The sequence below is a fragment of the Lotus japonicus genome, chromosome 3, assembly GCF_012489685.1.
Source record: "Lotus japonicus ecotype B-129 chromosome 3, LjGifu_v1.2".
In the NCBI taxonomy this organism is placed as follows: domain Eukaryota; kingdom Viridiplantae; phylum Streptophyta; class Magnoliopsida; order Fabales; family Fabaceae; genus Lotus; species Lotus japonicus.
Window position 1 is genome coordinate 71,564,581 of NC_080043.1, and position 142,701 is coordinate 71,707,281.

General features: G+C 36.1%; 13 protein-coding genes, 1 long non-coding RNA gene and 1 pseudogene across 18 annotated transcripts; 8 read left to right on the plus strand and 7 right to left on the minus strand.

Moving 5' to 3' along the window:
• The first annotated feature begins 11,947 nt into the window (after positions 1 to 11,947).
• LOC130745643 (uncharacterized) lies at positions 11,948 to 16,590 on the plus strand. 4 transcript variants are annotated; one of them, XM_057598004.1, is made up of 9 exons: positions 11,949 to 13,482; positions 13,583 to 13,822; positions 13,915 to 14,130; positions 14,204 to 14,296; positions 14,470 to 14,817; positions 14,906 to 15,609; positions 15,708 to 15,739; positions 15,851 to 15,931; positions 16,024 to 16,590. In XM_057598004.1, the coding sequence occupies exons 2-6, from the start codon at positions 13,670 to 13,672 to the stop codon at positions 14,933 to 14,935; spliced, it is 840 nt and encodes a 279-aa protein (XP_057453987.1). In that variant the 5' UTR covers positions 11,949 to 13,482; positions 13,583 to 13,669; the 3' UTR covers positions 14,936 to 15,609; positions 15,708 to 15,739; positions 15,851 to 15,931; positions 16,024 to 16,590. The 4 variants fall into 4 exon arrangements, with proteins under 4 accessions (XP_057453986.1, XP_057453985.1, XP_057453987.1 ...); XM_057598003.1 differs by lacking the exon at positions 15,708 to 15,739 and having other exon boundaries at positions 11,948 to 13,482; positions 14,906 to 14,994; XM_057598002.1 differs by lacking the exon at positions 15,708 to 15,739 and having other exon boundaries at positions 11,948 to 13,482; positions 14,906 to 14,955.
• A 1,977-nt stretch (positions 16,591 to 18,567) lies between these two features.
• On the plus strand, positions 18,568 to 21,629 carry LOC130745645 (probable mitochondrial adenine nucleotide transporter BTL1). The gene is made up of 6 exons (XM_057598006.1): positions 18,568 to 18,795; positions 18,954 to 19,115; positions 19,196 to 19,290; positions 19,656 to 19,989; positions 20,308 to 20,545; positions 20,966 to 21,629. The coding sequence occupies exons 1-6, from the start codon at positions 18,751 to 18,753 to the stop codon at positions 21,217 to 21,219; spliced, it is 1,128 nt and encodes a 375-aa protein (XP_057453989.1). The 5' UTR covers positions 18,568 to 18,750; the 3' UTR covers positions 21,220 to 21,629.
• Positions 21,630 to 24,526: 2,897 nt separating this feature from the next.
• Positions 24,527 to 26,774, plus strand: LOC130742499 (putative pectinesterase/pectinesterase inhibitor 28; annotated as a pseudogene).
• Positions 26,775 to 28,643: 1,869 nt separating this feature from the next.
• LOC130744646 (uncharacterized mitochondrial protein AtMg00810-like) lies at positions 28,644 to 29,078 on the plus strand. Its single transcript, XM_057596814.1, has one exon. The coding sequence runs from the start codon at positions 28,644 to 28,646 to the stop codon at positions 29,076 to 29,078; it is 435 nt and encodes a 144-aa protein (XP_057452797.1).
• A 4,262-nt stretch (positions 29,079 to 33,340) lies between these two features.
• LOC130745647 (probable pectinesterase/pectinesterase inhibitor 58) lies at positions 33,341 to 34,183 on the plus strand. Its single transcript, XM_057598008.1, has one exon. It carries the CDS (start codon positions 33,394 to 33,396, stop codon positions 34,018 to 34,020), a length of 627 nt encoding a protein of 208 aa, XP_057453991.1. The 5' UTR covers positions 33,341 to 33,393; the 3' UTR covers positions 34,021 to 34,183.
• Positions 34,184 to 36,765: 2,582 nt separating this feature from the next.
• LOC130745646 (putative pectinesterase/pectinesterase inhibitor 28) lies at positions 36,766 to 39,089 on the plus strand. The gene is made up of 2 exons (XM_057598007.1): positions 36,766 to 37,878; positions 38,087 to 39,089. The coding sequence occupies exons 1-2, from the start codon at positions 36,867 to 36,869 to the stop codon at positions 38,821 to 38,823; spliced, it is 1,749 nt and encodes a 582-aa protein (XP_057453990.1). The 5' UTR covers positions 36,766 to 36,866; the 3' UTR covers positions 38,824 to 39,089.
• Positions 39,090 to 39,653: 564 nt separating this feature from the next.
• Positions 39,654 to 42,237, minus strand: LOC130745648 (reticulon-like protein B22). The gene is made up of 4 exons (XM_057598009.1): positions 41,847 to 42,237; positions 41,620 to 41,761; positions 41,173 to 41,242; positions 39,654 to 39,954 (listed from the first exon to the last, which is right to left on the minus strand). Exons 1-4 carry the CDS (start codon positions 42,062 to 42,064, stop codon positions 39,833 to 39,835), a joined length of 552 nt encoding a protein of 183 aa, XP_057453992.1. The 5' UTR covers positions 42,065 to 42,237; the 3' UTR covers positions 39,654 to 39,832.
• A 12,958-nt stretch (positions 42,238 to 55,195) lies between these two features.
• LOC130745649 (uncharacterized) lies at positions 55,196 to 59,197 on the minus strand. Its single transcript, XM_057598010.1, has 6 exons — positions 59,027 to 59,197; positions 58,664 to 58,799; positions 57,709 to 58,211; positions 56,103 to 56,507; positions 55,710 to 55,909; positions 55,196 to 55,618 (listed from the first exon to the last, which is right to left on the minus strand). Exons 3-6 carry the CDS (start codon positions 58,142 to 58,144, stop codon positions 55,373 to 55,375), a joined length of 1,287 nt encoding a protein of 428 aa, XP_057453993.1. The 5' UTR covers positions 58,145 to 58,211; positions 58,664 to 58,799; positions 59,027 to 59,197; the 3' UTR covers positions 55,196 to 55,372.
• Positions 59,198 to 65,577: 6,380 nt separating this feature from the next.
• LOC130745654 (uncharacterized) lies at positions 65,578 to 68,084 on the minus strand. The gene is made up of 4 exons (XM_057598014.1): positions 67,697 to 68,084; positions 67,424 to 67,581; positions 67,151 to 67,287; positions 65,578 to 65,976 (listed from the first exon to the last, which is right to left on the minus strand). Exons 1-4 carry the CDS (start codon positions 67,957 to 67,959, stop codon positions 65,809 to 65,811), a joined length of 726 nt encoding a protein of 241 aa, XP_057453997.1. The 5' UTR covers positions 67,960 to 68,084; the 3' UTR covers positions 65,578 to 65,808.
• An 801-nt stretch (positions 68,085 to 68,885) lies between these two features.
• On the minus strand, positions 68,886 to 73,458 carry LOC130745653 (probable plastid-lipid-associated protein 10, chloroplastic). Its single transcript, XM_057598013.1, has 8 exons — positions 73,228 to 73,458; positions 73,027 to 73,140; positions 72,759 to 72,893; positions 72,205 to 72,300; positions 70,177 to 70,257; positions 69,675 to 69,761; positions 69,324 to 69,379; positions 68,886 to 69,236 (listed from the first exon to the last, which is right to left on the minus strand). The coding sequence occupies exons 1-8, from the start codon at positions 73,357 to 73,359 to the stop codon at positions 69,122 to 69,124; spliced, it is 816 nt and encodes a 271-aa protein (XP_057453996.1). The 5' UTR covers positions 73,360 to 73,458; the 3' UTR covers positions 68,886 to 69,121.
• Positions 73,459 to 74,242: 784 nt separating this feature from the next.
• On the minus strand, positions 74,243 to 79,304 carry LOC130745651 (26S proteasome regulatory subunit 8 homolog A). Its single transcript, XM_057598012.1, has 9 exons — positions 78,998 to 79,304; positions 78,101 to 78,198; positions 77,282 to 77,506; positions 77,023 to 77,085; positions 76,757 to 76,920; positions 76,165 to 76,321; positions 75,868 to 75,966; positions 75,648 to 75,758; positions 74,243 to 74,624 (listed from the first exon to the last, which is right to left on the minus strand). Exons 1-9 carry the CDS (start codon positions 79,194 to 79,196, stop codon positions 74,484 to 74,486), a joined length of 1,257 nt encoding a protein of 418 aa, XP_057453995.1. The 5' UTR covers positions 79,197 to 79,304; the 3' UTR covers positions 74,243 to 74,483.
• Positions 79,305 to 85,594: 6,290 nt separating this feature from the next.
• LOC130745650 (V-type proton ATPase catalytic subunit A) lies at positions 85,595 to 91,732 on the plus strand. The gene is made up of 20 exons (XM_057598011.1): positions 85,595 to 85,818; positions 86,231 to 86,357; positions 86,448 to 86,503; positions 86,585 to 86,641; positions 86,770 to 86,881; positions 86,982 to 87,019; positions 87,113 to 87,214; positions 87,434 to 87,490; positions 87,594 to 87,665; positions 87,747 to 87,848; positions 87,952 to 88,014; positions 88,095 to 88,227; positions 89,132 to 89,238; positions 89,449 to 89,643; positions 89,843 to 89,929; positions 90,059 to 90,163; positions 90,477 to 90,574; positions 90,676 to 90,754; positions 91,029 to 91,117; positions 91,196 to 91,732. Exons 1-20 carry the CDS (start codon positions 85,741 to 85,743, stop codon positions 91,308 to 91,310), a joined length of 1,872 nt encoding a protein of 623 aa, XP_057453994.1. The 5' UTR covers positions 85,595 to 85,740; the 3' UTR covers positions 91,311 to 91,732.
• Positions 91,733 to 92,947: 1,215 nt separating this feature from the next.
• LOC130745656 (uncharacterized) lies at positions 92,948 to 95,194 on the minus strand. 2 transcript variants are annotated; one of them, XM_057598018.1, is made up of 3 exons: positions 95,035 to 95,194; positions 94,507 to 94,656; positions 92,948 to 93,402 (listed from the first exon to the last, which is right to left on the minus strand). In XM_057598018.1, the coding sequence occupies exons 2-3, from the start codon at positions 94,652 to 94,654 to the stop codon at positions 93,137 to 93,139; spliced, it is 414 nt and encodes a 137-aa protein (XP_057454001.1). In that variant the 5' UTR covers positions 94,655 to 94,656; positions 95,035 to 95,194; the 3' UTR covers positions 92,948 to 93,136. The 2 variants fall into 2 exon arrangements, with proteins under 2 accessions (XP_057454001.1, XP_057454000.1); XM_057598017.1 differs by having other exon boundaries at positions 94,507 to 94,692; positions 95,035 to 95,193.
• Positions 95,195 to 97,476: 2,282 nt separating this feature from the next.
• Positions 97,477 to 100,672, minus strand: LOC130745657 (uncharacterized). Its single transcript, XR_009021838.1, has 4 exons — positions 100,509 to 100,672; positions 99,099 to 99,709; positions 98,463 to 99,015; positions 97,477 to 98,379 (listed from the first exon to the last, which is right to left on the minus strand). It is a non-coding gene; the product is annotated as an uncharacterized LOC130745657 (long non-coding RNA).
• A 768-nt stretch (positions 100,673 to 101,440) lies between these two features.
• Positions 101,441 to 102,760, plus strand: LOC130744647 (uncharacterized). The gene has a single exon (XM_057596815.1). It carries the CDS (start codon positions 101,441 to 101,443, stop codon positions 102,758 to 102,760), a length of 1,320 nt encoding a protein of 439 aa, XP_057452798.1.
• Positions 102,761 to 142,701: the final 39,941 nt, after the last annotated feature.

The window sequence follows — 142,701 nt, forward strand, 5'->3', positions numbered from 1 at the left end:
ACCTCTCCTACCTCGCCCAGCTCCACCACTTCCGGTTCACAATATTTCTTTAACACATTCCATTCCACACACACAATGTCTCTTGACTCCGTTCATTAGTCTTATTTCATACCATAAGAAACCCTTTCTCAACCTCCTCTGTCGACTCACCATGTCCACCACGGCGCCACCGCGCTCCCTTAGACCTCCGTCGTTACCCCAGGTGCACCAACTCCTCCATGCAATTCTCATCCCATCTCTCCACCGACCGGAACCACCCCCACAGAATCGTCTCATCTCTCCAGGGAACCACTTTGCCATCGACTTGCAATCCCCATTCCTCTGCCACATCTTTGCTATCGACTTGCAATCCCCATCCATCCGATTCGCTGTCGCGTCGCCACTCAAGCCACCCATTGGATACATGAGTGCAATAACATCATAAGGAGGAGGTAATCGAAGACGATTAAGGGCGAGTTTTTGTGCTTTTGTTTTTTGGTTGGCTTTTGTCTTGCTGCCTTGGACTGATTGTGAATGTTGCAGATGGAGGTAATTTCAAATTATTTTCTTCCATTGCTTGAATAGCTAATTGTACTCTGTTTTGGAGTTGTTTCTGTTTGGCTACGGTTCGCTGATGTGCTTCTAAGCATATTATGTTATGGTTTTTTCATTTGGTGGTGTTTCAGGGTCATACCAAGGATTCAGGAGCCAAGGGTGGAGATTCATCTGCCAAGAAAGATGTTAGCCGAGTCCTAATGCTCAGGTGAAACACGCTCATTCACACACCCCTATCATGTTTGATTGCATTAGTGGAAAAATATGAGTTTAATTTTGATGCACTCACGGGATTTTTAAATTAAATAAAAGAACTGAGTTTCTCAAATGTGTATAGAATCAAATAACTTCGGTCTGACAAGTGACTTTACACTGCTTACTCTCTCCTCTGGAATAAGTTTAATTTCACTCATTTTATGGCATCTCACATGGCTGAACTTTCATACCTGAAGAGATCAGTTCTGTATCCAGATGCAATTTGGATTATTCTTTTGGCCTAGAGTATTTAGCTTTTATCTCTTTAATGTGATGATTAATGAACATTTGCAAGAAGTTGTATTTTCTTTTTCCAAAAAAAATGTTTTGAAACGTCTGGATTCCCCAATTTTCTGCAATCATAATGTATAGACTGTATTTTTTTAATCATGATGCTCAGAAGAACTCTCTTCTTTAGAGCAAAGGAAAATGAAGAGCATTTGCACCTTGAACGAATCAAGGATAAGTCAAAACTTTTTTCTTTTGGAGGATGGTGCTAGCAAAGATAGAAAACACAATGTAATGTTAAAAGCTATTGAAGCTATTGCTGGAGTCAGAGAAGAGGTGGCAAACTGTTTGAGATGGTGAAACATTCTTCCCATTTTATTGTTGGTAAAAAGATTGGAGAACATGTAAGGTTTTCTGCCCCTTTCATACTTTCTGATATACTTTGCACCTAAATTTTTGGTTTCAAGTGTGAAAATGAAGAGCATTCTAATGTTTCTCTCTTTTCAGAATCCTAAGTTTTGTTGTTAATCCTATTTAGAAATCCATTTACTCCATCTTGGTCTAATGCCCATGGCTGCCGTAGCCAAGCCTCAGTATTAAGATACCTTTGATGGATGTATGAGTATTTAATTGTTGCAAATTTGAACATTGACCTACTTATCTTACCTCTTTCATACAACTCTTTACATATCTATTTGCTACTTTGATTGTTAGGAGAGATTTTTAACATCCGAACAATTTTGACAATTGGTATCTAAAGAAAGCTCTATTAGTATGACCTTTTTATCTTCTTTTTGTCTTCTTCACAAGTTAACCAGATAGAGAGGATGATGCAGAAACAATATTACACAAACAAAAATCAGTGACTTAGATAGATAAGTGGCTTAGTTAGTTTAACTTTAGTCCCTCTGTAATTAAGTGATTAGGTTAGTTATCATTTATGCTCACTATCTATCTGATTCATTTATGAGGTAGTTAGTATTATAAAAACCTGTAGCATTTCAGCAATTGAGAACCTGTGTTTTGGTTTTCTTTCATTTTTTAATCTTATTGTTTTGAAGAGTGAAACACCGAAATGGTATGGCAGTGATACTGTTAATGTGCTTAGGGAACGACATTGAGAAAAAGTTTTATGATTCTGACTTCCATAAGCTTAGGAGATGGCAGTGGTCACTGTAGATTAAATTAGCTATTGGTTATTAGCCATCATTGATTTTATTCCCTGATTATGTCTCTGATAGTAATTGAAAAGTCAAATTACTATAAATGTTTTATGACCTACATTACTCCATACTTACACCACCCCCTGATTTCTCCTTTTGGTCCTTCTCATGATCTATCCCCCTGATTTCTCCTTCTCATAATTGCACATAACCTAAGTTAACTCCTTAATACAATTTAAAAATGGCAAGGTAGATGTCCAGATGGGTTTCTCTTGGTGAACTTCTATGCCACAAGATGATGGTTTCAAGGAACTCTGATAATCTTGCTTCTGTTTTTTATAAATACTTATCTACATGTATTTGGTCAAGTCATTGGACAATGCAGAGTGTGTAAAATTGCAGCATGGTTTGTTTTTTTTTTATATAAGGGCAAGTGCATAATGGTTGGTGAAAGTCATGTAGAGATTACCATTTCTGTTCCGAAAACCCAAAGCGGTCGGAGCAACTTTTTATGGTTGGAGGAGCTTACTAAGGTGACTTATACTGAACAAACATGGGAGGAGAAGGATGTTTATGGAGGAGAAGCAAGCCATTGAGAGCATGGTCCCTGCAAATTCCCACTTTTTTTTGTATTTATTTGTCTGCAGACTGCTATTAATGCAAGGCAGGCCTTCCTCTTTTTACTAACATGAATGATCTCAGTCATAGATGCTTGCAGATACTCCACCATTCCTTCTATTTCATTCTCATTTATTTTGATCTCTAATTTGTTGTGTTTGGTTATTGAAAAGAAGTAAGAATTTTTAATTTCTTTAGTTTGTCTTTCATGAAACTACTATACATCATATCAATGACTATATTAGTTAAATTTTCTCTTTTAGAATGTTAACTCCATATGCCTTATTGCTTGATTAGTTTATATAGTTAAAGGAGCTATATAATAAAATAGGTTAAAGAAATTATAAGGTTATTTAATTTCTTAAACTTATGCTCCTCTGTTATTGATACTATGCCTTTTTACTTAATTTATTGATTAATAATTATAAGGTTAAAGGTAACATCTACATGTTGTGGTATGATTTTTTCTTCTAAATAATGCTAATTATGTACACTGGAGTTTAGTTTCTCTTTGTTTTGCCATTTAGACTGCATTTTTGTTTATTTTTTGCTGTTGTTTTTTGTTTATTTTTTAATTTGCTTTTCTCTTTCTCTAACAATGTGGTTTAAGGCAGCAGAGCTTCATTTTTTACTTCTTTTATGTCCTTTGTTTATGTAGCTATGTGTCAAGATTTTCACTTTGAGGCCAACCTTTTAACTGCAACAGTGAAGCATTTTACTTTGAGGCTAACCTTTTAGCTGCTGTTTATGTCCTGTAATAACTTTTAGAAGAATAAAATCAAATCATTGAAGCATATATTTTATGCCAATAAAATACACAGATGATTTAAACTGATTGATTATTTCTATTCCCTTTGGTCTTGTGAGCAAAGCTCCAACTATATAAGTAGGGTTCAAGAATTTGACTATTGAAGTTGCGGCAAAGCTTTGCCAACCCTACCAAGTTCTTCATTGAACATTGTAGAATCAGTCCTTGGTGCATGTGGGATTAGTACTTTAAAGAGAACAAATCTCATAATTGTGAATAATGTCTCTGACATTGTTAAAGCAGGATGGTACTACAAACAGGTTATCCATAGACTGGATGGAATGGAACAACATTTAGCAATAGTTTTTTATAGGTATTTGACTATTCTATGCAGCTTTTCATTTTATAGCCCTTTTGGTTTTGGGCAGGATGACCCTTTAGGGTGGTACATAAACTTCAACTAGATATCGTGTAAATTAATGTCAATGGATGCTACAGGGGTGCTGCTCATGTTGGATGGAATGGAACAACATTTAGCAATAGTTTTTTATAGGTTATTTGAGTATTCTATGCAGCTTTTCATTTTATAGCCCTTTTGGTTTTGTGCAGGATGGCCCTTTAGGGTGGTACATATTTTTATATAGGACGAATAACATAAAGTTCAGCTAGATATCGTGTAAATTAATGTCAATGGATGCTACAGGGGTGCTGCTCATGTGTTTCATGTTCACAACAATTACTGCTTTGGAGCTTGCTTAAAATATGATTGGCCTAAAATAATCATTTTATGTTTCCCTTCCTCTTCATTTTTGCTAAGAAAAGTCCCTCTCAAGTCACAATAAAAGTGAGTGAAATTCATCGATTTTAGACTGCCTTTCATTTGCTCTTTTTGTTTCAGGGGATTTGACAGCTTATGGTAATTGATTGGAATAATTGCTCTCTCGGACTATTACTAAAAGAGAAAGGTACCATGCTCTAGCTCTTTCTGTCTGGCATCTTTTACTATATATTAATCACTCATTATCTTACCTGATATATAATGTTAACAGCGCGTCCTCTTTCAATTCTTAATTTGTTTAATAACTTCTTTTGTTCAATCCATGGAGTATGTAGACGTGTTCCCTTGCTATGTTGAATATGTATTTATATAGTGACATGCCAATCTATTGATTTATTTCAAAAACTGTCCATAGAGGTGGTGTAAGATCAAGATTTGGTCATGTGGTACAACTCTATGTTTTGATGATAACAAGTATTTATTTGTGGATGAACAACTATGATACTCTAATGTTTGTCTTGAGTGTTTTGACAAACAGGTTCTGATTCTGACACCAGAAGATATATTCGTCAGAAGTTCTGAAGATCAGAAGATCTGAGGATCAGAGGATCTGAGGATCAGAGGATCTGAGGATCTGAGGATCAGAGGATCAGAAGATCAGAGGATCAGAAGATCTGAGGATCAGAAGATCTGAAGACCAGAAGCTCTGAGGGACCAGAGGCTCTGAAGGTCCAGAAGCTCTGAAGGTCCTGAAGCAGAAGGTACGAAGGTTAGAGGATCCAAGCATCCCTCTGACTCTGATCACCAAGCTTCACAAGTTCCAACACGAAGCATAACTCTGATCAGAAGTCATTGGTTAAAGGCAAATGTCTCTATCAAGAAGTACAAGAACAGTGTACTATTCGGACAAGCCTACCTACCAAGGTTCAGCCACAGCAGGTTCTGGAAGTTCCAGAAATGCCCTCCAACGGTCATATTCTCTCAACAGAAATATCCTTTGCACCTTGGACTATAAAAGGCTGAAGAAAAGAAGAAAGCTAAGAGAGAGAAACCAAGAGCTGCAATACAAGAAAAGATTCAAGCCTCTACTTTCTTCATCTGTTCTTTTTTAGTTTACACTCAGCTTATTTAGAAGCAAACCTTTGTAAACACCAACCTCAAACAGTTGTTTGATTTTCCTTAAGGGACCGGGTAGGTCAGTATCCTTAAGAAGACTAAGAGAGTGAATCTTAGTGGTGATTCCTTTAGGAGATCAAGGTTGATCGGATCCTAGAGAAGACTAAGAGAGTGAATCTTAGTGTGAGCTAAGTCAGTGTATTGTTAGTCACTTGTATGTTTCAAGTGCAGTTGTAACAATTATCTGATTAGTGGATTGCCTTCATTCTAAGAAGGAATAAATCACCTTAACGGGTGGACTGGATTAGCTTGAGGGATTTATCAAGTGAACCAGGATAAAATACTTGTGTGCTTTTCTATCTCTTATCTTTAGCACTTAAGTTCTCGAAAGATTTGTCAAAATCTTTAAGGTGGAAGCTTTATCTTGAAAACGCTATTCAACCCCCCCTTCTAGTCGTTTTTCACACCTTCAGGTGGATGCTGAGTTAGTTTCTTTATTGCAAGAAATCAGGATTAGAATGTGCTAGCAGCAGGTTACCTATTTAATCAGGATTTAGAGATCCTATATTTTCTGTTTTCTTCAAAATATCTGAATTTTTTACATATGCCTAAGTTTTGGCTTCTTTACACTATTCGTTGATATTCTGTGGTGATTTTTCAGCAAATGTATATTCTGATTGGTTTTAAATAATCATTTTATGTTTCCCTTTCTCTTCATTTTAGATCAAATATGTAAGCGGCTCATATGATTCTGGGAATGTCTTCCTCTTATTGAATAAAGAGATTTCAGAGCATGAATATTTGAAAATAGTATAGAGTTCATCGCTGAGACTTTTCTATTGGTAACTTTGGTAACTCTTGCTTTTAAGTTTTGGTAAATTTGCCCATACTTCATATTTTCAAAATTGGATTTGTGAATATTGTTGGATTTGTCACTTATTACAGATTTCAAATTTATTTATAAATCCCGATAAATGCAGTATTTTATATGCTTTGTGTTGTACCCTTTTAAGTTTTTGTGTAAATGATGGGTTGCTTGATCCAAATCTGGTGCCAAAAGATGTCAAACTAGAAATTCTATCGAATTATATTTTTATGTCTTTAAAACCTTTTGTTTGTGCTACATCTTTTTATGCTATATGTTTTTGGTTTTTCTTGCACTGATAAAACTAAGGTTATAAAAATAGTAATTACTAATCTGGTGTGAATATTTGATTCAAGCTTTGATTGAGATTTAAGGCTTTGTTTTATAACAGCTTTTGAGAAATGATTTAATTGAGGCCATGCCCTGTGAAATGTGATATTTTACTTTTTTCAAATATCAAACTCTAGGTTTGCTTTTGGGTGATATTTAAGCTTAACTAACCACCTTATTTCAAACTCTAGGAGGTATGACTCAATCTTTGTAGCATTGGGGAAAATTGGTCTGACAATAAGTGTTTGGTGGATTTTTCACCCAAGAGGAAGCTTTGCCAGTTTTCAAGATTGACCAAGGGAGCTTCTTTAAACGGTCTTGAAGGTCTCCTCCTTGAGCCGCCAAGAGAGGCTCTTAACAATTCAAACAAGAACTTGAAGATCAAGTACCTGCAGGTACTACTGAGTGCGACATGCATATGTTGGCTTAAAAGGGCTCTTACCATAAGAGTAGTTGAGATAAACATGACTCATTTCTTTTAGATATGGCCAAGAACTTAGGATTGAGCAAGTATATATGAATATTACAATTTGAGATTTGTAGGACGAGATGTTTGAAGGTTCTATATTTTATTATATTGTTACCTGAAATCACATTAGAAGGTTTGACTTGCGTTGGGTTTCACTCGAAGTAAAGCATAGAAAAAAGAATGTCAGGTAAGCATACAGAGTAAAATGCTAGATACGAAGAGCATACTCTATGTTGTTGAATTTCGTAGTTCTTGGACATGGTGTTGGAAGGAGTAAACGTCTTCCACGAAGGGATATTTTATATGAAAATGATTGTGTTAAAATTAATAGAAAAAAAATTAATATAATTAATTTTAGTATTTTTAAAAAAATTTAAGAGGGTATATTTATATATGTATATAACTATAATAGTTTGATAGTTAAAATAGTATGAGGAATAAAAAATATGAATACATATGTACTATAGATTTATGACCTAAATTTATTAGTGCTAACATATTCGAGTTATGAGATCTCACGGGAAGGAACATTTTACATGATAAATGAAAAATGTGTACACATAGTTAAAAAAAAAACATTTTTATATAACTTAAGTGTATTTTTAATAATGTAAACAATAATTATATATTTATGTATTGTTACATATCTAAAACACAAAAGCAATACCCTTTATGCAACACAAGTATATATCTTCGCAACCAAAATTCAGTTTTTTATTTATTGTAAATCATGTCAAACAAAGCATCAAAGGTTGTTGGCATCACTTCCTTGCGGATAAACTGGGGATCATGGCTTACATGAGCACAGAGCACACCAAAGTGGATTGGACACCACATTTGTCACTCAAAACCTTAAGGCAAAAACAAAATTCAGTTATACCTCATATATGCAAAACTTAAATATTTTGGCCTAATAACTTTTATGTTTTTCAAAATCTTTATATTAGTCTATTCAGTGTATGCTTACAAAATACTAGAATTGAGTGTCTAAATTTGTGCTCTTTAATTATCTACATCTTTATTATGATTGTTCTTACATTCTTAGCATTTTAAATATTTTATAATTTAAAATATTAATCGATGTATCAAATACAATAGACAAATTTCCCGTGCAACGCGCGGGTAAAAAACACTAGTATTTTATCAAATCGTTGTATTAACTCGTATTAACCTTCCTACCTCAAATAAAAGTATGGTTTTTTTTATATTAGAGTGTCTTGTTTCATTTTTCTTCACTCTTTTTTAGAGAACTAAAGTGTTAAATTTCAGGAGTCTTTTGTCATGTTCTATTCTACCTTATACAACAAACATGAAAATTAATTGACTAACTAATTAATCTAAAAAATGTATTGATCAGTTTTTAGTTTAGTTTAATGTATATATAATACAAATTGTTTGGTTTGTGAATTTTTTGATATTGGTTAAGATTGTGTGTGGAGGTGAAGTCTGTAGCATGGGATTAAGGCTACTGTATCCCAATGTTCGGGTGTCACTCTTGGAAGCTAAAGTGTTTGATTGCAGGGAATGTATGTATGTTTGTTTGCAGGGGTGTATGAATGCTATGATGAATTTATTATTACATGGATGAATATACAATGGGATTTTCTATACTGCTGAAACTGGCAGGGCCGTTGTACTCTTGCAATTGGTGTAATCAAGTTATTGGACCTTTGCAAGGTGCTGTATTGACAAAAGGGTGGCTTGTGGTGGAGTCAAGTTCTGCTTTGTGTTGACAGTATCTCATCATGTTTCGCACTGAAATGGATTTGGCATCTTTTGAGCTGGAATTTGGGCCTTGCAATTACTCTGCCTTCAACTAGTGGAACTAGTGGGTGGGTTTTGTAATTCCCTTTGGTGGTGTCGCTTTGGCTTTCTAAAATATGTACTCTTTTTCCTTCTCCAGGTTTTTCTCAAGGGGGTTTTCCTGGTAAGGTTTTAATGAGGCATATTTTATTAAGTTGTGCCTCCATTGGGCGGGGGAGTCTTTAGGTTCTGAGATATTTCTGCTCCATTACTTCTTCTTCTTCTTTTTCACTCTTCCTCTTTGTATTGGGTTGAAGTACCCCTTGTACTTCATTCAATATATTTTCTTTGCTTATCAAAAAAAATATATATATATAATACAAATATTTTTTTTGTTTTTTTGTTGTATTTATAATAAAATTTCAATTGAGTTATACATTTTAGTTGGTAGTTAAATAGCTAATGACTTAGACAAATTTATTCATTTTTAATATCAATCTTTATTGCTTTAAAAAAACAATTACTATTAACTATCTAATTTTTTTTAGGAAGCACAAATAAATCAAAAAAATTATTAATGAAAAGTTAGTCAATTTCAGTTATTATTATAATTTAAAAATTATCTCTGGTAGTAGTTAATAATTAAAATTAAAATAATATTAATATTTAATTTAAAATATGAGAAATTGAAAAGTTTAACAATTACTCATTAATAATTAATAATGAGTGGATGTATATTGAAAGTTGAATAAAAATTTGTTTAAATTTCATTCTTTAATGCATTTAATATTTATAGCTCAAGTGAGCTTTACATATATATATAGATAGATAGATATAGATAGATAGATAGATATAGGTAGATAGATATATTTTTTTTGGAAAAACCAAATATATATATATATATATAATTACTTTGGGAAATAAGAGTCCCAAGTACAATATAGATAGATATATATTGATAGAAATTTTTTTATTTTAAAAGTATTTTATCTAAATAATTTATTAATAAATATTATTTTTTTAATTTTATTTTTTAAATTTGTCAAATGCAAAGCTCAAGTCAATTTTAAGTCTATGAATGTTGTTATTTAATATAAGTAGTTGAATAGGTTTTTATAATACAATTTTTTTCAGTTTTTAGTTTATTAAATTTTTTTTAATGTATTTAATATAAAGGTATGTGAGCTTTTATGGTTTAATACATTAATTGCATGCAAAAACACAAGTGTGCTTTACATATATATATATAGATAGTTCTATGAATGTGTGCATTTTATCTATAATGCATGTTAACTACGTAAAATTCTTAATTCAAGCTAGTACCAATGTCTATTAGGACACAAGCTAAGTCTGTCTATAGTAGATTGGTTCATACCAATCTCTATTGTCCATTAAATGGCCGCTTGTGTACTATAGTAGCCTTGGTGAATGTGTTGTACCAACCATTCCATTTTTGAAAAAAATATATGCTAAAAGTTCCTTCCTTTCACTCTCTTTTATGCAAAGCTTGCATTTTGATTCATAGGTTGTGGTGGTTGGTTTTGTAAGTTCACTGGGCACCAGTTTCTGATTCATAATCGAAAAATGATTTCTTTAAATTGGTTGAAGGTTCTGAAACAGATGGTTTCGAAAATGGGTTGTTGAGACAAAGGGGCTCTTAAAGAATGAGATCTGGTTATGTAAAATGGAAAAAGATTCAAACTTTAATGTTGAAGAGAGCGGTGCAGTGGTCGTAGAGGAGAAGAGGGAAGAGATTTGGTTCACTGGGTGTGAAGCTTGCAGTGGTGTGATCATGGTGGAACTGCGGTTGAGCTCGGTGGTGGACTGGTGGTTGTGGCGGAGGATGATGGAAAGAATAAAGGTGAAATTAATTTTTGAAATAAGGGTAAAAGGGATAATTTGTTTGGTTGTGTAATGTTACACAAAGAAATCTTTTCCCATATTTGATGCCTCCAACCTCAAAGAGCATACTATTTGCCCAAAGACTCTTTGTCTAAAGGTTAGTAGAATAAGACAAAAGCTTTTTAGTCTCTAACATAGAGGTAGTAATCTCTTACTCATTGTAGGTATTCGTACAATGTACTATGAATAGATGGGGATAGAGAAAAGACTGTGTACAAATGTTGTAGACTGATTAGTGGGGGTTTGTTGCTTAATGGATGTGGGAGCTTTCATTGTGGTAATGGTGGATTGCTCTCAGTGCTTGGTGGCTGATTAGTTTCTTTTTTCTGCATAATGGTATCACTCGGTGCAGGTCTGAGAATTGTGGGAATCTTGGTTTTTAGTGCTGGTTAGTTGGGTACTAGTGTCACTACGTTGGGAGTGCATTAGCTTGTGGGAATTAAGTTTTACTGTTAGCTTTTCTTTTTGTTGGTTCTGTTTGTTCCTTGTCTCGTTCCTCTTTTATTTGTTTCTTGTTCCTCTTTATATTTGGGTTGGTGTACCCCTTGTACTCTATCATCTAATACAGTTTTGCTTATCAAAAAAAAAAAACAAATGTTGTAGACCATAAATGATGCAATCACTAGATTCACTACATATATGACATAAAGTCGACCGTCGAGGTTGTCTTCACACATATAAGTAAGACAATGTAAGCTTGGCGGTGAAACGATGTCTTTCAATTTTGTAGGACGATGTTGTATGTCTTTTAGATGATGTAATGCTAGAAAATATTGTTCTTGAAATTTCGAAACATGTCTGTTTAGAGTGTTAGTGCAAGCTTGCTTGATTTTATTTATGACAGTTATCTTGTTTTTTTTTATAAGCAACGATTATCTTGTTATCATCAAAATACATTAAGAGATTTCTAGATTCGATGTTTAGACTTAACACAAACACTAGAGTACACATTAATTGGGTTCAAATGGTAAAGAATTCAAAATTATAATTTAAAGCTCACCCCTATGTTGGGATTAGAAGTTGATTGAGGAGCAGGCTTTGATTGAACAACTTTCTTTAGCAAAACATGAGTTTTGTTGGGCTTGAGCATCCTCAGTGTTCTTAGAGGTAACTTTATCCTCTTACCCAAGCCCTTTATGTGTTCCTTCTTCATTAAAGATGAAGAAAGTACTATCATATCATCACCATAATTCTAACCCTTGGTTTTGGGGTGGGTGGAACGTTGGAAGAGTAAGAGGGCTTTTTGGGTATGTTCAAGATTTTCTTCATATATCACAGCAAAAACTTTAGCGTTTAGGGGCGGTTGGAACTGCCGCTAAAAAAATTATATTTTTATTTTAGCATTTTCAATTAACCGGGTATGTTTGTTTTCCCTTCCAAGCATAATTTAGAAACCCTTTTCCCTTGGCTCGCAAACTCCACCGGAAAGCACCGTGAAACTCTCTCTCCGTCGCCAATCGGTTGCAGCGTTGCGGTTTGCTTTGCCTGCAGCAGCATCACCCTCCGTCGCCGATCTTCTTGCATGCATTTCTCTCTCTCTCGCTCTCTTTTACTTTCCAATTCGTAGTGTAGTAGTAGTTTCATGTGTATTGATTTTTCTGAATTGAGTTGAGGTAACTCGCTTTCTCTTGTCAGCCTCTCAAATCTGTTTCTGCTATGAGATATATTCATTTAAATGCTTTTGTTCACTTGCCACCAATTTCAATCTGCATTGATGTTGATGTTCTTCAATTATGAATCCCTATACTTGAAGAATTATACTAGGCTTCCCGCGATTAGGGAAGATCAATTTAATCTGTTTGTGACATGCCAGTATCATTTGAGAACTATAGCACTTAGTTAATTTGTACTGTAGCATGATTTCAGCCATTCAATTCCCCTGGAAATGATCTAATTCGAGCTTCAAGTTCATTTACATGCAAAAATTGAATGAAACAAAGATATAGACAGGCTCTAGGGAACAGAAAGATAGTATTGTGCTTAATGTTTCTTGCTGAATAATTAGTTAGGTTTAGATGTTTGATTATTGGTTTTAGTTGAAGATTATGCTTCAAGTTTGAATTGGTCTATAATCGCCAAGCAAGGCTACTGCCAGCATCTACAGAACCCGATTCAGATCATGATGGTGGAGCCTGAGTTGACATCCCAAGGACTGTTAAGTAGCTCCTGCGGGAGGCAATCTATTAAGCGAAAAGTCCTTTTTTATTGGATTCGTGTTTTCGAGATTAATAAGTGGATTTTGTTGCTGACTCAAAATTCTAGTCTGTCTCAGACAACTTAGCAAGCTTTTTTTCCTTAGCTATATTGGCAGCAACTTTTGACCTTTGAAATTTGAATGACTTCATTAAGCTTCTTCGCTTGCTAATATTGAAGCTCAATTGTCTAGGCCTGGTGTATGTGTAGAATTTGACTAAAATAAATAACAAGAGTTGTCATTTTCCTCTTATTGTTATTTCTTCTTGTAGTATTTGATGTGAGTTTAACTTCTTGATGTTATTTGTAATCTTCTTAATTCTATTGTTGATGATATATCTAATGCTTCTTTTATACAAAGTATGGCTGCGAAAGGTAAACAAATACAATCCACTTCATCTTATATGGTGCCACATCAGCCGTCACACGATTCATCCGATCATGAACCGTTCTTGGATGATGAGATTGGGGAGCTACAGCTTGATTCCTCAACTGGCGTTGAAGGTCAACCTGCTGATAAACATATGGTTCAAGTGAGAAGTATGTCATTTAACTTAATTTTCGTACATTTCGTTCAGGTGTTAGTTCATGTATTAGTTTATATAGTTAATATTAAATGTTTAACACTTTGTCTTTCCAGATAATGAAGGGGAGGTGAAAGAAATCCTTATGGAGGTTAGTGACATTAACTACCTCCCACCTGGAGACAAGGTTGTAATTCCTTTTGATGGAAACCAACCAAGCACCAAATGCCAATTGGCTGTTGGGAGTTTTCTTGGGTCCAGTAGCCATAAATCACAGTTTCTTACCTATTAGCTTTAAATGTTGGCCTCATGTACCGAAGGACTATATGGATCGTGTTTGGGATGAAATCATTAAGGTATTGAAGTAAATAATTTCTTGTTAGTTACCTATAATACTTCGTTGCAGTTATAATATATTGTCATATCTAACATTGGCATGTAATTTAAGTCTAAGCTATGGTGGGACCCAGTCCATGATGGTGCAGCTAGAGCCTATGTGATGAAAGACCTAGGGAAAAAATGGACGGAACATAGGCTCAGATTATATAATGAACATTATGACGTGACAAAGACAAGAGATGAGAATATCCGGTTCCCCCCAAAAGGGATTGCAGCAACACAGTGGGCTTCTTTTATAGGTTATAGATTGGAGGAGAAAACTAAGGTAATCGGATTTCTCAATATTTAAATGATTTACCATCCTAATAGAATTGACTTTTCTTTGTGCTTGTTTGTAGGCAATATGTCAACAAAATTCCAAGAATAGAGCCAAACTTGCAATGAATCACACTAATGGCTCTACAAAACTCAAGAGAAAGCGGGCAGAGATAGTATGTATTTGAATATAGTAAAACTTGTTATTCAAATTATGTAGAATGTATACTTGACTTTTGAAAATATGATTATGATCAAAAGATAAGCCAAACTGGACTACCAGTGAGTAGGGGTGCCTATTTTGTTGTTTAGCATTTATACTTAACATCTTATAACTTGAATCATATAGGAAAAAGTTGCTGAGATTGAGAAACATGGAACTGCTCCCAAGGAAATCTCACGTGATGACTCTCCTGATCAAGTTTTTGTAAGAGAACATCAAGGTGTGGGAGATGGATTTTTCCCGACACGAGTGTTTGGATCTAAATACCATTGCTTTTGTGGTACTTCTTCGAGCTTCAATAATACGACTTTAGAAAGTCGTATTGCACACCTAGAGAATGAAATCCAGGAACTAAAGACTAAGTCAAAAACAAGAGATGAAAATTTGAAGAAGATGGAGATGCTTCTTGTTCAACTACTTATGAATGCGTCATTGCCCATACCGTCTTTTCTCGCAACTAGCCTTGATGATGCTGTAAGTTACTCTTGTTACTACATGGTCTAGTATTATTCTGTAATCTATCCATTGTATAATAAGCTTTATTTTGTTTTTATTATTGCAGAAGACTTCTGATGATGATGCTTCTACTTAGCTCGGCACTAGTCAACCATAGTAAGAATGGGAATGTGTTAATGTACTTCATGTTTTTAAGTAGGTGACTAGCTTTTGAAAACTATAATTAGCTTAATTTGGTCAACATTTTGAAACTACAGCTGGGTTTGTTTATTGGTATTTTGTACTTTTCTACATATGGTATGCATTTTGAGAGTACAATTGGATCCCTTTGTTGGTATTTTGTAACAAAATTTGAATGCATTTATGAGTACTATGGGGCATGATCACACATCGGACATGGCTTTTGTTTAGAGAATTTAGAGGTTTTGTTACCAGTACGAGGAAGATTACATTTTCTTGTTCTATTTTCATTAGTCCTTTATGGTAATTGATTCTTTTCCCCCTACAACTCAAGGTAACTCCCTCTCTCAAATCTTTTTAATCCTTTACGAAAAAATTTAATTTATTGATAACGCACAACTTTCAAAAGGAAGTTGCAAGACTTGAAGGGGAGTTACGAAGCCTTGGACCTTCATCACATTCATGTCTATGGTCATTGTTACATGAAAAGTAGTTGAAAACTCAGCTGGTACAAAGTGCTTTCTTGGTCTTAACTTCCATATACTGGGGATCTGAATGCTGCAACAGATACACTTGATTGTGATGGAAGCACTGATGCTTCTCACCTTCACCTGGCTATAATAGGACTGAGTATGAATCATGATAATGCCTTGAATACTTTGAAATAAATAGTTATGCTCTTGAACTTTTGCTCAAAATTTTGCTACATTTTTTTTTTTTCATTCTAGGCTATCCTTGGATATCAGCATGCAATCTTCATGTAAGCTATGTTTGCTTGTAGTATTTTGGTGATGCTAATATCTTTGCTTATTGTTACTGTCTCAAAGGATCCTTTCATGTGGTAATATTTAATTTCAAAGTTTTATTGCAGATTTGTTAAAAATGGGTGGTTTGACCGGTTTCTAGTTGCAACTACATTCATTCTTTGTGGAGTGTTCATAATACTTAATAAGTAAGCAATTGCATATTATCTGTATATTCTGGTATTTTATCAGATTATAACAACCAGTGGAGCTGATATGATCAGTTTATTTTCTATTACAGTTCAATGTCTGACACCTGTATGGCGATGGGAGAATGGGAGGAGAATCCACAAGCAGAATCTACTCTTAGCAACATCCTTCCATGTGTTGATAAGAGAAGCACAAACAACATTTGAACATAGCTTTTGCAGCCATTGAAACCGGGATAACATGCTGCACACGCGGGGCTTTTCTTCCTAGTGTTTCCTCCAAGCACTCTCGAGTATCTACCCTCCATCCTTTGGCTTCAGTGTAAGAAAAATATAAGAATAGAGTTGCTATTTGAATGAGAAGGGCATGTTTGGTTTTCAGTTGAAAACTACATTCGGTGGATTGAAATTCGAGAATGCGCACTACAAGGCTTCGTAATGCGTGAAGCGTGAAAGGTACCTCGGACCTCCGTTGGTGTTCAATTGAGTTCAACTTAAAATCAAACATGCACAAGATCTTTCCACTTGGAAAATTCTGTTTTGCAGTATATTCTTACTTTATGTTGCTTCTTCTATGTGAGGTATTGTGATATGAGTTGTGACACTAAATTGAAGAACAGAAAATGAGTGTTTAAAATGAAGATGTTTGTAATGACAAAGTCTGAAATCAAGCTCCTTGTTTGGAGAAGCACCAAGAGTGGCATCCAAATCAACACTGAAAGTTTCAAAGACAAAGGGTACTTCACTCATAACCAAATGTGAAATTGGGGACAGTCTGGTTGGTTACTTACATACCAGAAAGTTCTCATCTGGGTCTATAGAGCTAAGGAGTTCGTGTGTTTAAACTCAGAAATTTTGGTTTCTACAAGTTTAAATTTGTTTGAAATAAACGGATGTTGATGTTTGTGTATAGTAGGAGGGAGGTGATGTGGGCGGGATAGGTAGAGGCTCAGCCACAGAGTGCATGAGCCTTGAAGCCTCAAGTAGAGCCTTGTCCCTTTTTCTCGTAGCTTGAACCAGCTTGTGAGAGAGCTCTACAACTGCCACTTTCCATTGTTCTTATCTTGAATTTGTGTTAATGTATTCTATTATGTGCTGAATTTTCTACGATGTTGAGGTTGTGGTGGTTAAACCCGCTGTTACTATTTTTGACGAATTTCGCCATATAGATGTGGCGGTAAAAGTTGCCTTTAATGTACTATCAATTGACATCATGCTCTAGATATAGGGGTGGTTTAAACTGCCTTTAGCCTATGGGACTGGCGGTGATTATTACAATGGTTTGCCAAAATCGTTGGTAGATTGCTTAGTGGTTCCAAATTCGTCGACAATTGGCCCATCAATACTAGTGATACTTAAGGCCGGTTTATAACCGCCACGAAAGGTTGTGTCCAAATGCCATTATTCAACCAACTTGTAGTAGTGTGGAGTAATAACAAGGTTTGAGTTGTGATAACAAGCCTCATTATTTCGAATCTTGTCATAATTTATGTGAAGATGTATTTCAAACCTTGTTATAAATAATGAGGCTTGCTATAACATGGAAAGACTCATTTTAAGGTTTGATTGGTCCAAGATGTTAAAAGGCCATGACCAATTTGAATGGCATGTTTAAAGGGGTGGTTCGAAATACATCTTCACATAACATGTTGAACTGAAGTTTCAAGATCACTCGAGGCTCGATACCTTAAAGTTAGTTTAAAATCAAGGCATGTGAGATTCATTTGAAGAAGCCCAAGGTCTCCTAACTCAAATGCAAGCTAAAGTAACTACTTTGAAATCGATCTCAAGGCAAGAAAATGCCTAGGCATCCAGGGCTCGATGGAAAGGATTTGAAGCATCGATGGAAGAAGAAGCACTTAGCCACGCTCAAAGGATTTCTCATATGCTTCATGGTTGGGTCAAGTGTATGACATATATTTATAAGTTACTTTATAACTTTGAATGTAGTCCGTAGGATTATTAAAAAGTCAAGTCTGATGTTACTATTCATGTATAACTTAATGTTATTTATAAAGATCTTACAATTAAAATTTTCTAGTTGATAATGTATAAAACACTTAAATTTGTAAATCACTAAACTAAAGAGCCCAAAAACACAATTATCTAAGTTCTCATATTGATCTTTATATACATTTATTTATTTCACATGTAAACAAATATGCTCATTATATATTAAAATTAATTTGCATAGAAATTGTTTTACTTCGTAGCAAAAAAAAATTCAAAGATATAATTTTGGACGAAGGAAGGTGCGAGAAGCTCCTCGACCCTAGTGATTCATGAACATTCTCTTGCTGACGTTGTCAGCTTTGTCAGATAACTACTGAAAAACATCGTTTTTGACACGCTGGCTCGGTGCTCTTGTCCTTTTTTGTTTTTCTTTTAACTTTGGTGTACAAAAAAATAATAATTATGGGCTTGATATTAGTTTTAGTTTGTACGAAGAAAATAGTAGTACTATTCTCTTTGTTTCTAATTAATGGTCTTGTTATAAAGAAAAAAATTATTCTTATAAATGTTTGTTTAGAATCTCAACAGAAATAAAGGAGATAAAAAGGTAAAATGGGAAAATAAAATACTTCTCTTGTCATTCTTTCTAGACCATTAAATAGAGAATAAAGATTTGGAGCGTGCAGAGATAGAAAGGGACGAGTGTTTGAAACGAGGAGAGAGACAAATATCGGTTCGGCGCAAAAAAGATAGGTTTGGTTTGCGCCTCCTACTCCTAGTGTGCTCTTCACTTGGATTCATTCAAATTTAAAACCAATCAGAGATTGCGAACAAGAGTTGAAAAAAAACAACATAACTTACCCAGAATGTGGTCGAAAACAAAAACCTCTGCTTCAATCTCTCGCTCTCAGGCATGTCAATTCACACTTGTTTGTCTTGTCTTTTTTTCTCCTTCTATTACTATTTTCTCTTTTGTAGCATATGAACCACCAACTATCAATTCACCAAAAGCTAAACAAGAAGAAGGAAAATATCTTGTTTTCATTTTTTTTGTTGTTGCAAAAAACAGGAACCAAAAATGGCATTGGAATCTCAATCGCAGAAGAAGAAGAACAATTTGCATCATCATGGGCATGGGCAAGGGGTTTTCGGAGATGTATTCAGCATCATGAAAGAGATTGAAATGGACCTGGATTTAAGATTTCAATTACCTCACCTTGCACTTCCCCCAGTGAGTCACTGTTTTCTTCATTTAATTTGTGAAGGGTTTTTCTTTGATTCTTAATGGCAAGAGTTGTTGTTTTCTTTCAGGATTTCTTGGGTAGCAGAGAAGTTCGTGAGTTTATTAGTGGGGCTCTAGCTGGGGCTATGACAAAAGCTATACTTGCTCCTCTTGAGACTATCAGGTTTACTCTTTATTAATCTCTCAACAACTTTACACAAATTATTTCCAAGGCTTATAAACTTTTAGTACAAAAAGGAATAATTAGTTCAAGTTTTTATGCCTATTCTTTAAGGATGATTTCTTATCCTACCACATTTTAGTAAATTCTATTCCTTAAAAATAGAAATTGATAAGGGCCACTGCCATGGTGTGGCTAGTGTATTCTTTCATAACTGTAGTAGCTTACCTTTATTTTTCCTTCAAGTATAATAATACATCTTTACCATCCCGGATAACTGAATGTTGTGTAAAACACTAGTGTGTGATTGTGAAATGTTATACATTATTTGAACTTACTGCCTCGCTCATACTCTGTGATCTACGCAGGACAAGAATGATAGTTGGTGTTGGGTCGAGAAATATCACCGGTAGTTTCGCTCAGGTTATAGAGCAGCAGGGGTGGCAAGGATTGTGGACTGGAAACATGATCAATATGATTCGTATAGTTCCAACACAAGCCATTGAGCTTAGCACATTTGAGTGTGTAAAACGGGCAATGACCTCAGTGCAAGAGAAGTGGAAGCAGAATGAAGGCCCTAAGTTGCAGATTGGTTTCATCAATTTGAACTTATCTTTATCTTGGATTTCACCAGCTGCTGTGGGTGGAGCAGCTGCAGGAGTTTCTAGTACACTTGTATGCCATCCCCTGGAAGTTTTGAAGGTATTAGAAAACTATCTACCCGTTTCGATGCAAACCAAAGAGCACTTATGGAGCTTATTTAGTGCATTTTCTAGTAGATAAGCTTCAATAAGTCCGTATCTCCAAACAGGCTCTTATATGCTAAGTTAAAAGTATTAATATTGTCTTTGGACATCAGATATATCAGACTAGAATGATGACTGACGGCACAATCAGTAGCATTTATATTTTCTGTACTGTTGAGCTAATAATGACCAAAACATGAAATTATTGAAGCTTTCTTTTCTTGTCTTTTACTCTTGTTTTAGATTCTAATTGTCTTCTGATTTTTTATTACAGGATCGGCTCACTGTAAATCCTGAAGCCTACCCTAATTTAGGCATTGCAATTAGAAATATTTATAAAGCCGGTGGTGTTGGCGCTTTTTATGCCGGTCTTGCGCCCACTCTAGTTGGCATGCTTCCATACAGCACATGTTATTACTTTATGTATGAGACGATAAAGAAATCTTACTGCCAGACCAAAAATAAGAAGTCGTTAAATCGTCCAGAAATGCTTTTAGTTGGAGCTCTTGCAGGTAAGAGATTCTCTATTACTTGTTAAGACATTTTTTTAATGCTTCTCTTTGTTTATAGGTCTCCATCTTGCCCAGACTCTCACATGACCGTGTTGCATGAAGCATATGATTGCATGAAATATTCTTCTGTTTGCTTCCGTTTCGCTTGTTTTTCTAACCCAACACTTGAACCACATTTATACAATGATGGGCAGACATCATTGAATATCTGGTTCAAGTGGTACATGTTTGGTTCCCACTAAGCAATGTCTCGGGTTCGAGTCTTGTATATGGAAAAAACCCTCGCTAGGAGAGCTAGCCCCACCATGATGTGGATGTTCCCAGCTCGAACAGAATTGCTTCCTGCGGAAGATACCTATATTAGACCCAAATTGGTAATATAAATGATTTATGCTTAAAAGCTTCTTTATGCACACTCAGGTTTAACTGCCAGTACAATTAGCTTCCCATTGGAGGTGGCTAGGAAGCGCCTGATGGTGGGAGCTTTGCAAGGTAAGTGCCCGCCAAACATGGCGGCAGCACTTTCAGACGTAGTTCGAGAAGAAGGTCTGAAGGGTCTCTACAGAGGATGGGGTGCAAGCTGTTTAAAGGTTATGCCATCCTCTGGCATTACATGGATGTTTTATGAAGCATGGAAAGACTTGTTGCTTGCTCAGAAGGGTAATTCCTTGTAGTTATAGCCTAATAATAAGGTTACATGGGTTTTTAGCCTGTTTCGTTTTGAGTTGAAGAATGGAGGATAATTCAATACAGGGTTAAGAAATAACAAAAATAATTGGATAACCGTTTTTGCCATGGTCACTCTTTGGAATGTTCATTCCTACCTACTAACCAGTTAGTTAGCCCAGCTTATGAGCTTCAGGTTTTGATATTTGATTTGGGAAGATTCTCATCAAAGAGAAAGGTTCAAGAATGAGATTGTTCTGAGGTTTCCCTTTTTTTTGGGGTTTCTTTCCATCATAACTTTTATATTTGATCTAATTGTATCTGCTGAGTTTTTTGGTCTTTAATATGTACCGGCTGAGTTAATATCACTGTAGAACGTTTTGGAATAGTTATTTCCTTATAAATTATAACATACATACATGAGTTTTTTTATGAGCTGAGTATAAGTGCGAGTTATGAGTTTTTTTTTTTAATTTGGAGTACAATACCTTTTGATAGAGCTAAGTTAGAAAGAAATAATTTTGAAAGAATGCATTTTGGTAGAATAATCTGGTCTGGGAGAGGATATTATAAAAGTGAGTTCAATAGAATTGCTTTTGTTTGGATGGTAAGATAAAAATTACTTTTGAAGTGTAGATATATTTACATTTTCTAGTCCTACACCTAGAATAATTCTTCAACAGAGAAGTAAGATATTTTCACCTTTCTCATAGGGCTTCTTATTCATGATTAATGTTCTTTTTACAAACAAATGTTTTACTCAGTTAACTTTCATCTCAGTGAAATGCAATACAGTATTGTTTACAGTATAGTTGTCATGTGACTGAGAGGTTACGGGTTTAGTCCTGAAAATAGTCTCTTGTAAAAAAACAGGGTAAGACTACGTACAATACACCACATGGTTGTTGTCATGTAATTGAGAGGTCACTGGTTCAAGTCCACGAAACAGTTTTGTAAAACACAGGGTAAGACTGCGTACAATACACCAAATGGTGGGATCCCTTTTTATATGCGGGATCATTGCACTATTGTTTGGTTAACACTCCAAATCCACCTCCATCTTAAGAAAAATAGAAATAGAGGAGAGATGGGAAAGATGGTAGCTAAAAAATGGGCGATCTATGCACTTTCACCGGTCATAGGCTGTTATCATCACTTTTTTATAATTTATCCTCAGTCACTCCCTTGTAACAATTTGTTGGATATACTAGTCCAAACCCAAAATTAACAAGTTAAGAGTACTTGGAGAGTGGATTAGCAGTGATTTCTACTCTCTCAATATGAGTTATTTTCAAAATTCTATCTCTTCTCTTAATGGAACACACTATTTGAGAGTGAGTTTAACTAAGTCAAAATTATTTAAATTCAAATTCTTTTTTAAATTTTAAAGTTTTCAAAACCTTGTACTACTTGATGGAGACTAGCGTGGACCATTAATATTTTGGTTCACCGGTGAACCAATGTTTAAAACCGTTGGATGCAAAAATTCAGGAATATTGTCTAAATTAATGGTTAGGATTGAATAGTCATAAAATGACATAAATTTAATTATCCTTTCTCTTCCAAAACCTAACATTTCCCTCATTGGCACATCATTGCCGGGAAGTTGCACGACAACTTTGGTCACTGAAGCTCTGACCCACTGGGTAATTGGAGCTCCGAGGCTGACGACTCTGGAACAACACTGTACCAAACCCATCTCGAACCTAGCCACCCACACATGCTCAAAACCAATCCTCCAACCTTCATCGCCAAACCAACTTTGTCCGCAAGCTTCAACAATTTGAGCTCTCTCAACAGGGTTGTCTCAAGTAGTTGGCATAGTGGCATCGACATCACTTTCTTGAATGGACCCGAAATCTAAACCACACATGGAAGTTATCGAAGACGTAGATCTTGCCATTGTCAACCTACGGGTTTTTAGGAGACAAAAGCGATCAAGAGCTTAATCACAACGCCATTCGAGACATATCCTCGCCAGATATGAAGAACGGGTGAGGGATTCATGTGTTTAGGAAGTGAAGTTCTTGGCCAAGAAAGCGGTTATGTTATCTCATTCACTCTGCAAAACCGACACCCACTCCACAACTAGAGAGAGATGAGAGAGAGGGAGAGGGAGCGATTGGTTATGTACTTTCATTGAAGGCCCTCGCATGGGAATGGTGAAGAAGAAGGTGAGGGGAGGGTGGAAGGGAGATAGGGTTGGGAGGATAAGAGGGTAGGGGCGATGGCGGAAGTATGTGGTCGAAGTAGGGCCATTGTAGGAGAAGGTGGATTGGGCAGACGAAGTGCCAAGATTACAATGATTTGAAATATTTACTTTGTTAAATTATCAAATAAACATTTGGTCCATCAGTGGACTGATGGAACATTCTAAAAAGGGGCTCGCCCTGTCTCAACCTTACTACTTTTATTCTAATTATGATCACTATTTTTAATTTTAATTTTCGTATAATATATTTTAGGCTTAAAAGCATTTGTTGCCCCTGATGTTTCATGTTTGTGTAAAAGACACCCCCATTTATTTTTGTCTATGTTTGTACCATCAATGATACTAAAAAGTGTAGCGAGTACCCCTCCGTCAGTTTGACGTTAGAAAACTAACGGAGGGGCTGACGAGGCTTTTCCTTTTTTTTTACATGCCACGTGGAAAATAAAATCAAAATTCAGAAATGGAAAACGGGGTGGGGAGAATTCGAACTCAGGACTTGTAAGTAGCAAAACACACACTTAATCAGTTGAGCCACATACATAATTAAAATATATTGCAAGAAAATTTAATTTATATCATCTCCTTCATCATCATCAATTTCATATCATTGAGGGTACAAACATAGACAAAAATAGATGGGGGGTGTCTTTTGCACAAACATGAAACATCAGGGGCAACAAATGCTCTTAAGCCTATATTTTAAAAACAAACTTAATATTCAAATTTATTATTATTATATTTTTTTGGTTACATTCAAATTTATTATTTAAATTAAATAATTAAACTAATTATCTCAAAAAATATTTTTATTCAATTTTTATTAATATGTAGTTTTTTATTAAATGTATTATCATGACATTTTAATTATTTAAAAAAATGTTTTTTCCATGTATCGCACAAGCTAAAATACTAGTTTATTAACGAACGCCAAAGCGTGTGCTAAATATATGCATTGTGTGCCTTCCGTGCTTAGTATTTTATTAGTAAAGATAGCAAGTTGGCCTCTCAGCAAAACCTCTTCACATTTAGCATAACCAATTGATAATTGTTGTCAAATAGGTGTTCTCTCTTTATAAATAACTCTCCACTTTGCACACCAAATCACAAACACTCATTCTTCTGAGGACTTTCATAGAGAATCCTCATTGACTCATTTTCAACAGGAGCTTCTTAACTCAATAATTATAATGTCTGGGGGAGATGCGCAGAAGGGAAAAAGAATCGCCATAATTGGTGTCTCAGCCTTGTTATTGGTGGCTATGATTGTGGCTGTCACAATTGGCGTGAATAAGAGTGAAGCAAACAATGATATAGAAGACACCATGAAGAACCATGTTGCTACCACGGTAAAAGCAGTCCAAACCCTTTGCCATCCCACTGATTACAAGAAAGAATGTGAGGAAACCTTGATAGCAGAGGCTGGAAACACCACTGACCCAAAAGAACTTACTAAAATTGCCTTCAACATTACAATTAACAAAATTGGTGACAAGCTCAAGGAAACTGAGTTGTTGCATGAGGTTGAGAAGGATCCAAGAGCCAAGATGGCACTTGACACATGTAAACAACTCATGGATCTTTCAATTGGGGAGTTAACAAGGTCAGTTGATGGAATAGACGAGTTTCATCTCAACAATCTGGACAAAATTCTCATGAATGTAAAGGTTTGGCTTAGCGGCGCAGTCACATACCAAGATACATGCTTGGATGGGTTTGAGAACACCACAAGCGAAGCCGGGACGAATATGAAGGAGCTATTAACAACAAGCATGCATATGAGTAGCAATGCCCTGGCTATTGTCTCTGAACTTGCTGACACCATATCAGATTGGAATGTCACAAAGTTAACCGGGCGCCGCCTCCTTCAAGATTCTAAGACCCCCTCATGGGTTGATCTTGGTCATCGTAGACTTCTTGATTCAAAGAAAAATACATTCAAACACAAGCTTAATGTGAGGGAATTAGATTTCCCACCCTCTGTTTTAGATTTCCCACCCCATTTGAAAGTGGGGAAAAACCAATATTGTCCCTCCGTGTGAGGCATTGAAGAAGGTTCCTGAGCATAACAAAAAGCCATTTGTGATTTACATCAAGGAAGGCATTTATCAAGAGTATGTTGATGTTACCAAGCATATGATCCACGTTGTGTTTTTGGGTGATGGTGGCAAAAAGACACGAATCACTGGAAACAAAAACTTCATTGATGGGATTAACACCTACAGAACTGCAACCGTTGGTATGTCCTCTCTTAATTGAATAAATATCATACCTCTTTCTGGACATTTCTTTTTTTAATTCACACTAAATATAAATAAAGCATGCATCCATTGAATGAAATCTAAGATACATTTTAAAAATTGCAAATCAAACCCATAGGAGAATTTTATGTAAGGATGTAAATTAATGTACAAATTAATATATGCAGCTGTCCAAGGAGATCATTTTACTGCCATCAATATGGGTTTTGAGAACTCTGCTGGCCCCCAAAAGCATCAAGCAGTGGCATTAAGAGTTCAAGCTGACAAAACCATCTTCTTCAATTGCTCAATGGATGGGTACCAAGATACACTTTATGCCCACACCATGCGTCAATTCTATCGGGATTGCACCATTTCGGGTACCATCGACTTTGTCTTTGGTAATGCGCTAGCCGTTTTTCAGAATTGCACTTTCGTGGTCCGAAAGCCATTGGAAAACCAACAATGCATTGTAACTGCACAAGGCAGGAAAGAAAGGCAACAACCATCAGGAATACTCATTCAAGGGGGTTCCATTGTGTCTGACCCTGAGTTCTACCCTGTGAGATTTGACAACAAGGCTTACCTAGCTCGTCCATGGAAGAATTACTCTAGAACTATCATCATGGACAGCTACATTGATGATTTGATTCATCCTGATGGCTATCTTCCATGGCAAGGATTAGAAGGCCCATCAGGCATGGACACTTGCTTCTATTCTGAGTACCACAATGTAGGTCCGGGTTCAGATAAATCAAAGCGTGTAAACTGGGCTGGAATTTGGAACCTCAATTCAAAAGCTGCACATTCGTTCTCTCCGTCCAAATTGTTCCATGGAGATGACTGGATTGAGGCTACTGGGATCCATTACTTCCCTGACATTCCCAAGCATTACAGGCACAAGAAAACATTACTTAATTGGTGATAATGACTACTTGCAATCAACAGGGACTGATTATTAGTTAACACTTATGTTGTTCATTTCTTTTTCTCCTTTTGATTTCATTGATAATTCTTGGAGTAGGTATTCATATTCTTTATGTTCTAGAGAGATGCAAAGACTTGCAGTTAAATTCCCTCTTTGTATAGTGACTAGATATATGTGAAATTAGATACAAACATTAATTTTTGTTAAGTTGTAGTACAAGTTAAAGTAATAAAATGTTCTTTTTCTTGCTGCAGTTTTTCCCATCGATTATTACATATTAGGTAAGTATAAGTGTAATTTATATAAATTAATAAGCATAAGAGTTGAATGGATATACATTGTTAGTATAAAAGAGCTTTACATAGACAAGTAATCACGGTATTCAACAGCACACAAGGGCTATAAATGTCTCACACCCGAAGGTAAAAGTATTCTCTCAAAGGATGTTTGTTATCTTCAAATAAATGCATTTCCCCTACACTGCTCCATTTCTTAGTCATTCTTCATCATCTCTCAGGCCTTAGAAAACCAAACAGAGTTCAACTTATTTCCATTCCTAATCTCAATAGGCACTTTAAGAAATAGGGAAGTTGACAAAATCTTGCAAGTCCTTTAAATAATAACTTTCCAATGAATTAAAATCAATTTCTACAGCCAACTTTCTTAGAAGCTCCTGTATTTAATGTATGCATAAATATAAGTAGACTTAATAACCAAATACTTGAAACGCTTTGAAGTTAAAAGCTAATCTGTATTAGACCCAGATTAATGCAATAATCTTTTCACGACCAATTGGATACCTGAAAACTATTGAGCACAAAACTAAAGTTTACTCTTCCAAATTTTGGGTTGCTTGAGAACATATACATCCTATTTACAAGATAAATCATAGGCTAAATTATCTTGTTAAATTATTGCTTCCAAAACTGCACGTTTAATTTGTTTCAATTGAATAATTCCTAGTCTTTGGTTGTTGCTATTGTTTAGGAAGTAGTTAATAGTTGCCCCATTTTTCAGGTGTTGTGGGTTAGTATGCAGCTAGTAGGATATTTTCAGTTATTTTCAATTCTATAAATGTAAGCTCTTGAATTCAATAAAATCAGTCTTCCGCTGAATATCTTCTTCCTTCACTGCTCTGATACCAATTGTTAGTATTTTCTGAATTAGCTAACAGAGACTATAGTTCAGTTTCGAAGGCCTACAAAACTTTCCATCCACAAACTGATACTATAATCATCAGCAGAAATGTCCACTTCATGGAAAATGAAGAGTGGGATTGGGAAGATTCAAATACACCTGAGCTTAAAACAAGCTCATGGCTGGATGAAAGGGAGGATGATCCACTAGTAAGAGGTACTCGGTTGCTCTCTAACGTTTATCAAAGATGCAATGTTGCAATATATGAACCTGCTGGCCACGAAGAAGCACTCAAAGAGTCCAGATGGAAGGATGCAATGAAGGAGGAGTTGTTCATGATTGAAAAGAACAAAACCTAGGAGCTTGTTGAAAGACCTCAAAACAGAAAGGTAATTGGGGTAAAATGGGTGTTTAGAACCAAGCTCAACGCAGATGGTTCAGTCATCAAGCATAAAGCAAGGCTTGTTGTTAAAGGCTATGCGCAGATTTTTTGTGTTGATTACTCTGACACATTTGCACCAGTAGCAAGGCTTGATACAATAAGATTACTTCTTGCTGTTTCTGCGCAACTTGGCTGGAAAGTCCATCAGATGGATGTCAAATCAGCATTCCTTAATGGAATTCTTGAAGAAGAAATTTATGTCGAGCAACCTGGAGGCTTTGTTGTTGAAGCCAAAGAAGACAAAGTTTATCGACTACATAAAGCTCTTTATGGCCTAAAACAGGCACCAAGGGCGTGGTATGGTCGTATAGATGATTACTTGCCTGGTTTAGACTTTGAAAAAAGTCTTTCAGAATCCACACTATATGTTAAGAAAATTAACAATGAGATTCTTGATGTTTCTCTTTATGTGGATGACCTTTTAATTACATGCAGGAAGTAGTGCAAAGCTTGTAGATGAGTTCAAGCTAGATATGATGGTTTTTGAAATGACCGATCTTGGTCTAATGTCATACTTCCTTGGAATGGAGATCAAGCAAAGTAAAGATCAAGTTTTCATTTGCCAGAAGAAGTATGCAAAGGAGATTCTCAAGAAGTTCAAAATGGAAGATTGCAAGGAGATGAATACTACCATGAACCAAAAAGAAAAGCTAAGCAAAGATGATGGAACTGCAAAAGTTGATGAAACATACTACAGAAGTCTCATTGGTTGTTTGATGTATCTTACAGCAACAAGGCCAGACATATTGTATGTTGTAAGTTTTCTTTCAAGGTTTATGCATTGTGCTAGTGAAATGCATCTAGTGGCAGCAAAAAGAGTTGTGCGATACATCAAAGGAACTGTTACCTATGGAGTTAAATTTCAGAAGATGCCTAATATGAAGCTGTATGGGTATTCTGATAGTGATTAGGTTGGTTCCTTAGATGATATGAAGAGTACTTCTGGGTATTGTTTTAGTATTGGCTCGGGAAGTTTCTCATGGTGTTCGAAAAAATAGGATATTGTAGCTCAATCTACTGTAGAAGCGGAATTTGTAGCAGCAACTGCGGCGGTAAATCAAGCATTGTGGTTGATGAAGATTTTGGTTGATCTGCATATGGAGCAAACGAAAGGCACTTAAGTGTTTGTGGACAACCAAGTTGCCATAGCAATTTCTCAAAATCTTGTATTTCATGGGAAAACTAAGCACTTCAATATCAAACTGTTCTTTTTGAGAGGGGTGCAGAAAAATGGAGACATTAATCTTTGCTACTGCAAGACGGAAGAGCAACTAGCGGACATATTCACAAAACCGTTGCCTGTTACTAAGTTCGAGCTTCTTAGACAAAAGCTTGGAATTTGCAGTTTCTAAAGAAAGGAGGAGTGTTAAATTATTGCTTCAGAAACTGCACGTTTAATTTGTTTCAATTGAACAATTCCTAGTCTTTGGCTGTTGCTATTTTTTAGGAAGTAGTTAATAGTTGTCCCACTTTTCAGGTGTTGTGGGTTAGTACGCAACTAGTAGGATATTTTCAATTCTATACATGTAAGCTCTTGAATTCCATAAAATCAGTCTTCCGTTGAATATCTTCTTCCGTCACTGCTCTAGTCTCTGTTACCTAATTCAGAAAATACTAACATATCTGATTGATAGATTGTTGCAATTTCTAATTTAGACACAAAATCAAATTCTATATATGAACAAAAAGGCAAGTGCAAAATGACTAGGTTACATGATAGAGTCTTGTTCCCCACTAGTGTCATTTCTTCTTCCCACGAACCAACCTACACCTGAGCTAATTGATTGAGAGCACTCAGCCAACATGTAAAGACAAAACAAGCATAGTCCTGCATAAACAAAGTGTCAGCAAGTATACAAGCATTGTGAATGTATAGCAGATCTCCCTGTCCACCAATCAGAAATAAAAAAGAAATAACAAAGCTATTTTCTATTGAACCTAGGTTATGCCCCCTCTACCCCATTGGCATCCAGTCATAAACATTTCAACGGAATCATTTTACTTAATTTGTCTTTTTATAAATCCAAGCAAGTCTTATTACTGTGATATATCTATAGTTATCAGAAACTGTTTCGATTGAAGCCACAATTCATGACTGACCACAAGAGAAATTCTTTGAAGTGATGAAATCCCTTGCACTTGTACCCTCAACATAACCAGAGATGCTCATAAACAACATCAAATGATGTGTCAAGTATCATATTCATACATCACAAACATTGGTAAAGTTGTCCATGCTAGAGAATAGAGACACTATGAAAGTGACGCAGTGCCCAACTATTCCTTTTTTAACACAACAATAATAATTAAGATCACGTTTGGAAGAGCTAATTTGAACTTATCTTACATCATAAGCGCATATGCATGTGTTTGGGCAAGCTATAAAAATAGCTTATAACTTACATTTAAGGTGTTTTGAGCTTATTTACATAAGCTAATTATATTAGCTTTTGAATAAGGGCTTACAGACTCATAAGCTATTTTAAACTTCTTTCAATAAGTTTCTCAAATTAGCTTATGAATAAATGCTTGTGATAAGCACTAATAGCTTAACTAAGTTGTTCACCCTAACACACTAACCTTAATTCCTGTTTCCCAAAGGTATGAGATCTTCTACATGAACAAAATGACACCATAACATCCCATCATGAATTCAGTGTATGAGCATTATAATCCAGAAAAAAGAGGTTGTGTTATGCATTATTAAATCTTGTCGGATGATCGGATCATTATGATGGATCACCAAAGAAAAAGCAGATTGACTAATAAAAAAGCAAGTATTTCTACTTAAGACAAGAGTTTATATTTTGATCAATTGCCTGCAAAAAACCTTCCTTCCACAATTCATCCACTAACTATCATAGAAAGGTAATTCATTTTATTAGGTGTCTAGTCCTATTTACTTTTCCAAGATATACCAATTTACCTCTTCAAGTAAACAAGAAAAAAAGCACATAATTAAAATAAATAATGGAAGTAAAAGGAGGAAGCAGCATTACCAACATAGGCAATTGTAATGCCCAAAGCAGCATTACCAGCATTTTGGTAGAATTATCTGGTCTGGGAGAGGATATTATAAAAGTGAGTTAAATAGAATTTCTTTTGTTTGGATGGTAAGATAAAATTACTTTTGAAGTGTAGATATATTTACATTTTCTGAGTCCTACACCTAGAATAATTTTTCAACAGAGAAGTAAGAAATTTTCACCTTTCTCATAGGGCTTCTTATTCATGATCTTTTTACAAACAAATGTTTTACTCTGTTAACTTTCATCTTAGAGAAATGCCATACTTTATTGTTTACAGTAAGGTTGTCATGTGACTGAGAGGTTACGGGTTAAGTCCTGAAAATAGTGTCTTGTAAAAACAGGGTAAGATTGTGTACAATACACCACATGGTTGTTGTCATGTAATTGAGAGGTCACATGTTCAAGTCCTCGAAACAGTTTTGTTAAACATAGGGTAAGACTGCGTACAATACACCAAATGGTGGGACCCATTTTTATGTGCGGGAGCATTACACTATTGTTTGGTTAACACTCTACCCCTATCTTAAGAAAAATAGAAATATGGGAGAGAGATGGGAAAGATGGTAGCTAAAAGTTGGGGTATCTATGCACTTCTACTAGTCATAGGTTGTTACCATCACTTTTTAATAATTTATCCTCAGTCACTCCCTTGAAACAATTTGTTGGATATACTAGTATAAGAATATTCCAAACTCAAAATTAACAGGATATATCAAGACTCTTACATAACTTTTGAGTACTTGGAGAGAGGATTAATAGTGATTCCTACTCTCAATATGGGTTATCTTTAAAATTCTATCTCTTCTTTTAATGGATAGTGAGTTTCACGCACTATTTGAGAGTGAGTTCTACTAAGTAAAAATTATTTAAATTAAAATTCTTTTTTAAACTTTATTTTCGAAACCTTGTACTACTTGGTAGAGACTAGAGTGGACCATTAATATTTTGGTTCGCCGGTGAACCACTGTTTAAAACCGGTGGATGCAAGAATTTAGGAATATTCTCTAAATTAATGGTTAGGATTGAGTGAGTCATAAAATGACATAAATTTAATTATCCTTTCTCTTCCAAAACCTAACATTTCCCTCACTAGCACATCGTTTCCAGAAAAATGCACGACAACTTTGATCACCGAAGCTCTGAGTTATCACCACCCACTCGGTAACTCGAGCTCTGAGGCTGACGGCTCTGGAACAACACTGTCACCAAACTCATCTCGAACCTAGCCACCCACACATGCTCAAAACCAATCCTCGAACCTTCATTTTCCAAACCACCTTTGCATGTCGTTGGCATGGTGGCACCGACATCGCTTTCTTGAATGGACCCGAAATATCAACCACGCGTGGAAGCTATTAGAGACGTAGACCTTGCCATTGTCAGCCTACGGGTTTTTAGGAGACAAAAGCGATCAAGAACTGAATCACAACGCCATTCGGGACATGTCCTCGCCAAATATGAGATGGGGAGTAGAGAGAGAGAGAGAGAGAGAGAGAGAGAGAGAGAGAGATGAGATGAGATCGAGAGGGAGAGGGAGCCATTGGATATGCACTTTCATTGAAGGCACTCGCATGGGAATGGTGAAGAAGAAGGTGAGGGGAGGGTGGAAGGGAGATAGGTCTGGGAGGATAAGAGGGTAGGGGCAATGGTCTTTCTGTATGTGGTCGAAGGAGGACTATTGTAGAAGAAGGTGGACTGGGTAGATGAAGTGTCAAGATAACAATGATTTGGAATATTTACTTTATTAAATTACCAAATAGACCTTTGGTTCACTGATGGACCATTCTAAAAAGGGGTCCGTCCTGTCTCAACCTTACTACTTTTATTCTGATTATGATCACTATTTTTAATTTTAATTTTCGTATAATATATTTTAAAAACATACTTAATATTCAAATTTATTATTTAAATTAAATAATTAAACTAACTATCTCAAAAAAAATATTTTTACTAAATTTATTATCATTACATTTTCATTTCTTTAAAAAATATTTTCTCATGCATCACACGAGCTAAAATGCTAGTTTAATAACAAACGCCAAAGCGTGTGCTAAATATATGCATTGTGTGCCTTCCGTGTTTAGTATTTTTTAAAAATTGCAAATCAAACCCATAGGAGAATTTTATGTAAAGCTGTAAATTAATGTACAAATTAATATATGCAGCTGTCCAAGGAGATCATTTTACTGCCATCAATATGGGTTTTGAGAACTCTGCTGGCCCCCAAAAGCATCAAGCAGTGGCATTAAGAGTTCAAGCTGACAAAACCATCTTCTTCAATTGCTCAATGGATGGGTACCAAGATACACTTTATGCCCACACCATGCGTCAATTCTATCGGGATTGCACCATTTCGGGTACCATCGACTTTGTCTTTGGTAATGCGCTAGCCGTTTTTCAGAATTGCACTTTCGTGGTCCGAAAGCCATTGGAAAACCAACAATGCATTGTAACTGCACAAGGCAGGAAAGAAAGGCAACAACCATCAGGAATACTCATTCAAGGGGGTTCCATTGTGTCTGACCCTGAGTTCTACCCTGTGAGGTTTGACAACAAGGCTTACCTAGCTCGTCCATGGAAGAATTACCTAAGAACTATTATCATGGGCAGCTATATTGATGATTTGATTCATCCTGATGGCTATCTGCCATGGCAAGGATTAGAAGGCCCATCAGGCATGGACACTTGCTTCTATTCTGAGTATCATAATGTAGGTTCGGGTTCAGATAAATCAAAGCTTGTAAATTGGGCTGGAATTTGGAATCTCAGTTCAAAAGCTGCACATTTGTTCTCCCCATCCAAATTTTTCCATGGAGATGACTAGATTGAGGCTACTGGGATCCCTTACTTCTCTGACATTCCCAAGCACTAGAGGCACAAGAAAACATTACTTAATTGGTGATAATGACCACTTTCATATTCTTTATGTTCTAGAGAGATGCAAAGACTTGCAGTAGTTGACGTATCTGAAATTCCCTTTTTGTATAGTGACTAGATATATGTGATACAAACATTAATTTTTGTTAGATTAAAAAAACATTAATTTTTGTTAAGTTGTACAAGTTAAATTAATAAAATATTATTTTTCTTGCTGCAGTTATTTTCCATCAATTATGACATATATAGTTAGTCTATAAGTATAATTTATATAAACTAATAAGCATAAGAGTTGAATGGATATACATCGTTACTTTTTTGGGAGTAAATAAGTAGACTCACAAGTTTTTTTTACTTCATTAAAATTCATCAAAGGAATGGATTTTAAAGCAATTAATATTAGGGTTGTCCACCAGACTGGTTCGGGTCAAGAGTGTCGGTTTTGAACAGTTGAAATCATCACACAATCAGGTTCGCCATCGTCTGATGAAAATGTTGATTTCGGCGAGTTACGGTTTTAGCCTACTACGGCTTCGGCGGGTGAGTTCATACTTTAAGAGAAGACTTTCATCTTACTGAATTTTTTGGTGTTTAATATGTACCGGCTGAGTTAATACTTAATATCACTGTAGAACGTTTTAGAATAGTTATTTCCTTATAAATTATAACATACATAATCACATTAGTTTTATTATGAGCTGAGTACAAGTGAGAGTTGAGTTTTTTTTTTTTTTTAATTTGGACTAAGTTAGAAACAAATAATTTTGAAAGAATGCATTTTTGTAGAATAATCTGGTTTGGGAGAGGATATTATAAAAGTGAGTTCAATAGTATTGCTTTTGTTTGGATGGTAAGATAAAATTACTTTTGAAGTGTAGATATATTTACATTTTCTGAGTCCGACACCTAGAATCATTTTTCAACAGAGAAGAAAGAAATTTTCACCTTTCTCATAGGGATTCTTATTCATGATTAATATTTTTTTTACAAAAAAATGTTGTACTCTGTTAACTTTCATCTTACTGAAATGCAATACATTATTGTTTACAGTAAAGTTGTTGTTATGTGACTGAGAGGTTACGGGTTAAGTCCTAAAAACAGTCTCTCGTGAAAAACAGGGTAAGACTGTGTACAATATACAACATGGTTGTTATCATGTAATTGAGAGATCACAGGTTCAAGTCCTCAAAATAGTTTTGTAAAACACAGGGTAAGACTGTGTACTGCGGATAATACACCAAATGGTGGGATCCCTTTTTTATATGCGGGAGCATTACACTATTGTTTGTTTGGTTAACACTCTAAATCCACCTCCATCTTAAGAAAAATAGTAATAGAGAAGAGAGATGGGAAAGATGGTAGCTAAAAATTGGGGTATCTATGCACTTTCACCGGTCATAGGCTGTTCATTTTTTATAATTTATCCTCAGTCACTCCCTTGAAAGTTGAAACAAATTATTGGATATACTAGTATAACTGTATAAGAATATTCCAACCCCAAAATTAACAGGACATATCAAGACTCTTAAATAACTTTAGAGTACTTGGAGAGTGGATTAATAGTGAGTTCTACTCTCAATATGAGTTATCTTCAAAATTATATCTCTTCTCTCAATGGATAGTGAGTTTTACACACTATTTTGAGTGAGTTCTACTAAGTCAAAATTATTTAAATTCAAATTCTTTTGTAAATTTTAAAGTTTTCAAAACCTTTACTATTTGGTGGAGACTAGAGTGGACCATTAATATTTTGGTTCACCGGTGAACCACTGTTTAAAACAGGTGGATGCAAGGATTCAGGAATATTGTCTAAATTAATGGTTAAGATTAAATGAGTCATAAAATGACATATATTTAATTTATCTTTTCTCTTGCAAAACCTAACATTTTCCCTCACTAGCACATTGTTGCCAGAAAGATGCACGATAACTTTGATCACCGAAGCTCTGAGTTATCACCACCCACTCGGTAACTGAGCTCCGAGGCTAACGGCTCTGGAACAACACTGTCACCAAACCCATTTGGCCATCTCGAACCTAGCCACCCACACATGCTCAAAACCAATCCTCCAACCTTCATCGCCAAACCAACTTTGTCGGTAAGCTTCAACAATTTGAGCTCTCTCAACAGGATTGTCTCCCACCACCTTTGCATGTAGATGGCACGGTGGCACCGACATCGCTTTCTTGAATGGACCCGAAATCTCAACCACGCATGGAAGCTATCAGAGACAGAGATCTTGTTATTGTCAGCCTACGGGTTTTTAGGAGACAACCTTACTACTTTATTCTAATTATGATCACTATTTTTAATTTAAATTTAAATTTTCGTATAATATATTTTAGAAACATACTTAATATTCAAATTTATTATTTAAATTAAATAATTACATTCATTATCTCAAAAAAAAAATTATTCAATTCGTATTATTTATGTAGTTTCTTATCAAATATATTATCATTACATTTTAATTATTTTAAAAAATGTTTTTCCATGCATCACACGAGCTAAAATACTAATTTATAAACAAACGTCAAAGCGTGTGCTAAATATATGCATTGTGTGTCTTCCGTGTTTAGCGTGTTTTTAGTAAAGATAGCAAGCTGGCCTCTCAGCAAAACCTCTTCACATTTAGCATAACCAATTGATAATTGTTGTCAAATAGGTGTTCTCTCTTTATAAATAACACTCCACTTTGCATACTAAATCAGAAACACCCATTCTTCTGAGGACTTTCAAAGAGAATCCTCATTGCCTCATTTTCAACAGGAGCTTCTTAACTCAATAATCAAAATGTTTGGGGGAGATGCAGAGAAGGGAAAAAGAATCGCCATAATTGGTGTATCAACCTTGTTATTGGTTGCTATGGTTGTGGCTGTCACAGTTAGCGTGAACAAGAGTGAAGCAAACAATGATATAGAAGACAACATGAAGAACCATGTTGCTACCACGGTAAAAGCAGTCCAAACCCTTTGCCATCCCACTGATTACAAGGAAGAATGTGAGGAAACCTTGATAGCAGAGGCTGGAAACACCACTGACCCAAAAGAACTTGTAAAAATTGCCTTCAACATTACAATCAAGAAAATTGGTGACAAACTCAAGGAAACTGAGTTGTTGCATGAGGTTGAGAAGGATCCAAGAGCCAAGATGGCACTAGACACATGCAAACAACTTATGGATCTTTCAATTGGGGAGTTAACAAGGTCAGTTGATGGAATAGACGAGTTTCATCTCAACAATTTGGACAAAATTCTCATGAATGTAAAGGTTTGGCTTAGTGGTGCTGTCACATACCAAGATACATGCTTGGATGGGTTTGAGAACACCACTAGCGAAGTTGGGATGAAGATGAAGGAGCTATTAACAACAAGCATGCATATGAGTAGTAATGCCTTGGCTATTGTCTCGGAACTTGCTGACACCATATCAGATTGGAATGTCACAAAGTTAACCGGGCGACGCCTCCTCCTTCAGGATTCTAGGACTCCCTCATGGGTTGATCTTGGTCATCGTAGACTCATTGATTCCAAGAAAAATACTTTCAAACACAAGCCTAATGTGACTGTAGCCATAGATGGCAGTGGAGATTTCAAGAGCATCAATGAGGCATTGAAGAAGGTTCCTGAGCATAACAAAAATCCATTTGTGATTTACATCAAGGAGGGAATTTACCAAGAGTATGTTGAAGTTACCAAGCATATGACCCATGTTGTGTTTTTGGGTGATGGTGGAAAAATTACACGAATCACTGGAAACAAAAACTTCATTGATGGGATTAACACCTACAGAACTTCAACCGTTGGTATGTCTTCTCTTAATTGAATAACTATCATACCTTAGCTTATCAACACTAATAAAGAGTGACAACATTTCGTTTTTTTTTGGTTCACACTAAATATAAATAAAGCATGCATCCATTAAGTGTAATATACATTTTAAAAATTGCAAATCAAACCCATAGGATAATTTTATGTAAGAACTGTGATTAATGCACAAATTAATATATGCAGCTATACAAGGAGATCATTTTGCTGCCATCAATATGGGTTTTGAAAACTCTGCTGGCCCCCAAAAGCATCAAGCAGTGGCATTAAGAGTTCAAGCTGACAAGACCATCTTCTTCAATTGCTCAATGGATGGGTACCAAGATACACTTTATGCCCACACCATGCGTCAATTCTATCGGGATTGCACCATTTCGGGTACCATCGACTTTGTCTTTGGTAATGCGCTAGCCGTTTTTCAGAATTGTACTTTCGTGGTCCGAAAGCCATTGGAAAACCAACAATGCATTGTAACTGCACAAGGCAGGAAAGAAAGGCAACAACCATCAGGAATAGTCATTCAAGGGGGTTCCATTGTGTCTGACCCTGAGTTCTACCCTGTGAGATTTGACAATAAGGCTTACCTAGCTCGTCCATGGAAGAATTACTCTAGAACTATCATCATGGACAGCTATATTGATGATTTGATTCATCCTGATGGCTATCTACCATGGCAAGGATTAGAAGGTCCATCCGGCATGGACACTTGCTTCTATTCTGAGTACCACAATGTAGGTCCGGGTTCAGATAAATCAAAGCGTGTAGATTGGGCTGGAATTTGGAATCTCAATTCAAAAGCTGCACATTTGTTCTCCCCATCCAAATTTTTCCATGGAGATGACTGGATTGAGGCTACCGGGATCCCTTACTTCCCTGAGATTCCCAAGCATTACAGGCACAAGAAAACATTACTTAATTGGTGATAATGACCACTTGCAATCAACAGGGACTGATTATTAGTTAACACTTGTGTTGTTCATTTCTTTTTCTCCTTTTGATTTCATTGATAATTCTTGGAGTGGGTATTCATATTCTTTATGTTCTAGAGAGATGCAAAGACTTGCAGTAGATGATGTATCTTAACTTTCCTTTTTGTATAGTGACTAGATATATGTGAAATTAGATACAAACATTAATTTTTGTTAAGTTGTACAAGTTAAATCAATAAAATATTATTTTTCTTGCTGCAGTTTTTTCCATCAATTATTACATATTAGGTAAGTCTATAAGTATAATTTATATAAGTTAATAAGCATAAGAGTTGAATGGATATACAATGATAGTATAAAAGAGCTTTACACACACAACCAATCACGGTACTCAACAGCACACAAGGGCTATAAATGCCTCACACCCAAAGGTAAAAGTATTCTCTCAAAGGATGTTTGTTATCTTCAAATAAATGCATTTCCCCTACACTGCTCCATTTCTTAGTCATTCTTCATCATCTCTCAGGCCTTGGAAAGCCAAACCCAGTTCAACTTATTTTCATCCCTAGTCTCAATAAGCACTTATAGGAAATAGGGGAAAAAGTTGACATAATGTTGCAAGTCCTTTAAATAATAACTTTCAATAAATTAAAATCATTTTCTACAGCCTACTTTCTTAGAAGCTCCTGTATTTAATGTCTGCATAAACATCAGTAGACTTAATAACCAAATACTTGTAAAGCTTTTGAAGTTAAAAGCTAATCCGAATTGGACCCAGATTAATGTAATAATCTTTGCATGAACAACTGGATATCTGAAAACTATTGAGCACAAAACGTAAGTTTACTCTTCCAAATTTTGGGTTGCTTGAGAACATATACATCATATTTACAAGATAAATCACAGGCTAAATTAGCTGATTGATAGATTGTTGCAATTTCTAATTTAGACACAATCACAAAATAAAATTCTATATATGAACAAAAAGGCAAGTGCAAAATGACTAGGTTACATGATAGTCTTGTTCCCCACTAGCGTAATTTCTTCTTCCCACTAACCAACCTACACCTGAGCTAATTGATTGAGAGCACTCCGCCAACATGTAAAGACAAAACAAGCATAGTCCTGCATACATAAAGTGTCAGTGAATATACAAGCGTTGTGAATGTTGAATCCAAATAGCTGAACATGGAAACACTGAACATAGCAGATTTCCCTGTCCACCAATCGGCAATAAAAAGGACGGGCTATCTATTTTCTATTGAATCCAGGTTATGCCCCCTCTACCCCATTGGAATCCAGTCATAAACATTCAATGGATCAAATTTACTTAATTTTTCTTTTTATGAACCCAGGCAAGTCTTATTACTGTGATATATTAATAGTCATCAGAAACTGTTTTGATTGAAGCTAAAACTGTTATTCAGCACAATTCATGTCATACCACAAGAGAAAATCTTTGAAGTGATGAAATCACTTCCACTTGTACCCTCAAAATAATCAGATATGCTCATCAACAACACCAAATGATGTGTCAAGTACCATACATCACAAACATTTGTCACAGTAAGGTTTGTCCATGCTAGAGAATAGAGACAATATATATGTGACACAATGACCAACTATTCCTTTTTTAAATACAACAATAACAATTAAGCCCCCGTTTGGAAGAGCTTATTTGAACTTATCTTACACCATAAGAGCGTAAGCATGTGTTGGGTAAGTTATAAACATAGCTTATAACTTACATATAAGGTGGTTTGAGCTCATTTTCATAAGCTACTCATATTAGCTTTTGAATAAGCGCTTATAGCTATACCTACTTATAAGCTATTTTGAACTTATTTCAGTAAGTTTCTCAAATTTAGCTTATGAATAAATGCTTATGTATAGCGCTTATAGCTTAACTAAGTTTTTTACCCAAACACACCTTAACCTTTAAATCTTGTTTCCAAAAGGTGAGATCGTCTACATGAACAAAATGACACCATAACATCCCATCATGAATTCAGTGTATGTGTAATCCAGAAAAAAGAGGTCGTGTTATGCATTATTCAATCTTATCAGATCTTTATGACATTGGATCACCAAAGAAAAAGCATATTGACTAATAAAGAAGCAAGTATTTCTACTTAAGATAAGAGTTTATATTTTGATCAATTGCCTGCCTGCATAAAACCTTTCTTCCACTATTCATCCACTATCTACCATAGAAAGGTACCTTTTATTAGGTGTCTAGTCTATTTACTTTTCCAAGATGTACCAATTTGCCTCTTCAAGTAAACAAGAAAAATGCACATAATTAAAATAAATAAAGGAAGTAAAAGGAGGAAGTAGTATTACCAGCATAGGCAATTGTAATGCCCAAAGCTAGTCTTCCAATAGCAGACAATACATAAAGACAAAGAATGACCTGAAATTAAGGAAAGGCAAATTATTCCTCTGAGTAACAATATTATAAGAGTATATATTTGATTTCATTTCGTTCATTCACACAAGCACTTATAATCTACTCTAACATGGTTTTTCATCATCAAAACATGCTTAGGTTGAATTCTTAAAAGCAATTCAGGCTAACAAAATCATGTTGACAACAAAGCAAGAAAAAAAAAAACCAAACTTCTGAAGTAACATAAAAGTGATTTTAGCTTTTCTCACAAGAAATTTCAATTATTTTCCTATAAAAATCACTTTTACACTAAATGCATACAAACATAAATCACATCACTTTCAACCCACTTTTACCATAATCAATTTTGCCAGAATCAATTATCCAAAAATAGGAGGTACCTTAAAAAAGAGCCTCTTGTCATGGCCAGTAGCAGCAACCCTCAAAACTGATTCCGCCGCACCAACAGTGTTAGCTAAGCAAGCAACAATGGCATTGGCAGTGTCCTGCGAAATCTGCCACTCCAAAGGATCCACAGGAACCCTAAATTGATTCTCAATTTATGATCCATACAACCAAACCCTAAATTGAAAAACAAGGAAAAAGGAATAGAGAGAGAGATTCATACTGGATATTCATCTGGCGGAAGAGAAGGCCGAGAATGGCGAGGGAACAGAGGAGGACGATGAAGACGTCGGAGAAGAGAGAGACGACGGTGGAGTTGCGGTAAGCGCAGTGGTAGTAGACGAGTGTGCCGCATACCAACGCGATAATCGCTTTTCCCATCTCTCTTTCACCAACACTTGTTGTTTTTCTTTCTAATTCTCTGTCTCTGTCTCTATTCATAGTTCAATACTTCAATCCCAAAATCAATTATTCAACCAAACAAAGTCTTGCTCTGAATCTGATTCCTGAATCGCTTCCTCCGGTGGTGGGTGCGTATGAATCTAGAGCAGTAGACTACTGATGAATTTGGAAAATTACTCTTTCAAGGTCAAACATGCCTGCTACATTCAACATAGGAATATTACTATTAAATAACAGAAAAATCAAAATTCAAATGTTGGTGATAAAAAGGAAAATGATGTGGGGTTTCCTCAGGAAAAACATTTATTAATGTATTTTTTAAAAATTAATCACATTATCATAAAAAAAAATTACGGATTTAATTTGTATGTACTGTGGGTGGGTGTAAAATTTATTTCTTTACATAGATATTCAATAATTGATTATCACATCAGAAAATACTCAAAATAGCATGTCATTTAATTAAATAAAAAATGTAATTGTTTTTAAATATGTGGCATGAAATGATTGGATGTTTGTGTAGAGAAGTTTTACAAAATTTTGAGATAGTCTTTTAAGAACTTAGAATTTTTTAAATAACAAAATCTTTTAAGTGTGAATTCACAATGTATTCATCTCACCAACAACAAAAAAGTTCACAATTTATCAATTTCTAATGCTTAAAAAAATATTCAAAATAGTAGAAATAAGATGTAACATATTCGACTTAAAAAAAAGAAGGGGTTAACAGATTCAAAAATAACCTGTGAGTAGACTTAGCACCCAAAGATTCTCCCTACAGCTCAATTTGCTGCATAAAATCTATTAACATTTTAAAATGGGTTGTCTAAATAACCCATGATAAAATTTGGGTTTAATAACCCATAGTCTAGGTGGACCAATCACAATTAAGATAAATTGATTGATTTTTTATATTTTATTTATTAATTTATTTAGGGTTAAATATGTGTTTGGTCTCTCACTTATACGCATGAATCTAAAATGATACCTGAACAAAAAATACAAAAGTTTTAGTCCTTGAATTTTATTTGATCTAAAATGATTCCATATGAATTTTTCACATGTATTTTAATTCCTCCAAAATTTCTTCCATCAAATTAAATCCTTCTTCCCTCATATTATTTCAAAACCTAAAAATTCATATCATCATCACAAAACTCAGAAATTCATCTTAGAAATCCCCCCATCTTCTTCATCTTCATAACCCATTAATTTTCTTCATCTTCTTCCTCCTCGTCCTTCCTCCCCCACCCAAAACCAACATCACCACCCAAACCCCCACCCAGAACCAATTAGCAGCAGCAACAATTGCTATCCATGGTCCTCGGCAACAAGTACCGTTCATGGGCAAAATATCCAAATCCTTCCAATCATACATCCTCATCTACGACAATAATTAATTATTCATCAAACACAGTAATTTTAATTTCTTATTCAACCACCACTACGACAATAATTTTAATTTCTAAGTTTTTGGAGGAAGATTGAATTTCTAGGTTTTGAAATAATTATGAGGGGAGAAGGATTTAATTTGATGGAAGAAATTTTGGAGGAACTAAAATAGATGTGAAAAATCTATGTAAAACCATTTTAGATCAAATAGAATTTTAAAGATTTAAAACCTTTGCATTTTTTGTCCAGGTATCATTTTAGATTCATGCATATAAGTGAGGGACCAAACACATATTTAATCCTAAATAAATTAATAAAAAAATATAAAAAATTCAATCAATTTTTCTTAAATGTGATTGGTCCACCTAGACTATGGGTTATTAAACCCAAATTTAATCATGGGTCATTTAGACAACCCCTTTTAAAATAATCCAACATTACTCATTCATACACTAATCTTATCTCTCAAGTAGGGTGTTCATACTTAGACTGAAGTAACCAAATAAAAAAAAATTAATGAATATGCATGGTAATTGTTAAGATTTTTTACACTAACATTCAATTATTTTATGTCACGTAGGACTAACAGTTAAATTTCATTTTTATTTAAATTGAATTAAAATTTTAATTTTTCATGTGACATAAAATAATTATATGTCTATGTAAAGAATGTTTACATTTACGTTGTATAAACATTAAATCCAAACAAAAACCAATAATCGAATAAACCAATAACTGAAAAAACTAATGACTACTTAATGAATCTGATCGGATCTTGTTCTGAAGTCCAAAACCAAATCAATCCATAACGAACTGAAGTGATACATCATACTGTTCTGAAATTGAATAGGCTTGATCGTGATGGAAATCACTTTCTGTTGAAATCAACTGTTAGAGTCAAGTCACACATCGGAGAAGCCAAGGTAAGAGGGAGAGTTTATAAGGAGATGGACCCATAAACCTAATGCCTTAAGGTTTTGGGTTAAGATGTGGTGTCCAAGATCTTCTTGGTGTTTCCCCTCGACCTTGCCCCGTGGGTCCTCGTCGTGACTCTCCCCAACAAGTGGTATCAGAGCCGATGGTTGGTGTAGCCATGATTACGGCTCCTTGTGTCGAAAGTCTTCCTAGCAGTGTGGCTAGGCGGCGGGTTCCGTTGGCAGCGAACGGCGGTGCAAGGGTGGAAATACTTTCCTTAAAGTATTTCAAGCACTCTTTGAATTTCGTCTTAGAGTTTGGATGCAGGAATACCCAGGATAATCAGCCTTGGTTCGAGTTTGCACAAGACTAATGAAAACTCGATAAGCAGCGAAGTATTTTCTGGAAAACAGAGGATAAGATTGTGTGTTCTGAATTCTGAACATGCACTCTATTTATAGGCAAAAACAGAACAATTCATAAGGTTGTGACCCTTCATGAATTATGTCTGTTACCAACAAATATGTGAATAATTGCGACCCTTCATGAACAGGTGCAAAATTCGAATTCCAAAACAAACAGACGTTACGGCAACCGAGTCGCCGTCGCCGTTGATGCCTCAAGTGCTGTGCCGTCTACAAGACGCCACTAGCGCCTCTACGCCCACGCCACCCGCGAGGGGTGGTGTGATTGGAACATGTGACATAAAAGCTTGGGACCACCAAACCATGCACATGTAGCACTACATCCTCACTTTGTCTCTTTGTTGAATTGTTGGCATTTAATGATATATAAATGATTTGGAAAGTTGCTCCACTTTCTATGTGGGACTTCATTCAAATCTATTCAATGCAAAATCAACACACTTGTCATTTTGGAAAACTATGTAATTATTACTCCTTGAGTAATTATTACAACACATACATTCATACATATGTTTTGGTACCCTTAATTACATGAACATCGTCTGTGAATTCATGTGCATAGAATAATGACACGTGAATATTATTTTAATGAACAACTTAGTTGTTTCTATGGAAAGGAAAGGGAGCTCTTCAAAGAGTGAAAGAACAAAAATCATAGAAGAAAGGTGGGGTATCCTTGAATAAGCAAAATTAGCAAGACATATAATCTTTCAATGTTTTTAAATATTACTATAATATAGAGTATTTTTGTCGGAAAAGGTGTTGGGTGCCCTTGTACTTTTAAAATATAATGGGGATCCAATCTATTACTATACTATAATATATAGTTATTATTAGGAAATTTTTATGAGGGGACACCACCTCCTTCAATGCCTTCCACTCTTCCAGTATACACTTTTTTCATATAACTTTTTTTGGTACATACTTTTTTCATATAACTGAAAACAAAAAGAATTCAAATTTACTCATACAGTATTATTTTAACCCTCAACCGAAATCATTTATTAACCAATATGTAAATGATTACAACAAATAACTTTAAATTGTTTAAACTAAGAAACTTTCATGACACTTTTATAAACTATCTTGTAGGGGTGAACATGGCCGGGTAGATCCAATGAACCCGTCCAACCCAATCCGATCCAATAGAAAAAATGTGGGTTGGATCGGGTAATCGGGTTAATCGGATGGATTTTACTACAACCCAACCAAGTTCGGATCAGATTTCGGATTCAGTTCAAATCCATCCAACCCAACCCAGAATCCATACATATAATAATAATTTTTTTATAATTTTACTCATACTTGGAGTGATGACTTTTTGAAACTTTGAGACTTAAGTATTTGTAGTTATTTATCATATTTGAACTTAGAGTATTTGTTTGTAGTTATTTGTTAAATGTCTATATATATTAATTTGCATGTTGGAGACATATAAGTTCTAAGTGTCATGACATGACATTTAGTGTTGCTTTTCACTTTTTAGGTACTCGTGTTTTTTACCCGCGCGTTGCACGGGAAATTTGTCTATTGTATTTGATACATCGATTAATATTTTAAATTATAAAATATTTTAAATGCTAAGAATGTAAGAACAATCATAATAAAGATGTAGATATTTAAAGAGCACAAATTTAGACACTCAATTCTAGTATTTTGTAAGCATACACTGAATAGACTAATATAAAGATTTTGAAAAACACAAAAGTTATTAGGCCAAAATATTTAAGTTTTGCATATATGAGGTATAACTGAATTTTGTTTGCCTTAAGGTTTTGAGTGACAAATGTGGTGTCCAATCCACTTTGGTGTGCTCTGTGCTCATGTAAGCCATGATCCCCAGTTTATCCGCAAGGAAGTGATGCCAACAACCTTTGATGCTTTGTTTGACATGATTTACAATAAATAAAAAACTGAATTTTGGTTGCGAAGATGTATACTTGTGTTGCATAAAGGGTATTGCTTTTGTGTTTTAGATATGTAACAATACATAAATATATAATTATTTTTTACATTATTAAAAATACACTTAAGTTATATAAAAATGTTTTTTTTAACTATGTGTACACATTTTTCATTTATCATGTAAAATGTTCCTTCCCGTGAGATCTCATAACTCGAATATGTTAGCACTAATAAATTTAGGTCATAAATCTATAGTACATATGTATTCATATTTTTTATTCCTCATACTATTTTAACTATCAAACTATTATAGTTATATACATATATAAATATACCCTCTTAAATTTTTTTTAAAAATACTAAAATTAATTATATTAATTTTTTTTCTATTAATTTTAACACAATCATTTTCATATAAAATATCCCTTCGTGGAAGACGTTTACTCCTTCCAACACCATGTCCAAGAACTACGAAATTCAACAACATAGAGTATGCTCTTCGTATCTAGCATTTTACTCTGTATGCTTACCTGACATTCTTTTTTCTATGCTTTACTTCGAGTGAAACCCAACGCAAGTCAAACCTTCTAATGTGATTTCAGGTAACAATATAATAAAATATAGAACCTTCAAACATCTCGTCCTACAAATCTCAAATTGTAATATTCATATATGCTTGCTCAATCCTAAGTTCTTGGCCATATCTAAAAGAAATGAGTCATGTTTATCTCAACTACTCTTATGGTAAGAGCCCTTTTAAGCCAACAAATGCATGTCGCGCTCAGTAGTACCTGCAGGTACTTGATCTTCAAGTTCTTGTTTGAATTGTTAAGAGCCTCTCTTGGTGGCTCAAGGAGGAGACCTTCAAGACCGTTTAAAGAAGCTCCCTTGGTCAATCTTGAAAACTGGCAAAGCTTCCTCTTGGGTGAAAAATCCACCAAACACTTATTGTCAGACCAATTTTCCCCAATGCTACAAAGATTGAGCCATACCTCCTAGAGTTTGAAATAAGGTGGTTAGTTAAGCTTAAATATCACCCAAAAGCAAACCTAGAGTTTGATATTTGAAAAAAGTAAAATATCAAATTTCACAGGGCATGGCCTCAATTAAATCATTTCTCAAAAGCTGTTATAAAACAAAGCCTTAAATCTCAATCAAAGCTTGAATCAAATATTCACACCAGATTAGTAATTACTATTTTTATAACCTTAGTTTTATCAGTGCAAGAAAAACCAAAAACATATAGCATAAAAAGATGTAGCACAAACAAAAGGTTTTAAAGACATAAAAATATAATTCGATAGAATTTCTAGTTTGACATCTTTTGGCACCAGATTTGGATCAAGCAACCCATCATTTACACAAAAACTTAAAAGGGTACAACACAAAGCATATAAAATACTGCATTTATCGGGATTTATAAATAAATTTGAAATCTGTAATAAGTGATAAATCCAACAATATTCACAAATCCAATTTTGAAAATATGAAGTGTGGGCAAATTTACCAAAACTTAAAAGCAAGAGTTACCAAAGTTACCAATAGAAAAGTCTCAGCGATGAACTCTATACTATTTTCAAATATTCATGCTCTGAAATCTCTTTATTCAATAAGAGGAAGACATTCCCAGAATCATATGAGCCGCTTTCATATTTGATCTAAAATGAAGAGAAAGGGAAACATAAAATGATTATTTAAAACCAATCAGAATATAATTTTGCTGAAAAATCACCACAGAATATCAACGAATAGTGTAAAGAAGCCAAAACTTAGGCTTATGTAAAAAATTCAGATATTTTGAAGAAAACAGAAAATATAGGATCTCTAAATCCTGATTAAATAGGTAACCTGCTGCTAGCACATTCTAATCCTAATTTCTTGCAATAAAGAAACTAACTCAGCATCCACCTCTATGGACAGTTTTTGAAATAAATCAATAGATTGGCATGTCACTATATAAATACATATTCAACATAGCAAGGGAACACGTCTACATACTCCATGGATTGAACAAAAGAAGTTATTAAACAAATTAAGAATTGAAAGAGGACGCGCTGTTAACATTATATATCAGGTAAGATAATGAGTGATTAATATATAGTAAAAGATGCCAGACAGAAAGAGCTAGAGCATGGTACCTTTCTCTTTTAGTAATAGTCCGAGAGAGAAATTATTCCAATCAATTACCATAAGCTGTCAAATCCCCTGAAACAAAAAGAGCAAATGAAAGGCAGTCTAAATTTGATGAATTTCACTCACTTTTATTGTGACTTGAGATGGACTTTTCTTAGAAAAAATGAAGAGGAAGGGAAACATAAAATGATTATTTTAGGCCAATCATATTTTAAGCAAGCTCCAAAGCAGTAATTGTTGTGAACATGAAACACATGAGCAGCACCCCTGTAGCATCCATTGACATTAATTTACACGATATCTAGCTGAACTTTATGTTATTCGTCCTATATAAAAATATGTACCACCCTAAAGAGCCATCCTGCACAAAACCAAAAGAGCTATAAAATGAAAAGCTGCATAGAATACTCAAATAACCTATAAAAAACTATTGCTAAATGTTGTTCCATTCCATCCAACATGAGCAGCACCCCTGTAGCATCCATTGACATTAATTTACACGATATCTAGTTGAAGTTTATGTACCACCCTAAAGGGTCATCCTGCCCAAAACCAAAAGGGCTATAAAATGAAAAGCTGCATAGAATAGTCAAATACCTATAAAAAAACTATTGCTAAATGTTGTTCCATTCCATCCAGTCTATGGATAACCTGTTTGTAGTACCATCCTGCTTTAACAATGTCAGAGACATTATTCACAATTATGAGATTTGTTCTCTTTAAAGTACTAATCCCACATGCACCAAGGACTGATTCTACAATGTTCAATGAAGAACTTGGTAGGGTTGGCAAAGCTTTGCCGCAACTTCAATAGTCAAATTCTTGAACCCTACTTATATAGTTGGAGCTTTGCTCCCAAGTCCAAAGGGAATAGAAATAATCAATCAGTTTAAATCATCTGTGTATTTTATTGGCATAAAATATATGCTTCAATGATTTGATTTTATTCTTCTAAAAGTTATTACAGGACATAAACAGCAACTAAAAGGTTAGCCTCAAAGTGAAATGCTTCACTGTTGCAGTTAAAAGGTTGGCCTCAAAGTGAAAATCTTGACACATAGCTACATAAACAAAGGACATAAAAGAAGTAAAAAATGAAGCTCTGCTGCCTTAAACCACATTGTTAGAGAAAGAGAAAAGCAAATTAAAAAATAAACAAAAAACAACAGCAAAAAATAAACAAAAATGCAGTCTAAATGGCAAAACAAAGAGAAACTAAACTCCAGTGTACATAATTAGCATTATTTAGAAGAAAAAATCATACCACAACATGTAGATGTTACCTTTAACCTTATAATTATCAATCAATAAATTAAGTAAAAAGGCATAGTATCAATAACAGAGGAGCATAAGTTTAATAAATTAAATAACCTTATCTTTAACCTATTTTATTATATAGCTCCTTTAACTATATAAACTAATCAAGCAATAAGGCATATGGAGTTAACATTCTAAAAGAGAAAATTTAACTAATATAGTCATTGATATGATGTATAGTAGTTTCATGAAAGACAAACTAAAGAAATTAAAAATTCTTACTTCTTTTCAATGACCAAACACAACAAATTAGAGATCAAAATAAATGAGAATGAAACAGAAGGAATGGTGGAGTATCTGCAAGCATCTATGACTGAGATCATTCAGGTTAGTAAAAAGAGGAAGGCCTGCCTTGCATTAATAGCAGTCTGCAGACAAATAAATACAAAAAAAAGTGGGAATTTGCAGGGACCATGCTCTCAATGGCTTGCTTCTCATACCTCTTTTATGTTCAAGCTCTCTCAAGGAATACCATAAACATCCTTCTCCTCCCATGTTTGTTCAGTATAAGTCACCTTAGTAAGCTCCTCCAACCATAAAAAGTTGCTCCGACAGCTTTGGGTTTTCGGAACAGAAATGGTAATCTCTACATGACTTTCACCAACAATTATGCACTTGCCCTAATAAAAAAAAACCATGCTGCAATTTTACACACTCTGCATTGTCCAATGACTTGACCAAATACATGTAGATAAGTATTTATAAAAAACAGAAGCAAGATTATCACAGTTCCTTGAAACCATCATCTTGTGGCATAGAAGTTCACCAAGAGAAACCTATCTGGACATCTACCTTGCCATTTTTAAATTGTATTAAGGAGTTAACTTAGGTTATGTGCAATTATGAGAAGGAGAAATCAGGGGGATAGATCATGAGAAGGACCAAAAGGAGAAATCAGGGGGTGGTGTAAGTATGGAGTAATGTAGGTCATAAAACATTTATAGTAATTTGACTTTTCAATTACTATCAGAGACATAATCAGGGAATAAAATCAATGATGGCTAATAACCAATAGCTAATTTAATCTACAGTGACCACTGCCATCCCCTAAACTTATGGAAGTTAGAATCATAAAACTTTTTCTCAATGCCGTTCCCTAAGCACATTAACAGTCTCACTGCCATACCATTTCGGTGTTTCACTCTTCAAAACAATAAGATTAAAAAATGAAAGAAAACCAAAACACATGTTCTCAATTGCTGAAATGCTACAGGTTTTTATAATACTAACTACCTCATAAATGAATCAGATAGATAGTGAGCATAAATGATAACTAACCTAATCACTTAATTACAGTGGGACTAAAGTTAAACTAACTAAGCCACTTATCTATCTAAGTCACTGATTTTCGTTTGTGTAATATTGTTTCTGCATCATCCTCTCTATCTGGTTAACTTGTGAAGAAGACAAAAAGAAGATAAAAAGGTCATACGAGAGCTTTCTTTAGATACCAATTGTCAAAATTGTTCGGATGTTAAAAATCTCTCCTAACAATCAAAGTAGCAAATAGATATGTAAAGAGTTGTATGAAAGAGGTAAGATAAGTAGGTCAATGTTCAAATTTGCAACAATTAAATACTCATACATCCACCAAAGGTATCTTAATACTGAGGCTTGGCTACGGCAGCCATGGGCATTAGACCAAGATGGAGTAAATGGATTTCTAAATAGGATTAACAACAAAACTTAGGATTCTGAAAAGAGAGAAACATTATAATGCTCTTCATTTTCACACTTGAAACCAAAAATTTAGGTGCAAAGTATATCAGAAAGTATGAAAGGGGCAGAAAACCTTACATGTTCTCCAATCTTTTTACCAACAATAAAATGGGAAGAATGTTTCACCATCTCAAACAGTTTGCCACCTCTTCTCTGACTCCAGCAATAGCTTCAATAGCTTTTAACATTACATTGTGTTTTCTATCTTTGCTAGCACCATCCTCCAAAAGAAAAAGTTTTGACTTATCCTTGATTCGTTCAAGGTGCAAATGCTCTTCATTTTCCTTTGCTCTAAAGAAGAGAGTTCTTCTGAGTATCATGATTAAAAAAAATACAGTCATAAACATTATGATTGCAGAAAATTGGGGAATCCAGACGTTTCAAAACATTTTTTTTGGAAAAAGAAAATACAACTTCTTGCAAATGTTCATTAATCATCACATTAAAGAGATAAAAGCTAAATACTCTAGGCCAAAAGAATAATCCAAATTGCATCTGGATACAAAACTGATCTCTTCAGGTATGAAAGTTCAGCCATGTGAGATGCCATAAAATGAGTGAAATTAAACTTATTCCAGAGGAGAGAGTAAGCAGTGTAAAGTCACTTGTCAGACCGAAGTTATTTGATTCTATACACATTTGAGAAACCCAGTTCTTTTATTTAATTTAAAAATCCCGTTAGTGCATCAAAATTAAACTCATATTTTTCCACTAATGCAATCAAACATGATAGGGGTGTGTGAATGAGCGTGTTTCACCTGAGCATTAGGACTCGGCTAACATCTTTCTTGGCAGATGAATCTCCACCCTTGGCTCCTGAATCCTTGGTATGACCCTGAAACACCACAAAATGAAAAAACCATAACATAATATGCTTAGAAGCACATCAGCGAACCGTAGCCAAACAGAAACAACTCCAAAACAGAGTACAATTAGCTATTCAAGCAATGGAAGAAAATAATTTGAAATTACCTCCATCTGCAACATTCACAATCAGTCCAAGGCAGCAAGACAAAAGCCAACCAAAAAACAAAAGCACAAAAAATCGCCCTTAATCGTCTTCGATTACCTCCTCCTTATGATGTTATTGCACTCATGTATCCAAGAGGGTGGCTTGAGTGGCGACGCGACAGCGAATCGGATGGATGGGGATTGCAAGTCGATAGCAAAGATGTGGCAGAGGAATGGGGATTGCAATTCGATGGCAAAGTGGTTCCCTGGAGAGATGAGACGATTCTGTGGGGGTGGTTCCGGTCGGTGGAGAGATGGGATGAGAATTGCATGGAGGAGTTGGTGCACCTGGGGTAACGACGGAGGTCTAAGGGAGCGCGGTGGCGCCGTGGTGGACATGTTGAGTCGACAGAGGAGGTTGAGAAAGGGTTTCTTATTGTATGAAATAAGACTAATGAACGGAGTCAATAGACATTGTGTGTGTGGAATGGAATGTGTTAAAGAGAGATTGTGAACCGGAAGTGGTGGAGCTGGGCGGTTCCATGGAGGAGATGGTGGACGTAGACAGGGTTTTAAGAGGGTTTTTGCTAATGGGATGTATTATTGATTTAAATCACTTATAAGATTTTATTTTTGTTTAAAATGACAGTTTTTTAGGAAATTTTAAGGTTAAAATAAAAGAAGATATAAAATATTTACCCATTGAATATCTTTTTGTTTTTTCCTTCACATGAATCTCTTATAAATGGAACATGATCATGTTGGATTTTATTTATTTTAATATTTAACATAATCACTTGTTTTTTTTTTAAATTAAATATGTAATAAAATCCTGAGTTAATTAAAAATCCAAAAATTCAACAAAAATAACATAAAAATTAATTAATACTCTAAAAATAAATAATAAGATAAATTAAGATAAAATCAAGAAATAAACAACCTAAATCCTAATCAAATCTAAATTTTAAAAAGGTACTAAATAAATATAGATAAAAACTATCAAAATCTAGCAAATCACAATAAAAACTCATAAAATCCTGAATTAATTAAAAATCCGAAAATTAATAGGTGGAAAAGCTGACGTGTAAATAATTAAATAGGTGGAAAAGCTGACGTGTAAATAATTAAGTGAGAATTAATCTCGGAGCGACACGTCACTAACTTGGCCTGTGAGAGCGACACGTCATGCTAGAAGTTGTTCTTTTCTAATATATATAGATTATTTATGTTAGATTGTTTCATGTCATTTGGTAATGAAGTTTTATGTTTTCATGATATTTTGTTATATGTCATTTATGTGATTATTTCATGCTGTTTGGTATAACTTTTTGTTTCATTTTCATGTTATTTAGTATTATAACATATTTAGTATTTTTTATAACTTTTTCTGAATTTATAATAATATTTGCAAGATTTTTTAATATTTCAGATATATTATTATTTTAATATAGTGACCCAATCAATCCATCCAACCCAATCCGAATTTCGTCGGGTTGGTTCGGATCGGGTCCGAAGAAGAAATTCGTGAAATTCAACCCAACCCAACCCAGACAATTTTAATCGGTTCGGATTTTATTTTGACCAAAATCCATCCAACCCAACCCATGTGCACCCCAACTATCTTGAGCACAACATTAATTAACTAACAGTAATACTTTGACGCCCGTGCTAGTTTCATTATTTTGTTGTGTTTCTTAATCCCTTTGAGATGCTCTGAATGGATATTAGGCCTAATTGTTGCTTCTCACATGGTATAGATTTGAAATTCGTGCAGCTGGAGTTAAATGTGTTACTAAAATAGGCAACTCTGGGTTTTGTTCACAGGTCCATGTGCCCTTAGCCATACATTTATTTAATAGAAACATGTACCTTCACATGGGACATTGTTCAACACAACATCAATAGCACTCAAGAATGTAGGCTCAGCACATAAAAATTAGGTCATTCAAGGCATGAAGCTTTCAAGAGCATCTTTACAGGAAGCTATATTTCTAACCAATAATAAAGGAATAACCTTATGTCATATATACTTGAGCAATTGGATGGTGAAAAATATTCCATGCCCACGCCATATTTATAGGAATAGGAGCACTTTATAAAAAAGCAGCATTCAGGTAACATGAAATCGAGTGGAAGAAACAGCAAGAATAATCCTCAACTATGTTCTATTATAGTTGACTTGCATGTCTCCATCAGGAAACTATAGTTGTTCCTCCCATCCCGACCTCCCAACAAATGACTTTCTCAGAGTTCGAATGTGTCATAACTCTAACGGGGTCTAACTTGCTTATCGCTAGACCAACACCATGTTGGTATCCTTAAGTATGTTAAACAAGGTTTCAAATTTTAAAAAAAAAAAAAAAGGTATGTTAAACAAGCAAGGAAGAAACAATTATGGGTGAACAACCATAAATTAATTTCAGACACGCAGATAAACCTTCTTCCTCTTTAATTGTCCTAAATCATCGAGATTTCTTCCCAAAACATCCTAAGTAAGCAGCTAAAATCGATAGTACCATCCGCAACAATTATCATTCCCAGCAGAAAGAAGTTTAAGTTGTTTATAAGATATACACCACTGTTACTACTACTAGCAAGGGAAGAGGATAGGGCATGGATCCCTCTCTAACCTACCATTTGATAAATCCAGTTTCTTCATCTTTTCTTCACACCAAAACAGCTGTTCTCTACTCATCCGCGTCATCCTCAGAACCCTTGATATGATTTTCGCATCGATAAGGCCAAGCAATAGCTGAATGTCCTCGTGCTTCTGGGGCCAGGAATTTTTTTTCCAACCCTTCACCTTTCTGCGCAGTTCCTTAAGTTTCAACACTTTCTGCATTTACAAGAAAATAGTGTAAGATGGATGATTTCTTAGTCCTATAAAATTGCAAACTTGCATCACAAGGTAAAGGATCTGACTTTACCTTATCAAGTGTAGATTGAACCTGCTGAAGAGGAGTTGCAAGCTGGTTCTGGTTTCCAAACAGGTTGATAACACCACTTGACTTTTTCTTGTCCCTCTTCAGGAAAAGGTGGAATGTGAGGATAGAATTTTCAATTATCCTGATAAGATCAGGAGCAAGAACTCTCATGTCTGAATCATCTGTTAATTCATGATCTGAACCTGAATAGATTCACGAAGTTGGATAGTTAGTCCTACAAACATTAACATCCGAGACAAATGTAGAATTTTACATTTACATTCAGTGACAAACAAGACAACCAATGAAAAAGTGCCTTTTTTTCTCAGATTGCGAATTACTTCAGTGATATCCATGAAAGCCCAATTGAATGTAGTTGATTTACAGAAAACTTGCCTCGTATATTAGGAACCTGTAGCAGTTTAGGCAAAGCCTTCCTTGTGCGAGCATAACTTTCAGCTCGAGGGCCCTGCTCGAAAGGTTCATTTTCAATAAACCTTTGTAATAGAACTTGGAACTGCTGAAACTCCTGCGCACTATGGTTGTAACAGGTAGGATTTTCAGGTTGCCAGGATATCTTCTGACTTGTATGCGAGTATTGACAATGAAGTGCCTCCCAAGTTAAGCAAATTTGACCAACATACGCCATTTCAATATCCAGGTAGGGATCATTTCCAGGCTGTTGAAGATGTTCAGTATCCTCATCAGGTTCTTCAAATTTTTTCAAGGAAAGACATCGAAGAGGAGAAGTCAACTTCTTCGACGCAGATCTTGGAGATTGAGTTGAAGTTTGTAGAGAACCTAACAATGAATATGTAGCATATCACATGATATAACAAATGTGGAGATGATAGCAATAGTATATTTTGTTAGCAGTTGGAATTTTAAGGTGGTAAAATATTCTGATGACTATCTCCAAGTTTCCAAATAATACCTTCAACAAATTCAATAAAACTAGATTTCAGTTCTTCACCAAAGAACTTATTATTCACCAAAGAACTTATTATGTAATGTTAGAAATAATGTAAATAGGTAAAATATCTCATAATTATTGTAATTAGGTAGCGTAATCATTGTTTATAAGGAAACAACAATAACATGCATTTATTCTGCCGAGTATATATAATACACTCCGTTGTGTAGTTAAAACCAAGATAGTCAAAATCGGAATCATGCCTTTAATCGGGGAGGGATGTGTTAATCGTAAATCACATAACCGTAATATTAATCCTAAACTTTAGTAAAATTCTATAATACGCATATAAAATAGAACAAATAAGAAAAGAAACACTTCAAAAATTAAATAACTAGAATTACTTAAATAAAGCTGTACTCATAAGTCATAAAAATAACTCTTAATTCATAGGAATGTCATATTAAAACAGCCTTGGCACCAGCCTCAGTCCGAACACCACCACTTGACTTACCAACCTCAGTCCTTGTCCTTGTCACCGGTGGAGGAGGAGCCTCGTCAACAAAGGTAGAGAGTCATCACCGGTGCTGCGGGGGAGAGAAGGGGACTCGCGAACGTGAGTGAGGATAAGAAGCGAGGCTCAGCTACTAAATACACTACGGGTTTTGCAGCGACACATTTAAGAAACAAGCCAAACCCGATTTAAGAAACGGGTCAACCCGTATCACATGGGCCAAGCTTAATCGCAAAAAATCACAATTGAGGTACTATTTGAATGTCAGCACACCTTTAAGCACCGTGGATCTCTAATAGCAGAACTTATAATTCAAATGTTCAAGTAAATCAAATTTCACTTGATAAGATACCGCGATGCTTGCAAGATCGTATATCTGAATAAACATTCCCATATTCCGGAAAGAAATAGCAAAGAGCAAATTTTGTCAAGCATCTGTTATTGTTCTAATCACATCATAAGTATAACAGACAAAACACCTAAATGAACCCAATGCAAAAACCTAAATAGATATTCCCAGCCATTACTAATACCAACAGAGATGACCAGATGGTAAGATTAAAAAAAGAATCTACCTTTGCCAATTTCATTAAGCTGCTGCATACTCATCCGATCGAAGAATAGCATTTTTTCACAGTACTTTTCAAACACAGCATCAAAGCCACGCCACCACTGCTGACCTTCTGCCTCCACATCCCTCCACTCGTTCGAGCTAGTCTCCCCCTCTTCCTCTTCATCCTCCCCCTCCTCCGGGCAGGAATCTTCTTCAGGAATCAACACCATAAAACTGTTTCTTCTCAATTCTTTCAGCCTCCTCTTGACCTCGTTGGTAATAAAATCATCGTCGTCCTCAGCGTCACCAGCAGGATCAGCATTTTCTGATTTACACTGATCAGGACCGCCAGTGTTAGTCTTTGGTTCTTCAGGCTCCGGCACTGCCTTGTCCGTCAAATCCTTTTCTCCATTCCCTTTCTGAGATTTCCTGAACTTCTTGATTTTCAAAAAATCCATGCCTTGCCACCGTACTTTTCAAGAACAAACTACTCTAAGCTCAGCCCAACAATATTTTAATCAAAACCTATAATCACATCAAAACAGAAAGAGAATGAAGCAGGAACAACTCAGATTTGTTTCTCAAGCAGGACAAAACAAGAGGCTTGGATTTAACAACAAAGAAAAAAGCCTTTAACTTATACAATAATAAAGTAACCATGAGCCCCTAGATTCCCTATCAACTTCCATTACAAGACATCAGTGATCTAATGTTCAAGTTGCACACATCACAATGGAAATGGCATCCCTTTGAATTCAAGTGGATCACAGGAATCAATATTCTCCTAGTATCCATCAGAAAACCAGAGGACAGCAAAACCCTTGAAAAGTTAGAATCTAAGCATCTTAATAAAAAGGTGATGAAAGAAAAGTACTCATTCACCCCCAAAAGAACAAAAGAAAAAAACAAAAAGAAAATACTTTCACTCTCACATGAATCCTTCCAAAAATGCAAGATGGTAGATTCTTTCAAGTTACCTTTGGCATGAAACAGGAACACAGCATTGATCATTCACAGAGATCAGAGCCACTGACAAGACAAACTCTCTCTCTCTCTGTCTCATCTAGTTTTCTTCCACATTGTTTGTTCCTACATTGAAGAGCTGAATGCGACCTTCAAAAGCAGATTCAAACAGAAAAATCATCAAAAAAACAGATTTTTAGGAACTGATTCAAAAGAAAAAAACAATTTTTTTAAGCAGAATCAATTCAAAAGAGAAATGCAAATGCATTAAGCAGTAAAGATAGAAAAAATGATCAAAGGGTACATGCAAATGCAAAGATTAAAATGGACAAAAAGAAATGAAAAAATCACAGAAGATTGTTCCATTGATGACCTACCTAAGGTATTTGGGAATGGCAAGATCAATGAGACTAACAGGAAAGCAAGTGAGCAGGGTTTGCAGAGAGAAACCCTAGAGATGGAGACTGAGGAGACGCGGAGAGAAAGAGAGAGGAGGGAACAGAGAAGTGAGAAGAGTACAGTGAGAAAATGGATAGACAGAAAAAAAATGTAATAAATGTGAAGGCACTGAGGACTCTGTTTTGTTTTGTTTGAAAAACTCATTTCCCAATAATAACTTTTTAGTTTCCTACAAGTATCCCACACATCCGACCATCATTAGACTAATTTTCGAAGCTCTGAGATCACATTAAATTGGTAGTCAGGTATGCTTCTCCTAAACAAATTTCTTCGTAAGCACCGCCCGCAATCAAACCTTAAATTAAATATTTAAGGAGTCAAACTATCTACGAGTCATTCCGTACACATTGTTGGTATTTCCCAATAAGAATTACTCCCTCCGTTCTTAAATAACTGACACTTTAAGATTGTTGCACAAGTATTAAGAAATAGCAATTAATGTTCTTGTTTTATTAAAATTATAATCTACTCCCTCCGTTCCTAAATATAAGACCTAATACAAAAAATTGCGCATATTAAGAAAACATTAAATGTGTTCAATTAGTGTATTGGTTTTTTAAAAATGCATACCTTCCTCCTTATTTACCCTTTGTCATTTTCTCTCACTAATTAATGGTAAGTAGTAATCAAAACTTGGGAATTGAAAACATATAATTAATGTGGAGGATAAAAATGGAAGAGTACAAAATCTTTTGTTAGATTATTGTAACTAGGTCTTATATTTAGGAACTTCAAAATTTTGAAACTAGGTCCTATATTTTGGAACGGAGGGAGTAACTTTCTACTATACCCTTTATCTCTCATATTAATTTTAACTTTTCAACTTTTCTATCACCAATAAATGAAGGTTACTATTGGTAAAGTATAATTAATGTTCTCTTAAACTTTGTAAAGTGGCAGATAATTAGGAATAAAATTTAGTTAAAATAGTGTCAGTTATTTAAGAACGGAGGGAGTAGTAACAAAAAAAAAAAGGGTTGAATAAACGTTATTAAATAAAATAAATGTGGTTTGTTCTTGCATTAAGTTATGTGTGAGTGATGGGAGCACGAAAGCCTATAAAGAAAGAGAGAGAGAGAGAGAGGAACATAACAAGAACAGTAGAAGAGGACAGTGTCGTCGTACGCAGAATATTGTCAGAAAGCCGCGCAAAAGGGGTTTTCATTTGGGTTTCTTAAGATGCTTATATTTGGTCTTAGGACTCTATCAATTTCCATAATCACCCTTTCCTTCATCTAAGTGTATGTTTATAAATAAAGTACTGTAAGGATGGCTCAACTATTTCATGACATATGAATGAAAACGAGGGTGAGGCTTTGTTGGTAACCGTGTTGTTAAGATTTGTGCTTTCGGTAAATGTATTTAGGCCTGTTTTGAAACACAGCTTAATTAAGCATTTATGGATATAAGCGCTTATTTATAAGTTATTTTAAAATATTTATTGAAATAAATTGAAAATAAGTTATATATAAGCATAAGCTCATTATTGACGGTTTTGACCGTCTGAAAATGGTAGTGCTCACAAACAAATATGTGATCATCAGCAACCAATAAGAGGATTAACTTATTGGCGGTTTTGACCGTCTGAAAATGGTAGTGTTCACAAACAAATCAAACTTTCTTACAACAAGGTTCCATGACAACTCAAACCGGTGATTTCATAGACAACGCTCATGCAACGACCTAAGGGCTAACGTGGATGAGGTCATTAATGAGAGATGTAATCATTAGGAGGAAGTTATTATGGGAAAGAATGTCGTTAATTTTCTAGATACTCATAGAGATTGGTTGATGATGTCCATGAAGAAATCTTACGCAATAAGAGCATCTCCAATGGAGTCTTTATTTTGAGATCTTAAAATAAGATCCGGATATTATTAGATCTCACCATTGGAGCTATCCTACATGGCATGAGATCTTAGCAAAAGCTAAGATCCGTGCCTTAGCTCAGGTACTCTCAAATGTGGGATCTTAAATAAAATAATTTTTTTCTCTCTCTCCTCCAATACCATAACCAAAGTGAAAAATAAGGAGGGAAATAAATAATATAAATATATTTGGTATTGTGGGCTCGGTCAAAAGTAAAATAAGATCTCAACCACTAGAGTGAAATGTGCATAGAGACCTTATGAGACCAAGTTGGGGTGACACTGACTGTGAGTGGCGGTTTGTGCCAGCTATCAATCATGCTGGTGGTCTGCTGTGCATATGGAAGCTTGGTGTTTTCACATTGCAGGGCAGCGTGGATGGCCCTGGTTACTTGGGGTTGATTGGTGCCTGGGGTGCTGAGGGGATTGAGTGTGTAATAGTTAATATTTATTCACCATGTAGTCTTCAAGAGAAGAGGGTGTTGTGGGAAACTCTTTTGTCTTGGAAGAGGAACTGCTCAGTGGCTGTTTGGTGTGTGGCAGGGGATTTTAACGCAGTGAGGTGTGAGGAGGAGAGGAGGGGAGTTTCTTTGGGTGGGTCGTCTCAACGGAGGGAAATTGCAGACTTCAATAACTTCATAGCTGGTATGGAGTTGTTAGATATTTCCTTATCTGGCAGAAAGTATACTTGGTATAGGCCCAATGGGAGTGCACACAGTAGGCTGGACAGATTCCTGGTGTCGCAGAGTTGGTTACAATTATGGCCAGCTAGTTCACAACTTGTTCTTGATAGGGACATCTCCGATCATTGTCCTGTGTTGCTGCGTTGCTTGATCCAGAATTGGGGACCTAAGCCATTCAGGGTTATGAATTGCTGGCTGAATGATTTTCGGTTTGAACCTTTTGTGAGGCGCTCTTGGGATGAGTTGTGTGTGGAAGGTTGGGGAGCTTTCGTGCTCAAAGAGAAGCTTAAACTTCTTAAATCCAAGTTGAAGGCTTGGAATTTTGAGGTGTTTGGGGACCTCCGGGAGAAGAGGAACTTGGCTGTGCAGCGTATAAATGACCTTGATAGGAAGGAGGAGGAATCAGGGTTGTCTGAGGAGGAGAGGCAGGAGAGGAAAAATCAACTGCATGAATTTTGGTCAATTATGAAGCTTCATGAGTCTCTTTTATGTCAGAAGGCCAGGTCTAGGTGGTTAAAGGAAGGTGACCAAAATACACAGTATTTTCACTCCTTGATTAATTGGAGACGTAAGACGAATTCTATGCTGGGTCTTATGATTGATGGGGTTTGGGAGGAGGATCCCTTGAAGGTGAAGGAGGAAGTTACTAGGTTCTTCAAGAATAAGTTTTCTGTTGAACCTTCTTCTGGGTTATGTTTGAGTGGTGTACCTTTTGCCTCAGTTTCGGCTGAGGATAATGCTCTCTTAGTTGGTACGTTTGATGCAGCTGAGATTAAGGAGGCTGTGTGGGAGTGCGGGGGTGACAAAAGTCCTGGTCCTGATGGGTATAATTTCAGATTTGTGCAACGCTTTTGGGAGCTTCTGGAAACTGATTTTAGGACGGTTGTTGATGACTTCTGGCGTAGGGGAGTGTGGCCACGAGGTAGCAATGCGTCTTTTATTGCCTTGATTCCTAAAGTAGATTCTCCGCATAATTTGAATGACTTCCGTCCCATATCTTTGATTGGTTGTATGTATAAGGTGGTCTCTAAATTGTTGGCAAATAGATTCAAGGCTGTGTTGCCTAAGTTAATTAGTGCAAATCAGTTTGCATTCTTGGGGGGGGGGAATATGCTTGATAGTGTGGTGATTGTGAATGAAGCGTTGGGGATTGCTAAAAGGGACAAGAAATCGACTGTTGTCTTCAAAGTTGATTATGAGAAGGCTTATGATTCAGTGCGATGGGATTTTCTTTTATATATGCTTCGCCGTATGGGGCTGTGCAGAAGGTGGGTTAATTGGATTAGAACTTGTCTGGAATCTGCTTCTGTTTCTGTTTTGGTGAATGGGAGCCTTGGTGAGGAATTCAGTATGGAAAAGGGATTGAGACAGGGTGATCCGTTGGCCCCTTTCTTGTTTTTGGTGGTGGCAGAAGGCCTTCACGGGTTATTTCAGCAAGCAGTTAGTTGTGGTTTGTTTAAGGGGTTCAAGTTTGATAGGGAGAGGGAGTTGGTGGCGTCTGTATTACAATTTGCAGATGATACAATTTTCATTGGGGAAGCTTCTGTGAGGAATATAACTTCTATCAAGTGTGTGTTGAGATGCTTTGAACTGATTTCTGGTCTCAAGGTTAATTTTCATAAGAGCAAGCTGGCTGGGGTGGCTGTGGAGCAGAGAACTTTGTCTGTATTTGCTACAATTTTAAATTGTAAGCAGATGTCGATTCCTTTTGTCTACCTAGGGATCCCAGTGGGGGGCAGGCCAAGTAGAGTGCAATTTTGGGATCCTGTGGTCCAGAAAATTAGAAGCAGATTGTCAAAGTGGAAGCGGACAATGGTTTCATTTGCAGGGCGGATCTGCTTGATTCAAAGTGTGCTGTCTTCTCTTCCACTTTTTTATCTCTCTTTTTTCAAAATGCCAGCAGCGGTGGTTAGCCTATGTACGAGATTAATGAGGAATTTCTTATGGGGTGGCTCTGAGGATGTGTATAAAATTGCTTGGGTTAAATGGGCTGATGTCTGTAGGCCAAAGGAGTCTGGTGGTCTAGGGTTAAAAGACTTGGCAGCCTTCAATAAAGCTCTCGTGGGGAAGTGGAAGTGGCGATTTTTGAATGACTCTGACAGCTTTTGGTGTAAGGTAATTAAAGCGCAATATGATAGATCTCCTTGGTGGAAGGACGTGAATACTTTGTGCTGTGGTGAGCCTGCGTTTTGGTTTGATGCGGGCCTCAAGAAGTCGCTTGGAATGGGAGATAAGACTAGCTTCTGGTTAGAGGACTGGACTGGTTTAGGCCGTCTTGAGGGTCGCTTTCATAGGATGTATAATTTGTCTAGGAATAAGTATGCTGCTATACATGATATTGGTGAGTGGCGGGGTGGGGAGTGGACATGGAGGCTGAAGTGGCGGCGGGAGTTGAAAGGGAGGGAGGAATTGTGGTGGCAGGAATTGCTTCAGGTAGCTAATAATGGTTACATGCGGGAGGGAAGGCCGGATAAGTGGTTGTGGGAACCAGGGGACGAGGGTGTTTACTCTGTTAAATCCGCATATTCTTTTTTGCAGGCAGAGGAGGTGGAGTTGGATCCTGGGGTTGATTTCAGGTTAATTTGGGCTAGCCTAGCTCCGTCTAATGTGAAAGCGTTTGTCTGGCGTCTGATGCTCAACCGTGTTCAAACAAAGACCAATCTGCGGCGGCGCCATGCCATTCGCGATGATCAGAGTTTGGCTTGTGCATTCTGTCAGCATCAGGATGAAACGAGCGACCATTTATTTTGTTCTTGTGCGGTTTCTATGGAGACTTGGCGCGCGGTGCTTCGCTGGTTTGGAGTGTCCACCGCTTTACCAGCGCGGGTGAAGGCCTTGTTCGTCCAATTCCCAGTGTTTGGTCGGGGCAATTCCCAGAAAGTTGCGTTGGTGACAGTTTGGATGGCAACTTGTTGGTCTCTCTGGTTGTTCCGTAACTGTATAATCTTTGATCATGGAGCACTGGATGCGGGTCAGGTTTTGGACTTGATTCAGGTTCGTACTTGGCACTGGATAAAGGCGAAACAGGTGAATTTCCGGAATTCGTTATATGAATGGAAGATGTGCCCGATGGCTTGTTTGGAGTCTTTGTGATTTTAGCTTGCTTGCTTGTTGCTGGTTCTTGTTGTCTGGTGCTTTTATAAGCAAGGTTGTTTGTTTGTTGGGCAGCTTGGGGTATTTCTAGTTTAGGAGCTGGGTTTTCTGTTTTTCTTCTTCTTAAGTCTTTTTCCTGTTCTTGTATTTGGGTTTAGCACCCCTTGTGCTATATTTAAATACAATTCATTTGATTATCAAAAAAAAAGAGACCTTATGAGTGTCTTAAATCCTATGTGGCAATCTGGGCCCACAAAAAATGAGTAATGTCCCAAAATAAGTTCCTACCATTGAATATGCTCTAATGGAGATTGGTTGTCGTTAATCTCACAAATAACTTCCTCATAAGCACTTTTGTTTGGATTTAGAGATGAGTTCAAGTTTAAAAATTTATTCAACAAATATTTAGAATTGAGCAAGATAAGTACAAATTGTCCCACAAACACCCTATGCACAGAAATTCATCTATCATGGTTTGTTCAGAAAAGACAAATAGATTGAAATGCATATATGATATGCTGCTATTCCAAACAGCCTCGGTACCAAAAGAAGATGGATAAGGAACAAGTTACCAGAAAAATGAATTGTCTTTCAATAAGACAATAAAGTATTCAAGCTATACCAGAAAAGGTGATTATTTACAGGAAAAAAAAAATTTGTTGTGCAAATAATGCTAGTGATAAAGAAAATAAAATATTCAAGCTATGTAGACAAACTTAAATAAATTATTCCAGCTTTAACTTCACTATTTATTAATCATATCATATGTAGTTTTCTTTAAATAATGTGACAACACATAAGTGTAAAACCATTTTACTCCAACAATACATCAAAAATTAAATTCTTGATATATAAATCACCCGTGCTGTCAGGGGAAAAATAAGTGGTTGATCTGCCTCTGAGGATAATTCGAATTCTTAATATATAAACCACCTTGCTATAATGGGAATTTAAATTGACATTCAATTAGTCATATATGAAGGTATAGATTTTCCCAAAGAATATGGCTTTTGAGTAGAAAGATTACAATGAATACTTTGAGGAATGTCTTCTTTGTTAGTAACCTAACCAAACAGATGGTATTGGCTGAAACCTGCTTTTAGCACATGCCACCATATCATAATAATCTACATGGCTGAAGCAATCACGGAAATCAGTAAAAAGTTTCTCAAACACCCTCCATTGGACTTTGACTGACCTAGTGTAAGGATAGGGGAGAAAAACCTGTCGGAAATTATAGCAAAATTAATTAGATGCTGTGAGAGACAAAATAAAAAATAAAAATTGGTCAGGTAACACATGGAGGAAAAGCCTGCAAAAGAAAACGTATTTGAGATTTGATCCAATTGCTGTATAAATTCTGGCATGTAGAATCATGCCATACATTTGGAGGGCATAACACCAAACAAGATAATCTTATGATCTACTTGGTGGGAGAATATGAGTGACAAGATATTGAGTTTCCATTCCTATTCCTTAGAAATAATAGCATGTTTGGATCAATTAATTTTATCATTCCTAAATTATGGCATTCAAAAGCTACTCACATGAGTTTTTCTCAGAATTGATTCTAATTTAGGAGTCAGTTGTAGAAGAATTACCAAACATGTTATAACTCATCCAAGGTAATCAGTCAATTCCGGTGGATGGGAAGAGGGCATGTGTTTGCCGACAATATTTGTTGGGAAAATTTACAAAAATAGTTGCACTAGTAAGGAAGGTACTACATAAAGGAAACATGGGTCTAAATCATAATCATTCCATGTTAGCCTCCAGAAAGGGAAAAAGAAGGGTGGATGGTCAGCAAGAAAAGTAAGAGCACCCTTTGTATCTGTTAGTCAACTATTAATTTTGTAAATCACTTTACATATGAATATAATTTTATTTTATGTAAATATTTAATTGAAGAAAAAAATTATTTTGGCCCCTCATTTTTTTAAATAATCCTATTTTAGTTCTGGACATATGCACATTTATTTCTCTTTTTGATTTTGATTTTTAGTGTAAATTGATAAACATCAGCTAACTATAATGGAGTGGGATACCACAAATGTTATTTAGTATTGATACTCTTTTTTTGTTAAATATGGTTCACCATTTGATTAATGTTGAGAACTAAAGTCAGACTACTTTAAAAAATAAACAACCAAAATATGACTTTTAACTAAAAACATGATTTACCCTCTATTCTTTAATCAATAGACTAGGAGTGGGTTTGTTTTTTGGGTTGATGCAAATGCAAACATTTATCAACAGTGATTAAGAATTTGTCGTGTTGAATTCAATGCGGAATAAGATTTTGGCATATTGAGTTCATTGTTGAAAACCAATGAAAACACCCAACAAGAAAGTTAGGGGAAAGCATATTTGCTAGATACACAATCACAGGAACACTTACATCCCCTTCATGGGCAAGGCGTTTAAGCAAGCAAAATGTATGCTGGTTTTCCTCCAAATTGTCAAGAACAGCAAGCCAAATCAGAGAAGCAAGTTCATCCGCCACGTCTCTCGACTTGCCACAAGCAAGAAACTGATCTGCCAAACAAAAAAAGAGAAGATCATCTCACTCAACAACTACCAAAGCTCTAAGGTAGGTAGGTAGGTAGTTACAATCCAACCAACAACCACATTAACACAGAAGAAGAAGCTTAAATAAAAGTTAGAAGCACACCAATCATGGTTCCATGTAGTATTCCACTATGAGGAGGCATAATAGAAAGTTGAAGCTGCTCTTTCAAAAAGAGATAACAGTGGCCAACAATCTCATCTATGTGAATGTGATAACTGGAAGCAAACATGAGTTCACTAATATACATGGCCGTGAATCTCCTAAAAAGCACAATAGACAGACATCATAAAATACACACAAACATTTTGTCAAACAAGTCATGTGCAAAATGGAAGAGGAAGAAGAACAAGAAACCTTATTCACTGACTCACTCACCTCTTGGTTGAACATGGAGGAGGAATAGGACCAGGCCATGTTCTTGCAGGATCAGCTAATGGGTATTTGTGGGCAATAGCAGCTTGCCAGAAACATTCACTGTGGAAAACAGATGCCCACTGCTTCTTCACACATGATATCTCAACCCAATCACTCACTTTTGCTCTTATGAATATCTCTATCACCAAATGCTCTGGAACCTTCAAAATCCCTATTTCCTCTTCATAAATATCATCCCTCTTTGAATTCTTCTCCTCCTCCATACTCTTACTTCTACTCAACTACTGCTATTTCTATGTCTATTCAAATGAAGATATGGTGCAGGATGCAAATGCATATATGATGGCGTTACATAAACGCACCAATTATTATGATGGATATGGTTGGCTGAGTCAATTAATTGAATATTGAATATTATTTATATAGTCATTATTATTATTTGAGGATGCTGTTGCTTTGTGCTCTTTGCTATTTGGTAATCACCTAACCACAATTATTTTTTATTTTAGCTAAAACTAGAGAAAGTGGGAAACAGAAGATAACAAATATAGTGTACTCGTGGGTGGTCCATAAGTTGCAGCAATGGGTTTCCATAATTCTGGCTCTTTTCCTTATTATCCATATTCTTCTTCCCATCACCATCACCATCCTTCTTTTATGTCACCGTGTCAATGTACCATCAAAATTCCAACTCGATTTCATTTCCAAATATGTTTCTCTGGATCCTTCCCCTCAAGAGGATTTTTACTACTTCTATAATGAACTTTTTTTTTGAAATATACTTCTATAATGAACTTGATAAGACCACATCTTTAATGATCTATATGGCAGAGAGACTGCCATCATCTGCAGTTGAAAATCAATTGAGATGGTCCAAAAAAACTTATTTTTACAGAAAAAGAAATAAAGAACATGTGAAGAAAAACAGTGTTGATCTTTAGACATCCAAACACTTCAGACACCTCACATACGCACTCAATCTTTCTCTCAATGTCCCTTATCACATTTATTTAGAAAACCAAGTGCAGGGTGTGCAGAGGATCCAGGTTCATGGCTAGGGGGAATCTTAGGGTTAGGGCTGGTTAGACTAAAAGATGGAAGTTTGAAACAAGTATTTAGGTGTTTAGTTGAGACTGATTCTTCTCTGTCCCTCTTTTATTTGTGTTTACCATTTTGTTCACATGTGCAATTTAAACAACTGATATTAACATCAGTAGTAGATAATGATATCAGTAAATACAATTATACAATACCAATCTACATTACATAAAAAGAGTAGTTCAAATACTATCAACAGAACAATTACATATAATTGCCTCATCCATTGAGGAGAATTCCTTGTAGCCATAAGCCTCCGATCAATTTCTTGCTCATTGAGGTTATTGCTGCTAAGAAGTACAAGTTTTAACTACTGATCGATGCTCATCAGTAGAGCGACTGGGCTCTCGTAAACACAAATACCCCTCCTCCACCAACAGCACGACCCAAAAGCATGTTATCATCCAAATAACTAAGGTAATATAGTCCTCCTACCGATTGCCTACAATTCAAAAAAGCATCATGTGTATATTCATCCAACAACGACTGCTAACAAGTTCAACAGAGTAGTCCATGATATAAATTATACCTTCCCGGATCCCTCACCGGGATTTGAGCTTTGAAAGCACGCAGAAATTGTAAAATCTGCAGGAAAAAAGCACATTTTATACTACCTATAAACAATGTGTTGAGTCTATCATCTCTATATCTGTCAACCATTAAGTCATAGGTCATATACATAGTTGATTTGCACTGGTCCTCACACGTACCCGACTATCAGGCTATTCATAAAAAGTATATCATGAATTTTTTGGATTTGCAGAAGAAACAGCACCTTGACATAAGTGACGGTATCAATGGTGTCTCATATCATATGCCAGTAACAAAGAGCATTCAAATTAACAATCAAACAGACAGGCATAAGTTATGATTGAATTACCTGCAGACTTAAATAAGATCGGGGTAGCAATGCTGGAGCTATTAAAGCCTGTAGCTGTTCATTAATATTTATATCTTGAAGTGTGATCTGCCATGTATAAATTGCATGCTTGTTATAAAAGCACCATACCAGCTAAGGAAGGAGATGATATATTAATAGCCAAGTAATAGAATAGTAAATAAAAGTCTTTTTATCAACCTTAGATAATGCAGAAGTAAAATTTGAGGCCATCACCATTACAAATAACAAATCAGATTATATTAAGCAAGGCATATATATTAAGCTCTAACATTTTCTTGAGGAATAAACACTAATGTATAAACTGTATGATAAAATTTAGAAATGGGGACATGGAAAAAAATGTATGATCACTGCAACATTGGAACAAATATTTACATAACACAAAATGACATCATGTGCTAAAACATCCCAGCATCTGCTTAGACATATATTGCATCTCAACTATAGTAGAAAGCATATTCATGTAAGTTAAAATGATTACCTCTTGAAACTGAAGGTAGATATTACGGACAGATACAACAGTAAACTTGGCAGATACAAGCAATGTAGCACCATCTTGTTCCTGTATGAAGTAGGCCAAGATTTTTTTTTTCAATATTTGGTTACCATGAGAGAGCCCAAAGCTCAAGCATAAGTATTTTATCCAATCTTGTTTTCCAACAATCTAAGTTTAGGTTACAAAGGAACCAAGTTTTGACTAATAAGATTATCTCTGTTTCCCACACTATGAACACACTCTTTAAAACAAAAAGTTTGAAATTCTAAATTAGCATGCAAACCATAGTCTTGAATCCATCCAATGTGCAACCCCAAAAAAAAATCACCAAATGTGTCTACTGCAATAAACATTAAACCGTTCAATCAGATGTCCTAGTCAAGGATATTGACAGCAAAAATAAAGGGAAAAAGCTAAAATGTTCTTTATCAATTTTTCATTTTGCTTTTCCCCCTGGGATGAAGTATGCCCATAAGGCCATAGCCCCCACCAAAAGCCAGAAAACAAATCCGATGCAACACATATTCTTGGATTAGTAAGTAATTACTCGTTCAGGGTTGTTGCGACTTGCGAGTATTCAATTTTTTGTTTTCAAATACATGTTTCAAAATGAAATATGTTCAGTGAAAATGAGTTGAAATGATTTTTAACATAATTTCAAAATGATTTCAAACCTAGTTTATAAAACCACAAAAAAAGTTGTGATTATGGTTTTTAATTTTGAGAATGTGGCACACCTTCATCCCCACTGGTTTCTTGTATCTCTTCACACCCATTATTCATCGCCACCGTCACTCGGCTGCACCACAGCCACTCGCCGTACTCCAACACCAACACTGTAACTCGACACCCTCTACCACCACCGCCGCTGCCCATCACCCTTCACCATCAACACTGCCTCACCATTCAACAGCCTGGCATCCTTCACCACCACTATAGATACCCTCCACCACCTAACATCATCCATCAGAGCCGCCACCGACACCCTCCACCAGTGCTGCCATTTCTTTGAACCCTCCATTGCCACCATCGCTCGATACGACGACACCCTCCACCACTACTACTTCCTGTTACCGTCCACATCCACTGCCACCACTAGCAGCCTCCACCACCGTTATCGCCTAACATCCTCCACCCCCGCCACTACTACTCAACACCATTGCTCCATATTCTCTCCATAATCACCTCAAGGCCCAACCCCCCCCCCCCCCCCAATCCTGCCACGTGACACCCTCCACCACCACCACCATGCTATTGCCTTCCACCCCCACCTCCACTACCACTCACATACCTTCCATCATTGTTGCCATCCAACGTCGAGCATTATCGCCACTCTGCACTTTCCACCATTGTGCACCCTCCACCGTCATCGTAGGCTCAAGGCCTTCCACAATGGAGGGTGTTAGGTGGCGGTGGTGGTGGTGCTGATGGTAACGGTAACGGTAGGTGTTTAGCTGCGGTGGACATGTGGAGGGTATCGAAATGCGGTGAAAATTGTGGGTGGGTGAGGAGATGATGGAGGGTGTCATGCAGTGGTAGCAGAGAGATAAATTGTCCCTGATGCGATGGTAGTGCTCGTGAATTTCTAAAGCTGGCAACAACTTTTTAAAACTGAAACCACAAAAAAAATGAAATTATAAAACTGAACTAGTTTTCATTCTTAAATTCTCAAAACCTAAAAAGAGAAAACAAATGGGCATAAATCTTTCAATTATATAAAAAGAAATTATCACTAGTAAACAGGATTACAGGAACACAAATGACAAATTGTTTTGCCACCTTGAATTCTATGAGAGCATATTCAAGAATCAATTTAGGTGTAGTTAGTATCTTTACAATATTTTGTGGAATTGAAGGGGAATAAATCATGGACTCGCAGCGAGGTAGGGAAATCAAAAGTCATAATTCAGAGTCTGAACTCTAGGGACTTTCATGAGTAAGAACTAAGAGCTAAGAACTTAATTGCATCCTCCTATGTTGGAAAGGAAAAAGTAAAGGAAGGTGCTATTTTACCTCTAACAAATTTGGAACACTCCAACGGACAACATTGCGGATAACACCTCCATTAGATTCATCACGACATTCAAATTTCTGAAAGATCTGTCCAACCTATCTTGACACGGAAAGAAATGAAGTAATAAAATGGTAAGAGAACAACAGAACAATAATGATAATAATAACAAAAGAACAGCAATAACAATAACCATATCATAGAACAAGAATATTTTTTTTACCCAAAGACCTACATGAAAGGATTTTGCAGATATAACAATAATTGTGAACAACAAGTGTAGCACCTAACTTGCAGCAATCATGTTAATGAGAAGACTCCTGTGGAAGCAAGGTACTCATAAAAATGATCTAGAAAATTCAATGAGAAAGCAATGTCTAAGAATTCTAAGCCCAGTCTATAAAATGGCCAATGCCAACACTTTTTACATAACTAAAAAAATCAAACAGAACAAATTGGCCAAGATGTGACTAAAAAAGGCAAAATGATTAGAGATTGTATTAAAAAGGATTTAGCTATTAAGTGAATGCAGGTAAGTAAAATTCATGATTGGTACTTGAAAGAAAGGAAGTCTAGCAGCAGCTTCGAAAAGAACAAGAACATCAGAAGCAGAAGTATATTGCAGGCGCCACGTTCCATCCAACTTGTTCAAATTGATGGGGTCACCCTTGTTGCAACCCTCTACATTCACCTGCCACAACCACAACGATCCCCATATATGCATGCATTAAGATAAAATAAAATAAAATAAAATAAAATAAAATAAAATAAAATAAAGCGCGATGGAGTGAACAAAGACAACAATAAGCAAGAGCAGTGCGTACGAGAGCCTCTTCGATCGAAAAGCGTTGATCAGGAGTTGTGAGGAGTCCCCTTTGTGTGTCTTGGATAGAGGTCAATAGCTGAAGCTTCTTGTTCTCTAACTCGGAATCATATGCCTTCAAATTAACCCAAATGAAAACGGGTTAAATTAAACCTAGATAGAATGAATTGGAAAGAAATAGCAGAATCAGAAGAAGAGGAACCTGAGCAGTTGCCATGGACAGTGACATTTTTCTGGGGAATGATTTCACATGGCAATTACTGGGCTTCCTAGTAGTAGTAGATGGTGATGATGGAAGGTACAAGGGTGAACTGCAACGGAAAGCTAAGTCCATTTCCGCAATGAAGCCAAGCTTTTCTCTGCTTTGGTCGGGGAAGCCGGGAAGGAAATGCAACGGCTTCTCACACCCACCACATTCTTGCCCCAGACAATTTTAGTTTATTATCCTTTTTTTATTGGAAAATTCACAATTTGATTTTTTTTTTATTGATGAAAGCATGAGGATAAATATGATTTTCTTTTCATATATGTTTCACTTAAATAGTGAATAACATTCATTTAACTTGTTTTAAATCATAAAAAAAACATTGCCATTTACATGTTGTCAATGTTTTCATTTATATACTCCAGGCTTACATATGTTATTATCCTTTTTGTTAAGAAAATATCATATGTTTTTACTTTTTATTATTAGGCCTTCAGACTAATTGAAACTCTAAAAGTAATTGTATCAATAATAAAGAAAAAATGTATTTTCAGAAAAGATTTGTGAAAAACCTTGTATTATACCTAATATATTCTCATTTCTCTTGCAAAAACTCATTGGAATTTGATATCTTTAGCCTTCTTACTTTTAAAGCACAAGGTAGGCAGCGTGAAGTGAACCAATATGGTTCATTCCATTTTTTAAGTGGTAAGAGCCCTTGTCTCTTTATTGTCTCTTTATCTTTTCTCCTTTATCTAAGTATGATATCTAACAATATAAATAAACTAAACCATCGTGGCTCATTGATTTGAGTGAACTACCAAGTGAACTACCGCAGACAACACCGATAAAGTAGGTATACCTAAATGGGTGTGAAGCTCAATCGCAAGTTTTCAATTTGTTGAGGGGAAAAAAAGATGGTCTACAATGAAGCTACTAAAAAAACATGGAAGCTACTGTAGATTTTACAATAAAGGTAATAAAAATAAAAAAACTTCCCAAGCAAGTAGACTTTAGTTATCTTCTTTCCCCAGATAGATAATCTCTCAAATAAAATATGATCTATATATCTAGAGTACATTCTGAAGAGACAGCCAAGGAAAAAAACAGGAAAGAAACATGATTTGGTACATAACTTGGTCAACATAAGCAAAATGAAAGCCAGCGTGACTGTAAATTGAAACAACCCTAAGGTGTGTTCTTTTCTCATCTTTGCAGGATAATGTGCACAAGAAAGAAACATGAAATACAAATCATTTCCACAACTTCCGCAATGACATGTTTTTCTCCGTCTCCTTTTTCATGACCTTTGCCACGGCCATCTCAAAGTCCTCCTGCGTCACATGAACCCTCCTCTCTCTTAGAGCAAACATTCCAGCTTCTGTGCACACAGCCTGCATAAAAGGACACACTTGAAATAATGCAATATATTGAACTAGCAACATTAGCAAACAAATTATTAGCATGAATACTTTCAATTCACTAGTCACTGCAAACATTATGATTTATGACTTAAATCATACAACATTCTGACATAATTCTTCCATAATTACAGAATTTGCATATACATAATGGACTCACTCATCATTTTGTAATAACATCTCACTGTTTCATAAAAGTCAATACCCCATCAAGTTACAATTAGCTCTATTATTTTATTTTTATGCAGACACCCGAATTACAACATAATATTTTGTTTAAACTCAAACTTTCGAACTTTCCTTGAGTTAACAAGTCCATCTGAGAATGCTATACTCATTGGCACTGTTGATGAGAGATAACACCCGCTGAACAAGGTCAATGCACCACTACTGTTCTCTGATAATAAAGGTCTCATGATGCAGAGACTCCATTTAACCAAGCCATTCCTAACATTTTCATGGTAAGCACAAACAAGTTCTCAAGCGCCGGCCGAAGAGTGCATATTAAGTGTTCACTCCAAGTCATTTGCTGCATCTCAATCACAGTCCATAGTCCATACTGCTTCTTTCTTGTAGTTTTATTTACTCTCCACTTTAAAATGAATATATATCTAAATCACGCAGTTTCTGAGCTAATTTTTTTCATGCTTTTTACTATCAAGACACTATATTTGCCTCATGACTTGAGATATATCATGAACAACAAGACATATACATGTTAATGTTTGTTCAAACTTCTATTCCGATTCATTACATTGCAAAATTTCTCTGAACCTTTATCCATCAAACAAAGTGAACACATGGATACTCAAGATTAGCAGGAAGTAAAGGAAATATTAAATGATAATTAATGCACGCGTTATTCCAATAAGTGAACCACAGTAGTAACTCACTATAGCAAAGGAGTTCAGTAAATCTACCGCATTGTTTCAACCAGTACAGTTTACTATAGAGCAGCAGGAAACCAAAACGCAATGCAATTAAAGTGAAGCGTACCTTAAGCTCTGCGCCAGATGCGCCATTCATCTTCTCAGCAATCTTCTTCAAATCAATACCGCGCATTAAATTCATTCTTCTAGAATGGATTTTCAAAATATCCTGCCGAGACTGTATACAAATACAGCGATTTTCAGGATTATTAGTAACAAATGCAGAGGTGCATTTTCTTTCCCAGTACAAATAAATCAAAGGATAACATGAAAACAAAGATGCAAACCTCTTCATTAGGGTTTGGAAATTCAATCTTTCTATCAATTCGTCCAGGTCTAAGGAGTGCTTGATCCAGGATATCAATCCGATTCGTGGCCATCAAAACCTATATTTACATATTTCTCTTTAGAAATTCCCCAAAAACTTGTGAACTTATATATCAAATGAGTCAGGTAAAATGAACAACACCTATCTACCTATTACAGTGTAGATTTTGATTTATAGCAGTGGAATCATGCTATCTTTAAAATTCCCTTCAATAAACTACAATAGGACAATTTCGATGTGAAGCAACATGTATTACCTTGATCTTATTTGAAGCTTCAAATCCATCCAACTGGTTGAGAAGTTCCAACATAGTACGTTGCACTTCACTATCACCATTGCCACTTCCAGACTCCATCCGAGCAGATCCGATACTGTCAATTTCGTCCATGAAGATAATTGATGGTGCATGCTCCCTGTGAAAGAGTAGATTCCATGATAATAAGTATCATATTGTTTAATCAAGTCTTCAAACAGCATATTTCATTCTTAAATAAATAATTTGAACTTGGAAATTAGTGAAAATGTTATGCATAACATATTTAGGGGAGTAAAAATGTCCATCTTGGTCTTCTCAAATTCCACTATGTGGAAATTGGAAAAAGAACATAATATACACCCAAGTTCCAATCATACATTGTATACATCTAGCACTAGATTCAAATTTGAAAATCAAAATCTAAGGAACTATAGATATATTTTCACCCTGAGTAAAGTTAACATGAGCACTCTAAGAAAAAATCTTCAACCCCCAACCATGGGGCCAAGATATCCTTTTTCTATCCTCTTAAATTTGGATAAGGGCAACACAACAGATAATGAGTGGAAGAAGCTGAGTAAAGAGAACATACCTTGCCATAACGAAAAGTTCCCTGACCATTCTAGAACCTTCTCCAATGTATTTCTGAACTAATTCAGATCCAGACACCCTGATGAATGTACAATCAGTATGGTGTGCAACTGCCCTAGCCAACAATGTTTTTCCTGTACCAGGTGGCCCATAGAGCAGAACACCCTGGGAGACAGGAAAGAATGTCAATAAACAGATAAATCAAAATCAAGGATACATATGATAGAAGGATGGAAAATCTAGCCATAACTCAGAATGAGATACTACCTTCGGTTGTGCTATTCCAAGACTTTCAAACAGCTCAGGATGTTTAATTGGTAGCTCAATGACCTGTAAAATTTATGACAAACATGAGGCTAAAGAACAATGTTTTTTCTAACATATGATACTACACTAAAGCATACATATACATAGAAAATAACAGAGAACAGTGATGCGTGCACAGATAGATGGATAGATAGATACTTCTCAAACACAATAATAACGAACTTCAAATGCTAGTATAGAAAGAATGTCAGCAGCTAACCTCTTTTATTTCTTTGATTTGCTGGTCTAAACCACCAATCATATCATATGTAGAATCAGGAACTTTCTCAACTTTCATCAGATTGACCAATGGATCAACTTTGCTGGGCAGAACTAAATGAAGCACATAACTGTCATTGCGGAGCGCAACCCTAGTTGATGGTGTAATCTTTGTAATGTCAATGTTCTTATCAATATCAACAACATATTTCCCTTCTGGATGGACCTGGAGATAAGCAAATGAAAAATCAGCACCTCACCTTGGTTTTGAACATGGTTTATTAATCTCATGCACAAATAAATATAAACAACCATTACATTAAGTCATGAGTTTGTGAGTGATAGGGGAAGATAAAGAATGAGCTGTAGTTTGAAGCATCATTAGAGTGATATATTATCTTGTAAAAAAGGGGAGAAAAAAAAACATCTCAACGCGCATCCAATACTCAATGCTCTTCAAGTACAGAAAATGTTTGCACTTTGCAAGTAAGTAAGAAAGACCAGAATGTATAACTCCAAATTCATAAATATTTAGATCAACTTATAAGGTCTATAAAAAGAAAAGAAACCCTGAAATCATCCAATCAGATGAGTCCTTCAAATAGTATTCCGCTTGGAGTAAATGAAAAGTTTTCACAGGACCACATAAACTAATGATTCGAATTTCGAAGTATATAAGTTCAAATTAAATTTATGTTGATTGTCTATCCCAAAGGGAAATACAGAGATATGAAGTCAAGCAAGCAGATATGATGGTATGTAACAGCTAACAAAACGGATCAAAAGGAAATGAGCATGGAGGCATGGAGCATGAACAAACCTTGACCAAAACTTTGTTCTTGCCCATAACTTTAACAACTTCACCAACATATGAGCCAGGCTCCTGTAGAAGCTGCAGTTCTTCTCGGAGCATCCTCACTGCACAAATTGGTATAATTGTTAAGAACATATCACAGGCAAATTGAAGACAACAAACAAATAAAAAAACATGTAAACTGAGAAGGTCTGTGCCTTTGCAATTAAATTGAAAGCCTTTCCTACATCTGCAGGCTATCTACCACAGATTGCAGAAATCATTGTCAAGAAAGACGGCACATTGTATAACACTAAAAGCACATCATACACATATATTTCTGGATTTGGCTCCTCTAAAGTGAGTGGACGCACTTTAGAAGTAAGCATCATAACCATTAATAGTAATTACCGACTTTGGAAAAGTCAATAAAATAACTCAATCAGTGGTTGTGATGCTTACTTTACCACTTTCAAGGAGCCGGACCCTATATTTCCCAAAATCATTTACAATGTCTTCATCCATAACATACCAGGCATGACATCCCTATCTGCACTTGCTTGCAGTGCTAGTTTTGTTTGAAAGCAACCAAATCACCATTAAAAACAAAATTACATGCAATTCATTCTTCCTAATCAAATGTAAGCTCGAAATTCGAAGACTAAGTTAATTTCTCATCCTCTCAAAATGAATTAATAAAACAATATAATAATTATGCAGTCATGTAGATTTGACAAAACCACAAAAGGCACTAATAACTCTCAACTGAGTTGACAATCATCTCAAGAATCAGTCTTCAAACATTCTAATTTGAAACGCCATTCAGTAAAAGGGAATTTGAAATGTCCACCGACACAAAAATCTTCAAATTTTCAAATCACATGTTTAAAATAAAGAATTAGGGTTAGGGAAAAAGGAAGAAACCTCGAGAATTGAGCTCGTTTCTCTGAGCCTCGAGACGGTTGAGGTTATGGGTTTTCTGGCGGAGGAGGAGCTGAAGTTCATGGATGTGGAGAGAGTAGTAGTGACGGAGACCCTCGCCCTGTTTGGTAGGTTTGGCGGAGCAATTCTCCTCCGGTGCCGCCTCCGCCGCGTGGTTCAATTCTACTCCGACTGTAGCCATGAGTCGATTCGATTCGATTGGATCTCTTGAGATTTCAACTTTGTTCGACGAAGCCCTTTACTCTTTAGATAGGTCGATGAGGAAAACAAAGGAAACCCCAAAGGCAAAGCTATTCTAGTTGTTTTATACTATCACATGTCTTGTGAAGAAAGACACTGGCTTTTTTTTTTTTCTTCTTTTGGGCCTTCAATTGCTTTTTAACTTCCTTGGGCTGCCTTGGACCATAAAAGAAAAACTAATATGTGTTTGACAAAAAAAACACTTGGGTTGCTTTATCACAACTACTTTTGAAACATAATTCAAATATTATTAACAAGGAGGTGGCATCGAGGCCAAAATGTCAGCAAAAACAAGGGAGCTAGCGGTCGGAGGCACTTTCTCATTCCACACTGAACCGGCGAATAAGGAAGCATTCCGAGTTAGAAAATCCGCAACAGTATTTACCAGAACAACGAATTGCAAGAGATTGACCACCAAATAATAAAATATATGGACTGTGAGTAAGTCCACTCAAAATGGAGCGAGTTGAGTAAAAGTCTTGCCTAAAATGGGTGGGTTGACCATAGAAAGATATTAATTAAGATGTTAAACTTAAAAAGTGAAACAAAAAATCAACTTGACAAAACGACTAATTTGCCTCACCATCAACTTATTTTTGGATGGATTAGACAAGTCAAAGCAGACTTATGGGTATAGAAACCTAGCCCACTTCACTCTGTTTTGACGGCTCGACGAGTTGACCTCATAGGTATAACTCTTTTACCATCTCTAGTGATTGTCTTCCATAAACTATTTTTATGGAAAATGTGTGTATTGTAATTATGTAAATTAATTAATTTATAGAATTACAATACTTATTATGAAATTTAATTTTCGATATTTTTTTAAAGTAATTTTCGATACTTGATGGAGGTGAAATTATTAATTTTAGTTGATTTTTTTTTGCAATTTATATCTTTTTCACATATGTAAATCAACTATGAAAACGATACCCACATAAGGTTAGAACAAGAGATAAAAAAAAATAGGTAGATTTTTTTGTTGTTGTTGGTCAATAAAAATCTCAGCTACCAACTCGGTATAAAATATAAATAGATTTATTTCAGTGCTTTATAGTTTTTTTCAATTCTACTTAAGTAGCTTATAACTTATTAAGTTTCTTGTAATTATATCATGCGTTAATCATCCAATAGGTCCCTGTCTTTGTCTCGCAGTCTGAAATTAGTCCCTCCCTAGAAAATTTACAAATCTAGGTCCTCTCGTTTGCAATTTGTGTGGAGCAAGTCCTCGCCGGAGCCTGGAGCTCCGGCGAGTGATGACTTTGAACGCTGACCGGAATAAATTTACTTACATGGAAAATAACAAATTTACACATCAGCAAAATAAATTAATTAATCAAGCTGATTTGGGTTTTTTATTTTCTTCCGATTAAAATTAACAAAAAAATGTTTAACTAATGAAAACTTAATTAAAATACTCATGTTCATACTCCAATTAAAACTCAGAAACCAAATTAATCAATCCTTCATCTTTCATCTCCATCCCCTTAATCAACATTTTATCTTCACAAACCCAGCCAAGCCACCACCAACCAGAAACCCAACCCCACCTCCAGAAAGCTCAACAACCCAGCAACCCCACCCATACCCTGCCACCAAGCCACCACAACCCAAACCCAGCCACCGAGCAACCACCACCCAGAAACCCACCCCCACCTCCAGCAAGTTCAACAATCCAGCAACCATTTTCTTCCCTCGACCCCAAGTTCAACAACCCACCCACCACACCAACATTAAATCACATGAACCTCGACCCCAATAGGATAGTGGGGAAGACATCCCACGCTACAGCAGAAACAAAAAAGAGAGAGAGATGGGAGAGGGAGAGAGCACAGTGGAACCAGAACCAGAAGCAACCGAGACATCAACAACAACATCAACATCAACAACAACATCATCATCAACAACAACATGGAACCTTGGACAACATACCCAGATACTGAACTTGTCGGAGAACCTTATCAATGGGGAACTTAACACAAAGATTGAAGCTGCAAGAGAAATCAGAAGACTCATTCGCAAATCTTCATCTCCCAAGACCCGCTTCAATCTCGCTGTCGCTGGTGTCATTCAACCCCTCATCTTCATGCTCTCTTCTTCCAACCTTGATGCATGTGAATCCTCTCTCCTCGCTCTCCTCAACCTCGTTGTTCGCAATGAAAGGTACTTCTAGTTCTATGCCACTACTACCCCCAAAGATGTGTTCTTTTTCTGAAATCTAAAATGGGTTTCAGATTTCATAAACGAAAAAGAAAAAAAAAAGGGGAAGAACAAGAAGGGCCAAACAGCGGCCACGAAAGAACAACGAAAATCGTTGATTTCCCCTGAAACTCCACCATGAAAATCGTTAACAACAGACATAGTAAGAAGATGCATGAATGGTTGAAGAAGACAGTGGTGGTGGAATTCATGGTGTGTGTGTGAGTGTGAGTGTGAGTGAGAGAGAGAATGGAGATGAGTGTGGCTATGGCTATGGGTGGTTTGATTGGGTGGAGAGAGCAAAGGAAGAAAAACCAAAATCAGAAGCCAGGGGAATGAAATCAGAAGATGAGGAGAAGAAGAAGAACCCTAATTTGATTGGAAATTTGGGGGAATTGAGGTTAATTTGTTTTTGTTAATTAAATTAGGTTTAGATTTGTTAATTGATTTTATTTTTTTGTTTAATTTAAATTTTTTATGTGTAATTTATTTTTTATTTATTTTTAAAATCCACGTCAGCATTTTAATCCCAGTCAGTATGCCTATTCATCACTCGCCGAAGCTCCGGGCTCCAGCGAGGACCTGCTCCGGACTTATTGCAAACGAGAGGACCTAGATTTGCAAATTTTCCGGGGAGGGACTAATTTCAGTCGGCGAGACAAAGACAGAGACCAAGTAGACGATTAACCCTTATATCATTATCATTATCATTTTAGTAAAACTCACTGTCCATTTTATATTTTGAGAATCCTACAATGTAATCATTATTTATTTTTTTTTAATGGAAACTGCAATTATATTAAGCAAAAGTAGGCATAGAAGTCATTACATCATCATGAACCAAATCGATAACCTCAACCGGAACCTCTTCCAACCAAACCATATTAATCATTATTATTTAATTCATATAAAATGTAAAAAATGAACACGTTCATAATTTTAAAAAAGTATAAGTTCATTTAATTAGTTGATAATATGTACCCAAATGATAGCTCCAATGGTAAGAACTAGGGAACATCTGGGTTGAGAGGGGAAGGTCCAGGGTTCAATCCCCGGAGGATTCAATTTAAATTCCGATGTATAAAAAAATTAGTTGACAATATAAAATCCTTTTAGTGCATATAATTTTTTCTCTTACATTTATTCTTTATCAATGATATTAATTTATATTTTTTGGATAGGCGGAAAGGTTGATGAGTGAAAGATGAGCCATGGTCCATGGCTACCTAAGAGCCTAAGAACAAAAAGATGAAACACCAAAAAGACAAGTCCAATCTGAGTTGGCGAAATGGCCAAAGACAATAATGAAGATGAGTAACGTAACGTGGCAAGTAGTGGTACGTGCAACGTGTTTACATAAAAAAAAACTATTATTTATTTAAATTGAAAATATGTCTTTACAATTATTTAAATTTAAATTAAAAATATTTATGTTTTAAATTATCTGTAAAAAGGATTTGTTTCATAAGGGAAGTCATCACTACCAACAAATTATTGGTCTAGTGATAGACAAACTAAATTCTTATAAGGGTGCAATCACATGATCGAATATTAGAAAAGTCATTTGTCAGGATTTAGGAGAGACCGTCAACATATTGCGAACAAGTTAACACTGATCAAAGACAAAACAAGTGAGAGAATCACTTGAAGGGTAAAACAAGTTATCAAAATTATTAAAATAAGTTATTTCACATTTGTTATTAGCATATGACAATATTGTGTTTGCTCGTGCCGAACCGCAGGATGCGAAGTATGTTCGGGGTATTCTTTCCTCTTATGAAAGGGCTTCTGGTCAACCTATCAACCTTAACAAATTGATGCTTTCGGTTAGCCAAAATGTGCATGATATTTGATTTAATGAGCTTAAACAATTGTTGGGGGTAAAGGCCATAAAGAGTTTCGACTGGTATTTGGGCTTGCCTACAATTGTTGGTAAGCCAAAGACTCAAATCTTTAATTTTATTAAGGAAAGAATTTGGAAGAAGTTCAATAGTTGGAAAGAGACATTTGTTTCGAGGGTGTGACGGGAGGTGCTCACTAAGGCAGTAGCGCAAGCTATTCCCTCCTATGTGATATTGTGCTTTATATTGTTAGATGGATTGTGTGACCAAATTGAGGGTATGGTTAGTAAATTTTATTGGGGAGGTGATGTGAGAAAGATGAGTTTACAGTGGTTGAGGTAGGGAAAGTAATGTTGCTCTAAGCGGGATGCTGGCCTTGGGTTTAGAAATTTCAAGTCTTTTAGTTTGGCTTTTGTGGCAAAGAATTAGTGAAGAATTTATCATCATCCTTAGTCCCTCCTTATGATAATTTACAAGGCAGTGTATTTTCCGAAAATATATGGAGTAAAGAAGGGCCATAGACCAAGTTATACATGGTCTAGTATCATTGGTACAGAGTGGTTGCTTGAGAGGGGTGGCATGTGGAGAATCGGGGATGGTAATCGGGTCAAACCACTAGCAGGATAGATGGTTGTCTAATGGTCCTCCAATTCAATGCAACTGGGTTGTGGCAACGGACTTTGGTATTGAGAATGTTTCTCATATGATCTAATCCTTTCATGGTGGGGTGGAATAGGTCTCTCTTGAATATGTTGTTTGACACAAGTACAATGGCTCAAATATTAGCAATCCCACTTGCGCAACAAAGGGGATAAGATGTGTTGTTTTGTTCCGAAGCTCAGGATGGGTTATATACGACTAAATTGGGACACATATTTGTCAGGGAGATGAGACATGGGGTTGTGGGAACTTCGTCTAAGGATAGTGGGTTCCCCACGCAGTTCCGGAATAAGCTTTGGAAATCCCAAGTGGTTCCAAAATGCAGGGAGTTTGTTTGGCGAGTGCGAGCGGTATCGGTGCGTGAATTGTTGTTTCTACGTGGAATGGGTGTGCCCCTCATCTGTCTGATTTGTTGTGCAACAGAGGAATCCTTAGAGCATGTGATGTTGTTCTGTGATGATGTTAAACGTTGTTGGTTTAGATTGGGGTTGGGGATTTAGTTAGGGGTTGTCACAAGATCCTTTGGGATGTGATTCGGGGTTGTTTGCTGGTGTGGATGAGGAGGTGGCGGGGAGGATTTGTGCCTTACTGTATGTGGTATGGGAAGCACATAATAAGCTTGTTTTTTAGAGGGTTCCCTTTACGTGTGATGGAGTTCTTCAGTGTGCAGGGGCCGAAAGGTGTGGCTGTTCCGCGGCCAAACAAGGAGTTGCGACAAGTTTCTTCTCGTCCTTCACGGTGGCCGCATTCATGAGGGGGGTCTGCAAGGTGAACTTTGATGTTGCGGTGGTTGTTGATGAAAGTGTAGGGCTAGGTATGGTGGTCCAAGATGCGGTGGTCAGGTAATGGCAGTGACAACGACAACACAGGTCCGAGTGCTTTCGCCAGTTATGGGGGAAGCTCTTAGGCTTCGTTGGGCGATATCTTTTGTCATTGATCTTGTCTTGAAACAGATTGTCTGTTAAGATGTGGATGAAAGCGGGGAAGGGTCACTCTTACCTTTCATTGCTTGTGCAAGAGTCTCGTTCGTTGATATCGTTTTTGACCATTGTCTTTACTTTTGTTTGCCATAGCAACAATTATGTCGTTAATATTTTAGATCGTAATGCTATTTCTTTTGGTCACTGTGTGTGGGTGGAGGACGTTCCTTCAGGCATGTTGTGTTTTATAAACACAGACTTTGTTCCTTTGGTGCCTATCGTTTAAGTTGATAAAAATACCTCTAAAAAAAGTGATTAATGACTTTGAAATGTTTGTAAACTCCTTCAAAGGAATTCATAGAGATGGTAATAGGGTGACGAATTTCTTGGCTAAAGCGGCAGTGGGGGGCATAGGGATTCATCTCTCGGAGGGTCTTTATCATGACTTTGAGATCCTTTTGTTGAGAGATTTTTTTGGAGTTGTTTAGTTTTTCGATGTATCGAAAAAATAAAACAACTCAATCAATAATTAACCGTGATGAAAACTTACTTTACATTCTGAGTAGTACCCCGGTAAAAAAAAACCAAGACACACACACGGTTAGAAGTTGGAAGGAAAGGAAGAACGTGCATCACATAACTCCAGTCCACATTACCCAAACATGTGCCCGCCCGCAGCGGATCAAATCCAATAAATCACAATCGCAATCACATAAGCTGCTACAACAACATTCACTTCTTCAAATCCATATACTCAACTCCACTCTTCTCTCTCTCGATCTCGATCTCGATCTTGTGTTGATCGGAATCGAAACCCTTGCCTTCTGATCTTTCTCTCCTCCGATCTCCAATCTCCGATCCCAAAATGCCTGCTGTCTACGGTGCTCGCTTAACCACCTTCGAAGACGATGAGAAGGAGAGTGAATACGGTTACGTTCGCAAGGTAACCTCTCCACTTCCATTTTCTCCTTTCAATTTTTCAGTATATATGATGTTTGATGCTATTTTCCATCACTGGATCGTCGACAATCACTCACTGTATCTTCGTTCATTCATTTTTTTCAATAAATTTTACTGAATTTGACGTCGTTGATCAATTAATTAATTAATTAATCATGTGATTGAATTGATGGTTTGGTTCACTAGCGTCTGAATTTCTGAAGTTCACTACTCGATCTATCTCTGATTCTTGTTTTTGTTTAACCTTTTGTTCAATTTGATGGATTTTTATATCACTAGGGGTACAGTATTTGTGTGTTTGTAACTATGCTGTTATTGTGATTTGTTGATACTTGTTTTCAACTTGTTCGGCCGCTGAATCGCGCTACGTTTTGTGAAATGAATCAATTGGCCAGGTATCAGGACCCGTCGTGGTTGCAGATGGCATGAATGGGGCTGCTATGTATGAACTGGTCCGTGTCGGTCATGATAATCTGATTGGTGAAATTATTCGTCTGGAAGGGGACTCTGCTACTATCCAAGGTTCTGCTCTTTACAATAGTCTTATTATACTTTTGGTTTTAATTTTCTTATTTTAATTAAAAAAACTTAAGGGTTATCTGCAATTTTTAGTTTATGAGGAAACGGCTGGGTTAATGGTTAACGATCCAGTGTTGCGGACACACAAGGTTAGAATCTGTGTCCCTTTCTCCTTTTGTTTAAATTTTTGTTCTGTGCTTCAGTTGATAAGCAGGGTGTTTTGATAACAGCCTTTGTCTGTGGAGTTGGGGCCTGGAATATTGGGGAATATTTTTGATGGAATTCAGGTTTGTCTTTCCTCTATGAACACTCATTTGTAAGAATTTTTCTACCTTCAGTTGTTGACAAATTCAGACAATCAGAAATTTCCTTTCTTGGCCTGTCGTTCTAACTTTGATACTTCTTATTCAAACAGAGGCCTTTGAAAACTATTGCTAAAAGGTCTGGTGATGTCTATATTCCTCGTGGTGTCTCTGTTCCAGCACTTGACAAAGATATCCTTTGGGAATTTCAGCCTAAGAAAATTGGTACTAGAAAATATTGTCACTTTCTGTTGTGAAGTTCTATACAAGAAACATATTATGTGGTCCTTTTTCTCTGATATTCAAATTTATTCACTGGTGACAGGTGAAGGAGACCTATTAACCGGTGGAGACTTATATGCTGTATGTTCTATAAACAATTAAGTTAGCTTGTAAGTTGTTACTTTTTTCTGTATATTATTTTTTTTCTAAAACTTTTATCATTTACCATTGCAGACTGTTTTTGAGAACAGTCTTATGGAACACCGTGTTGCACTTCCTCCTGATGCCATGGGAAAGGTTACATATGTTGCACCAGCTGGCCAATATGCCTTGAAGGTTTGTCTTTTATACTTATTCACTATTGTGTATCTCCAGATTTATTTCTGATTCTTGATGTTTGTGTCCTCTCTTTCTCTCTGCATCATATTTTTGTGATGATGGCAGGGTTTCCAACCTTACAAGTGTTTATACATAATCTATTTTCATTCATTCTAGAGCTTATTTATATTTTCTGCAGCATACAAGTTTAGTCTTTCAAATTTCTTTTCTTTGCAGGATACTGTGTTGGAGCTTGAGTTTCAAGGTGTCAAAAAGAAGTTCACCATGCTTCAGGTTTCTAGCCATTCTTTAAGTTAATAGTTACTTGAGTGAGTATTGGCCTTCATCATTATATCTTACATTATAACTTCTTTGCATGCTCTGTACCCATTTTCAGACTTGGCCTGTGCGTACCCCAAGGCCTGTTGCATCAAAGCTTGCCGCCGATACTCCTCTTCTTACTGGTCAGGTAAACTTTAGTGTTTTTGAGTGTGTCATCCATTATCTAATTCTGACAGATTTCATGCCTGATGACTTCTGTTTTGTGTAGCGTGTTCTTGATGCCCTTTTTCCCTCAGTTCTTGGGGGTACTTGTGCCATACCTGGAGCTTTTGGTTGTGGTAAAACAGTCATTAGTCAGGCTCTTTCTAAGGTGAACCCAACACACCCCATCAAGGCATAATGATTTTTTAATTATAAAATATTTTACGTGACTCATCTGACCTTTTAATTCATCCATTTTATCTTTTTGACAGTACTCCAATTCTGACACTGTTGTTTACGTTGGTTGTGGGGAACGTGGAAATGAAATGGCTGAGGTTTGCTTCTCTTTTAGTTACTCCTATCATATTTTCATTTCTTATTATGCAGTAGTCTAACCAATATAATGATTGTTCAGGTTCTGATGGACTTTCCTCAACTTACAATGACATTACCTGATGGTCGTGAAGAATCTGTCATGAAGCGTACAACTTTAGTGGCTAACACTTCAAACATGCCCGTGGCTGCTCGTGAAGCTTCAATTTATACAGGTAACTTCTTACCTCTTAAATTCTAGAACGTCATTTTTGTTGTTGATAATTAATCTTTAATAATTTTCTCCTATTAATAATTTTAATTATAGTCGGATGTGAAAGTTAGTGATCAATAGTGTTTCTGTGTAGTAACTAGTAAGCAGTTGATCTGTGCTCACTGTCAAAAGTAGGGAAAACCGATATTCTGCATATTGTTATGCTTCTCTCTCTCTCTCTCTGTTCCTGTATTTCTCTCACTGAGATGAAAGTCTATTATGTTTTCCCTTATATGAGCCAGGGTTGTCAATAGCGCGATATAGATAGCGTCATAGTGATGCGTAGCGGCCCTTGGCCACTCCTAGTTGTTGCGTAGCGGTACAATTCAGTGTAGCGATTGTTGAGACTGCTAAAGCAGAGGAAATAGCAGCCATATCGCTGCTATTTGGTGGAACTGATAAACACCCAAAAACAACTGACAAAAAGTTCATGTTAGAGCATTTTGAGGAGGTATTTCAGGGTTTTTGCTTCCGAAACATACTGAAAAGGGTCCAGTTTTAGGAGGATGAGGAGGAAGTGATATCGAACTTTCATGTTTTTAGGCAATTTAGTTTGGGAGTTAGAGACCTGAACTTCTTGGTTACCTTGGCTTTTATTGGTACTAGTATGTTTTGTTTATGGCTAAGACATTTTAATGTTAATTATGGCTGCCATGAATTTTGAGTACTTTTTTATCATTTATATGTATATAGTTATTCCGGCCATCCCGCTACGCGCTATACTGCTATAGAGTTTTTGGGGTTGGCCGCTACCTGGGATTGACAACACTGATATGAGCTAGTTTGGCATGTGCTATGTGGGAGTGCTAATATTATTTTGATCATGTGTATTTCACTTTGACTTGGTTTTTGTTTTGGAATCTCAGGAATCACTTTAGCTGAGTATTTTAGAGATATGGGTTACAATGTCAGCATGATGGCAGATTCAACGTCTAGATGGGCAGAGGCATTGCGTGAAATTTCTGGACGGCTGGTGAGACTTTTGTTCATGCAATGACAGTCGTTGACAGTTTCTTTTAGAAATAGTTTTATTTTTTTATTTTCATCATATATAATTTTGTAGCTTTAGCTAATGATGTTGGATATTCTTTCCTGAGTATTGTAAAATGGAAAATTTATATGATGAGACCCAAAAAAGTGGACTTTGATCAATGCATATTGATGATATTGTTATCTTCCACAGGCTGAAATGCCTGCAGATAGTGGATATCCTGCCTACCTTGCTGCGCGTTTGGCCTCTTTCTATGAACGTGCTGGGAAAGTAAAATGTCTCGGAGGTCCTGAACGTACTGGTAGTGTAACAATTGTTGGTGCTGTTTCTCCACCTGGTGGAGATTTCTCAGATCCTGTGACATCTGCAACCCTCAGCATCGTTCAGGTAAAACTATACTTTCAAATGCAGTTAACACACTGGAGTAATTTCCAGAAAAGTCTTTATCAGGTTGTCTTGACTGATGTTCGTTATTTTATCAAAACCCTGTTTTGATTGTCACTATAGCACCCCACTTATTGTTTGTTCCTCTACCTATTCTTTTTATCTTTTGCTCATTGTGACTTGATTCTTCACTACTTGGCAGGTTTTCTGGGGCTTGGACAAAAAACTTGCTCAGAGGAAGCACTTTCCTTCTGTGAACTGGCTTATTTCTTATTCAAAGTACTCAACGGTATGTCCTAAAGTTGGCTACTTTGTAACAAATGCCCTCTCTTCAGCTGTCCTCATTTGTATGCATATAGTTTGTGCTTTGGTTATATAACTTTTTATAATCTCTTAATTTTTTCTTTGGTATCATTAGGCACTCGAATCCTTCTATGATCAATTTGATTCGGACTTTATAAATATTAGGACAAAGGCTCGTGAAGTTCTGCAAAGAGAAGATGACCTGAATGAAATTGTCCAGGTGTGTTTACTGGGCATATCATCTTGATTGTTTGTTATAGAAATGCCCTATCCTCTTTTTGTTTGGGTTGAAAAATTATTCAGCTTCGTCTTTTGGGAATAGAGGTAGTATCATAAATAACCGGAGGAACCTGAGGACAGACTATAAGTATAGTCAACACGATGGATAGTCTGATAACTGGAGCTTTAACACAGTATGCTAAATGATGACATTGGTTTTGCAGTTCAGACAACATTTACCAAGATGTCTATCTTTGTATTTGTTCTAAAACTAGTAAACTAAGTGGATCTTTTACTGACCTTGTTTACTCCAGCTTGTGGGCAAGGATGCTTTAGCTGAAGGAGATAAGATCACCTTAGAAACTGCAAAGCTTTTGAGAGAGGACTATCTTGCTCAAAATGCATTTACACCGTAAGTGCCCTTGTAATTAGTTATCTTCTTTTACATGTATAATAGTAGTGTGTTTATTTTCTGCTCATCTTCTAATGGTACCTTTTACATGACTCTGATAGATATGACAAATTCTGCCCCTTCTACAAATCTGTTTGGATGATGCGCAACATTATCCATTTCTACAATCTGGCAAATCAGGTACGGTGGTGTGAGGAATCAGGCACTGGTTTGACTATTTACATTAGAAAAAAGTAAAATCGATACATATTTAGGCACTTGGGTTCAAGTTACCCGCTCATCTTTTCTGCTGTACTTTACTCACATGTGATTAGAAATTGTTTGCCTCATATATTCCACATTCTTGATCATAGCTCAGCTAAGTGGTTCTATGGCTGGGAGAGAAATTTCCATTAAGATGGCTAAATTGCACTTAAATTGTAGATCTTTAACTTGGGGCTGCCTATATTTGCAGGCTGTAGAGAGGGGTGCTGGTACTGATGGTCAGAAGATAACTTACACCGTTATCAAGCATCGATTGGGAGATCTCTTCTATCGTTTAGTGTGAGTAATTGTCTTGCTACGCTGGATTTTTTTGACATGTGAATTAGTTCTGATTCTGTTTATCTGTTGTCGTTGCAGATCTCAGAAATTTGAGGACCCAGCAGAAGGTGAATCTGCATTGGTTGCCAAATTTCAGCAGTTACATGATGACCTGACAAATGGTTTCCGCAACCTCGAGGATGAAGCCCGATAATTGAAGACTGCAAGTTAGCTGGAGAGTATTGTGTTATTCCCATTGTAAGAGGAGATCTAGTATCCCATAGTGGCAACGTCTCGAGTGTTCTCTCATCTGGCTGTTTGATTCGTTCATAGCGCATTTCTTTCCTTTTCTTGGTGCTGGTTTGTCTTTCGATTAGTTGCTTGTGTAGTAGCTATAATTATGTGTCAATCATCCCCATTATTTTTTGTTGAGAATAAGAGGCGAAATATGATCTTTCAATGTGTATTATGCGAATAATTTATTTTAGAACGTTTTAGTGCCTAGGGCATGTGAGGAATCGGACTATGATCTTTCAATATGTATTATGGACTCGACCTTGTATCAGTGGTTGTTTGGAAGATCTTACATGTCAAGTTTTAGCAGACAATAAAATTTAGTAGCCGGTATTATTTGAATGAGCTTTTCTTTATCTCACACCTCTCCCCCTTCCAGTTGTGCGAGAACAAGGCAAAGTATTGCTTGGGTCACGTATGTAATGCAAAATTAATTAACAGTGTCTGGTTTCACTAGTCTGAACTCTGAACTGTATCATGTCAGGTCCGAAACACAGCGACAAGCACTATTATACATTTTCCTACCTCATTTCTCTTTAGCATGTAGGAAACTTTTAAGAGCACTAATTAGGTTACCTTTTTTTATAAATAATTCACCCTGCATGGAAGCAACAGCCATAGCAGCTTTCTCACAAATTTAGCCTGGCTTGAAAAATCAAAATGTCATTGCGTTTATCAAATGCTAGGTCTTAAAAGAGACCGTTAAAATTCAATTTTTAATAAACCAAAAGTTGCCCTTGGTCTTATTTTTTACATCAGACTATTGGGTTATTTGACTTATTTCTGCATAAGTTCATGAATTGAGATCTTCAACAGTTTAACCAAAAAAAAAAAAGAGATCTTCAACAGTTTTTTTGCTCACGTGACCAAATCATCTAAAGCATGGCACGATCGTCCTTTTCTTTCATATGTGTACACTTTCCCCACCATACATTCATTTATAATCTTTCTTTCTCGTTGTGTGATCACCATATTCTTATCCTTGTAACACTCATTAACACTTTTCCAGTTTCCCATCCAACATTCAATACAATAAAGCACTATTCAGAGGGATACATTCAATCACAAATAACATTTAACAGACTAATTATTTCATCCCCTAGCTCAAAACACAATTATATCACATCCTTTATGAAATATACATGCACAACTTTTATTCAAAAATGAATTTTTCTGTGAAACTCGTATTATATGCATCAATAACCTGATGTATATTATTTTCATGTCCACTCAAATGTTAAGAGTTATAACCAAGGTCGTTTTTCAAGTAAAAATCCCCTGCAGAAGGATATAAAATGATATCTATACGGTATACACTTTTTAACATACTCTGTTCCAATACACTTTTTATTAATAGATGAAATTTATATAAATTTTACCAAATTGAAAATAAATTATATTAAAGTGAGAGTGAACACACTAAATTTTGTGTGACTCATAACTCTAAATGTTTTTATTACAGAGTAAGTTGAAAAGAGTGTCATTAGAATTCAGAATCTAACAGCCAAGTAAAATAAGCCTTTTTTACATTTCTTGCACAGTTAGGGTGGAAATTCATTGAAAGTCAATAACATCATTTGCCCATCCACAGCAAAGAAATCAAATAATGTCTCCTGAAATATAGCATACTTAAAGCCAAAAGATAAATGTATAGTGACAACAAATGTGCATGCACAAGGCATCAAACTTAGACTAACAAACACAAACGATAGGGGATTGTCCTTCATACTTATACACCTCACTGAATCATCCTGGACCAACTTTAGGAATATCATAATGCTCACTCATGTTTGCAAGATACTGGTTGAAATCCTGAATTCTATCACGGTGTGATTTATTAGAAATCTTGGCCAATCTATTGACATCAAGTTTCTCCCTCTGCTCTATGTATCGCCTCTCTGCTGGTGTAAGATGATCATCATAATGCGCAGTCTTTTCTTCTCCGCTCAATCTGCCATCATCATTTATCTCGTCTTGCTCATCAGGCTCTTTTGCTTGTTCTGTACTTCCACCTATATAAAAAATAAAATAAACATAAGTGTTGATATAAATGTATGTGTATTGCATAATGGTGAACTACCAATAAAAAGATCAGAGAAATGTGAATCAAAAAGATCTGAATTGTAAACCATTCAAGAAAAATCTATTCTGCACAATAGTTCCCTGCTTACTGCAACTCATAAACAAGTAATAATATATGAAATTGAATCCTAAAATGTGTTGAATGTTGTCCTAAAATGTTGCCCATTATCATTTTTAACCCCAAAAGAAAAATCTCTATTCAAGTAAGAGGAATAATGGACTAAGGAACTATTTAGAATTTCACATAAAGCCATAAGTGCTCTTAGAAGGGGTTTGCAGGGATATATTGCAGCACTTCCACTAGTGCTCTTTCTTTTTTCCCTGTTCTGTTTTACTTTTCTTGCTTTCGTTATTTCTGTCTCTGTTTTTTTTGTTCAACTCTCTTCTCCTTTCCTTCCTCTTCTTTATATCTTGTACTATGGGCGGCACCCCTTGTTGCCTATTTATTATATATTTCAATGGCTTATCCAAAAAAACATAAAGCCATAAGTTTACCCAGATAAAGTTTATGAATAAGAAAACTTTACAGTTTCACATATATTCTTGTCAAGATTATTACTGTCATCATGTGGTATTGTTCTTCAAAATTCACCCATTTTCTCATTGTGTTTTTTCTTGGCCATAGGCAAACCATCTTAATAACAAATAATTAGAGCTGTATATTCATCCCTCACCCCCATGTCAAGTTCATGAATCATTAGTGCAGTATATGTAGGATAACTATTTAGAGATTAATATAACCATGTACCATTTCACAGGATGGTTGTTCCATATAACAAGAACCATCATGGAAAAGCTCCTCTGAAGTGAACTTGTCTCTACAGTGAGTCAAGATTATGACATACTTTAAATTCAACCAAGGATAGATAATCTTACTTGATCACATTTAGAGACAAGCTCACATTAGAGTTTAGAAGAGCCTTATCCGAAGGCAAAGGTTTTAACATGGTGAAATTTCATAGCAATTCGACAACTCTCAGTTAAGGAAAGAAAATAGGATATATAACTCATAGCCCTTAAACAAAGATACCAACCTGCTGAAATTTCATCATCAACAACTTGAGAAAATTGTTCTTGATTTCTCTTGTTCTTCTTTTTCTTCTTCTTGATCCCACCAGCCACATCCAATGCTTTTCCCTTGAGCTTCAACTTCCCACCAACAACATTGTCATACGACGACATCTCTGCAGAGCGACGATGGGAACCAAAATCAATTTCAACTGAAAGCAAACCAAATACAATAATTCTTTATCAACCCAACAAACAAAAATAGACATGAAAAAAAACCCCTCAAATTTGGGGTACTACCAAAAACCCTAACATGTAAATTAGCACCGAAAGAAGTTCCAGAACGTCGATCTTACAATCAATTTTTGACAAGCAAACATGAAAAAACACAGACAGCATGAAAAATTGATTCATTACATTTGATTCTATCGATTAGCGAACTGGGTATATGCAACGATCAAAATAAAACTAAAAAAAACAGATGCAAAGTTTGAAGTGATAAACAGTGTATACAACAAAATTCATGAATGAGAAAGCATGGTAGAAATCGAAACCTTGAATCGAATGAAAGGGTGAAACTCCACTCGCTCGACCAGATCTTCAGGCAGGGCTCAGTTCTGTTCATGAAAGTATTTTTTCAATAATTATTTGTCCACACCTCTATTAGAGGTGGAAAGAGGTGGAGGAGGAAAGAGATAGAAAGAAAAGAAAAAGTAAGAGAGAGAAAGTATAAGATATGATAGATGATAAGAGGAGAGAGATAGAAATAAAAATAGGTGAAAATGAAGTGTATAAATAAAGGGGTGTGTATATATCATTACTCGTATTTTTTACCCCAAATTTATTAGACAAGAAAAGTGGCCTTTGATTTAAAAGTGGACGGTTGAGATAAAATATTCATAACTGATAGATAAGATAAAAAGATCAGTTAAATAATTTAATAAAAGAAATTGCATAAAATAAAGTTGATAAATTTTCCAGAGATTTATGGTATATTTGCGTGAGTTTAATAAGGCCACACCGAAAATATAAATTACACACTTCAGGAATTGATCTATGGACCTCCCCCACCAAACTCATATGTTCCATAGCTTTTACTACTTGAACTACCATTTAAGGACAAAATAATAAGGCTTAATCCTCAAATTAGTCTCTGTCTTTGTGTCGTCGTCTGATCTAAGTCTGTCACCGGAAAAATTTGTGGAAAAAGTCCTCATCAATGCAAAAACGTTTGGAGCAGGTCCTCGCCGGAGACCGGAGCTCCAACGAGTGATGATTTGACACGCTGACTGGTTTGATAATGCTTACGTGGATTTAAAAAAAATAAAATAAAAAATAACACATCAGAAATTTAATTTAATTAGCAAATATAAAACCAATTAACAAAACTAACCCTAATTTAATTAACAAAAATAAATTTCCCCCAAATTAACCCAATTTCCCCCAAATTAGAGTTCTTCTTCTCCTTCAGATTCTGAAATTCTTCTTCCTTCCTTCATTATATTCATTCCTGTCAAATTCTCATTCCTTCCTCATCCCATGGCATCAACACTGTCAAATTCTTCTTCCTTCCTTCCTTCCAAGAAACAAACCAACCAAAACACCAGAGTAAGAAACGAAAAGGGGGAAAGTTGATTCTGATTTCAGAGTAACAATCCCAATTGGCAAAGAGACCCATGACCCGTGCGCAGCCGCGCCGACATGCGCGACCAACACCCATACTTCCGTCGGGAGCTCCGTCTTCACCGCACCACCTCCATGCCAGAAGCTACCTCTTACAAGCCTTGGAGTCGCGCGTCGATCTCTCCGCCACCGGATCCACCATCTTTGTTCGCGTCTCCTTCTCCCTCTGCTCGCGATCTCTCTCTCACTTGATGCTCAGATCTGTGGTGCCATTCAAATCGAAGGTGAACCCAGATCTGTGTAAGGAGGAAAGAACAAAACCATTATGGGCTTTTAATGCTTGTTTTGGGTTTTCCTCTTAATTGTTCTGGGTTAATCCTTCACCGATCCAAGCCTCTGAATTGATACTGGCTTTGTATGTTTATTCCCTTCAAATTGGTTTTTGCCCTTATGCCAATACCTTTCTTTTAGTAATATGAAGAATTTGACCTTATCTGGTTGTGGGGTTTGATGGTGGAGGTTGAGTTGATGATGTATGGCTAAGATTGATGAAGGGTGATGAGACATAGATGAAGATGGATGATTTCGGATTAAGATTGAAGATTAAAAGGGTTGAATTATGTTTTAAAAAAATTGGGGTTTTAATTTTATTAATTTAATTTAATTTTCTGATATGTAATTTGTTTTTTATTTTTTATTTATTTTTAAAAACCACGTAAGCATCATTTACACAGTCAACACGCTACATCATCACTCGCCGGAGCTCTGGACTCCGGCGAGGACTTGCTCCATACGTTTTTAAAAGAGAGGGATTTAATCCACAAATTTTTCCGATCAGGGACCTGGTTCAGACGGCGACACAAAGACATGGACTAATATGAAGATTAAGCCAAATAATAAAGTCTTCTAAATGTGAACTACCATTTACTTGGATTGAAGACCACTATCAAAGATGTGTTGCTAACTACCGGCTAAATTTGTAATTTTATATTTATGATTTACTACAATTTTAATTTATTTTTGGTGTTTGTTTTTTTTTTTGTGTGGTATATAAGATAAGAGATTAATTTCTATGCACCGACGGTGTAAATAAGTTTTACACCATCATTCAATCACATCCCTCCATTTTGTTAGCTCACAATTAATTTTGAATTTAATAAAATCTAAAATAGAAAATGGAAGATTGTGATTGAATGATGGTGTAAAACTTTTTACACCGTCGGTGCATAGAAATTAATCTCATAAGATAATATGTACCAATAAAAATATATATGCTCCAATTGAGTCAGCATTCATATATTTGTATTAATATTTTTATTTATAAATTTTAAATGTTAATATTATTATTATTATTTGTAAAATAATCTTTCCGACACAATTCTAAACCCTTCTTCTCTTATACATAAAAAAATTGATCTAAAGCAGAGGTATTAGAACGTGGACCATAGTTTTCATCGTTCGTCGGCCACAATCTCTAGATGTTGCCCTCTCTGTCGTTAATAAGCCTTGACGGTCAAAGCATATCACACATGACAATAATATAATAAAACACTTAATGCGGATATCACACCAAAATAATTTTCGGGCACCACAAAATTCACCTTTTTACAATAAAACTTTTTAGTGTGCTTTATCCTTTCTCCCTCAACCTTCTTTCATCTCTTTACCAGCAAATCACACAACCACGACCACTTGTCACAAACAACTGTGGCGGCTGTCGAAATCCAGCGTAGTGCGTAGTGGCCAAGTCGTCGAAACTCATCAATATCGTTCAGATACTCTGAAACTCCGTAGAAACCAGGACCGGAAAAGTGCTGGTCAATACAATATGATTTATTCATTCCTCTCAATAGATTAAACACATAAGTACTCTACAGATGTTGTGAAGAAACTCCATACAAACCAGTACTAAAAAAGTGCTGGTGAGTACTGAAGATTTTCTTCATAGCTCTCAACGGAGCAAACCAAAGAGGACTCTTCAGATGCTGTGAAGAAACTCCGTAAAAACCAAGACTAAGTATTCAAGAAACCAACTGTCCAGTCACTATAGAACGCCACAAATACAGAAGAAGTGAGTTGGAGTTTATAAATTAAGATTCAAGAGGGTGAGAGCATTATTAACTTAGAAGAACACAATGAGGAGATTTGTATGGAGAGTTGGAAAAGCCACCTTCGCTCATGTGCGCACGTATTCAAACGAGCCAAAAATGTCATCGAAAGCTCCAATTGTTTCAGTTGGTTGAGGGTTCTCTCACAAATGTACCTTAGCAACTAAACTGTCAAAGAAATAGAAACAAAGTGTTTAGAAAGAAAGAAAAGAATGAGATTGACAATTAAATATGGAAGAATTAATTAATACCTTTGTATGGAGTGTTGGGCAAATCGTCGAAGCCCATCAATACCGTTCAGATACTCCGAAACTCCATACAAACCAGGACTGGAAAAGTGGTGATCAGTACAGTAGGATTTCTTCACTCCTCTTAATGAAGTAAACCCATAAGGCCTCTTCAGATGTTGTGGAGAAGCTCCGTACAAACCAGTACTGGAAAAGTGGTGGTGAGTATTGAAGATTTTCTTCACACCTCTCAACGGAGCAAACTCATAAGGACACTTCAGATGCTGTGAAGAAACTCTATAAAAAACCGGACTAACTATTCAAGAAACCCACCGTCCAGTCACTATTGAACGCAATGAGGAAATACAAATATAGAGGGAGTGAGTTGGAGTTTATAAATCAAGATTCAAGAGGGTGAGAGCATTATTAACTTGGAAGAACACAATGAGGAGATTTGTATGGAGAGCTGCAAAAGCCACCTTCGCTCATGTGCGCACGTATTCAAACGGGCAAAAAATGTCATCAAAAGCTCCAATTGTTTCTGTTGGTACAAATGTAGCTTACCAGCTTTTCTGCCCTGTTAAAGAAATTGAAACAAAGTGTCAAGAAAGAAAGAAAAGAATGAGATTGACAATTAAATGTGGAAAAACTAATTAATACCTTTGTATGGAGTGTTCACAAATCGTCGAAACCTATCAATATCGTTCAGATTCTCTAAAACTCTATACAAACCATAACCGAAAAAGTGGTGGTCAGTACAGTAGGATTTCTTCACTCCTCTAAAAAAAGCACAACCTTTCCCCTTGATTTTCTTTTGTTGTAGTAGCTTTTTGTCCTTAATATAAAAAAAGTGCAACCCTTTTGAGGCAGAAACCCCCACTGACCTTGTAACTCCCCGATTTTCTCGAGGGTCACTTTAGTAACCTTTCCCAAAAATGTGGGTGAATTTTGCGGAATTAAAAAAAAATTGACAACTGAAGGAGTAAATGGACTGAATAATTCCATTCTATTAATAAAATTTTGATTACAAATATTTCCTTCAATTTGAAAAACATAAGGGTAAACTAATGCTCAACCGCTCCTGAGCCAACACAAAAAGAAGGTCTCTAGGTTAGGTTTGAACCCTACAAGAAAACTCGGCTCAGCCCCCAAGTACTAATCCAAAACCATAATACCACTAAGACACATACATAGTTCTACGCCTGACATCCGCCTGTCCCTGGAACACTTCCTCAATCATATAGTACTTTCTCGGCGCGAGCTATCATTCTCTGGCGTTAAGCGCCCATGCAGCACACAGTCAAATAAGCAAGGGTCAACTCCCAAACAACACATATAACATGTAACAGGATTTACATAATATCACAGTAATAAGGTCATCAATTCTAATACATCATTTGCAATCTCATGCTCATGTTATATAAGTAAACAACTAGCATATAGAGTAATAAACCCAAAAGCATAAACAAGTCCACCTAGAGTCCAGTTAAACTACATTCTCATGCATATGCTAATTTTAACGCCAGCAACGACATCTCTGAAGGCGAGACAAAATACGACTCCACAATTGGGGTTAGTCTACACTAACGCACCGTCGTCGAATCACTCGCACGACTCCACAATTGGGGTTAATCTTAATAACGCACCGTCGCTTTCATTTTGCCACTTCTTCGGATATGTCGTTATGCCCTGACAGAATTTTATATCATGGTTCAACCTAACCGGTTCCGAACCACATCAAAACATGCAGAATGCCATGAGGTCAATCAACACAACATCGAAACTGTCGTCCTCACAGTCCGAACTTATAAAAAAAACTCCTTATTGAGTATCCGGTTGCCTACTAGCAAAGGCATCTCTTGCCAACGCTCACATCTCAAATTTGTCATAAATCACAATATTCAATTCACATGCCAAAGCATAATAACATGATTTCAAGTTTAATACATCATATAGCAATACTTGCATCATCAAGTTTTAACCAACAAACATCATATAAACAAGAATCATATAGCACAATCACATGCAGACAAGTCTAGACCGAGACAAGTCTAGACCGAGTGCCCTTACCTTAGAAAATTAATTGCTTCTGAAAATGCTAAGCTTCAAGATTCTAGCTTCCGCTCCAAAACTCAAGATTCTCATCACACTCAAAATAAACACTCAAGATCTTTTACCAAAACTTAACACATCACAACCAATGTTATTGTGAGTAATGTATGAGAATGTATTTTTGTGTGTGTTGCATTATACTGCCATTCACATGGCAGCCCATATATATATATAGTCTTCATCCAAAACTTAAGTGTGAAGGAATGGAACAAATGAGGGCCACGTCCAACATGCAACAAGCAGGAGCTGGAAGGATATGAATGAGTCATGCGACAAAGCATGAGGTGCAATGTTTAGATAAAGCCTTGCTATCCTTAGTCATAAAGCAGGTGGTGGAAAGCTAAGTTGACGTGTAAATTTAAGAAGAGAAAATTGCATTGTACATGGTTAAAAGGCTTGTGATGAGTCATGCAGCAAGGAGGAGGTGGAATGATAGGAGAAGAAGTTTTCTCCATGGCTGGATACGTGGTGTTGTGTTTTAGCTTCTCTCTTTTTTTTTTTCTTTTAAAATCAATTCCAACTCCTCGTACGGCCATAAGATACCTTTACTCACATATATCCCCCCATCTTCTGTTTTAAAGTGATAATGTTTCCCTTTTAAGAATGACCATAATATTACCAAGGTGATAGGAATAGGATCAGGGAATACAAAATTCAGTATTTACAAAGGGTATAAGTTTATTTAGATAGGGTTGGATTTAACTCATAGATCTATACAAAAAAATATTAGGAAGATTAATCATTATCTTAAAAATCATGAGCAACTCTATGATACAATTTAAAATCACTTTGAGCAAGTTTAAGTGATCAAGGAACAAGTGTTAACTCATTTCCATGGCTTTGTATGGACTAGCATTTTGAAGACTAGTTGGATTTTTGAGCGAGGAGGTATGTGGAAAATTGGAGATGGTACCCAAGTTAACATTTGTTCTGATAATTGGGTGCCGGGAGGAGGGCCTTTGATTTATAGCCATTTTTTGTTCGATGAGCTAAGTCTCTCAAAGGTGTCTATGCTCATTAACCATGATGGTCATTGTTGGAGGAGAGATTTGATTGAACTTGTATTCAATCCAAGCACAACAACTAGCATTCTCTCTATTCCCTTGAGTATGCATGGAGGCAGTGACGTGTTCTACTGGCCGGGTACTAGCGATGGTCAATACACATCCAAGGAAGGCTACGGTTTTTTGAGGAAGTTGCTGGCCCGAGATGAAGCTTCTTCATCCACCACAGTTATTCTAGCTCCAAAGTTTTGGAAAAAATTATGGGCTTCCCGTGCTTTACCTCGCTGCAAGGAGACTTGTTGGAGAGCTATATCGGGTTATTTGCCGTTGAAGGAGCGGTTATTCAGACGTCGCGTTGATGTGGATCCTAGCTGCAGCTTTTGTGCAGCGGAGTTGGAAGATGAGGACCACTTGTTTCTGCATTGTCCAGCAGCGAAGCAGGTCTGGTTCGCGTCCCAGCTAGCTGTTCGGGTGGACCTTTTCTCGTCCTTCAAGGAGTTCTGGCTAGCAGCGGTGGAGCTTGATGATGATGATGCAATAGCCACGATTCAGGCCACGGTTTATGCACTATGGGAGGCACGAAACAACATCTGTTTCAAGCAGCGTGAGTTCGTGGTGGCAGGGGTTCTTCGACGGGTGAGCAACTCGATGGAAGAGGCTATTGTGCGTGACCGCGATCGAGGGCCTATGGCAGCCTTGCCCGCGAAGTGGCAAAAACCAGCACTAGGTACCATTAAATGCAACTTTGATGCTTCTTTTCATGATCGGGGTCCTTCTGGTTTGGGGATGGTGGCTCGGAACAGTGATGGGGAGGTAATGGCTGCGGTTTGCTCTTTTCCTATCACTACCCTCTCCCCTCTCTTGGCTGAGGTGATGAGCATGAGATGGACTATGCAATTGGCAATTGATTTAGGATTCCGCCGGGTGTGCTTCGAAACGGACTGTCTACAACTTTTCAACCACTGGCGAGCAAGTCGGGAAGGGCGTTCATATCTGAGTTCGATTATCCATGATTGTCGTTTATTACTTTCTGCTTTTGATTCTGTTAGTGTTTATTTTGTTAGACGCACGGGCAACACCGTTGCGGATTTTCTGGCTAGGAACGCTGAAACCTATGCTAATTTAGTATGGGTGGAGGAGGTTCCTGTAGCCGCTTTTCATTTGGTTTTTTCTGATGTAATGACTCAATTGCCGGTTGGCGCTTAATAGTATTTCAGTTTAATTTCAAAAAAAAAAAAGATTCTTTTAAGACTGCTTTGAGTATATACTATATAGTAAATTGTGTGTCATGTATCATGTAAGTTGTAGCAATTCTGTTTTCTAGACCTGGGTGGATGACCAGACTATATCACAAGCAGAACTAGACTAAAATTGCAACCATTGTGATCTTTTATTTTCTGAACAGGAACTATATCCTAGCCTTTCTCTCTCTAAAACGGTAAAGTGACTGGAGGGTGAAAAACATTTTCTAAGGTATATGATGAAAGGATATTTAATGAAGAGATTTTCCTCCACTAACTACTATCAAATCCCTTTCAAGACTCAATCGTAGTATAGTATCGGGTTTTGTCGTCTCCACAGGGATTGTGTTGCTACGTATAAATCTCACTAACTAGATGTTGGATGAGCGTTTCAAACATGATATATGTTTTATTTAAATAAAGGAAAAACTATAATTAAAGCGATAAACGAAGTTTCACGGAGGCAAACAAAGAAGAAAATGTATTTGGAAAATGAGTTCATTTGATTTACAACTTATTATCAACCAATATACTCTTATAAGATGAAATTAACATTTAAGATGCCGATAAGAGTTATTCACCCACTAATTTCTTAGCTAAGCGAATCTACCCATTAAGAACCTAGCCTTAATCTCTTAAGCCATAGTGATCATAAAAGAAGTATTATAGCACATACCAACTCGATAAGACATTCCTAAACTCTATTCCTAACCCAAGAAGTTCATGTTCTAGTGGATAGAATCTCTAACTGTCACTCAAGAAATCCTAATAGTTCCTACTAGATAATCCTATCCTAGAGAGGTGAGTATCCCGACTTGTCACTCGGTATAGATCTCTTTTCCAACTCATGATGTTCATACCTAAGAGTTAATGTCTCCTATTGTCACCTAGAAAACCCCAACCCTACCTAAGACATGTCATTCTTAAGATGACTGATGCAAGGGTGGTTTCTCTCATTAACTAAATTCACACCAACTTCTCAATTGTCATGCAAATCCTAAAAAACATCATATTGGCAAAAGATACATGAACGCGCAAAGAGAATCAATAGCCTAAGACATAGGAATTTTTCCCCTTTCTATGAACTAAGCCTACATTAACTCATATCAATTTCTCAATCTATTTACGAATTAATATAAACCCTTAAAATTATCAATCGACCAATAGAAGCATTAAGCATAGAGAAAAACGCCAAATAATGAAAAATCATACTTATAATTGCATAAAAGTATAATGAACAAGAAAGAAAATCAAATTAAGTCATTCCAAATACCAAAAAAGAGTCAACACAAAAATATGTAAAGAGAAAAGCAAAACCCAAAATAAAACGGAGCTATGGACATCCGGAGAAGCTGTCACCTCCTCTATTGCCCTGACACCGGCCCTCAAGGGCCTAGCCTTCCTCTCCACCAAGCAATTGTCTCCAAGAGTTTATTAGGTTTAGGAAAAAAAAAAAGATGAAAAAGATCCTCAAAAAATAGGTTAAAAACTGATTTTATAGTGCTTTTTCGTGTTCTGTGCGTTTTTGTCTTCCCATGATGCAGAAGATGATCTGGTGCAGTCAAGTGCACCATAACATGGTGCACCCGCGTGACCCTGTCCATTAGCATTCAGCGTCAGCCACGTGTCGCGATCAAAGCGCAGGCGCATGGTGTACTCGTGAACTTGCGCTGCACTGGAACCCAGCCTCCAGAATCCTCTAAATTTTTGATTTTTTAATGATTTTCTCTCTCTTCTCAAATCTTCTCCTAAAATATCAAGAAAATAAAATAAATAGAAAATAAAAATAAGATAACAGCTTAAAAAAACTTATCTAATTATAAATTAAAGTAAATAAATCCTAATAATATCTATAAAATAATATAAAATATAGAAAAATGCTAAAACTAAATAAAAATATTAAAATGCATGAAATAAACCTAAAGTGTCCTAAAATGACTAAAATATCTTAAATAATATATTAAAATGCATGCAAATAAACTAGAAAAATAGCCTTAAATCCCGGTCCATCAGTATACATACTTAATATTAGGTCTAACTCTATTGCTAAGCTTATTGTCACAATAACAAATTTGCTAGACATTGAAAGTTCAATCTGATTTGAAAACAGTTCAACTATGAGCCTTGATAAGGTGTCTATTAAAACGACCTTCCTCGTAATCCTTTAACTTGAGTAAGTAAAAAAAACTATTAAATTGAACTGTTTTAATAGGAAGGTCGTTTTAATAAACACCTGATCAAGGCTCATATTTCAGTGTCCAACAACTAACAAGATACATGACATACAATTTACTATATAGTATATACTCAAAGCAGTCTTAAAAGGATCTTAAGTGTCAAGGAAGTAGAAAGAGCTAACTTAATTATTCATAACAAAAAATAAAAATTAAACATGACTGGTGACCCCACAGATAGAAAATTGGACATTTCGTCAAATGTGCACGCAACACTGTCAGCAATGTCCATGAGTTATGACATGATAAAAAATCAATCACCATTCTCACAGCAAAGAAACTAGTTAAGTAACTTAAGAGGTAAGAAAATAAGAATACAAATAAATTAAATGTAGAAACCAACTTAACAACAACCTCTGGTCATTGGTTGTCATACATAGATCAGTTACTTCTAATAAAGTATTCACATGATAAAAAAAAAAATCAAGTAATCCAAACACAATAACAAAACTAAAAGTGAGCATGTAAAGCTACAATAAGTTAGTATTGGGCCGAAATTGTAACTTAATAGATAAGGGTTAGGAAAGGTTTCCTCCGGGTTGAAGAGGAACACTCTCCTGCAACAGTCAAGTTACATATTTGAACCCTAATCAATACCTTAGACGTAGGAGAGGTGCTATAACCCATCCACTAACTAACAAAATGTGATAGCTAATACACATAGAAAGACAAAGCAAGATAATAGAAAAAGAGTCCTTCTCAAATGGGCAAGTGAAACCATATAAGAGAAACAATCCCTGCAATGAGTCCAATTACAGCTTTGAACAAAAACACAACAAAATTTCATTGATGCATGCACAAGTAAGAAAGACACGAGTGCTAGCAAACCAGAAAATTTAATTAAGGAAGAAAATGAACAGTGCTTTAGAGTTACATAACTAGTTGATTCATCAAACCCCAACATAACATATGTGAATTTTTGTTTACAATCTTCCACTTTTTTCACCCTACCTCGTCCCGTCCCTCAGAACTCAACGCAATACCTCTCCCCTCCCCTCCTTTCAATTTTTGTATGTAGTTTCAGAGTATCTAAACGGTAGTGTTCTTCCACATTTAATTGTCAATCTCATTCTTTTCTTTCTTTAATGACACTTTGTTTCAATTTCTTTGGAAGAGCAGAAAGGCTGGTAAGGTACATTTGTGAGATTGAGCCTGAGAACCCTCTACCAACAGAAACAATTGGAGCATTCAATGACATTTTTGGCCCGTTTAAATACGTGCACACATGAGCAAAGGTGGCTTTTGCAGCTCTCCATACAAATCTCCTCATTGTGTTCTTCTAAGTTAATAATGTTCTCACAATCTTGAATCTTGATTTATAAACTCCAACTCACACCCTCTGTATTTGTATTTCCTTGTGGCGTTCAATAGGGACTGGACGGTTGGTTTCATGAATACTTAGTCTTGGTTTTTATGGAGTTTCTTCACAGCATCTGAAGAGTCCTTATGAGTTTGCTCTGTTGAGAGGTGTGAAGAAAATCTTCAGTACTCACCACCACTTTTCCAGTATTGGTTTGTATGAAGTTTCTTCACAACATCTGAAGAGTACTTATGGTTTTACAGAGGTGTGAAGAAATCCTACTTTACTGACCACCACTTTTCCGGTCCTGGTTTGTATGGAGTTCCACTTTTCTGGTCTAGTTTGTATAGAGTTTCAAGTGACATCTTCCTCATTTTGCCTCTCGTGGAGATGGAGATGAAGGATAAAAATGAATTGAGGTTTCTTCTTTCCTCTTTCTATTAGAAATTATGCCACTATATACTCCATCCCTTGCTAGATCTTATAGCAAAATAATATGATCTTTTGTTTTTCCATACTATAAGAAATTAGATCTTAGAGTAGATCCTACAGCTTGTGAAAGAAAATCCTCTCTACATATTTGTTTCCATATTTTTTCTGTGAAACACTCTCCACACAAGTAGGAACAATAAACTACTAAAAAAGAAAAAGACCACACCAAAATGTTAGAAAATTAGACAATAACAGACCTTTAAAAAATTCTGTCTATCTTCGAGCAACTGACAAATCAGAGAAAAATGGGTCACATATTCAATAGAGATTTTTTTGAAAAAAACAAGACACATAAATTTTATTTTCAGAAGAACCTCAATCCTTTAATTCCCCTGGTACAATGTGCTGACTTAGTGTGTCGTAGTAGTTCTTGTGGATGACCCGTGATAAATAGTCAAGGTAAAATTGTTGGTATGGTTTTTGGAGCGGATGTTGATTATCAGTATATTATCCATGTGACTTTATTGAAAGAATTTTTTAAAATTTCATTCAACCACTAAAGGTAAAAATTCTTCTCAAGGTAAAGAGAAAAGAAAGCGTCCGCTAAATTGAGGTTTGAAAATTTTTACTTGTGGAAATTGAGATTAGAGACAATAGAGGAAGAAGCAAATGAAAATATAATTTGGATATCATTGACTAAATGACTAGTCTATTCAACTGAATGTAACTCTGACTGATATATAACTGCTAGTATTGTTTAATATTTGTCTGTTGATATCTGACTGATATATGACTGCATTATCAAATAGATATAAACAGATCGAGAGGGAGATAAAGTGATGATGAGGCTCGTGGAAGCTTATGGCGGGTTCAGCGGAGCTCACGCCTTAATAACCCACCAACATCATGCTTCTTTTCTCTTCTTTATCACTAACTCATAGAGTTTTCAAAATTTTTAACGATGATTTCAGCCTAACCCTCGACAATTACATAGTAAATTAAGAAAAACTCAAATTCTTGTTGCATTTCCAAGACACCAAATACATTAAATTTTCATTAAATAGTTTTTTATTACTTATTTTAAAAACTAAAAATGAAAAATACGATGAATTTATTTATACTTATATAGTTTTAGTCTTCAGTAACATGCGATGAATTTATCCATACCTTTTCCTCATTCCCCACTGCCTGTATAACCTGTGCACACACAAATACTCTCATTAGACTCTCCCTACAAGAACGAGCATATACAAATACTATCGTTCGACTCTCCATTACAATTTGTTGGAACACACAAATTTTCTGTCGAGAAACTTATGACAGAAATGGTCAAATCGCAACATCTCCACCTCATGTTTGTGCCTTCAACGTGATCCAAGTTTGTCTATTTTCTTTTCATTTATATAATATAATACAAACAGATTAATAGCACGTAAAAATAGACATGCTCCAAACAATTTGTTCAGTGTTACGGAAATTATTCAATTAAGAAGGTAGAGGAAACCAGAAGAAATCATACTATTAAAACGACCTTCCTCTTAATCCTTTAACCTGAGTAAGTAAATAAAAGATGAAGTGCACCAACTACTACATGTAATCACCCCAAAGAATGAGTAAAGACTCATAATTGAACTGTTTTCAAATCAAATTGAAATTTGAGTGTCTAGCAAATTTGTTATTGTGGCGATAGGCTTAGCAATAGAGTTAGGTCTAATATTAAGTATGTATACGTTAGCAAATGTTTTTTACTCTCCAGCCACTTTACCGCTTCAAAGATAGCAGGGCTACGATATACTTCATGTTAAGAAAATACAATATCACAGAGGTTGCCATTTAGTCCAGCTCTGCTTGTGATGCAATCTAGCCATTATCCTCCCAGGTCTAGAAAACATAATTACTACATCTAACGGGATACATGACACACAAATTACTATATAGTATATACTCAAAGCAATCTTAAGTGTCAAGGATGTGGAAAGAGCTAAAACTAATCTGGTTATACCAATTATTCATAACAAAAAAAAAAACTAAACATGACCCTTGAACTCACATATAGGAAATAAGACATTTCATCAAATGTTCACGCAGAATTGTCAGCACTGTTGCTTGGGATTATGGACAAGAAAGAGATTACCTTTGTTTCAAGGTAACTGCAGAGATGTAGAGACGCAGAAGCAGGTTCTTGATCTTACTGTAGATGAATAGACGCAGAAGCAGTGCCAATGTAGAGACACTATTCAAGAAGCACAAGCACTGTACTCTATTTTTGTACAATTGATTCTTTCCTTACGCACCACCTGAGCTTCCTCAATGAGACACGAAACAAACCGCCGAAGGACTTCAATATTCCCTAGTGGTTTGGAATTTACCTCAAAGTAAACCACTTTCCTAATTTGAGAGGACTACAAGTTTATTACGTATGCTAGAGAAAACTTGTAAATCATTCAATATAAGGTACAATACCTCTTCATCTGGTAAATGCCTCAGCACATCCGTTGCATTTTCTTCGTCAGTTACAATTCGAAATCCTTCTTCCTCGTTTGACTGATAAACACGCTCCATACAAAAACCCATATCTTTAGGTAAGCGTGAAGCGGGATATATGTTAACGTTACTAGGGTCTTGCTCAATATTATATCTGAACCTAACTAAACCAAACAAAATGCAAACGAATTAAAAGCACAGTAAAAAAAAGACCTACTACAACCATGTTATAGCTATTATTTGGGAGAATAAGTTATGATGCATTGACAATTGAAACCACATATTTGAAATATTTGACAAGTGTCATCAACTCCTATCAATTACAACTGGCAGGAATAAAGCTACCAAGTCAAATTTAATTATTCATTATGGGGAGCATTCCTTCGGTCTATTCATCATGTACAATGTTCATTGAACTAGAGAAACCTGAGATAGTGTGCTCTAGAATTACTTACTCTCCGCATAGTCGAGAAATCTCAACCTGTAGACTGTCCAGTCGATGTCTTTTCTCTAAAAAATGCAAAAAGTAGACATCGTATGAAGAAAAGAGGAAAATATCCCCGCATTTTCTTTTGAGAACATAACATGGCACTAGGAGCAGTGTGGTGTTACCTCATGAGCAAAGCAGACACCCTCCCTTTTCAAACTCGCTCTTTAACTTTGAAACAAATCTCTGATCTTCCTCTGAAAGTGTATGGAATTGCTTCTCAAGTCTCTTTACAGCGTCATAGAGAGGAGAATTCCTGAGTAGCTTCCGTAAACAAAAGAGAAAAAATATTAAATATTTGTACATGGATTAGACTTTTACATTAAAATAAAATTTAAAAATTAAACATCATCACAGTTCGATATTGAGTCATTGCTTTGAGTGCCTTCTTAACCTGGGAAACAAAGAACCTGAGTTAGGACACGAGTCAATCATCATTCTCACAACAAAGAAACTAGTTAAGTTACTCACAAAGTAAAAAAATACAAATACAAAAAAATTAAACGTAGAAACCAACTTAACAACAACGTGTCAGAATGAGTTGCTATACATAGATTAGCTGCCTTAATAAAAGTATCCACCTGACGAAAAAAAAGGAACTTAAAGTAATCCATAAGCAATAGCAAAGCTAAGAGTGAGCGTGTACAACTACAATAAGCTTTATGTACTCCACCGCCTGAATTTTTAAAACTCTAAACTTAGAATTCTCCTAATTCAGAAAAAAAAATCACAAACTTACGATTCTTAATTAGACCAAACAATAGTTAATACTTAAGTTAAATATGTTTGGTGACTGCAATGAAGTAGTAGTAGATGACAATACTTCCTATAGATCTACACCTACAACAATGATAATGATAATATAAAACCAATGAACGACAACAAGCCACTAACTTGAGAAGAAGCAAAGGTAACAATAAAAAATGAACCAACACCACCACCATTCCAAAAATAAAAGATTAGTTCATCTACATCAATTAAACAAACATTTATCGAAATCAAATGCCTGAGGCAAAAACCAGCACGAGGAACTTATATCCCCATAAAATAAACCTTAAGCTCAATCACCACTTAGAAAAATCGTATGAAGGATTAAATCAGACAGGAAAAAACATTACCCAATCAACAACTATTACTGAAAACTAGCTGTCAATCAACAAAAAACATTACATAGACACCACACATAAAAAATGAAGGTTATCACCACCTTGACCTGACCTATTTAACACACCGCAAACACATACTAACCACAAAAATTGAAGATGAATGTGGGTGGGTGTTGAGATTTGAAGGAAGATGGGTGGGTCTGATAGGGTTGGTGTGGAAAATTTGAAAAGAAAATTGTGGGAGAAGACATGTAGATTAATTGGGCATGAGAGGGGTGAATTTTCTGTATATATATCTTGAATCCAAGGGCCATAAATTGAATTGAGATGAAAAAATGTGGGTAAATTTGTTTGGTTACTAGAAATGAGAAAAATGGGGAAGATCTGATCTGGGAAGTGTAGGTACATGAACATGGAGGGTCTCCGCATACACAATGTCTCTTCTTTTCTTTGTTTCTAGACACACACATGCAATAGCTTCTAATGCACTAATGCTTTGATGAGTTCACACTCACTATCTATTTATTCAAGGTTATATTTTTTTTGAATTTTTATCGGTCTTTTTATAAATGCGTTCACACAAAAAATGTCATTTTAGAAGTTTGAGGAGCATTAGAGGAAGATTGCAAGCCTCGACATTCATCATGGATTCTGGTGATTTTAACCTTAGGGAACTAAGTGAAAAGGTGAAGTCGTTTACATGGCTTATAATGGGGACCACAACTGTAGAGCCTCACCAAGAAATACAATGGACAGGGTTTGCCATACAAGTTGATAAAAATGCTATGGATATCAAAAGTGATGAGTTGGTACTTATGACTTGTGCTCATCCTTTAGTGACGACGGAGGGAAAGAACTTACGGCTTAAAGTTCGTAGGCATGACGATACAAACTTATTTGAAGCCAAGTTTCTTTTCGTAAAATATTCTTGGGACATAGCTTTATTGCTTGTCAAAGGTGTCGAGGATAGAGGCATTTATGTCGAGTTTGTCGATGATGGTTCAATATTCAATTGTCAAACATTGCTACACGTAGGTCATTCGGATTATTTGCCATGGTCTACATTTGTAGGTCGTGCTTAGTACTCATGTGTGAACAGCTTTGTTCCTTCTAGTGATCCAAAGAAGACTTCTTGTGATAGTTATGAATCTCCTAGCTTAAGGACAACATCAGATCATCGAATTATGGGACATGGATATAATAAGCAGTTTTTTAAAAGATCCCACGGGATTACAGATGAGAGATTTGTGGAATTTGCTAAGAAACTTGACCCTTTTGTTCCTGTGATACAATGTGAGAAGATGGTTGAAGGTGGTAGTTCTAGAGGCCGGTCGTCAATATTCAAGGGAAAATTGTTGGCATGATTTTTGGAACGATTGATGATTATGACTTTGCTTCCCATGTAACAATGCTGAAAGAGTATGTGAAAGAATGTGAATTGACCACCCCTAACAAGAAAGGGGAAACATCCAGGTCCTGAATCTGAGGTTGGTAGAAAGATTCAATTTGTTGCTGTGAAATGGGTGGTTTGGAAAAAGCGGTCTCATGATCTGCTTTGTCATGAATGTTCTTTAAAATTTCTAGACAATTTGAGGTAGGATCAGTTGGCGATGCATGTCATTATGGAAACAGTGAGATGAATTATCCAATTAACCAAGTTTGAACTCATTACAGTATTGTTTGTCATTTTGAACTTTCAATATACAGTTGTCAAATGTTATATAAAATATTTGTCCTTTGGATTTGAATTCCATATTTTTATGGTTTTTTTTATGGGAACCCACTAAGAAATTGGACACTATGTCCTTTTGAACTTTCAAAAAAAAACAAAAAAAAAACAAAAAAAATGTCATATTTTTTATTAAGAACAAAATGAAAATCATTTGATTAGTAAGAATAAAAATTACCAGTACCTTACTTAATAAAAAGAAAATTTACTAGCTAGAATCTAAAAAATGGTGGCAATGGCACTCTGGATACATGTAGTTCAACAAGATTTTCCCAAAAACATTTTGAAATTGGCAAAGGGGAGAGTCTAGTGGTGGTGGTGGTATTGTAGGAAAGGAAGAAACTTGTTTCCCTCACCAAGATGACCCTCTATCCATCTCCAGAAATCCAACTCAGTTTCCCCATTCGACCCCCAACACCATATATGACCAATGGGGAAAACAGAAACAGAGAAAAGGCTCAAACAATTCAATATTAACGAAACTGGGAAACTTACTGTGTCAAAAGTGTCATCGAAAGCTCCAATTATTTCTATCGGTGGAGGGTTCTCAGGCCCAGTCTGTACCTGACCAACTTTTCTGCCCTGTCAAAGAAATTGAAGCATAGTTTTTTTTTTGAAAGTGAATTTCATTCAATTAGAAAGAAGTCGCAGAGGCAATAACATCGTTATGGATGATAGAGGAAACCTCCAAAGGAGCCTCTTCAATCCAAACCAAAGTATCAACACGAAAAGCTAATTTAGCTAAGGCGTCGGCCACTAAGTAAACCATTTTCCTAATCTGAGAGGACTACAAGTTTATTACGTATGCTAGAGAAAACTTGTAAATCATTCAATATAAGGTACAATACCTCTTCATCTGGTAAATGCCTCAGCACATCCGTTGCATTTTCTTCGTCAGTTACAATTCGAAATCCTTCTTCCTCGTTTGACTGATAAACACGCTCCATACCAAAACCCATATCATCAGGTAAGCGTGAAGCGGGATATATGTCAACGTTACCAGGGTCTAGCTCAATATTATATCTGAACCTAACTAAACCAAACAAAATGCAAACGGATCAAGAGCACAGTAAAAAAAGACCTACTACAACCATGTTATAGCTATTATTTGGGAGAATAAGTTATGATGCATTGACAATTGAAACCACATATTTGAAATATTTGACAAGTGTCATCAACTCCTATCAATTACAACTGGCAGGAATAAAGCTACCAAGTCAAATTTAATTATTCATTATGGGGAGCATTCCTTCGGTCTATTCATCATGTACAATGTTCATTGAACTAGAGAAACCTGAGATAGTATGCTCTAGAATTACTTACTCTCCGCATAGTCGAGAAATCTCAACCTGTAGACTGTCCAGTCGATGTCTTTTCTCGAAAAAATGCAAAAAGTAGACATCGTATGAAGAAAAGAGGAAAATATCCCCCGCATTTTCTTTTGAGAACATAACATGACACTAGGAGCAGTGTGGTGTTACCTCATGAGCAAAGCAGACACCCTCCCTTTTCAAACTCGCTCTTTAACTTTGAAACAAATCTCTGATCTTCCTCTGAAAGTGTATGGAATTGCTTCTCAAGTCTCTTTACAGCGTCAAAGAGAGGAGAATTCCTGAGTAGCTTCCGTAAACAAAAGAGAAAAAATATTAAATATTTGTACATGGATTAGACTTTTACATTAAAATAAAATTTAAAAATTAAACATCACCACAGTTCGATATTGAGTCATTGCTTTGAGTGCCTTCTTAACCTGGGAAACAAAGAACCTGAGTTAGGACATGAGTCAGTCATCATTCTCACAACAAAGAAACTAGTTAAGTTACTCACAAAGCAAAAAAATAAAAATACAAAAAAATTAAACGTAGAAACCAACTTAACAACAACGTGTCAGAATGGGTTGCTATACATAGATTAGCTGCCTTACTAAAAGTATCCACCTGACGAAAAAAAAAGGAACTTAAAGTAATCCATAAGCAATAGCAAAGGTAAGAGTGAGCGTGTACAACTACAATAAGCTTTATGTAATCCACCGCCTGAATTTTTAAGGCTCTAAACTTAGAATTCTCCTAATTCAGAAAAAAAAAATCACAAACTTACGATTCTTAATTAGACCAAACAATAGTTAATACTTAAGTTAAATATGTTTGGTGACTGCAATGAAGTAGTAGTAGGTGACAATACTGCCTATAGATCTACACCTACAACAATGATAATGATAATGTAAAACCAATGAACGACAACAAGCCACTAACATCAGAAGAAGCAAAGGTAACAATAAAAAACGAACCAACACCACCACCATTCCAAAAATAAAAGATTAGTTCATCTAAATCAATTAAACAAACATTTATCGAAATCAAATGCCTGATGCAAAAACCAGCACGAGGAACTTATATCCCCATAAAATAAACCTTAAGCTCAATCACCACTTAGAAAAATCGTATGAAGGATTAAATCAGACAGGAAAAAACATTACCCAATCAACAACTATTACTGAAAACTAGCTGCCAATCAACAAAAAACATTACATAGACACCACACATAAAAAATGAAGGTTATCACCACCTTGACCTGACCTATTTAACACACCGCAAACACATACTAACCACAAAAATTGAAGATGAATGTGGGTGGGTGTTGAGATTTGAAGGAAGATGAGTGGGTCTGATAGGGTTGGTGTGGAAAATTTGAAAAGAAAATTGTGGGAGAAGACATGTAGATTAATTGGGCATGAGAGTGGTGAATTTTCTGTATATATATCTTGAATTCAAGGGCCATAAATTGAATTGAGATGAAAAAATGTGGGAAAATTTGTTTTGTTACTAGAAATGAGAAAAATGGGGAAGATCTGATCTGGGAAGTGTAGGTACATGGACATGGAGGGTCTCCGCATACACAATGTCTCTTCTTTTCTTTGTTTCTAGACACACACATGCAATAGCTTCTAATGCACTAATGCTTTGATGTGTTCACACTCACTATCAATTTATTCAAGGTTATATTTTTTTTTTGAATTTTTATCGGTCTTTTTATAAATGCGTTCACAAAAAAAATGTCATATTTTTTATTAAGAACAAAATGAAAATCATTTGATTAGTAAGAATAAAAATTACCAGTACCTTACTTAATAAAAAGAAAATTTACTTGCTAGAATCTAAAAAATGGTGGCAATGGCACTCTGGATACATGTAGTTCAACAAGATTTTCCCAAAAACATTTTGAAATTGGCAAAGGGGAGAGTCTAGTGGTGGTGGTGGTATTGCAGGAAAGGAAGAAACTTGATTCCCTCACCAAGATGACCCTCTATCCATCTCCAGAAATCCAACTCAGTTTCCCCATTCGACCCCCAACACCATATATGACCAATGGGGAAAACAGAAACAGAGAAAAGGCTCAAACTATTCAATATTAACCAAACTGAGAAACTTACTATGTCAAAAATGTCATCGAAAGCTCCAATTATTTCTATTGGTGGAGGGTTCTCAGGCCCAGTCTGTACTTGACCAACTTTTCTGCCCTGTCAAAGAAATTGAAGCAAAGTTTTTTTTTTTGAAAGTGAATTTCATTCAATTAAAAATAAGTCGCAGAGGCAATAACATCGTTATGGATGATAGAGGAAACCTCCAAAGGAGCCTCTTCAATCCAAACCAAAGTACCAACACGAAAAGCTAATTTAGCTAAGGCGTCGGCCACTAAGTTTCCAGTACGACGCACAAAACCAAAATAAAAAACATTAAAATTACAAAGCAATAAACGACAATCATTAACAACCGTCTCTAAGTGCGATAGACCACTTTCTCTACGTCGCCAGTAGTTATGGAGCACTTCTGTTTCCACATTAACTCGCCAGAAACCCAATTCCTTAGCCAAACCCAATGACCATCGTAAGCAGAGCGCTTCGGCCAGAACGGGAGAGAGCACCGGACCCATGGTTGTTGTGGCCGCTGCGAGAACCTCACCACCCTTGTTCCGAGCAATGAAACCAAAACCAGCTTCATGATTGGCAAGCAAGGAGGCATCGTAGTTCCCCTTGAAGATTCTTGAAACAAAGTGTCAAGAAAGGAAGAAAGAAAAGAATGAGATTAACAATTAAATGTGGCAGAACTAATTAATACCTTTAAGTGGAGTATTGGAAAAATAGTCGAAACTCATCCACACCGTTCAGATACTTTGAAACTCCATACAAACCAGAATCGGAAAAGTGGTGGTTAGTATAATAGGTTTTCTTCACACCTCCTAATAAAGTAAACACATAAGGACTCTTCAGATATTGTGAAGAAACCCCATACAAACCAGTACTTGAAAAGTGATGGTGAGTCTTAACACCTCTTAACGGAGCAAACCCACACGGACTCTAAAAATATTCCATTTAAAAATTGTAACTTGATAGATGTTTCGCACTAAGAGCCTATTAGAGGTATAAAGGAATATTCTAATAAACCCTAGCAGAGCATGAAAATAGTAAATGATGTCAAAATAAGATATTCTTTCATTAATGATAAAAATTGTGTCTAGTACAATGAGGGGACCCCCTTTTATAGTGGGTGTTGTCCTTATCTAGAATATTCTTAAGTTTGGGCCTCACAAACGAGGCCCAAATCTATATGCAAATAAGAAAAAACGGATAAAATAGGACAACTGGCTTGGGACCACGTATCGGGCGAGCGTCCCTTTGCTGCCCTGGTGGTCGCCAAGTGGTGCACAAGATCAATCCCGCCATGCTGTTTGAATATCTGGGCGGACATCTGGTTAAGGCAGGCCCGCCCAGTCCACAAGCAAACTCGATGCCATGCCTTAGAGTTGAAGTGTCTTCCAATGTCTACGAATTCCTTGGGATGCCACATAAATGGCGCTCGTCAGCCCAATAGATAAGGGTTAGGGAAGGTCTCCGGGTTGAATATAAGTGACGGATCCAGAAACTTTCAGTTGTGGAGGTAAAATATGTATGACCTTGGATACAATTTGAGTTAAATCACCTTAATTCTAAATGAATGAATGATATTTAAAATAAATAGATTATTGATCTACCTAAAACTATGGTGATATAAAGAGTAATTTACATAATCTCAAATACTAAAGAGAAAAAACAAAGTACATCGATGGAAGACTCAAATTTCAAATTACAAAAAGCACATAATTAACTTCATGCATTCAATCTTTTATCTTCGAAGGTACTAAAAAAATGTTGAGAAAAATCAATAATATGCCCTCAAGAAATATTAACTAATACTAGTTCAATAAAAAAGAGATTAGTTCAACAAATATTACACACTGAAACATATAAATACAGAAGTGAAGTATAGTGCGGGGGAAATTTACTGTGTTGTGATGTAATATATCATGAAATATTATAATACTCTAGTATATGATAGGTGTATTATTAGAAATCTTCTTCGGGGCATTTGCCCCTTACTATTAAAAACTTTAGTTTTCTGTAACATACGATTAATTTAACCATACTTTTTCATCATTATTAATTGTCTGTATAACTTGTGCACACGCACATCGATTTTTCAAGGAGCTACTACGTTGCAGTAGTGTAGTTCAAAAGTCTCACATTGCTCATGTAGGGGACATTTCAAAGGCTTATATATAAAACTTGACTTAGATGTGTTAAAGAGTTTGGTAAGAGGTAGATCTTCGCGTCCATGAGATTGGGTCTTGTAGGATTTCCCCCACACACCCGCGGTTTCCTTTTCCACACAAATGAATCCCAATTTATTTATTTCCAAACTATTCTTCAATTGAATTAAAAAACCTTAAGTCTCACATGATCAGAATGTTCAAAATTTGAAGGATAAAGAATCCCGATGCATGGTTGTGGGGAGGGGATGAGACTTTAAGGATGAACTATCATTGGCAACCGCAGAGTCTCCAAAGGCGCTGCGGGTAGGTGTAGACGTGTAGTGTGAGGTTGAGGATTATGGTAATAACATTAGCACGACTTTTTTCTTTTTCATTCTTTTTTGAACGTTCTTTTCATTCTTAATCCATCTATTTTTGTTCGCACCTTTTTATAATGGATTCGAGAGGAGGATTTTTATAGGGTAAATGGTCAAATTAGTCACTGAATTTGTAATCGAGTTTGATTTTAATCTTTATGAGAAAAAATTACGTTTAGTGGCGGTCAAAAATCGCCAATAATTATAAAAATGACCGTCACTAAACGTCATTTTTCCTCAGATGAACTAAATTAAACTTGCTTACAAACTCAATGACTAATTTGATCATTAACTTTTTTTTATAATACTTTTATTGTTGTTTTTGTAATGAATAATAATAATAAAAGGTAAAAGATTTATCTTCGTAAGTTAAAAAATAAAGGTAAAAGATGTTGGCAGGGAAGTTATCTTCGCTAGAACTTGGGGTCCATTTCCATTGCGATTAATATTCTTTTTTAGCATTCGAGGACCCAGGTGTTTACATTATGGGAGGGCTTTTTAAATTTTTATTTTTACTGTTTATATAAAAAGGTAATTAAAAAAATTAATTGTAAACTCAGTATATTTTAATTAGGTAATCAATTTATATGGAATAGTATTGAGGAGAAGAGACATAGACTTGAGTAATGCTTTTTCACGGTGGTCTGAAAGAGCAACTAGTAAGTTGGATAACTATAAATTGATCTAGTTCAAATATTCCTCTGATTGAATATTCAAACATTCCTCATCATTTCATTAAATTACACAAATAGTAAAATTGCAAATGATATGAGTATCTCTCAATACATGCAACAATTTCAAACCATATCTTATGCCACTCATGCTCATTCTATTAAGCTCTGATGTAACTCAGCATTTAATACAAGAGATGAGTCCATGGGATCTCAACCAACAACTGATCAACATAACTCGAGGTGATCATGAAATATTATGGCCCGTTTGGTGTGACGTATAGTATAAGGCTTGATAGTATAAGACCTGATAGTATTAGGCCTGATAGTATAAGTTATGATAACTTTCTTATACTATCCAGCATTTGACCATACTCTGTATACTTTACCATATCGTTTAAATTAATGCAATTTTATGTTTAATGAAGTATTGAATAGTGATATATAATAAAAATTAAATATGTAGGTGATTATAACGGTGGTGGCGGTGATGATGGAAGTGGTGGTAGGTTGGTGGTGATGGTGGCAATCGTGGTAGGTTGGTGTTGGTGGCGGTGGTGGTGACAGTGGAGATAGGTTAGTGGTGGTGGTGGCAGCGATGGTGGTTGTGGTGGTGGTGGTGGTAAGGCGGTGGCGGCTACGGTGGAGGGTGGAGGCAATGGTGGTGGTGGTGGCGATAGGGTGGTGGTTGTGTTGTCGGTGGTGGCAATAGAGTGGTGACGACGATTATGGTGGTGTTGGCGATAGGGTGGTTGCGGTAGGGCGGCGGTGGCGACAACACCGGTGGTGGCGGTGGTGGTGATCAGGTGGTGGCAGCGATGGTGGTTGTGGTGTTGGCGACGATAAGGTGGTGGTGGTAGTGGTAAGGCGGTGGCGTCTTAGTAAGGTCGCGGCGACAGTGGAGGGTGGAGGCAATGGTGGTGGTGGTGGCGATAGGGTGGTGGTTGTGGTGTCGGTGGTGGCAATAGAGTGGTGGCGGCGATTATGGTGGTGGTGGCGACAGGGTTGTGGTGGCAGCGATTATGGTGGTGGTGGCGGTAGGGCGGCGACGGTGGTGGTGGCGGCAACACCAGTGGTGACGGTAGGGCGGTGGTGGCGGCGACGGCGGTGATTGGGTGGTGGTGCCAATGGTGGTGTAAGATGGCAGCAATGGAGGGTGGTGGTGATAGTGACTTATACATCACAACCTTATCATGTCTTATCCATCACTCACATGATGGATTAAATAATACATCATTTTAACGTATAAGGGGACTTTGATGGATAAACTTATACAATACAATGTCATCACCAAACAATGGATAAACTCATAATGTATTGTATAAGCTTCAATTTAATTCATTGCTCCACAAAAACAAAGGTAAAATTAGGCTAAAAAGAACTCTAAGTCAGATATTCCTCATGATTTCAATAATTAATACAAATTGGGAATATTGAAAATTATGTCTTTATTACACGATTTAAATGTCTCATCCCCTATTAAGATCATGTAGTAAAATAATAGGATATTTTGCTCCTCCCACGGTAAGAACGTAGATCTACATCGATGAAAGCAGATCCTCTTGACACAGCTTTCTCCCTAAGGTGGCATAAAACACTCTAGTAAACTGCAAAAAAGGGAAAAAGATCACATTAGGAATTTAAAACCCTTTTATGCAGATTGCTTTTCAATTTTGAAAATACAAAGGAGGGGAAAACACATAACTACTCTACGGAAAAATTAGTTATAGGATAACCAAATTATAGATCTATGTTTCTTTCTTTGTTATTGATCTATATGACCAAAGGAGGGGGAAACACATGAGACAATTCACTTCAAAAAAAAAAACATAAATCTCTTCTTTCCTCAATAGGATAACTAATGGAAAGTTAGTTGGTTGGAAAATAACTGAAAACTAGGTGACTCAGTTGTAATCTTTTCATAAACTTCGGTATTCTTCCTACTTTGTAACACTGATTCTGGGTAGTATTCTCATTCTGTTTTGTGTTTTCTCCCTTCTACCTGAGTTACCAGGTCTTACATGTGAATTAATAATACCAAATTTTTGAAGCGTAAACTTTTCAATCATGTAATTCTTTTGTGACTTATTCTTTGTAGGGGTGAGGGTAACATTTGACCCACAAATAACAAAAGCAGGTTTCTCTTTATAAAAGAAAGGCTTAAATAAGTTTTTGGTCCCTATCCTTTACAAAATGCCTGGCTTTCGTCCCTCGCCGGAGTAAAGGTGGGTTTTAGTCCCTAACATTTGCCAAAAGGTTTGGTTTTCATCCCTCCGGAGCTCTGGGTCAACGCCGGAGCTCCGGTGGCCCATGTGGCATTGCCACATGGGATGAATAAAGCCAGGTGTTATTTAAAAAAAAAAAGAAATTTAACTCAATAATAAAAAACCCATTTAACCTAAATGAAATCATTCACTCATCAAACTTAAATCCCAAATTAAATCTTCATCCTATCATCTTCAACATCATATGATTTAAATCTTTCACCTAATTATTAACTACAAATCTCTTCATCAAAACCCAGATTTTGTTCTTTATAGTGACGCCCCAGAAATAAATTATTTTCACCAAGAGAACAACAGCAAACAAAACCCAGATCAAGTATTTTGAAAAGGAAGAATTGCAATCTCAATATCCAGACACAAGTCTATAAATCAAAGTCAAATATTAACATCATGAAGAGGCAACTTGTAACCCAGAAAACAACAAATAGATGAACATGGAGATGAAGATGATTCGAACCCCAACCTCGCCCAGATCAGCTGCCCCCAACACTTAGCCATCACCCCCAACCCCAGCCCACCCAGATCGAGCCGCCTCCAACCCCAACCCACCCAGATCGAGCCACCCCCAACCAGATCAAGCCGCCCCCAACACTTAGCCACCACCCCCCGACCCCACCTCTCCCAGATCGAGTCACCCCAACCTTAGCCCCACCCAGATCGAGCCATACCCTCACTAAGAAGTAGAAAGCTCGAAGCTTTGACGTAGAAGAAGAGAAGACCTAGATGGGAATAAAACACAAATGGGTCTTGGGCACACAATGATGATGATGATGACGTTGCCTCCATGGGACACGATCGAGTTTGAGGATCAATAGAATTGAGAATTTGAATGAGACAGAAAGATGTTTGTGATTATGTGAGTGTTTTTGTGTGGTGTTAGTTGAACCAGAAATGCAATGAGAGGAGGAGAGTGTGTGTGGTAACCTTTGAAATCAGTTTAATCTGTGAAAATTTTGTCGGCTAAAGTTCATGGGTTTCATTCATCTTTTTTTGTATTTGATCTTTCTGAAAGTTGTATTTGGGTAGCACAAAAAAGCTGTGAAAATTTTGTGAAAACAGAGTGGTGGTGGTTTAGGTGAGGGATTAGTTTAGGGTATTTGGGATTTTTAATTAGTGAGTTAAAGGTTTTTAATTATTGAGTTAATTTCCTTTTTTTTTAAAAAAATAAAATAACACCTGGCATCATTAATCCCATGTGGCATTGCCACATGGGTCACCGGAGCTCCGGCGTTGACCCAGAGCTCCGGAGGGATGAAAACCAAACCTTTTGGCAAAGGTTAGGGACTAAAACCCACCTTTGCTCCGGCGAGGGACGAAAACCAGGCATTTTGTAAAGGATAGGGACCAAAAACTTATTTAAGCCTAAAAGAAATAACAAAAGCAAGGGGCAAACATAATAGAAAAATAAATATATATGAAAACAAATTATTAAAGGACTTACCTCAAGTGCTTTGTTAATCAAGGAAATCACAATTGGAAAAACCTCAGACCAAGTCTTTGTGATAGGTTAGATGAATCAACCAGAGTAAACTTAGAGATAAAGAAAGAAACAGTGTGCAATTGTATTGATTGAAAAAGGAAATACAAGGTAACAGAGAATAAAGAAAGTGTTGATAATGGAGATTATCAACCCCAAAAGCACTAACGGCTTCCCTTTCACTAGTGTGAGCCTACTTCTCTCTCTATAACAGAAAATAATGATCTATTATCCTGATTCCTCATTCTACTATCCTAACAAACTTAATATTCACCTCCTCAAATATCTGCCAGCTCAGCCTCTTGTAGAACCTTCCCACGCTTCCTCTTGTAAACTCTCCAAACATTGGGCTTCTGATTGTTCACATCTAGGCCCACATCCTTGCTATCATCAAGGCCCGCTTCATTACTGAGTTTTCTATCAATTTGTCTAATCCTCCTCTAGCCGCATCAAACATTCTCCACGAGACAGGCACATCTTCATGAGCTGTAGTGTGTAGTGAGGTTGCTGCCGGCAGTGACCACAAAGGTGGGATGGGGAGAGTAGAGAGAAAGAGAGGTGCGAAGTGTGTGTTAGGGATGAATTGTTGAGTGAAGAGGGAGAGGAGTGTGTTCTGAAAAAGTAAAAAGAAACAAGAAAATGAGAGAATGGAATGGAGGTGTAGGGCGTCTTTTTCATTTATTAACCCAGAGGACAACTCCATCCGGCCGTTTTTCATTTATTCACTTATCTTACTTCATGAGTTGTTGTACATGATGAAACCTGTAAATCAGATGAAGTACCTATACTGTGTCCAACAAAAGGTTTGTTGAATACCCCCCATATTGATCCTATATTTTAGGCTTAAATAAGTTTTTGGTCCCTAACCTTTACCAAATGCTTGGTTTTCGTCCCTCGCCGGAGTAAAGGTGGGTTTTAGTCCCTAACCTTTGTCACAAGATATGGTTTTGGTCCCTCCGGAGCTCTGGGTCAACGCCGGAGCTCCGGTGACTCATGTGGTATGGCCACGTCAGTTTAATGTGCTGACGTGGAATTTGTTTTTCTTTAAAATAAAAAAAAACCTAATTAATTTAAAAAAAGAAATTGTATAAAATTCTAAAAAAAAAAACTAATTTATTTAACTTTAATCCCTAATCAAATGTTTAATTTTAGTCTTAAATTTTTTAACTATAATCCTTCTTCGTCATTTTCACCGTAAGCCCCAAGCTCAATCAACCTGCTGCAGCAAGAGGAAAAACGCAGAAATAGGGAACACAAACAAAACAGTGAATCAAACAAAACAAAACCCACCACCATAAACAAAAGGCGCATTCTTTGAGCAAATTGAGCACATAGAAAAAGAATTGAATCTCTGAATTCTTCAACCAATTTCCATTTGCTTTATTTTTTATAAGATTTGTACAGACAAGCATAGGGAAAATTCTATTCCTCTGTTTCACTCTCTTTCTTTTCTAAAATTGAGAGCCACCGATATAGCAACTTCTGGGTTTCATAGAAAATTAAGAAAAAAAATCAAATTGTTGGGTTATATTTCTTTTGCCTTAGATTTGTGAGAAGTGGAATTTTTCTTGCAACTTTACCATTTATTTGGGCGCTTGAGTTTGGAATTTGGAAACCCTAATTCCCCAAATTGAAGAAGAAGCTTTTGTTTCATGGTGGTTTCTACTGTAGCTTTATACGCGAGTCCACCGAGCAGTGTGTGTTCAACGCCGCATCCTTGCCCGCCGCACACTTCCTACGACTTCGAATTGGGGTCTAGATCTTCCTCGCCGGCGTCGACAACGACGATAGTTGTCGCATGATTCGGTGGTGAAGGAGAAGGATTTAATGGTTGAGAGAGAGAAGTTGTGGGTGCTGGAAAAGGTTCAGTGGAGTAAGGGTGAAGACGATAGTTGAGAGGAGGTGGATTCAGTGGTTGATGGAGGTCTTAGTGAGAGGAGAATGTGGTGTTGGTGGTTCAAGGTCAGGGAAGAAGAGAAGCTTTTGTTTCATTTTGATTTTCCTTTTTAATGTTTAATTTAATCAATATATGAAATTAATTAGAGGGTAAATAGGTTTTTATTAATATTTAGGTTTTTTTTTATTTTAAAGAAAAAAATTTCACGTCAGCTCATTAAACTGACGTGGCCATGCCACATGGGTCACCGAAGCTCCGGCGTTGACCCAGAGCTCCGGAGGGACCAAAACCAAATCTTGTGGCAAAGGTTAGGGACTAAAACCCACATTTGCTCCGGCGAGGGACGAAAACCAAGCATTTAGTAAATGTTAGGGACAAAAAACTTATTTAAGCCTATATTTTATCATCACTTTCATTGGCAATTCGTGAAATTACTAATAAGGCGTCAAAGAGCTTTTTACATGGATTGTATTTAATCAAGAATAATGAATATTTTCTTACTACTATCATACTTCTAATTTACAATAATTGTAACAAATTTTCACCCACACATGCATGCTTACACCAACATTATTCTACCATCATAAGTTATTGGACACATATTAGCATGTTAACAATAAAATGTATTTTATTTATCCCCGGCAGGTCATTATCTAGTTATAGATAAACACAGCTCTAGAATGAAATAGAAGTCTTTGCTAACAAGATCTGGCTCAATAATTACTCCACTAATTCTCAGCTAAATTCTAACTTGCATCTCAAGTGCACCAAGTGGAGGCGGAAAACAACAAAAGAAGTAACCATGGCGTCCTTAGCTAACACACGGCATAATCATTCTTCAGTTTATTCCGGGAATGACTCTGTAAGGTACCTTGTCGCAATACAGTTTCCAGTACTTGCCATACCTGCAAGCAAAGAAAATTTTCAACTCCATATCCATGGTTGCTGACCAAAATAGAATACAGTGGCTTTAGTTGCTATTTAACACCTGAGTTGTAACAGAGAAGCGGAGGTCACTCAGCTATAACCCATACTCTCACATTGGATAAATATTACTTGCACACTACCCATCAGTAACGAAAATCTGAGTTTCAAAAATCTTTCTTCTCTCATACTCTATCTACTTCAAACCAGAACCAAAAAATTTCTAAACCTTTGGTAACAAAATGTTAATTCGACTCCATGATAAATAAATTAGTGGTTTCAAGAAACCATACTTTATATTCTTTATAACTGTTCTGCACTCAATATTCCTTTTGGTACCAACATGAACAGAAACGTTCTTTAATTTATGCGTCTTTTATTAACAATGCCATGTGAAATTGAGATGTTCTAAAATTCTATTGCTTTACAGTTTACACTAATGATTTGTATACTTCAGAAACAGCCCAATCCTGGTTGATTGGTGGTATATTGTTCATTTCTTATTGATAAGAAAAATGGGAGACTGTATCCGACTAACAAGTCAAAACTCACAAAGCAAACCAATTAAAAGATATAACAGAATGCTTACTTGGATCTGCATCGATCGTCATCCCTTTTTGCTCGATCAAAAAGAAGGATGGTAAGAAATATCACATAGAAGTAAGGTAAAAACTGCACCAGAAAAAAGAAGCTAAGCTTAATATTGTCTCAAATTTTCAACTTGTACTGTTGTTCAGAGAAAGAGACACCCTTACATGATTGAAAAGAGCTGGCACTGTCCAGAAGAAAGCAGCTAGTATTTCAGGGACATAATGAAAATGACGAGATAATCCCCACCTACAGGTACTCAAAAAAACGTGAACCGTTATTTTCTAAGACAGAAAGCGTTTTCTTCTAGTCACATTAGATATCAAAATCCAAGGCCTCTTTTGAGTTTAAAAGCCACCTATGGTTAAAAATAACATTCACACCTAGATATAAACTATTAACATCAACTTAATGGAATCATAATATACTTCAAATCAAATGTCCGGAACCAACCCCAACAAATGGTGAGCTTAAACTCGTCAATCACGGGAGGCATGTATGGTCTCAGTTCTCCAGTAATAACCATTCTCCCCCAATAGTTGCCACACATTTGTGTTTACAGAACCATAAGTGAAAACTTACCATCCAGAGGTTAAAAGAAGGCTTCTTTTTGTTTGCCCAGAACTAGTAGTATATGAGGCCTATATCTGCAAGTGCATTTTCATCATGGATACCTTGTGTAAGTCTACTGGCAAATATTCATGTAAGTATTCCAATCTCATACATTCCAAATGAAAATGAAATAAGTAAATTCTATGAATTTAGACCTTTGATGGAGCTTTTCCCCAGACCAAGCATTTTCCATTTGTCCGACGAAATTCTTGCCTTTGCCTGTCACAATCATAGTTGATGTATATGCAAAGAATGCCAGCCACTAAGATAAAAAGAGCAAGCTGGAAGACAAGAAAGAAAGACAACTTTCAGTAAAATTGGGGAAAGATTATAATATATATTAAAAGTAAGGAAAAATCTGCTGGCAACACCACTTCAACAACTCAACCCTATCTTTTCATTCTGTTTCCCACTCACTGTATAACTATAACAAACTAGCAACACAAACAGGATGGGGATTGTACCTGGGTGCCAAGATTTACAGGATGGTTGACAAGGTACATTCCAGGAGAAGTGTACACAGATGGAACCCACACCAAACAGCCCCAGCAAATATAAAATCCAGCTGCCAGATTTAGGTGTTTTAAGATTTAGTGAGACGATAAAGAAGTTTAAATACAATGTGTGCAAAGAATTTAGCAATCATATATATCATGGAATGGAAGATATAGTCTATATCCATGAAAACTGGAGATCATTCTTTTCTTGAAGATAAAGCCTTCAAAAAGGTTGCAGAAACAACACAACCAAAATACTAGTCTTCCTAACAACCACTCATACTTCGATAGAACAATGGGAAAGAGTAAGTGTGTCACAGAAACAATAATAAAGCACGTGTATACCTCGATCATGTGCAATATCCATTGTGTTCCAATATCCAGCTTCCCACCAGAAAAACTTGGTAACATACACCATGATAAGATGAGAGAGATAGAAATAAAAGGAGGTGGAAATGAAGTGTTTAAAAAATGAGGTGTGTATATATCATTACTCCCAAGAAATACACATTCAACTCCTCTTTCACCCAATTTCTTTCTTTTTGGTTCAGGAACCTTCACAATTGCTCTACAACCCCAAACTTTTAAATAGTCAAGGTTGGGTTTTCTTTTCTTCCAAAGTTCATATGGGGTCATATTGTTCCTTTTATTAGGAACTCTATTTAATATATAACATGCAGTTAGCATGGCTTCCCCCCAATATCCTTTAGATAAACCAGAATAGGATAACATGACATTTATCATTTATTTTAATACTCTATTTTTTCTTTCTACTATTCCGTTTTGTTGTGGGGAATATGGTGCAATTGTTTGATGCACAATACCAGTGGACTCAAAATAATCAGGGTGATAAAACTCTCCTCCTCTATCACTTCTAAAGCATTTAATGAAAGTTTCATGTTGAAGTTCTACTTGTGCTTTAAATATTTTAAATTTGTCTATAACTTCATCTTTAGAGTGCATTAAATAAACATAACAAAATCTAGTGCAATCATCAATAAAAGTAATAAAATACTTTTTACCACCAATTGTAGGTCAACCATGTAAATCACATACATCAGAATGAATTAAATATAGCACCTTAGAACTTCTTTCAATTCTTTTAAAAGGTTGTCTAGTTATTTTTGTTAACATACAAGTAGTACATGAATTTAATGTTTTACCAAAGTTTGGAATTAAATTTGATTTCATCATATCATTTAATTTTCTAAAATTAACATGTCCTAGTCGCATATGCCATAAATCACAAGACTCAACAATATAAGCATAAATCATATCATTATTATTATCATTAACAACATTACACTTGAACATATTCTCACAAAGATAACCATTTCCCTACAAACACACCCCCTTTGGAGAGAATAAATTTATCTCCCTCAAATACAGATTTGAAACCATGCCTATTAAGTAAATATACAAAAATCAAGTTCTTCATAACATCAGGAGCATAAAATACATCTTTAAGAGTGAGTTTCTTTCCCGAAGTGAATTCAATCTCTATTGATCCTTTTCCTTTGACTTGGACAGTTGAGGCATTTCCCATGTACAAAACACTTTCATCTTCATCAATGGTCTTGAATAATTGTTTGTTGGCTTAATTGCACTTTTCGTCCCTGATATGTAGCGCTTGTGCAATTTTGGTCCCCTATGTTTAAAACGAGCAATTTTGGTACACCAAAGATTAAAACATAATAATTAAGTCCTTCCGTTAGTTTCCTTAACTCTGTTAGCCTACGTGGACATCCACACCACCCTTGAATGGCATGGAATTGCTATCCGCACCACCCTTGAATAAAATTATATTTTAAAAGAAAGAATTGAAATAAAATAAAAATAATACATCATTGATAAATAAAATCCCTATTCTGTAAAAAAATATATTATGTACTGTCTAAAAAAATTAAATATATTATTATGTAACCAAAAACAAAAAAAATCCCTATTCCTCTTCTTCACCACCACTAACCCTAACATATATGTCTGTTGTTCTTCACCAACACCACCACTCTCTTCTGTACAACCAGCACCCACCAGCACCCGTCCGGAACCAGGATCAAACGGCAGCTTTGACCACCATCGTGCCTGTGAGTACCGTAGTTACCCCCCGACCTTCGTCCCCACCGGCGCTCAGCAACTCGCACCACTTCGTCGTCGCCGTCCCAAACGCCACAACCCATCTCCGTCGCCGCTGAATCCGTGTTTTCTACCATCCGCAACTCCTCTCCACCGCATTCCTATTCTTCGATCTGCCCTCCTCAATTGGGTTTTCCCAAGGATGAAACTTGGTTCTTCGATTTACCTCCCTCAACTTAGTTTTCATCAAGGTTCAAGCTCTCAGAGAGCTTTGATTTTTTCATGGGTTTGATGACATGTACTGTTGCTTTGATGAAGGGGGTAAGGGGGTGATAATGGCGGGTCAGAGAAAAGGGATGAAAGGGGATGTTAAGGGGTTTTGGGTTGATGAGCGTGGGAGGGAAAGAGGGAGGGCTTTGAGGTTGATGTTGATGTTGATGTTCCTGTTGTTGGTTTTGGGTTGAATTAATTTCTGAAATTGGTTTGGGTGGTGTGTAGTTTTTGGGTTCTTCAAATGGAAAGATGCAGATGAAGCTGAGATGATGAAAGAGAATATGAATATGGGCAATGGTTTTTATTTATCTACGAGTTTTTTTAAATTAATTTATTTTATTTTTTTTAATTAATTACATGGCATCATAGTGGTGCACACAGTCAGATCCACGTCGTTAATGAGCTCCACATAGACAAATGATGTTAAGGATTTGACGGAGAACTAACGGAAGGACCCAATTGTCACGTCTTAATCTTTGGTGTACCAAAATTGCTTGTTTTAAATACAGGGGACCAAAATTGCACAAGCCCTATAAATTAGGGACAAAAAGTGCAATTAAGCCTTGTTTGTTTTTACACACATGGCGGGTAGCACCAGAGTCTATCAACCAAGAATCAACATCTTCTATCATGTTGAGTTCAGAAATGACAGCAACAAGATTATCTATTGTTGCACTTGAATTCTTTTCCTTGTTCTTCTTCTTCAAGAACATGCACTCATTTTTAAAGTGTCCTGGTTTTCCACAATGATAACAACTACCTTTTCTCTTCTTTGCTTTGTTGTTATTTCCATTGTGATTGTCATAAGATTTATGAAATTCTCGATTTCCTTTCTTGGGAGTCTTACTTGAATTCCCTTCCTCCACTACATGGACTTTCTCATGAGCATTTTGATTTTTAGTATCATCTTGCTTACGACACTCTTCTTCTAAACGAAGGTGATTTCCTAACTGCTCAAGAGATATGTCTTCCTTCTTATGTTTCAAGGACTTTTTAAAATCTTTCCATGATGGAGGAAGTTTATCTATTATGCAAGAAACAATCATTGTTTCATCCATATGCATGTTATGCTGTTTGTAGTTATTGAGAATGTGTTCAAGTTCATGCAGTTATTTCATAACTGATCTAGAATCTATCATTTTGTAATTATTAAACTGGGAGACAAGAAATTTCTTACTTGTAGCGTCTTCCTGCATGTATCTAATTGACTCCAATTTCTCCCATAGTTCCTTTGCAGAATTGCTACTTTGATAGATGTCGACGAGTGAGTCTGACATTCCATTGAGGATGTGGCCCACGCATATGTAGTCATCATTGTCCCACTTTTGTCTCTCTCTTGTTTCAGCAATGATTTCATTTTCCTTCTCTGATGGTCTTGTGGTGTTCAGAACATACACCACTTTCAAGGTTGTAAGAAGGAATTGCATCTTTTTCTGCCATCGGTTAAAGTTGCCTCCATCAAACTTGTCCAATTTCACAAAATTAGACGTCATGTCTTTGAGTGATGCAGCCATTGATAACGAAAATTGAACCTAAAGATTGTTGGGAAATAATCTCTGTTGAGGAAGATGCTGCAACTCTTGGATTGATGAAGATCTGGATGACGGAAGCACTTGAAGATTCAAAGCGTGCATAAGCACTAACCTTTAGGTTCAATTCGCCCCCACCAATTAATATGTATTGGATGCAAGTGAGAAAACCGGCGAATTCCCTTCAGGATACTATGAATCCCTTGATGTGGTTTGCACTAACACACCAAGCGTATCTTTGATAATACTTTACAGAATTAAGATTCCCACACTTCACTCATGCATTAGTGAAGTGAATGATGATTTAGAATAATGGAAATGGGAGAGAAATTGGTATGGAAGATACCAATTTCGCACATGTATTCTGTATTCATTTCCTTGCCCAAGTATCTCTTTATATAGAGATACTAACATCCCTTGGTGAAGAGATATATCTCTTGGAAAATAACTGTCCGAATCGGTTATATATTATTAATGTTTCTCAAGAGACATGACCATTCCATGGCTCAACAGGCAATCATAACTGATGGCCCACTCGAGTTGCAAGTCGCGGCTTTGAATCCCAAGGGTTGCGACTTTTTGCCAAAATTTTGAATTTCCAAACATTCAAATTAATAAAATTAGCAAAACCCAGCCAGCATGTTTCGAACCTTGCACATGGAGGTACAAGGCTTGTTGCACATCCACTGAACCAATATTAACATATTGATATAGTCTTGAACATTAATAACTATAACAATTAATACAAACATATTTCCAACTTTGGAAATAATTCTCACAGATGTTGACTTAAATAAATATTTAAAGAATAGTAGAGAAAAACAAATAAATACATTTAAAGAGAACACATTTAAAAATTCTGCTAACTAACCTAAGCTAGGTAAAAGGGAGTGAAACAGAAAAAAATAACCTAATAAATTTAAAGAGGACACATTTAAAAATTCTGCTTACTAACCTAAGCTAGTTAAAAGGGAGTGAAACAGAAAAAAATAACCCAATTGTTTCCGGACCCCAGATTCGAACCTGGTAGGGTTATGCGAGAGAACAGACATATTTCCACTAGACCACCATGTATCTAGTGTAATTGTCTGCGCATTACTGTATATATAATAATATGTCTTAAACAAAAAAAAAATTCTAAGAATTTTGGAGGAGCCATGACTCCCTTATGTCCACTCCAAGTTCCTCCCCTGTCTCCAACAGCGCTGTGTCTCGACTAGAATGGACTTTATCCAAGACCGATCTTCATGTTCTTGACAGGCCCTCCACGAGCGCATTCATGGGGGTGAAATCTTGATGGTGATGTGACGATGAAGGTAGAGTAGAAAATGTGGATAGTAAGTGTGGGTGTAGTGTGAGGTTGAGGAGATAGTTACAGTGAAAACATTAGCAATTTTTTTTCTTTTCATTCTTAATCCATCATCTGTTTTTGCTCGCACTTTTTTCTAATGGATTCGAGAGGAGTGTAATGGGGTACGCTGCTGCAAGGGGGGTTCTTTTTAATACTTTTATTGTTTTTGTTAGGGGTGTAAGCAGGTATAGTCCAATCCGGGAATCCGATCCAATCCGAACACATTATGGTGGGTTGGATTGGATCATTGGTTTGGTTCGGATTTTTTTTTTACTAAATCCGATCACCATCGGTTCGGGTATCGGATTTGGAGATTGAAAAACCGATCAATCCGAACCAACCCAATGAATCGAGAATTTTCTTACATTAAGCTCAAACACTTTAAGTCCATTACATTACATATTTATATTTGTATTAGAGATGTCAGTTTTATTTGGATTATATGAATTATGTCATTATTGAATGTTATGTTCTTTAAAAATGTTGGATTTTTCTATATTTTTAATAATTTTGCATGTTTTTAGAATAATTTTCATGCATATTTTCATATAATATTTTTTTATTTAAAATATGACTATCCGAACCGAACCAATCCGATTGAGATCGGGTTGGTTTCGTTCGGTTTTAAAAGTGAAAATTATGAAATCCGAACCAACCCAAACCGAACATGTTTGATTGGTTCGGACATTTAACCACCATAAAGTCGAACCAATCCGGTCTGTTTACACTCCTAGTTTTTGTAATCTATATATATTAGAAAAGAACAACTTCTAGCATGACGTGTCGCTCTCACAGGCCAAGTTAGTGACGTGTCGCTCCCAGATTAATTCTCACTTAATTATTTACACGTCAGCTTTTCCACCTATTAATTCTCATTTAATAATTTACACATCAGCTTTTCCACCTTGGCCCTATTTGCCACATTAAATTTTAGATTTGATTAGGATTTAGGTTGTTTATTTCTTGATTTAATCTTAATTTATTTTTAGAGCATTAATTAATTTTTATGGTATTTTTATTGAATTTTCGGATTTTTAATTAATTCAGAATTTTATGAGTTTTTATTGTGATTTGCTAAATTTTGATAGTTTTTATCTATATTTATTTAGTACCTTTTTAAATTTTAGATTTGATTAGGATTTAGGTTGTTTGTTTTTATGTATCTTTGTTAGATAGTTTCTGTTAAAAAAATCTTCCTAAAAAATATTGTTTTTTATATAGAGTATCAATATCAATCTATATTAGAAAATAAAAAGGGTTAGTAGAGCAAAAAAACCTTCATACGTTCTCTATCTCTAAATACTCACACAATTTTCTCTATTTCTCCCTTCTTCATCTCAACAATGGCAAACCTCAAATCATATATGCTTCAAAAACAACATGGACCTTCACTCACTTCAATTAAATTTTTCATTATAAATTTATCCCCATCACAATTGAGAATTTTTTTTTTATGGTTACCAAGGGAAATCACAATTGAGATTTGAGAGTGCATGTTCTTTAAACTCAAAAACGAGTTTCTCACTTCTTGCTTCAGCCTCTTTGTTCCAGGTATGTAAAAAACAATGCTTTGTGGCTTTGTAGACTAAGAATTGTTATCACTCAAAAGTCAAAGGCATATCATTTTTCTCATATCTCTGGTAGTCCTTCTTCTTCAATTTTAATGATTCTTTCATGTAGTTCTAGAAGTGTCTTTTGTTCGCCAAAGCATGTTTTAACTCATTCTATGTTTCATTATTATTGTTTTGTAATGTTCATGTATTAATGTGTTTGTTGATAAAAAAAACTAACATTGATAGATGAACATCCCATTTTTTTTTTCATTGTTATGTATGTTATTTCAACATTTATCTGTTCTCACTGGTCATGAAAGGTGAATTGTTTTCCATCTGTTCTCACTTTTTAAGGGGGGATTAAAAGTTTCTTTGATGTTGTAAGCTTATGAATTAGGCTAACCAGATCTTACTGCAGTGTGTTATCCAAATCTTAAGGTTAATGGCCATAAGTACGTACTTTAATTTGAGACATGTACTACTAACAAAGATTGAGATATATGTGCATTTGAATGTATGTGAACATTTATACAAACATAGTCTTAGTGACTAACATAAGCGAGGTGAGATCAATAAAAAAAATATTGTGCATATAAAATAAAAATCAGAAAAATTCACTAAAAATACCATAAAATTTAATTAATACTCTAGAAATAAATCAAAAATAAATTAAGATAAAATCAAGAAATAAACAATCTAAATCCTAATCAAATCTAAAATTTAAAAAGGTATTTTTTATGAGAATATAATTAACTTGAGATCAATAAAAAAAATATTGTGCATATAAAACAATAGAAAATATATATTTTTTAATTAATCGAGGTATGTGGAAAAGTAGTGTGATTCATTTCACCTTGCAATTTAGATTTTTTCATAGTTTGGGTGGGATTCTTCTACAACTGAATACCTATAGGTTAGTGTTAATTTGGAATTGCCAAATCCTATTGCTATCAGGCTGATTTAGTGACGTGTCGTTCTCACGTTAATTCTTAATGACGTGTCATTCCCACGTTAATTCTCATAAAAAAAATTCCACGTGTCATTCTCAGGTTATTTCTCATAAAAAAATATATTTTTAAATTTTAGATTTGATTAGGATTTAGGTTGTGTATTCCTTGATTTTATCTTAATTTATTTTTTATTTATTTATAGAGTATTAATTAATTTTTACGGTATTTTTATTGAATTTTCGGATTTTTAATTAATTTAGGATTTTATGAGTTTTTATTGTGATTTGCAAGATTTTGATAGTTTTTATCTATATTTATTTAGTACATTTTTAAATTTTAGATTTGATTAGAATTTAGGTTGTTTATTTCATTATTTTATCTTAATTTGTCTTATTATTGATTTAAGTTGTTTATTTCTTGATTTTATCTGTTGGTCTTTTATTTTATTTTTGATTTATTTTTAGAGTATTAATTAATTTTTATTGTATTTTATTGAATTTTCGGATTTTTATTTAATTCATGATTTTATGAGTTTTTATTGTGATTTGCTATATTTTGGTAGTTTTTATCTATCTTTAGTTAGTATCTTTTTTAATTTTAGATTTGATTAGGATTAAGGTGATTTATTTCTTGATTTTTTTGTTGGTGTTTTCAAGTATCCTTAGACTTTAATTACGATAAAAAAATTAGAATATATTTTTAAGAAAAATACAATGAGAAATAAATTCTATGATTCTGTCTACTAAGTTAAGACACAACCCCAAGTCCTAATTCTAAAAGAAGGAATTATCTATCACTCTAATATAATCCTCATGAAACAGGAATGGTCAGTCAGCCAATTATACATATTCCTTCATTACCAAGATAACTGCACTAGATACTTATGTTTTATCTATGTCAGCCTGCTACATGATGACACCATCGTAAACATGAGGGAGCATGGTTTTCTAATAACAGGATGTTTGCTTGAAAGGCTTCTCCTGATTGCTTGATGGGCATTATCAGTTTGAAATACAATCAAAAGTTAAAAACTTTATTTTCCTAGATCTCAAAAGTTATCTGAATAGATATTTTTCTCTTCAAAGTCCAATTACTATTTAAGTTGATGTGGTCATTGCTGGATTTTGTTGGGGTGCAACCTTAAGAATTAAGTTAGATTTCCTTCCTAGGTCTTTTGTTTTAAGTAATTTTAACTGTCCATTACCACCTATGAAGAAGTAAAGGGCTATAGAACAGTGCTAAATCTAAATTAGGGCTATGAAAATAAACTACAAATATTACACTGATTAAGGCCATGAGATGGTATGAGAAAAATGATAATTTGATTTAAACGGGTAAAGTACAATTTTTACTCATTTAACTTACGATTAAGAAAAAGTAGCCAAAACATAATGCAATAAGGGGAAGACAAGTATGGTAACATATATAGAGAAGAAAAAGAAATAAGTAGACAATCACAAGATCTCTATGGCGCAAGCGACAGGGACGCATACCACACTTCAAGTCTTCAACCCCGCCCCCAAAAGCCTCCTCAAGGACATGCCCTCCGCCCCTGAAACCAACGCCGATTTGGGTTTTCGCAAGTTGCATAGGATCATCGACAGGGAAGATGATTACCGCCAGAGGAGGCTCAACAACATAATCTCCTTCTCTGAAGAAGGACCTCTACCTCTCGCTTTCCCACAATCCTCCTCAACGACAATGGTAAAGAGGTAACTTAATTTTTTTCCCCTTTATTTTTTGTGTCTGATGAAATGCTTAGTAGAAGGGAAACTGAAATTTTATTTTGGTGATGGTTTTCAAAAGATGAATGATATATTAATTCCAATCTGTTTCTCTGGCTTAACAAAATAAAATAGCAAGAGTAGTAAAGCATTTCAGCAAGAACCTGTGTTTTGGTTATCAACCTTGACATGTCTTTGAGCCATAAAAAAAAATTGAAAATAAGAAGAGAAAATGATATCACTTTTCAGAACCATAAATCTAAAAAAAAGGAAAAAGTAATAAATGATGAGAATACATACATCAAATTTTCCATCATAGATCGTAGCACCAACCTGAGCCATATCGTGAGTCTCAAAGGTAATCACACCGCTCTGCCATGGGATTAACACTGTCATTACGAATACTTTCTTCAACCTACAAATCAAAGAGAAAAAATCACACATGTTATTTAACCCCTGAAAATGCATAGAAGCCAAAGATATATAAGGACTCTGTTGAATATCTGTTAAGATTTAGTTTATTATTAATCTAACAAAGAGATAAAAAGAAACTAAATATATCTAAACCTATCTCTATTTAAATAGATATTATCTCTATTTAAAAAAATTCAATAAAAATACCATAAAATTAATGAATACTCTAAAAATAAATCAAAAATAAATTAAGATAAAATCAAGAAAAAAACAACCTAAATCCTAATCAAATCTAAAATTTAAAAATGTATTTTTTTATGAGAATTAACCTGAGAATGGCACGTTGAATTTTTTTATGAGAATTAACGTAAGAATGACACGTCACTAAGAATTAATGTCCCTAACTTTTTTTTAAAAGAGTGAGTTTGAAAGCTATAGCTTAAGTTAATTTGTTAATATATTACCAAATAATAATAATAATAATAATAATAATAATAACATATGTGTGCGGGTATGAGTCGGTTGGGTACTATAATGCTCATACCCGCACTCATACCCACTACTTTTTGCGGGTAATTACCTATACCCAACCTCATACCCATTTAGCGGTTTTTTACCCTACCCATAGTTGGTATTTTTTGCGGGTACCATATGGGCCCGAAATCCTATGGGTCCGAGACCCACTGCCATCCCTACATTTAGATTTTGGCAAAGATGAAGAGCTTCCTGTAATGACATTGAATTGTCTAAAGGTGGAGAGCATCGAGTTGCTACCCACGCGAGTATGGGGACGAGAACATGTAATTTTTTAAAACTCAGGTATGAGGATGGTTCTATAGTACCCTACCCATTGTCATCCCTACTTAGTTGGAATAAACACAATAATGTCATACTTTATGATTTATCTTACACAATCCTAATTTGTGCTACTATCACATTTATTTTTTTTAAGATTAATTTGTTGCTAATTTCTTATATCTATGATTTGTGTTATTGTCTTCATATTCACGAAGAATGTAAAACGAGTTCCTGTTGATCTCAACCAGGCTTATAACAGAAGTCTTTATGTCAACTTTGCTTAGCATTTCTGAGTCTTCTATTTCATCCATTGTTTAATATATTTTTAATAATCAAGGTATTAATTGACGTATCAAATACAATAGACGTATTCCCCGTGCAACGCACGGGTAAAAAAACACTAGTGAATTATAATAATAGGTAAACGATTTATCTTCTTGAAGTTAAAAAAAAAGGTAATAGATGTTGGCAAGGAAGTTATATATCTTCGCTAGAATTTGGTGTCAACGGTGGAGGTGGCAGAGCTAGTGGTGACAATCGTGGTAGTGATGGCGATAATAGAGGTAGGGTCGGAGGGTGGTAGTGGCGGTAGTGGTAGAGGGTGGCAGTAGAGGGTGGTAGCACAATGGAGGATGGTGGTGGTGGTGTTGTTACATATTACACAAACTAAAAATCAAAATCACAAAATATGTTTGTGATTTTAAAAATATGGCTAAAATCGTTTTAAAATTAAGTAAAAAATCGTTTAACTTTATTTTTTATCGAACACGTTTCATTTTTTTTAATTTACATCTAAAAATTAGAAACCAAAAACTATCAACCATTTCAAACAGGCCTTGAATATTTAATACTCCCTCCGGTCCTTTTTATAAGAAAATTTTTTTCCCTCTAATTTTTTGCATGGGGAATATGTTTCTTTGCATTGGAATGAATTATTTGATTTGATTTTATAAGAGTGTTTCTTATGAAGAGGACCAAAAAAATTTCTCAAAGTGTTTCTTATAAAAAGGACCGGAGGGAGTACTAGTCAATAGAAAGGACTAACAGAATAGTCACTCCATTCATTACTAACAAAAATTAAGAAACCTCGATAATTTTACCTTTCTTCACCTCCTTATACAAAATCTAGAGAATCTTTTGATAATTGCTTATGGTTTATTAAAAGGCCCACCTTCATAATTCTAAATAAAACCCATTGTGATATTTTTTTAAATGATAAAATAGAAAATAAATTATTCCATTCATTTCAAAATAACAGTTTAGGAAGAGAATACGTACGTATATTGAGAAATGTAATTAATATTGTTAACGTTTTAAAATATACTATTTGATTTCCTAGTTTATTCTTTAAATGTGCTTTTGTCCCTCACCATTTATTCTTCACATAGGTGCATTATATAAATGACATCCGCCATGATTTGAACCCTAAATTAATGCTTTATTGGAATTATTGAAACTGAGGTAATATTGTTTTTAAGAAAATTAACAAAATTAATTGTATTTTTTTATACATCGGAAAAGGACTAAACAAAAAGAAAGAAAATAAAACACTAGGAGAATCCTTCAAGAGAAAGACCTCTAACATCGAAGGGAGGCTCTCCAGCAAACGCAGGCCCGGAGATGAGACAGTGGAGCCACACTTCGCTAATCAATCTACTGCAGAATTACACTCACAGGCAACCCAAACTAACTCAACTCGCCAGCTCCACCAGAGCATGGTTTGGATCTCATGAATTAGAGCGCCATGAACATGAAAACGAGCACCCACTCGATTTTGAGGTTGTCTCGAAGAGCCATTACCTCAGCCAGGAGCGCGCTTCATGCCTCACCATACGACAAAAAGCCAGCTAACCGCGACCAGGAGCTGTCACGAAAGACACCACCGCCCCCCATTACGTTGTCATCCTCCTTGAAGCTATCGTCGATGTTTAATTTAGCGAAATCAACAGATGGAGGCTTCCAAACAACACTTATCATACCATGATCTCCATTCACCAAATCGGGCCGAAGAAAACGTAAAAAGTCATCATGCTCCAACGTGACTTTCCGCCAAGCTACATCTATTGTCCAAGGAGTCGCGTCAAGAACCATATTGCAGCGCCATTTCCAAACACCCCACAGACCAGCAAGAAAGCGAACAACATGCCCACTCGTCGCATGAAAAGAAATCCAAGCCACTCGGTTAGAAGACCAGAAATTCAACCAACTTCAAGCCCCAACCTTGCCCCATAACTCATGCGAATAGGGGAAATCTCTAAGGCTATGGGTTTCCTCCCGGGGAGAAGAGCATCGCGAGCAAGCCTCCGACACAGCCAGGTGACATTTGAAGCGATTGGAATTCACAAGCAGAGCATCATGCATACAAAGCCAAACAAACATGCGAACCTTTTCCGGTACAAGAATCTTCGAAACCCAAGCCCAATCCTGAACTATCGTAGGAAGCAGATGTTGCTCCCTCAGCCATGCGTATGCCTCATTGACAGTGTATTGACCGCTATCAATCCCATCCCAGGTCCAGACATCAACAGAGTTAGGTGGCAACACCCGTGAGACCCTCGAGAACTAGAGGACCATCTCCTGAGGCAGCATGGTAGAGAGACGATTAAGCTCCCAAGAACCATTGACTGCAAGATCTCTCACGCACAACGAGGTGTCTGATATATGAATAAACGAAAGTTGCTCGCCAATTTAACCATGTCCCGACTAGTGGGAGTACCAGACTGAAGACGCACTCGTTCCCAACCTGAACTGGAAACCAGTTTGAAGACGATCCCGAGCTTGAAGGATGCCTCTCCAAACCGCTGAAACATTATGCCGTCGAGGAACGCTGAGGACAAAGCCACCTTGAAGGTACTTGTGCTCAAGAACCTGAACCTAGAGTTTATTAGGCTTGCTCAAGAGATGCCATACAACCTTTCCAAGAAGCGCTATGTTATGATCGACCATATCCTTCATGCCAAGGCCACCACTCTCTTTGTCCCGAACCACCGTGCTCCAATTTACCAAATGCCAGCCACGAGTGCCATTACCCTTAGCCCAAATAAAGCTTCTCATGGCTTTATCAATGTTGTGAATAATACTTCTAGGTAACCAAAAAAAACCTGCATTGTGTAGGTAGGGATGGAAGCAATCATCGACTTTGCAAGGCAAACCCTACCTGCAAGGTTTAGAAGATTCGTTTCCCATGATGCAAGCATTCGCTAGATGTTTTCTAGCAAATAGTTGAAGCGACCTCTAGAACCCCCCTCCCCCCCCCCTTGAAAGAGGGAAGCCTAAGTATTTGCCGAGATCACAGACAAACGGAATGGGGGCAATACTCCGGATCTCCTCGCAAACATGAGGTTGCACACCCTTGGACGAAATGGCCTTAGACTTGCCAATGTTAACCTTAAACCTTGAACTCTCACAGAAAGCTGTCAAGGTATTCGCCAGTAACTGCACCTGACAAGCAGCCGCCTGGCGGAAGAGAAGCACGTCATCAACAAAAAGTAAATGAGAGATTGGTGGCCCTTGAGGAGCTAGCTGAATGGGTTTCCAATCTCCATAGCTCACCAACTGATGAATTCTAAGGGATAATCGTTCCATGCACATAACAAACAAGTAGGGAGATAACGGGCCGAGACGAAAGGAGGAAGGTGATTGCCATTCCACACAATCTGCAAGTTCGAGCCCCGAACACACCTCATAATCAAGCCAATAAGCCGAGTAGGAAAGCCAAGGAAACCAAACATCTCCTCTAGAAAATCCCAAGAGACACTATCATACGCATTTTCAAGATCAATTTTAAATGCTAGACGATCCTTCCGAGATAGAGAGGTTTTCATGTAGTGGATGATTTCATGCGCCCAGAAGGCATTGTCCATGGTACCACGCCCTAGAAGAAAGCTACTTTGCATAGGACCAATTAACCGGTCCATCAGAGGTCGAATTCTGTTTACTATTACCTTGGTGATAATTTTGTACACCACGTTACACAAGTTAATGGGTCGAAGCTCCTTTACTGACGATGGACTATCCACCTTTGAAATGAGAACCACTAGAGTTTCCAAAAGATTATCCTCCACTGTCCCCGAGTCAAATGCATCACGCACCACATGCCACACATCATCTCCAACCACCTCCCAATACTTTTTTTAAAAAGAAGGGTTGGAAGCCATCAGGGCCAGGCGTTGTAAAGGATTAACTCATGGAAAAGATAGCTTGTCGAACCTCCGCCTTAATCACAGGGAAAGCTAAAACCGCACATTCCACATCCGAAACTGAGGGGAAATTCTCGTGTGAAAATTCCCCCACCATACGAACCGGGGCCGCGGTAAACAAAGCTTGAAAGTGCCTTTGAACCTCACTTGCTAACGCATCCTGATCCGAACACCAAGACCCATCTTGTCATGTCATCGGAGTAAATATGTGTGTTTCTTATGTCTTTGAATGGTTAATAAAAATCTTAGTTAAATAGGAGGAATTAATTAACAAGTGATTTGGCAAATATTCCAATTGTTATAATTGATCTATAGGTTAGAAGAGACTTTAGCTCCATCTCCCTCCGTGAATAGAGAAATGGGGAGGGAAACAA

Excerpts from the sequence above, each read along its gene's own strand:
- LOC130745643 (XM_057598003.1), top strand. The coding sequence starts at position 13,670 with ATGGAAACCAACCAAGCACCAAATGCCAATTGGCTGTTGGGAGTTTTC. Across the intron at positions 13,823-13,914 it reads TTTGGGATGAAATCATTAAG|TCTAAGCTATGGTGGGACCC; the intron begins GTATTGAAGTAA and ends ATGTAATTTAAG. Across the intron at positions 14,818-14,905 it reads CAACTAGCCTTGATGATGCT|AAGACTTCTGATGATGATGC; the intron begins GTAAGTTACTCT and ends TTATTATTGCAG.
- LOC130745645 (XM_057598006.1), top strand. The coding sequence starts at position 18,751 with ATGTGGTCGAAAACAAAAACCTCTGCTTCAATCTCTCGCTCTCAG. Across the intron at positions 19,116-19,195 it reads CTCACCTTGCACTTCCCCCA|GATTTCTTGGGTAGCAGAGA; the intron begins GTGAGTCACTGT and ends GTTTTCTTTCAG. Across the intron at positions 19,291-19,655 it reads GCTCCTCTTGAGACTATCAG|GACAAGAATGATAGTTGGTG; the intron begins GTTTACTCTTTA and ends TGATCTACGCAG.
- LOC130744646 (XM_057596814.1), top strand. The coding sequence starts at position 28,644 with ATGGTTTTTGAAATGACCGATCTTGGTCTAATGTCATACTTCCTTGGA.
- LOC130745647 (XM_057598008.1), top strand. The coding sequence starts at position 33,394 with ATGGGTTTTGAGAACTCTGCTGGCCCCCAAAAGCATCAAGCAGTGGCA.
- LOC130745646 (XM_057598007.1), top strand. The coding sequence starts at position 36,867 with ATGTTTGGGGGAGATGCAGAGAAGGGAAAAAGAATCGCCATAATTGGT. Across the intron at positions 37,879-38,086 it reads CTACAGAACTTCAACCGTTG|CTATACAAGGAGATCATTTT; the intron begins GTATGTCTTCTC and ends TAATATATGCAG.
- LOC130745648 (XM_057598009.1), bottom strand. The coding sequence starts at position 42,064 with ATGAATAGAGACAGAGACAGAGAATTAGAAAGAAAAACAACAAGTGTT. Across the intron at positions 41,762-41,846 it reads TTCCGCCAGATGAATATCCA|GGTTCCTGTGGATCCTTTGG; the intron begins GTATGAATCTCT and ends GAATCAATTTAG. Across the intron at positions 39,955-41,172 it reads CATTACAATTGCCTATGCTG|GACTATGCTTGTTTTGTCTT; the intron begins GTAATACTACTT and ends TTATGTATGCAG.
- LOC130745649 (XM_057598010.1), bottom strand. The coding sequence starts at position 58,144 with ATGGATTTTTTGAAAATCAAGAAGTTCAGGAAATCTCAGAAAGGGAAT. Across the intron at positions 56,508-57,708 it reads GCTTAATGAAATTGGCAAAG|GTTCTCTACAAACTTCAACT; the intron begins GTAGATTCTTTT and ends ATTCATTGTTAG. Across the intron at positions 55,619-55,709 it reads TTCAATCTACACTTGATAAG|AAAGTGTTGAAACTTAAGGA; the intron begins GTAAAGTCAGAT and ends TTGTAAATGCAG.
- LOC130745654 (XM_057598014.1), bottom strand. The coding sequence starts at position 67,959 with ATGGAGGAGGAGAAGAATTCAAAGAGGGATGATATTTATGAAGAGGAA. Across the intron at positions 67,288-67,423 it reads ACTACATGGAACCATGATTG|ATCAGTTTCTTGCTTGTGGC; the intron begins GTGTGCTTCTAA and ends TTTGTTTGGCAG. Across the intron at positions 65,977-67,150 it reads GCCTTGCCCATGAAGGGGAT|GTTTTTCTCCCCTATCCTTA; the intron begins GTAAGTGTTCCT and ends AATTTCCGACAG.
- LOC130745653 (XM_057598013.1), bottom strand. The coding sequence starts at position 73,359 with ATGGACTTAGCTTTCCGTTGCAGTTCACCCTTGTACCTTCCATCATCA. Across the intron at positions 73,141-73,227 it reads TGTCCATGGCAACTGCTCAG|GCATATGATTCCGAGTTAGA; the intron begins GTTCCTCTTCTT and ends GTTAATTTGAAG. Across the intron at positions 69,380-69,674 it reads GATCTTATTTAAGTCTGCAG|ATTTTACAATTTCTGCGTGC; the intron begins GTAATTCAATCA and ends TTTTTCCTGCAG.
- LOC130745651 (XM_057598012.1), bottom strand. The coding sequence starts at position 79,196 with ATGGCTACAGTCGGAGTAGAATTGAACCACGCGGCGGAGGCGGCACCG. Across the intron at positions 76,322-76,756 it reads GAACTTTTCGTTATGGCAAG|GGAGCATGCACCATCAATTA; the intron begins GTATGTTCTCTT and ends ACTCTTTCACAG. Across the intron at positions 74,625-75,647 it reads CATCTGGCGCAGAGCTTAAG|GCTGTGTGCACAGAAGCTGG; the intron begins GTACGCTTCACT and ends CCTTTTATGCAG.
- LOC130745650 (XM_057598011.1), top strand. The coding sequence starts at position 85,741 with ATGCCTGCTGTCTACGGTGCTCGCTTAACCACCTTCGAAGACGATGAG. Across the intron at positions 86,358-86,447 it reads GGACTCTGCTACTATCCAAG|TTTATGAGGAAACGGCTGGG; the intron begins GTTCTGCTCTTT and ends TGCAATTTTTAG. Across the intron at positions 89,930-90,058 it reads CTTATTCAAAGTACTCAACG|GCACTCGAATCCTTCTATGA; the intron begins GTATGTCCTAAA and ends TGGTATCATTAG.
- LOC130745656 (XM_057598018.1), bottom strand. The coding sequence starts at position 94,654 with ATGTCGTCGTATGACAATGTTGTTGGTGGGAAGTTGAAGCTCAAGGGA. Across the intron at positions 93,403-94,506 it reads TGATGATGAAATTTCAGCAG|GTGGAAGTACAGAACAAGCA; the intron begins GTTGGTATCTTT and ends TTTTTTATATAG.
- LOC130744647 (XM_057596815.1), top strand. The coding sequence starts at position 101,441 with ATGTGGAAAATTGGAGATGGTACCCAAGTTAACATTTGTTCTGATAAT.